We start from the raw sequence: 103,434 nt of genomic DNA on the forward strand, positions 1-103,434 counted from the left end.
GATCCTTTAAGTCATTATGACAAGAAACCTAACCCTAATATAATGACTTAATATCTCAAAATAATGAGAAACCTTCTCAAAATGATAAGAGACTTTCTCAAAATAATGGAAAAGTTTTCAAAAAGTTTTCTAAAAATGAGTTGGCATCTCAAATATAATAACTTTTTATATCCAATTAATGATAAACCTTTTCAAAATATTGAGAAACTTCCTCAAAATGACTTAGTTTCTTAAAATTAAACTACTGAGACACTTTTCAAATTAATGAGAAACCTCAAAACAATGTAAACTTTCTCAAAATATTTGCTACTAACACATTATTTTGAGATACTAATCAATTATTTAGATAAAGTTTCTCATAATAACCTGCAGGATGGGCCTCCATACTGATTGCTCTGAAATTAGTAAAAACAACATAAAACAAAAACAAAAACACAGCATTGCAAACTCAAATCCTTAATCACATTCAGAATCACGCGTTTCTTCTCAGAGGCAAGTCTCCTGACGAATCTGTTCAGAGCAGAGGAGAAATATTTTCCAGCAACATACTCATCAAATCAACAGAAAAAAAAAGGCTTTGGTTCCCTACAGATAATCACGCCAAACTGGGTGTGCGAGCAGAGGCTTCGTGTGTCTCTTTCCACGGGTGAGGAAGAGTTCCACAAGTCTGAGGGGATGTTAAATCGTACAGACACCCCATCACCACATCATTTGGCCAAATAAAATAAAGGCAGCGTAGAACATGCAAGGACGATAAAAAGACACAAGGTTGGATTGTGGTGGAGCGGGAAAGGTGGCATGTCATGACCTTCAGGGGCCTGAGCTCAGCGGGCTGTCACCTCCTAACGCCATCAGGGCCAGGATTTTTTGGCTGTGCCACCCTCTGAACAACACTCTCAAGAAGAAAAAAAAAAAAAAAAAAGGAACACAACAGAGACATTCAGTGGGATTTCTCATGGATCACAAAAGCTTAAAAAGATATCTCTCCATATAATTGTAAACTAGGCATAGTTTATATTTAAAATAATTTGTTTTACAATGCCATGTAAGAAAAAAAGTATATCCCCATTGTATTTTCAAATTTACACGCATCTATTTACAGATAACTGTTTTTCCTTCTGTGCAGATGTTTGAGGATGTCTGTGTGTGATCTTTTCTAAATCTACAGACAGAAAAAACAACAACATCCAAATGTCTGCAGATGATTGAAGCGTCTATGATAAAAGGAAAAATCCATCACAGTGCCCCAGCAGATCACCATCCAATCAAGTTAATTTAGACCAGCTAGACCTTTATATTACTAAATGTCCACAGGAGGGGAGAATCTGACAGAAGGTCCAGCTGGCTGCTGAGGGGAGTAAATGGTGATGAACCGTGAGAGCAGAGTGCAGGATTTTCTTTACATCTTACCCTGGAAAATCCACCAGGTGACGGCAGATAATTGATCCTTTGCATTGTTAAGAAACAGAAATTTGTGGAAAAGGTTTCAGAGCCAATATGAATAAAGGGCATGGAAGACAAGATGCATGATTAAACATTTTTGGTGGCTTATTACAAGGATACACATTTTGAGTTAGTGGCAGCGAAGACTCAGAGGCATAAAGGACAGATGACAGACACAGGCAACAGGGTGGTGTGTGCATATTGGCGATTGTGGTGCTACCGGTGTTGAGTTTGTAGCAAACAAACTTGTTAGAAAAGAAGGCTCAGACTGCTGTGGTGTTTGGGGTGTTGTCTGTGTAACAAAAGGCAATGGTGGAATGGTGCCGGGGAGGAGCTGATGCTATGATGAAGGGAGTTTGGGATCCTCACACCTGGCTGCGTTTCAGTTGCTGAGGAGCAGCTCTGTCGCCGTTTCCACATCCCAGGATTTTGAAGACAAGGCCGCTATTGCTGCATTCTATGTGTGAGGGAGGAAACGGAATAAAAAGTTAGTGTCATCTGTGCACCATTTGTTATATCAAGTGAATAAAAACTTGAAGAATGATTTTAAAAAGGAGATAAGCATGCTTAGCATGAGAACAAGACCAATCTGAGACCTCATGTTTCATTTGCTGATACGTCTGATACATAATGTCTAATATGTTCTGGCAAGGAATGTCATGAGAACCAATCCTTGAGTGTCAAACCAAAATTTTGAAATGTGACAGTGGTTGTTTTTTTTGCTTTTTTTAAGTACCAAAGGTTTCAGAGATGTAATCTCTCCTTCCATTTACACCTACAAGTACCTTAGTCAGCAGTTAAATACCACTGAAAGAAGAAAACACGGTGGAACAATAATAACTACGTGTCAGGTAGCAACATGTGCAGCTGCAGCCACAGCTCCGACTCAACTCGTCGAAAGGAATAAAAGTAAACACAGACGTCTAAGGAAGTAGGCGATTGTGTTGGAGGTGGATTATTAGGGATTAATAATAAATATGCAATAATCAGTATGAAAACAGTGACATCAAATGTTTCAGATGAAAGGAAGAAACACTTCCAACTTAATAACTAAGCAAATCAGCTGACAGACATCCAGAGGGTAAGTGAGTGAGTGACTTTCAGTTCATGTTAATATGACATCAATCCAAAGTGCTCTCCTTGTTATCCTGAACTGCATGTTAACAATAGTTTTGTCCAAGACAGCAGTACTGCCGAGTTGCCAGTTATGTTCCGCGGCATCTGCAAGGGCTAAACTTTAAAGGCTAGTGTAATGTAAATGTAGCTTGTAGGCTACTGTCATTGTCATCAAAATGACAAAAAAACAATGTGAGCATTTGGTCTCCCTCCATGTTAGTGAAGTACAACTACAACGGCACACTGATTATATTCAAAGTTCAGCAGCAGGAATCACTGCACTTCTGCATTACTTTTCAGACAAGACAACATGCTCCCCTAACAGTCAATCAGTAATGTTTCTGTGACAATAACAAACTCCAAGCTAGCAACCAACATGTGGAAATGACAAGTTAACCTAACCTGGTTGCTAAAGCTAGGAACATAAACAAACTAGCAGATGTTATCTTTTCTTCTGCAGATATCCAGGCATACCTCCCCACAGGCAAATTTTCCACCAAAACAAGTTCCCTCTGACACTAATTTGGAGGAGCACCCTTGCTGCATTCTTGGTTTTGCACCCTCAAAGACAAATGTGATTGGTAAAAGAGATACAAACAAGCCAGAGCATTTTTTTTTACCCAACAGAAAAATGATAATGTGGGCAGCCATTCTCCAGCATTATGGAGATAGGTCTGGCTATGCAAGACTACAGGCTTCCCAACTCTCCTGTCCCATAACATGCATGCAGTACATAAACATTACAGAACAACAACAACAGAAAGTGGTTCTGACCTTATCAAAGCCCATGGCACAGAGTTTGTCTATTTTTTGTGTGTAGTCCGGACTGGAAACAGGAGCGCCTGCATAGACGTGAGACCACAGCCTTGCGGTCTGTTTGAACATTTCTGGGTTCTGCTTATACTGAGGATGGAGAGACAAAGCTCAGTGAGTATGATTAAATGTTTAAATATCTGCAAACAATGAAGGCAGACAGGGAGAGAAACAGAGTCTGTGTCTACGATGGATGAAGGCAGCCATATGGCAAATCCCACAACTACAGCCCCCTTTGGGTGAAAACAATCTCTATAAAAGTGGCCAGTCAGTGTGTGTGTCAGATGCCGATTGCATCTGTAGATCAAACTGAATCAGAAAAGAGTCTAGTGATGGTGTAGCTTAAGTTTTTACAGTGAAAAAATATAGCTCCACCATGAAGTACATGCTTTTATACTTGAGTTTGGTTCAACAGTACCAAAACAGCAAAATAAAGTGTCTTCATGAAATAGAAAGTGACAGATGAAATGTATTACCTGATGATTCAGTACAGTCATTATACACATATGTATATGTCAGGTTTGTCCACTTTGATAGAAGCAGACTGAAAGGATCCATATTTCTTTAATATATCCATATTTCAATCACTGACTGGCAAAGACATAGCATAGTTGCTCACCTGACCTGTCATAGGATTTGGCCTCGTAATAGTTAACAACAATATGGTTTTCTTATTTTCAAAGACTTAAGAATTTGAATTGACTGCCCAACAAAGCAGAGTGGTTGTTTTCACCAAAAAAGGGGTGGGGCAGGATGCAGGAGCATGGGTTGCTGCCATTCATGGTCTATAGACCAACACTGGGTGAATATGACAGATACAACACAAAATAAACATTGTTACCAAAAAATAATTCCCTTGTACTCTTGTGTTCACCTTTTTCACTAAAATTGTTCTGAACATTTGAAGGCAAGTATCACCCTACCAAAACACACACAAACATCTTTCTCACCTGGTTTGCTACTACTGCATCCTGTGGATCATCTGGTTCTGCTGCAGCGAGGAGAGCCTGTAGAGACAACAGCACCGTCCGCAGGGTCATAGCAGCTGCCCTGGGTGAGACAGATTCAAAGTTGGAGCAGATAAGTGGATGGTGTTTTTACTCATGTTTGAGACATTTTTAAGAAACTAGAACATTGAGTACAGTAGGTCACAGGGTTCAGATACATCTCACTCACCACTGGTCTTTTAAAATGTCCAGACATATTGCTCCTGTCACAGAACTGATATTAGGGTGCCAGATCTTAGTAATGAAACGCACCTAAGAAAGACAGGTATGAGAGGTTATGTGAAGCAAAATGGAACTGCACAGGAAATGTGGCAAAGTGTGACTTACAAATTGTACATTTGCATACACCTGTATCCTGGTTTTGAGTTGTATTCTTGTTTTTGAAAGGGCTGGGCAGTATGACAGCAACATATATACGGTCAAATGATCATTGCACTGTTTATGGCGTGGCAGCTGTTGCTTTTACATCTCTAGGTGTATTAGGACAATGTGGCCAATATTATGAGTCAATGAGCAGAACTCCCTTATGACAAATATGTGATTTTTATGTGATTTTTGCATCAGTATGACAGACAAACACATTTGTTAGATATTTAATTCAGTGAATAAGCCACACACAGACATTCCTCTCTGGTCATTTTATCCACAAACAGTTTATCAACAGATTTTTAAGAAACTATGCCATCATAAGTATATTGCAATGTATAATTACTGTCCATCTCTCCTATATTTCAGAGGCTAAAAATATCATTTTCTGCTATTTTTGCATGAAAATTTTCAAAAGATAATAATTATTTGAGACAGTGTGCTTACGTTTGATTCATAAAATATAGTGAGCATAAAAAGCTTTGTTAACACAGGTTCTAAAAAGCCAATTTGTTACTTATGCACCTATGATCTATAAAACTCAAATTAACTTGAAATTGACGGCACCTTCCCCTTTTTAATGCAGAAAAATAAAAATTTATTTGGGAGTGTATCACAGTTAATTCCTCAAAGCTTTTACTAATAATTCCCATCACATCGTTCATAAAGCTGATGTAAAGTGCACCACCACAGGCTTGGGCACATATGTGTCTCAAACTTCAATACCCTGACATAACCAGCAGAAAAATCACTTTTGTCAAGTCTAGACTTTACTCAGAGATAACATCATTCCAACATCAAATGTGGTTTTCTGCGTAAGTCATATTTGAGATTGAAGTTTGTTTTCTAAATGAGATCCCAGATTTACTCCAAAACCATGATGCTAAACAGGATAACAATGTGCATGTAAATGCATTCAAGAGGGAGAAGCACATACCTTGGGTGGGTTAAAAGGATAGGTTTCTGGGATTTTTATTTCAAGCTGATATCTGCCACCTTGGAAAGAAGTGAAAAAATGTTTTAGCACAACAAATCATAAAGTCTTGTAGCAAATATGTTGTCAGGTCATTATAACACAGATGAGTGAGAATACCTTCATATGGTGTGTCTGGAGGACCTGCTATCTCCCCCCTCAGCTCTGTGAAGTTCTCATCCACCAAATCTACTTTTATCTGGTTTTTACTTGTCTATGGGTTGAGACAAATGAGAGGGATACAACGAATTACCTTGTTGTTTTAATGGACTTGCAGCTCTCAGTCTGTGTCTTCACATTTTGGATGCACGAAAAATATTGGGACCAATAAATTATCTGCTGATATTGGGACATTTATATTGTTCCAATAATTAAACAATAGCTGTTAAGTAATGGCTACAATAATATCTAATTTGACATATTATGTTGAAGCATTTCATTTGAATTCTTAAACAAAATGTTCTATAAAAACAAAACTACATTTGAAGTTTTTTGACAAATGTTCACAGGATCCGTCATTTCCACACCTCCCATTCAATGTATACGTAAGCAGTAGTGCAATGTATTCTGGTAGCAAAGCGGGGTGTTTTGAGGGATGGGATGTCACATCGCCAGTCCCCATTTACATAAATTTGAGATCTAGGCTACTTTATCCAAAATTAAGATTTAACATCTAAGTGGTTAAATACCTGCCTCAAATGTTTTCAGAAATACATTGCAGTAAACTCGTATTATAAGAGACAGTTACCTAATGTACACCCATGTTGGTCCGTTTTGAGGTCCATAAGCAAAAAGTTTACAAGTAAGTGTTTGTCCAATCAGGTGCAGCCAAAAGTGTTTGTGTGGTTGTTGGCATAGGCATATGTACACAGATGACGTATTTTCCTTTGGATTGTCCATCTATGCCACCACCATATTGGACAGGGCAGGACTGGCCAGAAAACAAATGCATATATACATACATATAGAATTGTAATTGTTATAAACGCAGCTCACTCATTTACATGAATTTGCTCACAGGTAGGACTTGCCCATACCAATATGGCAGCAACACTGACATATTGCAGCAACAGGCTGAAGTGGCAAATGCAGTATCTATGTATATATGTTGTATGTAAGGCATCCAATGCTGAGAAGGAAAACATCTCCTCACCTATATAAACACTCCTGTGGACACGTACCAATGGTCATTCTTACCCTCAGGTGTGCAAATAAAAACAGATTGTATTAACTTGTCTTTAAAATACAAAACTGCCCTGTAAGTATCGTCCATAAGAAGTTAAATATCAGTTACCGTATCGGCCAAAAAAGATATATATCGTGCATCCCTACTTGGCATGACTCTGTCAAGTATGAAACCACACACTTTTACTGACAAAATGTGAAGCCACAGACATTATGGTTGTTAAAAGTACAACTGTTAAAAACAAAGTTGTTACAGAGTTGTACAGGGAGCGTTAGGTCATTTAACTACGTTAGCCACATTCTATAGATAGCTTGCTAGTAGAGCCAAGCCAGTGAAAGTTAACAACAAACCAACAATAACTACACTTGACAGGTAGTAAAATGACAAAATAAACATTTTAAATGACAGCAACCATTCCCAATGTAAACCAACAGTTGATTAAGGGTTAATAAGTATGTTATCTTGGTGAATATTAATAGCATAACACAAGCTAATGCTAACTGTGGATGATATGTCAAATAACGTTAGCAAGCAACCCAGGCTGTCAGTAACTGATGTAACTGCCGCGGTAGCTTGTATGAGGCGTGTGCTATAGCCCATACAAAGTAGGTTTATTTTAGTAAGGTAATAAGACAAAGGTATGCGGTATTATTTGTTTGAAACAGAGGGCCTGTCAGTTGACAAAGCTGAATCCCCGGTGTTTCCTGAACACACCCACCTGACATAACAGGAGAGATTCGACCAGACGCTAATATTAAGCTAAATCGGTGGTGCCTAGAAGGGAAACCCAGACTCGCGAAAGGTCTCGCGAGAGTGATCATTTAAACCCAAATCATGATCTTTCCCTTAACCCGGCCCAGTGTTTTCTGTACCAACATCCTACCGAAATCTTAACCGCAGGATTGCCATACGATCAAACATCATTAGTTTGGACTTCGTGCACAGTGAAGAAACAACGCGTGCAAATTTCGCGAGAGTTGAGGAAATCTAGAGTTCCCTTCTAGACACGACGAGCTAAAGCTAGCTAAAGTTCTCCTGTTTAGGCCTGACCTACTGCAACACAGGAGGAGTGGGACCTGACGTTAGCAAAGGTAATTTTGGTCTCTGTCATAACGGCTACACACACTTTACATTTTAAGTGAGTTGAAACACTAACAAAAGAGGAGCTGAATCGAAGTAAAAATAGGCTGTAACGTAAACATACCTCTTCGCTTTTGAGAACTTCTTTGAACTCCCGCTTGATCCTTTGGACCGCGATGTTAGCCATGGCTGTGTCTGCTGCTGCTGCTGCTGCCTCGAAGCAAGACCCGGGGCCTCTCTCCCAATGTTGTCTGTCTGTGTGGGGACTGCCTGCTCGGTGCTTTTTACAGTTGTGAAGCCCTCCTTTCACTTTCACCGGCGTCCACCGCTTCTTTTCACTTCAGAGGCAGCAGCTCACCGTTACTGTCGACTGCCCGCCTGCTGCCAGCCAGCGCACAGCCTCAGTCAGTCAATCCAGAACATGCACAGACACACACAGTGAGAGCGGCTACATGGAGGAGAAACTGGAACTTTCATTAATGAGCTCTGCTACATTGAAACTCGCCTTCAGGACATTTCTCATCATGTGCTCAACACATCTGATTTCTAGCACTGCTAACCAGCAGCTTCATTCACCTACATGATTTTACATCTGACAATGATGTCCTTTTGGGATTGGGGACTGTGTTTTTGTTTGTTTGTTTTTATCAAGGGAAAAAAAACAAAAGTAAGGGAATAAAAATGTCAGGTTCAGTACCGCTGTCATAACAACTGACACTTCAACTGTTAACAGAATCACCCCACAATCTCTGGCACTTCAGATCCAACTAAACTTTACAGTTCAGTTGCCATTGTAAATAGTGGTTGACTGATATTCAACGCCCAATGACAATATTTAGAGAGCTGGACGGCAGATAAATAATGCGCTATCCAAACAAAGAAAAGTAATGTATAATTCCATTGTTCCATATTAGCCAGTAACATGTTGTTTTATATGGATTTTTTAGGAATTAATGACCATGAATATACAAATTAGAGCCTGTCAGATACTGGATTTTTGGGCCGGATGCCGATACCAATAGTAAGGAGGGTAAAAAAATATTCCAATATCAATATATCAACCGATACATAAACATGATTTTTTTTTTGCAGTGGCCCCACAAAAATGTGATAAAGGATATGTAATGAAAGCAGGGTATTTTACAGTTTCACTTAATTGTTCAAAATTATATAAATCCACTGAAACAGTAAACTTTCACCTAACTATAAAAAACACAAAATAAAAGCAAAATATATGTATATATTAAACCCAAACTAAGAATCGATAACATGATGGTGTCTAAGGAAATGTTGGTAAATGTTTACAGCTGGAAGCTTGCATGTTATTTTTTGTTTATTGGCATCTTGAGCGCCTGGCAGACTGCAACTCTGTAAAATGGAAGAAATTGCAGCATGGCTACAGTTGAATGAAATAAATTTTCAGCAAAACAATCTTAATATTTCCTTTTACAAGTAAAAAATCCTGCTTTCAAAATCTTACTGAAGTCAAGGTCAAAATATTAATTATACAACAATGCCCCATCTTATTGTTGTATTTTTTATGATATCATTTAGTATTAATGATGGATTCTTATGAAATCCACATTTTCAAGTTGTATCTGGTGAAAGCAAGGCTGCTATTGACTACTTCATAGCTATTACTCATCTATAAAGCACTAAATGGTCTTGGACTGCTGATTTACTTGTTACATCATGAAGCACTACCACCCCTCAGGCCATCTGGAACAGGTTTACTCAGTATTCCTAGGATCAAAACCAAGCAAGGTGAAGAGGCTTTTAGTTTCTATGCTCCCCACCTGTGGAACAAACTTCCTGAATACAAGCTGAAACTATCAGCTCATTTAAATCAGGGCTTAAAACATCACTGTTTACAGCACCTTTCTAATGAAGTTGATATACAACCTCTTTTTACAGTATTCTATAACTATTTGTTTGCATTTCACCTTGCTTTTATTGTCTAATTTTTCCTTAATTTTTAAAGTATATTGAATTTTCTTATGCCTATATACCAATGGCTAATGCCGATTTAATGTTTTGTATGTAAGGTGAAAAGTATAAATGTAAAAAGTAGCTATCTGAAAGACATTTCTACCAGCTGCTTCTGCGGTAAACTAACTGAACTTCACTTTTTCTCTGTGGTCATGACTCCCTCTCTTACTGATTTCGTCCTGCTTTGTCTTTATGTTATTTTATCTTTATCTTTTGGCCTCTCTTTTTTTTTTTTTTTTTTGGCTTATTATGTCATTTTTTCCCTTGTTTTCTTTTATGTCTTTTTTGTTTTGTTATGTCTTATCAGTCATGTGACATCTTTTTATGTCTTTTGCTGTCTTATGCATTTTTACGTATTGTTATGATGTGGACTGATACAAAATAAAATTAAAGAATGCCCCTCAAATGTTTCATTTATATTTTTATTTATTTTTATTTTTATTCACTAACATACTTCATCTTTTATAGAGCATTTTGCTGAATAATTAAAATAAAGTGTTTTGACAATCTGTCAAATCAGATATTAGTTAGTTAATTAGTTAGTTAGTTAGCATCTCCATTCAAAACTGAAGTCATGAGCTGGTTTTGAAAATGTATAAGGAGCAAAAAGTACAGATATCTGTTTTAAAATGTAGTGAGTAAAAGTAAAAGTTGCCAGAAAATAAATACTCGAACAAAGTACAGATACGTAAAAATTTAACATAAGCTCAGTAACAAAGTATTTGGTTACACAACTGTACAGATGTGGGAGTTCGGTCCATCTGCCTCTGTATGATGATAGGCAGCTGGACTGTTTGTTTACTATCCAGACGTTATAATCGTTTCTTGCTATGATTGGCCCAAAGACCCGTCCATCAATCTTTTAGACCAATAACAGACATTTAAAGCGGCCAGTGCGTGCCTGCTGTCCCCGCCCACTCCCCCACTGAGTTCCCGGATGTCAGTGGTGAGGAATAGTGGCTCACGTGCATTAAACAAAACACAGACGGTAGGTTGACATGTCTGCAGACTAACGGGTTCTGAGGGGAACAACAGTACAACAGTGGAGCAGCACAGGCCCTTTAACACACATTCAACGGCTTCTCAACGTCTGCACAGCTCAAAGTAAGTCGTGTTTCGATGCCGTCTGTTGTCACATCTGCTTCTAATCATATGTTCATTATTAACGCTCGAAAAAAGACAGCGCTGTGAGTTTTTACTCGGTCGACTGGCTGCGCTAGCAAGAAGCTAGTCTAACATTAGCTAAAATAGTTTAAGTGCAGTGTTATGTTGGTGCAGAATTCAAGGGTTTTGTTGGAACAGATGATAGCTGCCTTTTATTGGCTCTTTCAGCAGAGTCCAGATGAACTGGCCACTTGATTTCTTCGTCACTCCACAAATATGCAGGCAGCCACCCATGGAAAATATAACGTGTGCATGTTACAAGTAGATTTTCAACGGAGTCAAAATATTAGTGTATAACTACTTTGTACAATATGCCAGTGACGAGTTAATGTGCACTGGCACTCATGTTTTTTAACCGTTTATGTTTTAGCATTTTTCATAATCAGGTTTATTGCCAAGTAGGTTTATACATACGTGACTTTGCCTCGTTGAATTGGTGCCTATCATACATAGTAAGTAGAAAAAGATTTATTTTTTAAAAAAAAAATGCTTCAAGTCAAAAAATACCTAACAAGGACCTGACAATGTGAAACATCTTACTAAAAAAATTCTCAAAAAATATGTACAATCTGTTATTTACATAAAGAGTTGTACAGCTTTGTGCGGGACACGCAGTGATTGATACTTAATTGTGGGGGAAAAAAGTTAAATTCACGGAGGAAATAAAAAATATCTGACTTTTTACTTTATTGTATCATCGACAGACAGGTATAGAAAAATATAAATAAATGGGCTAGGCCGATATGTCCGGCAATAATAAGCTTATTGCAAATATGCAAATATATTGTTTAAGGCACATACAGTAAGTTGGCAGATAAAGAACAAAAAAATTGCAGAACAGAAAGGCCAAAGTTGTGTCTTAAGGTTATGTAGAATTAGTTACAGACAACATAAGGTGCCAAGACAAAACAGTGGGAAGGACAGGACAAAAAAAGTGCAAACACAAGGCAAAAAACAGAAGAAACACCTCCATTCATTATATAGTGTGTAACAGTAAAAATGTATTTCTCAACTGGAAAGCGTACAGCTCTGTGCACATCTTAATCACAGTTCTTTAAATTAAAACAATTTTACATATATTGTATTTGATTTTTTTGATTTTTTATACAATTAAAAAAACGAATCCTTTTTGATATATGCTGTATACAATTGAAAATAGTACAAGCAGAAACATTTAAATGTTTTACATCACCACCTTTATTGTTTTTTCTTAATATATGCTTATTCTGAATTTGATAACAGCAAGACATTTCAAACAAGTTGGGACAGGGCAACAGAAGACTGGGAAAGTTGTGGAATGTCCAAAAAACACCTGTTTGGACCGTTCCACAGGTAAAGAGGTTAACTGGTAACAGGTGATAGTATCATCATTGACTTTTAAGGGGACATCCCCCAAAGGCTCAATTATTTTACAAGCAAGGATTGGACGAGGTTCTTCACTTTGTGAAATACACAATAGTATAAAGAATATGGGCTTAGAAACACTTTGCAAAACAATTGCTGCTAGACACAATTTGTTTGCAAATGATTGCATTCTGTTTTTGTTTATGGTTTCAACATTTTTTGGTATCAGGTTTGTATGTTACTGAAAAAAAAGATTAAGTAAGATAGAAATTCAGGTAAACAAATATCAATACTGCCTTAAAATCCAGTATCTGTTTATTTTATTTTGTCATGATGTGTCAAAATGCAAACATGAAGGGAGGTGACTGTAAAAGTCCTCATGCAGAAAGGTAATAGAGCCACAAAGTCTGCTGACTGTCCTTAACTGAGCAGTCTCCTCCCTTTAATCTGTGTGTGGCTGTGAAAAGACAACAATAGAGCACAGCACTGACAACAGGCAGCATTAGGTTTCTCTCACTTGTTCGTGTACATCCTAGTTGCACACAGGTGTTTTGTCTTGTTTCAAGGTGGACATCGTTTGGTGAGACATGGCAGAGGGAGGCTTTGACCCTTGTGAGTGCGTCTGCACCCATGAGTATGCTATGAGGCGCCTCATCAACCTGGTAAGTTGTGGAACTGACTTGAAGTCTTAAGTGGTAGACTTGATTGTAACAGAGCTTAGGTGCAGGGATGTGTCAAAGTATTCCAAGAATGCTGTGTGAAGTAAAAATATCTCCTGCTGAAGTCGAGAGAAAGACGCAGATTAACATTAGAAACATAGCAAGTAAACGAAAGTCTGTAAAGAAGGAAGTGAAAAGCCGACAACTGACACTGAGCCAACATATCCTGGTTCCTGCTCAGTGTTTGTCTTAAGTGCCTATCAGCTCTGCCACACAAAGATGTCTCATTCTGTAGCAGTGTGCACTGTCAGGTTTGCACTGTACTTCACAGCATTCTCTGTCTCTTGTTGATGGAAATTGTGTTGTTAAAGATTAGATCAAAATTATGCAGAGAATCCACATTAATGAAAGATAATACCTTGTAATTATTGTTGCGTCAGTTTCCAGGTGACCTCATTGGCTCTTTGCGCACAGGTGTAACTTGCATGGCAAGCTGCAGTTGGCTCAGACCTCGAAGCCACTCTAGGGGAAATCTGATTTGCCTGCAGGAAGGAAAGGGTGTTGCCCAAATAACTAAAGAGTTTGCACAGCCTTTGCCATTCAGAACCTTACGGTACTTTTCAGGAGGCAGACAGAATTCAGGTGGTGCTTTGCATCATCTGTCTGAATATATGCTGTTGGTAAGAGTGAGCTGTGAGAGGGACTTATGTCTGTATGCCTAATTTAATAAGGAACTCTTTGTTTGTTAATTGGGACATCACATCATATTTGCACAGCATCTGAAAGTACAAATGTGTCCAGTTTTGTATATCTTCAAACAGAAACACAGATGTACATACAGATAAGGAAACAAAGACTAAAGTAACATAAAATAAATAAATAAAAAAAACACCCACTCTCCAATCAGTACAATTTTCCAAGATGGCTTAGTGTTTTGTAGGATATATTATTAGGCTGCAAGATAATATTGATACACTTGAGTATGGTGATATTATGTGTGGTGGCACTGATTCTAAAAGACACTGTATTGTGATCATGGTACATGCAAATATTTATATCAGTGGTTAATTTTGTGTTGTGTTTAAACCCAATGACTACTAAATGGTATAGCAGCTAAATAGATCCTCACTGTTCTAGCTGCATAAAAAACAGAAAATTTTCAACTTAGATTTTATCCACATATCCATATATCATCTTGTTTATGATATCACAATATATTGAAATATAACCCTTGTATTGTGATACCTACACAGCCTTAATATAGCATACGGCACGCACACATGATAATGCATTTGCAGCATCTTCAAGAATTCAAGTACGTGACGCTGGAACAAAAGTACAGTTGGATACAAAATGATGGGAAAGTGCATTTCTAAGCGATAAGGGCTGGGATTGCTTAATCAAAATAGGGGAGGACAAGCTGTAATGTAATATTAAATTTCTTTGTTAACCCCGAATAGAGAATTTGATTTCTTTCCAGTTTAAAGAATGACTTAATTTTGAAAATGTTTTTCCAAAGTTCTGTTTATTTTGAACATGACCAGAGGGCATGTGCAATATTAGAAGGGGTAGCAGCACATCTATTACAGGCATCATTAGTGCCAGGGAAGTATTTTGCTAGTTTGGCATTCTGTGGAGCACTTTGAATTGTGTCGGATTGAGATGGACTCAAGAGAAAGAGTGGCTTTGCTTGTTTTCCCACAGGTGGTCCTGATTGTGACAAGGAACTCTTAAGGTGTATGTCACAAGGTTTTGTCAGCAGTGTTTTTATAGGTCACTTGTATTGTCTTGCTCCTTCGATGAGAACAGTGGTAACCCGAGTAAAGAAGTCATTTGTCATGGAGGTGAAGAAGGAATAATGTTATTTTCCCTTCTTTTCTCTTGTGTGACATCTACTTTGTTCCTTCTGTAATTTCTCTTTCAGCTCAGGCAATCTCAGTCCTACTGCACAGACACAGACTGCCCTCAGGAATGTATGTATGGCCACATTATAGATGTTATGTTTTTTTCATAATGTCATATCATGTTGAAGCATGGCTGCATTCCAAGCATGTTCTCAAATGATAAACATTAGTGTTGCTTACATGTGTGAAGTGCAATGATATGTGATTTGTTTTCAGTGCCAGGTCCCAGCGGTCCAGTCGGTGGAGGAGGTGACCTTACATTCCCCATGGTTCTCATGGGATGGATTGTGCTGGCCCTGCTTCTGTTCTTGTTGCGTCCATCCAGTCTCAGGGGCCCTCGACCTGCAGGCAAAGCTACAGGACCCCACAATGTCAGTACTGATCACACTCCCACCTACATAGTGATAACATTTTAAATGTCGGTCCAGTACTGCCCTGTTTTTGTTTACCATGACATTTTACCACAAAATAGTAGTAATTATTTCAATTAAAATCGGTTTTGCATGTTCTTGAATGAGAGACAAATTGCCTGTGTGATCATTTACTAAGAAAAAATTGAAAAAGGATGAAAGATATTTATTGGATGAAAAGTTGTAACCCTGAATTAAGAAATAAAAATGAGCAACCAAAAGAAGAAACCAATGTTATTAGCTAAGGTAGTGCTGAATTTGCTGCATGCTAGTTATTAGGCCTATTTCTTGTAAAGTTAGAACCATTATAGAGCCTCTTTTTATTTTTATTTATTTATTTATTTATTTTTAAGATTATTTTTTGGGCTTTTGCCTTTAATTGGATAGGGACAGCTGAAGATATGACAGGAAGGGGTAGAGAGAGGGCCAATGACATGCAGCAAATGGGCCACAGGCGTGAATCAAACCAGCGATCGCTGCAGAGGACCAACAGTCTCAGTACATGGGGCGAACGCTCTACCAACTGAACTATGGGAGCATCTCCTAGAGCCTCTTTTTTAAAGATTAAAGCTGCAAAGTGTAAGATATGGACAGAATTTTAAAACGTTAAAAAAATGAACTAACATCAACCGATTGTAAAGATAAAAACATTTATGATATTATGACATTGACCTCTGTATTGTGTTGCAGAGATATCGACTGAACTTACCATGATAAGAAAGGAAGTGTTCTTCCACCTGTTGTCTTTACTAAACCATACAGATTCTGAATTCAAGTTTCTCTCTTTTATCAAACAAGTTTGTTCTTAAAACAAACTCAACACAAACAAAGTAAAATTGACCAAAAACGCCTTTGTTTGCGTTTCCACTGTTCAACAATCACCAAATGTGGTTTGATCACAAATAAATCCTTAGTTCACCACACTGGACGTGAAAACATTCAGGCTCCTGAATTCTCTCTGATGACCAGTCTCGTTCTCGCACCTCTCCGCCTCCTGTCTCTCCTGTGCCCACCTGTCATCCTCATCACTCTTAGAATCAGAGTACTGGTTGGGGCTGTAGTAAATCACCTCAGTACTTAATTCCCTGTCATCAAGCTGTGTCGATCTCAGAGGTTGTGTTTAGCCCCAGTCCAGCCATGCTTGATGAGAGGCTGCTGAGCTCGGTTCCGTTGCCCACAGTGTAAACACAAACACCCTCCCAGTGCTCCGAGCTGCCGGTCCAGCCAGACTCAGCAGGGTTAGCTGAGCTAACAGCAGCTAGTTGACTAACTACAGGACTTACCTTTGACATGTGGCCACATCTTACATGTTACCCCTTTAAATACTGAGAAATGTGCACAAACAAGCATTCATATGCCTAAATTTATAGTAACTGTTAAAAAGAAGGAAAAAAAGCTGTGCGCCCAGGGTGCGTTTTACTTGTGCTGTTTGTGATACACTCAGCCCATAAAAGTATAGGGTCATGGATCTTTTATTACCACTCAGAAGCTGAGGGAAATGCATTGCTCCTATCGTGTATCATATAGTTTTTTTGGGCTAAATGTGCAGTCATGACTGCAAATACCTGTGGCTTACTTTTTCTGTTGTTAGTCAGTGTTATTGAAGTTGTATTGTCATTTTTTTTTTCTTTTATATCCCCCTTTTTCACAGCAAACATTTTCACTTGTCATAAATGGGAACAGCAGAGGTGTTACTAATAACAGTAACAGTATCTATTCTATTGAAGTGCCTCAGTAAGTCATGACAGTGTGACGGTGAACCAGCATGCACAACTGAAGCAGCTAAATGGAATTCAGCCCTCATTAATGTTATTATTAACACCTGTGGTTTTGCTGTAACGTATTAAAATGTCTCCCTTTAAGAAAGGCCCAATTGATCTTTGTTCATTTTGAATGTCAACCATCCTGACCAGACACAGGCTGCGACATTGCCATGTTGTGTCAATATCTTTTGGTTTGTTTGATTTTGTTTTAGCTTGTGAACTCTGGGCTTTGTAGGGCAGTGGGTATTTTTGAATTCGTTTTAAACTAGTCTGTTTCAAGAACTGTTTTCTATGCTAGTCAAGTCAAACAGCTATCAAATGTAGGCATAATTTATACAGTTGCTATATTTGAAGGTTGTGAAATCAATATTTGTGAAGAGAATTCTCTCACAAAATTAAGAACCAGAAACTAAATGTTTATTCTGTGATGTGAACTGGAGCTGTACTTTAACAGTGACTCAGACCTTGAATGGTATACGTCCAGATAAACATTTGCTGCTTTGATAAGTTCACATTTTATTGTTGTGTTCCTGTGCATGCTATATTGACCAAGAAAACTGAATTCTCCTGCAAAATCTGTTGTTCTTCCTGCATACAGTGACATCACTGGCTATTTCAGCATGGATTTCTACTTTTCACCTCTGAGTAGCTAGGTGAAAGTTTTTGTCACCTAATGCTACGTTTTAGCCAACAAAGTAATAGATATAGTCTAGGGCTTGGGATGTCAGAAGCTTGCATGAGCTGCTTTCTGGTGCAAGTAAGCACTGCTGGCACAGTTTGGTGAACAGGAGAACTCGGTTTTCTTGGTCAGTATAGCACACACTGAGGAGTTTCTTTACCATCAGCCCTGAATGGACATCAGCATAAAAAGTGCAGAATTTTTACTTTAAGCTGTGTTCTAAATTGCATTACTTTTTCTTTTTACGTTTAGTATGTACTGCAGCTGCCTTAACAACGTACATACTGTTGTATGCAGCATGTAAAAAATTGGGACGTACTCCTTCGTCATAACATTGCACCTTGAACTGGTACTCACTTGCTCATGCAACATGCATCCAATGTAGTGGGTTGCACAAAATATGAAGTAAAAAGAAAAAAATATGCAATTTGGAGCCCCGCTAATTAGCTGTCATCTGTCTGAGCTCTTGGCATATTTGTCAGTGTGGCCAGCTACTATACCGGGCTTCTGCATTTGACATACTAATTTTTTTTCTGGCATACTAATATAGTATGTATGTTGCAGGGATATCAGAACTCAACTGTGATATTTTTTATATTGGTTTGCAGAGCGATGGCAGAGAGCCTCCAGCGCCACCTATTGACTAGCAGTGGAGCTAGAGACCCAGCACTCACCCGCCTGCTCTGACTGGAGCTGCACAGTTAGCTAGTGACTGTGACCAGGATGGCACCATCTCCCTGTCAACTTCTATTCAGATATCTTTTGCTTTTTTTTCCCCTATTTTAATGCCATTGTGTTTTGGGGTGGATCTTGCTATGATTCCTATTACTAGAGCCCAACTGATACTGGATTGATGAGGCCAATACTGACATGACATTTTAAAGTTGCAAAAATCTGATGATACATTGGTACAAATTGCCTTTTTTTTTACATAAACATACAAAATTAACAGTTTCTGCATGTATTTTTCAGCTTTAGTTGGTTTTGACAAAGACATAGATTGTGGCAAGATGTCTTACAGTTACAAAGCATTTGATCAGGAAATAGGAGATTTAATAACAATAAATAAATCACAATTCTTTCTCAAACATGAAAGCTATACTGATACAGTCTGTTTATAATAAGCCTATTCTGACTGATAATATCATTTGACAATATCAGCATGTTGATACATCAGCTCTATGTCTCTAATCAGAAGGTCTGTTACTGTTGTGAGTCAGTACTTGATCCCAGCCCTGGTGCTGACTGATCTGCAGAAACTCAGACAGGAACTCAAAATGAAGGAATGTGTCACATGAGTTTGGGAAGAAGGGAGGAGTGTGTTTTGGGCAGGTTCATTTCTTGTTGGAGTGCTTGCTGAGTAATGATGAAGGGTGGGGGGGTTCTTCAGGCTCTCTAAAACATTCCACACTTTCCACTATACAACTCTTTAGCAGTGCCAGTAACGATTTCATATCATTTGTTTTAATAGCACATTTAAACCAGCAGATTGATTACATTTATTGAAGTTATATGGGTAAATTGAATGAGGATTTGGTGTTCAGTAACATGGCATATTGGTTTTAATGCTGTGAATTCATCTTCTGTGTTTACATCCAGGCCTAAGATTAGATTACACACTCACCCCAGCCAGCAAATAGTCCAGTCTTCTTATATAAACTATATGTCTGTCCCTTTATGTAACATGTGAAATGAACTGTTCTGCTGCCATACAGACCGGATATAACAAGTGTAGTCATTAAAAAAACAATATACACAGCATAAACAAAAGAGGTTTCAATCACGTTCAGATGATTCCATGTACTGTAATTGTTTTGTGGAAGACGAAAGTGATAATTGTATATTGACCTATTAGTAGATGAGATTAATATTTTATTAGAACTTTTGTTGTGGTATGTTAGTTCCTTTTTTGTGTGTTGTATTGATTGAGCTGTGGAGATGAAGGCCTTTTTTCTTATTGAGGATCAGTCTGTGATCAACAGAGCAATCCAAAGTTTCTGTATCACACCATCTGAATGATAATCTGTCAAATCAATGAAAATGAAAGGGGCAAGAAGAGGTGCAATTTCGGTGCCAATGTGAATTTATATATAGCTCATTTAGAGAACCAGTTCTTACAAAGAAACAGCAATATTTGAAGTCATTTTTAGTTTAAATTTGTGTTGGTAAAAGGATGTGGGAATGATCTCGATGTTTTCACATTACCTGGATGGACACTAAAGAGTTCTTTTGTTACAAGATTTGTTGATTTTTGGTCCAGACTGCTGCTACACAAGTTGTTAAAGGCATACTATGCAGGATTTCCCTAAGAAGCAAGAAATGGACAGATTGATGTACCTGCCTCTTTGGCAAATGTGTGCACCCCCAGCCAATACAGCATGCGGGTTTTGAAGTCGGGGCTAAAAAATGTGGTGACCAATGGTTACATTGCATTTTCTATCTCCTTCTTCTGCTCTCCATCTGTGAGAGCTGCAGAGATACACACTCACACACACACACACATACACACACAGACAGAGCAGACTGAGGTTCGCTTTGTCTGTATTCACACAAAATCTGGTGCATGTTTTACTTGTACTTAAGAACGTAACCGCTGTGAAACAATGAAATGAATGAATGAATGAAACAATCAAAAAATAACTTTTTATTTCTCCAAGTCATTGGCTTTGTTCTCGCTATAGTTACAAACAATCCTGCATGTTCTGCCTTTAAAACAGAATAATTGAAACTCCTAATGCAAGCCAGTGATGTGGTTTTGTTCCTGAACCACAGATGTGAATGTGGGTGGATATTTATAACACAGAGCACAGCAACACAAACTCCAGCCTGTTAAGTTACAGAGTTGAATTTAATACAGTCTCAAGAAAAATGGAACACTGTAATATGGGATATTTTTTTAGGTTACATTGATGGCTATTAGATTTCAGTACATGATCATGAATTTCCTGTTTTTCTAGTCACTGACTGCATCTTTATCATGCCCCTGTCATTGAAACATGTATATTAAAATGTATCTGGGCCTTAGTTTATGTTTCAGTGTACTTGCGATATCAGAACTTCCATGGATTAGTCTTAAAATTTAAGTGTCTTTCTTGGATGTGTGGTGTTAGAGATGTGGAAGAACCTGGATATGATCTGTAACAACCGTGGGCTGAGTTCATCCCAACAGTCTTCAGTAGCTGGCTCATTTCCATATCAGCGAATGGCCTCTCAGATTGTTGTTTACTACATCTTTCTACACTTGCCTGGGAGGGGGCGAGGAAGAGATCTAATGAAGAAAAAGGTTAGGCAAACCATAAGTAGTTGTGTGTAATTAATGGGAGAAGCTGTACTAGATTGTTGTGATGATCTGGTCCCACGGGACACATTGTTTTACACTGTTACTGTCTAAGAGAAAAAGGGCTTCAACTATGCACTTTTCCTATAACAAAACAAAAATAAAAAGAATTCAGTCTTACTGCCTGGGTCTGTTTTGTTTTTACTGCAAACCTTTACAGTCCTGCTTTCATTACGGTAGATACACTGTTGTCAATTAAAATATGCTTTTCTGCCTTTAAGTAAACTCTTGAGAAAGCATTGCAAGTAAAATACCACAATTTAAATTGTGTTTTTTTCTACTTTAAGAGGATGTGAAAGTTTTTGTATAACACACTGGTGTATTAATATTCGACTGTAATGATGTTTTTACTGCTTTACTTTGTAGAGTCCTGTTGAGATAGAGTAAGAGGTAGATAATTTATTCATATTAGCCGTATCAAGTAACTGCTCCGAAACCATGTTTCCTTGTTCCTGCTGCTGTGTGACTCTGGGCCTGAGTAGGCAGTGGGCAGGCCATTACTAGTCTGAGGTTGGCTCAGTGTTGGCATGCCTTGGAATGTAACCAACACCCTGCTTTCAGCTCCAGCTGCTTTGTAATCATATTGTGATTCAACTTTTGGTTACTTGACCAGATGAGTTTGAAATAATTTATTTTGTTTTTTATCTAAAAAAACCCCAACACTTTTTACAAATACAAACTGACTGTCCTTTGCTGATTTTATTTGTTCTAATGGCTTTAATGTTTTTGTTTGTTTTTTGGTTTTACTGTCTTTTTGCAAATTTTATTTGTTTAGAAATAGTTTTATGATCTGCTTATTATGAAGTAAGATTATTATTAGTATCAGTATTAGCGTTTTGTTACTATAGGTGGGAGGGGGAGAAATAAATAAAGGGGGACATACTAATAAATTAGTCATATTCGCTGATGATTCCATATTTTTCAAATATTGTTGGAATAGTATTATAGATTAATATAAATTAGAGTTAAGACAAAGTATGGTTTTCAGTGGTACATGTCATTTCATGTATGTGGAATTTGCCAAAAATTATAAACGGACGGATTAAAAAGATAAAATATTTTCGCCTCGCTTGGATAATGCTCTGAGCATGCGCAGTGGTGGAACGGAACTGTCCTTTACGTTTCCCTTGGTTACCGTCAACAAGTCCGTTAGCCCATATTAGCTGTGTCAGTGTGACTTCAGTTAAAGCATTATTAGTATCATTTAGCTGTGTGGTGTGTATCGAACCAGACAGCAGTTATATGGTAATCAAACTTTGTATACTGGTAATGTAGCTGTAATGGTATCTTAGTAATCTTAGTAGCTAAATTAGCTACTTGTTTTTTACAGTGAATTTAGCTAACGCTAGCTAGCTTGCTAATGCCAGTGAACGCAATCAGAGGACAGTGTTTATAGTTTTCAAAATGACAAATCAGGACTTCAGGACACTGGCTTACGCTAAAAGTCCTAAAACATCGAGGAGGACAACATTTCAGGTAAAAAAAAAATTATATATGCTCTGGATATCCTACCAAATAAGAAATTAAGAGATGAGTGATTTAGTTGTGAAGACGATCATGGCCACTATTGTAATGTCGTTGTAGGATGAACTTCAGGCTGCTGTCTCTGCCAGGGCAAACAAAACAAAAACAGACCAGTACTCGTACTCTGATGACTTCAACGAAGATGAAGATGGTAAGATGGCACAGCATCAAAATAGCTGTATCTAGATAAGACAGGCTTGTCCATGAGATCCTAATGCCCACGCATATGGTGCCTTTGTTTACATAATAGTGGTGTGTATCACCATTATCTGTGTCTAATGATAGTTGATGATTAAGCATGTGTATTTCCTGTATCATTCTTTTCATGCTACTATAAGTTACTTTGTACTTTTGTGCATGTAACTGTGACCCAGAATAAGAAATTATCACACAAATTAGAGAAATTGTGAAGATGTCTTTTTTTATGTATAAAATGATAGTTCTTTACAGTTGTGTTTCCAGTCAGGGGTACTGCAGTTTTCAGGGGGGTTGAAAAAAAAAGAAGAAAATAATGGTTTGGTAAAAGTGCGTAAAAACTAATTAGTAAGAGTTTATCTTCTGCCACTTCAAGGGGTAGTAGTAGAAATGTAACTATGATTGAAGAAAAAAGATACCAAACCTTAATTCCCCCATTTTTTTTTATTAATTTAGGTGTGTTAAATAACATAACAACAACAAGTTTAAAATATGGTGAATATGACAGATAGTGTCAATTAAGGGTTACTTGAGCTCATCTGATAGGGCTGTAGGAGTACAGCAGGCAAAAAAGGTTTGGAGCCACTGCTTCCCTGCCAATGTTAAAGGATAGGATGAGGGATTTATATAACTGCTTTGCAGAAGAAAATAACAGATGGCAACAAGAATAACAGCAGAGCATCAGAAGAACAAACCATATGGCTAAAACAGGCAAAGTTACTGTACTCCCTCTAGCTGATGTCAGGGTTTGGATAACATTTCAGCTCAGATGGGTGCATTTCGAGTGGGAAAGATGATTTTTTTTCTGTAGTTTTCGATTACATCTCTCAGTCTTCCTCAGTGGATGGAGTTTGCTCGTTTGGCCAGCAACCATTCACTCAGGAAGGGATGCTTAGATGCAGTTGAAAGCTCCAGACAGTAATAGTTCATGGACCTTGAGTTCTGATTGTTTTTTCAACTTAAATTCATAACAGTTTTAATGTTGGTTTTATCTTGTTATTTACTTGTCATGCTCTATATTTCACAGATTTTTTGAATGAATACCTCAAATCAAGAAGAAAGAAGGCTGGTGCATTTAAGGCTGGGAAGAGTAAAGCCAAAATCAACGACTTTGATATTTCAGACGATGAAGGCAAACATGGCAGGACGAAAAAAGTTTCATTTCTGAAAACCCAAAGAATCGATTCTCCTTCAGAAGAGACCACGGTATCGGAGTCACATGAAAACGAGCCACCCGACTCTTCGATCAGTCGACACAATGATTATAATAACTCATTTTCCTCACAACATTCAACAAACGTCAGTGAAGATAACAAGCAATTTAAAAACAGCGATGAGGAGTCCACGGATCCTCAAATCACAAGAGAAAGCACAAGTAAATCTCTGTCAGACCAAACATCAGGGGACACTCTCCTGGACATGCCTTTACCTTTACCATCTGACACCAGCCTGGTGGAAACTCCTGGTCCTGAGGAGAGCACCAGCTCTGTTCTGGAGGAAAGCTCCCAGCCTCCACAGTTATCAGCAGCTGACCTCAAACATGTGTCTTCAACAGGTCTGTTCATATTGTTTCATGTACAAGTCACACATTTCACATTCCATGTTACTTACTTACTGTTACTATATATTATTATTCAGATAGTACTGCAGAGAGGGAGCCGCCTAGGCCTAAACCGAGGCAGAGGACTCTTGGATTGAGCCTTCAGAATGTGGAGAAGATAGCAGAAGACGCTGAATCTCAGGATCTCAGCAGGCCACAGACGTCCTCTGCATCCATTCCCCTTTCTACTGACATGTCCAGCAACATAACTGTAAGGACCAGTTGTCCACATGTGTCATTTCTTGTATACTCAATATTTTGATAGTTTGGAAGAGTATTTGAAGTGGGGTTGTATGAGGTACATATTGATATTCAGTGTATTTTAGACATTTTAAAAAAGGTATGTCTAAAAGAAAATCGGTATCGGTTTAAGTGTACACTATATTTAGAATATTTTCACAGCTTTTTCTGGCTGTCAAACAGTCTTTTGCAACGGGAAACTGCTGTCATATAAGTCAGATATCGCTGTCTCCGAACCAACCAGTCACCATTGACAAAATCAGTAATTTTACCTCACAGAACACCGGAGATGCTGCTCTACCGCTGCCTTGATCTGTTAGGTTAGGTTAGGTCTGTTAGGCATCCAAACTTGCCTTGTAAAGAGAGAGCTTTATTTGCTTATAGAACAGCCGTTTCCCATACAAAAAGGCTGTCTGATTGCAAAGTTAAATAGTGAAAATAATCCCTTGGAGCTGCAAAGCAAAGAGAAACATTCTGTAATTGGAGCATGTCTTTATGTTTCATCCTGCAGTGGACGGAGGAAGATCATGCAGTTTCATGTAGCCTCAGTGACCAGTCACAGCTCTTGACCAAATCCACTGTTGATTCTGGATCCAGAGGTAAAAAAAAAAAAAAATCCAGTACCATAACGTTGTTTTATTTTATTGATTTTTTTTTTTTTTAGCTCATTAATCCCCTTGGTATTTAATTTATTGTTTTAGATGATTTTATTTCTGATGACAGCAAAGAGCAGGACAGAAAGTACTCCACATCATTTGAAGAGTTTAATGTAAGTAATTCATTATCAGGTTTGACTGTGATATTCAGTCTAATGATAGATAGTCTCTGGTTCTTAATTGATTACTTTTAGTCTCAGTAAATGTGTTTAATTGTGTTTAATGTGTGTGACGTGTTTAATTTCTTTCAGCAAGACTCAGGAGATCATTCAGATCAACTCTCTCATGTTCATGAAAAATCATTTGATACCAGGTTGGTAAACAAGCTGCAACAATAGATACTAAAAGCTTTGTGGATAAAATAGAATGAAAACTTAACTGATCATCATTTTTATTTAAATCAGGACATCAAGTTCTCACTCGAAGACCACTCCGAGATCTCAGAGTGTGTGCTCCAGGAAAGTAGAGTCAAAGTATTTGGGATCTCTAAAAGTTCTGGATCGTAAAATCTCACTACAAGAGTCTCAGCCACAAGCAGTAGATTCACTCAGAGCTGCCATTTACCAGGTCAGTGCAATAAAGTAGGATGTAAACCACTCAGAAGACAAAAGGACCAGTAACAGTCCACATTCCTGCAATTAAAGATGCACCAATCGCTTGACCAGTGACCCGAATCAGCTGTTTTTTTGTTTTTGTTTTGTTTTGTTTTTTTGTAGCCTGATCAGCGTTGACCAGTGACTGGCTGATCCTTGTCAAATATATCAGATTATGTGCTGAATCAAATGTACATGCATGTGCCTCACAGTGAGTCATGTTATGCACATAACATCACATACAGTGAAGTCACAGCCATACATATGCACATGCTAGCATTTCATCTGTGTTAAGATAAGGAGGGATAGACTCAAAGAACAAGGTAAAGAGAAAAGTGAGGGAAAGAAGAGACAGAGGACTGCAGGAGTTAGAAGGGGCCAAGATAATGTGAGAGAAAACAGGAGGAGAGCAGGTGAAAAGAGGAAAAGGTTAAGAGGCAGAGTTATTTAATAATCACTATTTTATTATGAACATACAATGTCAAAGAACTGTAAACAAACAGTGCAACTCTAGCTACAGTTTAAAATCCTAACAGTGTTTTTCTTTCTTTTTCTGTGTTTTATGAAGGATATATGCAGTGTATCAGAGTATTAGTGTGTGGTTATCTCCTAAGAACTTTATAGAGGAGCTTTGTCTTATGCCCTCAAACACACGTCTCATTTTGCTTGATTTCTGCCACGCTTTTAAACACTCAATTCATAATTTCTATATTGCAACATTATTCTCTGGGGTTTTTTTCAAAATTATTATTAGATATCAGGTACAGAGGAATGGGTTTAAAAGAGCCAACTTTACTGAAGTGACATATGACATAAAATATTAAAAAGAATGTTTTAGCAGTCTTTCCAGTCCTTGGGAGGCAGGAATGACAGCTACTCATTATTAATGTTGGTACAGGGCTTGAGGATATCTCCAGTGCATTCTCAGTCTAAAAACCCCTGCCTGTGAACATGTCCATCCTAACAGGAATGGCTTCAAAAGAAAAAGGAAAAGTCACGAGAGAACATGCAACTGAAGAAGAAAGAGGAACTTCTGAAAGAAAAAAAGAAAAGGGTGAATAATCTTTTCTGTGTTAATCTGAAATACAGTAAGACCACAGTGTTATACATTGTTTTAACACGTTCATGCTGCTTGTCATCTTTCAAAAAAAAAAAAAAAAAAACAGGAAGAAGAAGCTAGAAAGGAAGATGCTGTTGCATCATTTGAGGCTTGGAAAGAGAAGAAAGCAGAGAGTCTCAGAGCGAAAGCCAAAGAAAAACAAGAAACGCTCAGAAAAGAGCAAAGAGCAAATGAAGAAAAAGAAGAAAAAAGACAATCTGCTCAACAGGTATACTGGTGATTTATAGTGCATTATTCTGAGAGATATAATAACCATGCCTGTGGGAAGATGTGATGTTAATCAGTAGTGTTATCAATATTTTAGGTGTTTGAAAAATGGAGACATGAGCATGACCACCTCCTCAAAAAAAAGTACAGAGAGAAAAGAGAAGCTGAAAATAAACAGAGGTTAAAAAAGCAAGAAAAGGAGGAGGAAAGAAAGAGAGACAGTAAATCTGCCTTTTCTAACTGGTGAGTGTAAATCATAGACTTTTTAATCAATTATTTGTTTATTTTAAGGGTGATGAAACATCTCTCTGTGCACAGACCTCTAGTGAGAAGAGCATGTCTTTAGTGACTAGAATTGCAGGATTGTATACATTTTTCAATACATTTCTTAAAATTTTCTTTCTGTACTTCATTATTAAGATTTTATTCAGCAGTTTATTCAACACTTGTGCTGATCAACCACTAGATGGCAGCCAAAGCTTTGTGTTTCATCACCTGCATCTCTATGACGAATCTCATCTAAAACTATTGTTATGTTCTCTTTCCTAAACTGATGAAGGCATGAGAAGAAGAAAGATGTTCTCCAAGAAAAAGTCACAACGGAGCGTAAAAAAGTCAAAGATAAAGAGGAGGAGGAACAATACATGAAAGAGGAGAGAGATAAAATGGCTTTAGAGATGTATGAAAACTGGCTGGTAAGTGGTATTACTTTTGCTGCCTGTGATTGACAGCACCAAAGGTTTTGTTTATTTGTTTTGGAGACAAATGTTCTCACGTAGTAATCACCACCAGCCTGTAGTGTGAACACTTGGTGGTGATTTCTGCCATAATGTTGACAGTTTTCTGAGATGTTCCAGTACTCAGCGAGGTGAAGGCATCTGGGAGAGATAATATTATATATTTCACTTTCTCTTTTTTTATGATTTTTATTGAGTGAGTAATGGTCTGAATGCAGTACAATGCAATTCAATTTGATATTTCATCATGTATCATAATGCTGATTTCTTCCATGATTTCACCCTATTTGAGTTGCTCATTTACAGGTATTATACAGTAACAAACACGACAAAACAGGACAAATTAAAGACAAAAAGCAGAACTCCACAACATTTATGGATGCTGGGCAACTTTGAGTCTTCATTCAATCTAAAGAGCTTTGTAAATTGGGCTCCAAATGTTGTGAAATTGTTTTGGTGCTTCTTTATTTTTCCAGTTTTGCAACAGGATAATTGGATATTAATCTAGAGGGAAATTCTTGTGCCAAATTGATCAAAAAATACAGTATATACAGTACAACATAGTATTAAATGTTTTTTAAAAAAGGTGTATAAGAAGTAAATGCAAAAAACAGTGCCTAATAGAACAACAAAAGTAAGATAAATGAAATAAAGAAAATAATTTCAAATAAACTAAGGTAGAAAAGTAGTGTTAGAGATGATTATTAAAAGTAATATTGGCAGTAATATTGAAAAAGTGATAAAGAATAACATTGCACATGATACTGAATGTAATGCTGCACATTAACTTTGCCAAAATTGTGAAAATACAATTTTACAATTGCCAGTTCTTGAAATCTGTCAATATTCTCTCAAGTCTTTCTAACTTTCTTCCAATACTATAAGGCATGTATGTCACATTTTAAACATCTTATCTGATGAGCTGCTGTCAAACTAATGACAAGAATATACTATAGTAAAGACAAAATTCATAAATTTACAATTGTGGTCATTTTATATGTGAGTCATAAACATTCCCTTTTTTTTTTTACCGTTTTTCAACAGGCGCGGAAAGATTTAGAGCAGAAGAGACAAAGAGAAGAAAGACGAATACAAGCGATACTCCGAGACAGTCCACCTCCACCATGGAGCCCTCCAAATAAAACTATACCATTTAGTAAATAACATTTGAAATGTAACAGCCTGAGAATATCTGAGGGTTGTATGTTACATTTGAAGTTGTAACTTATTTTTGTACTACCTGTTGTATCCAAAGTGTGTTTTAAATTTTATATTTTTGTCAGGTTTTGTATTAGCCAGCAGCACAGCTCTAGTGCAAGTTTATATTTTTATATGTTTTTGGATTAAATGCTACAATTTGTTTAGGAGATTTTTGTGCTACATGGTGATATGTCAAATACTTAATAATCAAAACCCTTTTTTTAATGTCTGTTCTCTTATTTCCATGTTATACATCAGAATGTAAAGCAGCAATATGAAAAAATGTTGATGTAAAAGGCTAATATAATTAAACACCTAATGTTTAATGTTGATTTCCAAGAAAAGTTTTTTTCTCTTCAGATTACAAAAACATCACACAATCATAGAAACTGATCTTTTGACACTCAGTACTTATTTTATTTTCAACATTTCATTTGTTTTAATTGGTTGATTTATTTGTTATTTGAAGTGTCACCTTTTAAGTTTTTATATATTTTTGCTGTATTTTTTCCATCACCCAAAACATTAACTGCTGAATTTAAAAAGTGGTCTAAGAATGTGTTGCAACAACTTAAACTAATTTATTCCAAGCAGGGTGAGCATGACACTTTAAACAGGTTTTTACAGAGAGAAGCATTTTGAATTTACAGCTTAAACACAGTGAAACGTAATTGTCTTAATGAATGAGTGCTGTTAAGGCATTTGTTTATGGCCGGCTGTTAGGTCTGCTCCTACTCTGTTACCAATAAAAGACTCTCCCACAAAGCTGGGAAAATATTCTGATCCTTCTTTACATGCCAACGCTGTTTTACTCTACTGAAGACCATGTATGTTGAAATGTTAGACACTGCAACATGCACAGATAGACTCTAAAGGGGGCCTGAGCCCCTAATCTTTTGTCCTTGGACTAACTGGCTATTATTATTATTTTTCAATTAATATAATGAGGGACTTGTACACTACTGTCAGCAAAAAAATTAGCACATTCTCAAAATTCCCAGAAATTTTTGCTTGTCATTAAATAATCCTTAGGGTGTTTCCACTGGTTTGAGATTTTTGTGGCCTAGACTGAGTTTGTCAGTGGTGGAATAATGGAGTGGCTCAGCTGAATGTGTGGGAAAGTGATGTGTGCTGTGTTGTGTTCCTATCATTATGTTGCCTTCAGGCATTGGTGGAGGAAGTGTTCAGATCTCTTACTTCAGTAAAAGTACTAATAACACACTGTGAAAATACTCCACTACAAGTAAAAGTGAAGCATTCAAAACTGCATTTTCAAGCTTATCCAAGATAGATCCTTTTAGTTAACAGTCACAGGGGCCTTTTTCTTAATTAATTACTTTTACTTTTAATGTCCTTAGCACATTTTGCTTGATCATACTTACATACATTTACATAAGTAATACTTTCAATGCAGGACTTAAAACTTGTACCAAAGTAATATTACAGTGTCACATTAGCAGGGGAGACCAGGGGCCATCGTAACAGGGTGCAATTGTAACCTTCAATTCCTCCAATTGGAGACAAGCTGGAATGATGCCACTTTTCAACAAAGTTTTCAACAAAAAAAATTATTTTGAGGTATGAGAGTTACTTTGTGGATGTACAGTGTTTTTCTTCTGCTGTCTAAAGTTTAGATTAGATTACTGTGAATTTAAACTTATATCAATTTTATCTCTAGGTTATTGGTTAAAAATTAACATAGGTGTTGCCAGCTGGCCTAAGAGATTTTTATCATGGCTTCAAGCTCAGGGGTAATTGTAACTAATCAAAATAATTAAATTGTAGTTGTCACTTTCCTAGTCCTCTGCAGAAACAGAAAAGAAAGAAGCAAAAGGGATTTTTGCTTTGAGCGCATATAATGCCTAACATCTAAAAGAATTTGAACCATACACAAAAACAAACCTAAGTAACATAATTCGATGTCACAGGAGTAATGTGATTACTTTGAGGTGTGCTTTTATTTTGATACAGTGGGTTAGTAAGACTTACTTGTTTTATGCTTTTTTCAGTGTTACAGATGCCCCGCCACTGATTTGTTGCACTTAATATTATAGTATCACCATTATTAGAGAAATTATATCAACTGTGCCATTATTTAGTGCACACATATAAGTTTCATATATAAAGGTGACTAGTATTTCAAATAATCTTTGTGCTATGAACAAAAATGTAAAAGAACATGTCCTTGGTCTCCTTTTACTATTGGATTACCTGGATACTTCCTCCACCAGTGTTAAAAGGACAACTTGATGACAACTTGTATTATTTTGCCCATACCAGTCATTACTCCTGAGGGTGTGGTGCTTTTATTCTGAAAATCTCACACCGGAAGCTTCTCCTCTCCACTGCTCGGTATATGAGGGAGGTGGTGATGGTACCTTGGCAGAAGTGCCTCAGTTGAGGTAAAGGTAGTGCAGGAAGAGTTGTCGAAGAAACCCTGATGGTGTGAGTTTGTTCGTCGAGGAGTGGTTTAAGTGTTAGTTTAAGATATTTATAATTTGTTACAACAGAACGGAGAACCCGGCACCGACGGCTGTTTGGACAAGACACGTTAAAGAGAGGAGCTAACGTTAACAATCTGCGCATTCCTGAACTTCAGTGACTGTCGAGTTGGCAGCAGAGGTAATGTAACGTTAGCTAACGGAGGCTAGCTAGCTAGCTGCTTCCACACAGACGTCCATTCATTAGTTTCTTGTATTTATGTCCTTCGCTCTGCGTTAAGAAAGAAGCGGTAAACTAGCGTAATTACCGGTCCTGTTCATGTGTAATCTGGCCTTACAAGCAGTGACATTTGCTCCGTAGCACAGCTAACCTGAACTAACGTAGCTTAACGGTATCTGAGGGGATAAAAAGGTCCTCTTTGATCTGTGCTTGGACGTGGCTGACCTGCGATGAAAGGCTCTTTATTTCCCACCAGGCTATAACGGACCGACTGGTAACTTACTGTAGCAGTGATGAACTGATGAAGAATTACATGTGAAGACATGAGCAGGATGATTTAAAAGATTCAGAGACAAAAAAAAAAAAAAAAAAGAGTTAGAAAGAAACCAATCTTAACTTTTCTGGTCATGTTTTGCTTGTAGTAAAACAGGCTAAAAGATTAAATGAATGGGAATGAAAGGGTGTAACTACTAATTATTTTCATTATTAATAAGTCTGCCACTTGTTCTCACAATTTAAAGCTCCTAATGTCCAAAATCAAAACCTAAAGATATTAAGTTAATTGACATTTCTGTCAGAGAAGCAGAAAATTCTCATGATTGAGGAGGCGGAACAAGTAAGCGTTTGGCATTTTTGTAGTTTCCAATTATTTTTCTATTTATTCATCAGTTAAGCTCTAGAGTCTTTTATTTATGGACTGATGCACTTTATACTCAGTGATCTGATAGCATAAATCTGCATCTGATACATATGATTGTCTGTTCTTTATACTAAGACACTTTTCGAAAGTTAGATTTAAGAAAAATCAATATATCACCTTGCATACATTATCGCAGTATATCACAATATATTGAAATGTAACCCCTGTATTGTTAGATGTATCATATCGCCAGATTTCTGCCAATACACAATCCAAGTTAATGCAAGACTGTATGTATGACCTATGTTTTATGTGCATATGTGATGTTGATGGCATATGTTTTTCGATGAAGTGCTGAATCCAAAACAAATTAACCTGTGGGACAATAAAGTTTACCTTAACCTACCTTAATACCTATAATGGTGAACTATATCGATTGATTTTTGCAGTGGATATTCAAAATGAAAACCGATTTCATTAATCAAAAGAAACCAAACAAAAGAAACTTTAATGATGATGCCAAGCCTTTTAGAGCAAATCAGCCCATTGAAGTTAATATGAGGACTGGTTGGAGGGAAAAGGTTTTAATGAGTTCATCTGCACAGGGCATTATTTTTAGAGTGGAACTAGGCCAATAAATTGGTTGGGCCAGTATATCAGCTAATACTGGAAAATACAACTGAAAAATTAACATGATAAAAGGTTTAATTTCAGTTAATAGATAATTATTGCTAATTTTTAATTACGCCTTTAATAAAGATTGGGGAAAAAATTAGATTGCACAGAGAGAAAACACACACACACACAAAAAAAAATTACACATGGATTGCAAGCTGACCTGTCTGATTTTTTTATACTGTCTGTACTCATTTTCTCAATCTACACTGTTGTGTCACATGTCAGATAGGCTATTTATGGGACAGGGCGTATTCATTATGTGCTTTCATGGTGGCTTGCATTTAATGCATTTAAGTGAAATTCTTGAATATTCAATTGAACAGTTTCTTACTTCTATTGATGAAGTGTATATTGTTCATACATATTGCATATATCATTATATATGTCCAGTTAGAGGTCATCTAGAAACAAAGTGTCACTATTAGATAATATGTCCACCAGAAAGCAGTTTTAAGTCTTTTATTAAACCGTATGATGTCCCACTCTGTGTGTATTGTGGTCACGGTTCTTCATTCATTCAGTTTATCTCGTCTTTCATGCTTCATGTTCTTTTTCTGAACTCTGTCCTCTCTCTATGTCTGCAGATGTTTCAGATAAAGAGGATCTGTTGCATTGGTGCAGGGTATGTAGGAGGCCCAACATGTAGTGTGATCGCCCACATGTGTCCAGAAATCACAGTGACTGTTGTGGACGTCAATGAGTCCCGCATCAAAGCCTGGAACTCAGACACTCTGCCCATATACGAGGTATCACATCTGTGTAATTATTTAAAAATGAGCTTAAGAATGTATTATTATAGGATTAATTCTCTGGGAAAACTTTAAAAAGAATCATAGGATCATATTTCATTAAGAGTGATGATATGCAATGTGTTTTTTCCCCTACTTTCTTATCTCCCCTTTGAAAGTCAGATATCTTGAAGGAGTGATTAGTTTCATTAAAGTAAATAACAGTATAACAACAGTAGAAGTAGCCAGGCAACCGGCCTTTTGGTCATTGTTTTTTTTGTACATTATTACTCCATCCTGGGCTGAATTAAACTTAAATTAGTTCCAGACTGTTCAGTGTTGCAACTTCTCTACGTCAGAGTATTACATCATCATGACTAGTGTAAAGGGCAGCTCATGACAAGTCATTGAGAACTCGTATTACTGTTTGTGCCATGTTTGTCCCACACATTCACTGACACACCCTCTCGGTCTCGTTTTCCCACTTCCTCTCACTGCAGCCAGGTCTGAAAGAAGTGGTTGAATCATGCAGAGGGAAAAATTTGTTCTTCTCTACAGACATAGACTCAGCCATCAGGGAGGCAGATCTCGTCTTCATCTCTGTGAGTCCATCAGTGTCCCCTGCACACTCATACTGACACATACATTCATGACACATAAATGAGTTCATTAGACTGGTTGTACTTCCTCCTTAGGTGAACACCCCAACCAAGACCTATGGGATGGGTAAAGGTCGTGCTGCTGACCTGAAGTTCATCGAGGCATGTGCTCGGCGGATTGTGGAGGTGTCTGACGGCTACAAGATTGTCACAGAGAAGAGCACAGTCCCAGTTCGAGCTGCTGAAAGCATTAGACGGATATTTGATGCCAATACCAAGCCCAGCCTCAACCTACAAGTGTGTATTATTCTATGAGAAGTCTCACACTCTGATATCTGTTATTCTGCAAGTTTCTAAAGTTGTGCCACTGCTGTAGGTGCTGTCCAACCCTGAGTTCCTTGCAGAGGGAACAGCAGTGCGGGACCTGAAGGAGCCAGACCGCGTCCTGATTGGTGGAGACGAAACAGCCGAAGGTCAGAGGGCGATCAGAGCGTTGTGTGCTGTCTATGAACACTGGGTCCCCAAAGCACGAATCATCACCACCAACACATGGTCATCCGAGCTGTCCAAACTGGTCAGTGCAAATGAAAATTGTTTTCATTGTTTCATTTTTGATTCATTGTGACTGCACTGAAAAGTTGGTTATTACTACGTAAAATGTCCTACTCAGTATATATCTTGATTATAGTTAATTGAAGAACAAAACCAAGGAATCTGTATCACGACTGTTATTAATTTTATGCCTTTATTTAAAAAAAATGGGTTTTTTTTAGATTCCTCAATAGTATTAGTAACACATCTTCACTGTTGAGCTTTAGTCCATAACCAAAAGACATTTGATTAACTGTCTTATATGATGAAGAAAACTGTTAAACTTAGATTTCAGGAGTTTGAGCCAGCAAATGTTTATGTTTAGATGAAGTACAACTGAAACAATCAGTTATCATAATTGTTTTTAAACAGTGAATACCAACTTTTGCCCTCCAATAGTCCCTCCATTTAAATGCACCAGGCTGAAGAATTCTTTTATACATCAGTCTATCCTGGTGCTAAAGCAAAATCAGGGTGCAGCTGACTGAGATTTGTATCCAGTGGATATAATGTGTATGATGTGTATTTGTTATGACTGTCTAATGTGTTTTGTACATTTGTGGAAAGGGTTATATGTCCACCATGTGTTTAATTTATGTGTAATCTCTTAAGCAGAGCTGCCTAAGGATTTAAAATGAATTGCATTGTTTACTGACAATAAAGTTGTGCTGCATAATAGCTGTCAATTCATTTTCTCTTGATAAACTTAATACTCACTTTAATGTCTCCTTTTTGTTCCTTTTAATGGATTTTCGCTATTTATGTAGATGTTAAGTACAATGTAAAACACGTGTTTTGTGTTTGTGTAGGCAGCCAATGCCTTCCTGGCACAGCGAATCAGCAGCATCAACAGTATCAGCGCTCTGTGCGAGGCTACTGGGGCCGATGTGGAGGAGGTTGCCAAGGCGATTGGTATGGACCAGAGAATAGGCAGCAAGTTTCTCAAAGCCAGCGTAGGTAAGAAATTCGTCCAAAAGATGTTTAAAGTCAGCCTCTAAGTACATTCTGAATCAGTTATAGACAGATTAAAATTTTGCTTTCTGTCTCTGTTATTCTCTGACACGCTGCTCAGGTTTTGGTGGAAGCTGTTTCCAGAAGGATGTGCTGAATCTGGTGTACCTGTGCGAGGCCCTTAACCTGCCTGAGGTCGCCTCCTACTGGCAGCAGGTGAGACACTGCACAGCACCTCATTTTTCTCTTCTCTCTGCTCGCCGTCTTTACCTCATTCTTGAACTGTGTTTGATTCTCTCAGGTGATCGACATGAATGAGTACCAAAGGCGGCGGTTTGCCTGCAGGATTATTGATTGCCTCTTCAACACAGTTACTGGTAAAAAGATTGCTCTGCTGGGTTTCTCCTTCAAAAAAGACACAGGTGACACAAGGTTAGTCTCATTTCATGTTGTTCGTTTGTCACCTCCCAGTTGTCTGGTTTTCTTTCACATGTCTTTCCAACAGCTTTGTTACCCATTAACTTGCATTGTTTGTATGAGAAACTTCAAGAGCCCTCTCAATCACCTTATGTAATCTTTGTAGATACAAAACATGCAGTGTCACTGTTGATCACACACACTTTACTCCATATGAACACCTGCCAGCGTACTGAGGTGAACTATGGCCCTGACCAGAGTGTGTGTTTGTCGCAACTGCAGGGAGTCGTCCAGTATCTACATCTCAAAATATCTGATGGATGAGGGAGCCAAGCTGTTCATCTATGACCCCAAAGTCCTCAAGGAACAAATCATTCATGACCTCTCCCAGCCCAGCATCTCAGAGGACAACCCAGAGAGAGGTGTGTATATGTGTGTGTGTGTGTGTGTGTGTGTGTCTACCAAGGTTCAAGTGCAGATCTGGTAAGCCTGCAAAGTATTTTAGGGGATTTTCTTGCCTTTATTACATAAGATACAGCAGGAAGAAAGAAGGGGGGTGACATGCAACAAAGTCTGGACTCGAAAGTGTTTATTACATTGTCAGTGTCTTATTCTCAACCCACAAAAATCTACCATTTTGATTGTTAATCCTTAAGTAATTTTTAGGGAAAATGCCAAAACATAACTGGTTCCAGCCCCTACGAAGGTGAATATTTGCTGTTTATTTGAGCCTTTTATGATCTTTGGGTTTTGGCTTCTTCACTTTTTTTTTCTGACAATTCATAAACAAAATGAACGGGGAAGATAACTGGCAGATTAATCAGTGACAAAATAAACTAGTCACAGCCTCGGATAGAAGTTATTTATATTCAGAATGTAGGACTATAATAATTTTTTCAAGGCTTTTAGGACATTTTAAGGACTTGTAGCGACCCTGTATTGGTGCCATGTTATAAGAATTAAAATTTAAATCAGCATAACCCAAGTAGTTTTTCCCAATAAATTTTACCTGCCTTTGTAAAATGTAAAATCAGACACTCAGCTGAATGTTTCTTTCGAATGTTAAGCTGGGACGAGAACTTCTGACTCTTCACTGACAGACTTGTTTTTTTTTTTCTTAGTGTCGGAGCTGGTGACTGTGACCTCAGACCCTTATGAGGCCTGCCAGAGTGCACATGCATTGGTCATCTGCACAGAGTGGGACATGTTTAAGGTCAACATCACACATTTTTTCTTCTTCGAACTTTTAGATTGATTCGTCTTGGGGGGGACAAAACAAAAAAAAAATTAAAATCATCATACCCCTCTGTTTCCACTATAGGAACTGGACTATGAGAAAATTTACAAGAAGATGCTGAAGCCGGCCTTTATATTTGATGGTCGCAGAGTCCTGGACCACCTCCACCCTCACCTCCAGAATATCGGCTTCCAGGTGAGGAGACAGAACACGCTGTACTCATCTCATGTTAAGAGACAATAGTACAAGTACAAGTAGCACTGCTTAGTTTACCTCCTCTTAGTGCAAAGAGGTTTGAGAATGTTGTTGTCCAGCTTCCTACATAGAAGCAATCAATTTGTTTGAGATTGTTTTCTTCTGTCATTTATTTGCTAACATAATCACAGACATAGTTAGAATGTAAAATACACGGCTAACAGTTTGATTTTAAATTGATTTATTTATATAATAAACTTGTTGGTATTTATACTCAAATGTCGAATATGAATCAGCAAAGAAGTCTGGAATTTTGAAATGATAAATATGTTTGGATCCTGAAGGTAGATATTTTGAGAATAGCTGCTGTTCAGCTTCTATAATGCTGCTTTTTCTGTCTGCAGATTGAGACCATCGGTAAGAAAGTGACGGCAACGCGAATCCCCTACACCCCGGCAGCGCATTGTCCTCGCATCACTGCCAGTGAGCCTCCAACCAAGAAAGCCAAAGTCTAAAACTCACTTCACCTCCACACATGACATGCGACACATTCCTCTCTCAGCCTTCTTTTTTTTTTATTGTTTTTCAAACATTTCATTCGGGTCCAGACCCCCCTGTACACACCTGATGATCAAAAGGTGCAGAACAATGTAACAAATCCCTCCCCTGCAGTAGGTTGGATGAGAGGAAGAAGTTGAGCCTTCAGTCCAAAATTGTGTGAATGTGTTCGACTCTTTGGAAGAAGTTTAGTGACAAACCATTCCAGACAGAAATCATTAATTTCATACATTTCAATGTCAAGTAGCATTTATCAACCATACATTTCAGCTGCACAGTCGGTTATAGTCGCTATCAAATGAGCACTATTAGTGTCACTCTACTTTCTTAGAATATTTACTATATAATCAAGTACTGTTGCTAAATTGCAAAATTTTATACTATTTTTTAAGATATTTTTATATATCATCTTACGGTACGTTAATCAGTGTTTGTCCTGACTGTTTACTAAAGATGCCAATGCAATAAAATGTGATGTGTGTCCTTTATTTGTGCCTGTTGATTACTCCAAATCAATGTAGAAAACAAATAAAAGTGACACAAAAATGAAAACCAGCAAAGATGGACTTTTGAGTTTTAATTCTTTAAATATAAATGTACATTTTTAAAGATTTTTTTTGACAAACTGAGTTAAACAAATGTGCATCTTTCTTGTCCGTGTGTAAAATTTTAATATCAGAAGAAATAGAGCCCAAATTGACAGAGATATCAAAAGTGCTTCTTTTGATACTTGAAGGCCAATTTGGGCTTGAAACAACAACTTTTTCTAATGCGATAGAAATTGAAGTGTTCAGCGACCACAGATGTGTTTTTGTATCACATAATTTCACCTTGAAGCCGCTGCCAGAACCTTCAGACAAAAAAAAAAAAAACCCTCTTGCCTCATTAAATCATCAGTCCTGAAGCAACAGACATCAAAGCGCTCATAAACATTTGCTTGTAGTTAAAGGTCAGCAGCTCTTTACCTGAAGTACGGGGCCCCTGGGGGAAGGGAGGTCATGGTGGATGTGATTTAGGGCCCACCCTGAGGTGCAGAGATTGCAAATTACAGCTACTGCCAACATCAGTTTGTATTTTGTGCTGGCAGGAGGACATGGACAGGTTATCTGCATGTCTGCAGGCCTCTACCTGCTGCTTGTTCTCTTTGATCCTCTCTCACTAACATGTAGACCTCTGGGCTCTCAGAGGTGAACAGTAGAGGACAAGTGCAAAGGAATGGTCATAAGACATTAACATCACTTCTCTACCCTTACTCAACCTGCCTTCATTTTTGACTTGTACAACTTGTATACTACTACTTGTACATGTTAAATGTGTTTCCTGTGCTATGGTTTAGAGTGCTGTATTATTATTATTATTATGGTACAGCAGGTGTAAAGCTGTGTGTGTTTATAGGGCAGAAGCTGAGATTAGGCTCTTTTCATTCTGCTATAGTGATTTCCGCTTTTCTCTTTTTCAGTAGATTTTTCAGGAAGAATTCACCTGTAAAGACAAAAGGCATACATTAGAAACATATTCTCTCTGACCAACATGAACTAAATGAAGAATCTGGCTGTCTGTTATGAGCTGACCCTAGAATAACTTAGCCCTTTTAACACATACAACTATTAACCCACGGTTACCCTAAGCCCAGGGCCCCATGACTCACACTGCACTTCTACTCGTCCATAAAAACAGCGACTGATGTTGATATGCTAGAGTGACATGTCGCTACTCTTTTACAGCTTTTAGACCTGTGTTTGGTTGATTTTCAGGGGACAATCCTGGAACAGGGCCAGTAAAACCTAGGCCCACTTATCCTACTTAAGAAGGTGCCAGGATTGTGCCAGTGTGAAAGATTTTTTAGCATATGGCTAAGAAGGTTCTAAGAATGTTTTTAGCCATCATTATGTTGTACTTCAGTAATAATCAATTTGTGGCCCGTGAGCCAAATCTGGCCCGAATAGGGTGCTAGGTAGGCCACCCATCTTTTTCAAATTCACAATTAAAATAAATAGTTTCACACTGGGGATTTTTTGTTTGTTTGTTTATTTATACAGATTAGTAAATGTTCGATACTTTTCCTTGGCTGCTACTTGGGAAGCTGCATGTTAGCCTACACACACTAGAGCTTCAATAAGCTATTTGTCTTGTCCCTGGCAGGAGCAGTTTATTAATCTAACATTTGAGTGATTGTGTGATGAAAGAGGTTCAAAGCTACGTTTAATGTCATTAGAGCCAGACAGATTGGATTGGTTATAAAATACCTGATGCATCGGTCATTCATAAAGGCCTTGTGTCAATCACAGTACCAAGGTAGTTTAGTTAACTAAGTTAAACTAATAAGTCAGTTAATTTGAAAACAAAGAAGAAGATAAAAAAAAGATCATTTTCATTTTGTCTTATAAATAGTATTTGTGTTTGCTTATTTACTGGCCCCTGGCCCTCTGTAATTTTGCAAAAGTGGCCGCCGAGCAAAGCAGGTTGAGTACTCCTCTTCTATGAGATAGAGATATCCCTGACTTGTGCATGTTCAAACTGCACAGGATGAAGTGTGTTTCTCACCTGCTTTGTAAGAGGATCGCACCAGTGGTCCGCTGGCTGTGTAAACAAAGCCCATTTCATTCCCAACTTTCTCCCAGTGGGCAAACTTCTCTGGAGTGACGTATTCCTCCACCTGAAACCAGAACACACATCAGTACAGTGCTCATTCATTCAACAGATGTGCAGTTTCTCTTGTTGCCAGAGTAAACGGTGTAATGTTCTTACCTTTAGGTGGCGTTTGGTGGGCTGCATGTACTGACCCAGCGTTAGACAGTCCACTCCTGCCTCTCGCAGCTCTGCGACATCACCACAGCAGTGTAGTCAGGAAACTGTTGTACTTAAAATCAAAATATTTCAATGCATGCATGTGTGAGTAGTGAGTGTACACACCAGTCAATGTGTTGAGTATCTGTTGGTCAGTCTCTCCCAGCCCCAGCATGATGGACGTCTTGGTGAGCAAAGAGGGTCTGACATTTTTGGCATGCTTCAGGACACTCAGAGACTGGTCAAAGTTCGCTCTGGGGTCACGAACGTGCCTGGAAACAGATGAGACAGATGGACAAGAAATTATCAAAAAGGTGAATATGTACCTAAAACTGAAAATATACACCCAGATTACTGTGAACATTTAACAGGGACAAGAAAAACTTCTGCAGTGCCTTCACTGTTTGGACCCCTGTACTTCATCTAGTATTTATACCAGAAGGGAAACGTCTCTCTTGGACCACCTGGTGGTCAGAGTGTGTATTACTGTCCTGCTGCCTGTGAATGACCTCCCTCTTGTGGCAGAACGGTAAGCAGCAATTCAATATTATACAAGTACAGTATTTTTTTAAAAATATATATAAACTGGATTTTTTACCAACCAGATGGATGATGGATGATTAAAATATGCAACACAACGCTAGACAACACTTTCACATGACACATTTTACAGTGCTCTTAGAAACATATTTTCCTGTTGTGCAAACAGCAAAAACAGTTTGTTGTCTGCTGTCTTTACTGATCTCCTCTGAAAGAGCTATTCTCTTTAATTCTTTGGCTTGTTGGCTGATTAGAGTCCTCTAAAATTGACTGATGAGCTGCCAGATTCAAGGCATGCAGGCTTTTCTTAAAGTTGAGATTAAATGAAAAATGCCCTTTTAACCCTTGAAGATCACATCCCTGGTCATATTATGCAGCTTTTTAAAAATAAATGCCAAAAAATCAAGTTCTTTGTATTATTGTATCAAAATCTGACCTGTAAAACTAAATATGACAGGTGCTTGTAACCCACCAGTTTCAACAAGTAATATCATGATATCCATCTGTCAATCAATCTTTAACTTTTAGCAGCATAAAGCTAAGATTCATTAGTAAGCTGGCTAGAAACAGCGTGGCACATTCTCAGTGTTTGTCATGACACGCTCACCGTCAACGTTCAAATCAGATTCTTCCCAATGTCGTTTCCCACATGTCTGTCCTGTTTCACTTAGAAAAACATCACAACACAAAGCCAGATTCTCTCAACTGAGTTTTCATCTGGACTTTAATGTTGAAACAGAAAATAGATTCTTAGCTTCCAACTTTGAGCATTTATTATCTAATAAAAACATGGGAATTAACGCCAATATATAAATAAGCAGGTAAAATACAGAGGAAAAACCACATGTTAAGAGTCAGTCAGTACCTTTGCAGCTCTCGCACCGTCTCCACATTGTGGGCGTACACGTCTAACCCTGACAGGGCAATTTTCTCTACAGCTGTCAGGTCACCGCGAAAATCAGGAGTCAGACATTCAACCAGGATCTGAGGACCCCTAAATGAGGATCACAAGAGTGCTGATTTATTCATTAAGATGCAAACATCTGATAAATCCAAAAGGGATGGGAGATTTTACCTTTCCTTCAGCTGGGTGACTGTCTTAGCAATGTGCTCTGCTCCTCCATCAGCAATATCTGCAAAATAAAGATAGAGTGGCATTATAGGACTGCTGACATGACTGTTATTTTATGTTTCTAAACCTTTTAATTGTTAAATTCCAAGGAAATTGTGTATTCTGTAAAACTGTTTTGGAAAATACTGACTGTAGTATTTTCTTTGAATACCTGATGTTATTCCTGATTTATAAGTCATGTGACAACAACTGACAGATGCTATAGAAAGGAACCAGAAACAACCTCAGATTATAGTAGCCAAAACAAAGCAATGGAACAACATACGATGTTAAATTTTGATGGACATAAAATCAAGTTTGCATGGTCTCTTCCAAGCTGTGGGTGTTTTCTTAAAATTTGATAATATTTACTCCCTGGTAAGACCAATAATACAGGAAGGGACCTCGATCAGCTATTTCAGACAAGTCATTTTAACATGAATGAGTGCAGTGGGGAGTAATCAAGTAAGGATTCAGCTGACACCCGGAGCTGCTGTTGTGTAATGATGAATAAATCAATCTTGTATCCTGTAACATAATGCCGGTGTCATTTGGTTCAGTGTAAAAAAAACAAAGCCGGCATTGTGTTATGAAGCCATTACCATCTCTGTCGACTGAGGTGAGAACCACGTAGTCCAGCCCCCAAGCAGCGATGGCCTTGGCTGTATTGTAGGGCTCGTCTGGATCCAGAGGTGGAGGACGACGAGACGTCTTTACAGAGCAGAACCTGCACCCACGGGTACATGTGTCCCCCATCAGCTACATACAGAGAGAGAACGAGAAAAACCTTAGCTATATGCATGTTGTAGGACCGGAACAAATAATCCCTATACATAGATATGTATCATAAGATGTTCTCCTGTGGTATGTTACTGATATACATACACCAGGTTTAGTTTTATCAAATGTATGGTTTAAAACAATAAATAATTTTAACTGATGTCTACTTTTTTTGTAAAACATCATCTTGTGTAGAGTTACAGTATGTCTGGAGACTTACCATAATGGTGGCTGTGGCTGTAGCATATTCTCCTCCTCCCCAGCATTCCCCAATGTTAGGACACCTGGCTTCCTCACACACCTAAGAGAAAAAAACAAACACACACACACACAGATCCTGATATAAAAGCCATTTAAATCTGCAATTTAATAAATATGCTGCTGTATGAAAAATATTCAATATCATGCCCTGTAAATAGGGTATCCTCCAGGAAGAGGAGAGGAAGAAGTGATCTACAAGCTGATTCACAGACGCCACGCTACAAAGCAGCATCTAGTCATTACAATTTTAATTTTATTTATTCATTTGTTTTAATCTATTATTTATTTAATTTAGTTATGTATTCTGTCTAGTGCATATGACTCCCCCAGCATGTTGCAATGGAAAAAAAAAAAGAACCTGACATTGCATTGATCTGTCACACAACTTACCGTGTGCAGGTTGAGGTCTCTCAGTGTGTTTTTCAGCCTGTTGTAGTTCTTTCCCATGGGGATCTCCGTCTTTAGCCACGGAGGAAAACGCAGCCTGTCGTAAAAACAGAAGCAGAGCCTTTCACTAAATGTGCAAGAGTGGTCTCTTGTGCATGTAGGTGTGGGTGATGTGGATAAAAGCTTCTATCACTATGTCATTAGTGACAGAAGTTAAGTTTTGCTGAAAATGAACCATTTATGGCTAAAATAACCAGATGTGAGTGTCATCGGGCAAATTAATTAGGCATTTTTAAAAAGGATTTTAAAATCTTGCATATGCATATAGCCATAAAGCAGTCCTGCCGAGTAATATTGCATGAAGTGCACTAATGCTACCAGAGACATTAATTATAGTCTGGTTAGGAAGACACATGGACCTGACGTAGTCGACATCACGCTACAGACACAAGATGAGATCTCCTGAGTTAAAACAAAAGTGATTTTGATGCTGTGATTTGCTTTGTTCTTTTCAATGAGCGGTAAAATTTCAAGGTGAGAACAAAAGGATGAAAAAGTGCTTCTCATTCTGTGCACTCATGAGAACAATTACAGTCCCCTCAAAACTACACATCCGTTTAACAGATTATTTCCCACAGATGTCACTGATCCACTGCCAAGTGTAGTGTTGATCAGATACTTGATTGCATTAGATTGCATCACCCAGATACATCCTATGTACATTCATTTAAATGTACTTCATTCAACAGTCAATTGACGTTTTTATATTCAAAAGTGTTATTCTTCATTTACTTGTTTCTGTTACAATCTTGTATGCACCTCACTCCACGTATCCATGGTATTGTATATTGCAATGACAATTTCAGTCAAAATAATGGCAACATGACTTTTTTACCAAATCGTGCAGCCCCCAGAGGAAAAAAAAAATCTTTTTGATTTGGGTGAACTGTTTCTTTAACAGTGTGAGAGCTTGGTTGATTCAGCTCGACACAGTCAGGTAGATAAGTTTTTGTCTGATCAGCTCTTTGAACCCTTGTGATAACTCTCTGCACTCACAGACCAAACAGGGAGCATTGTTCAGCCTTTATGAGCGGAAAATCCCCATTTTTCTGACCGGTGTTGAGCACACCTCTTACCGCTTACCTCTCTCCCTTCTCCCTCTTCAGGCTGCCTTTGTACTCTGCCCACTTGCTTTTCTCAGACAGATCCCCTGAGATGAAGTCCTGTAGGTCAGGCCCGTCATCACTCAGCAGTTCTTTCTTTCTGTCAGTCCGCTCTGGAGAGGACTTCACCACGGTGCTCAGACTGCTGCTGATGATGTAAGCCTGCACACGAAGGACTGACGGTTATTTCAGGTGTCTTACAGGTCTCAAGTATCCTACAATCACACCCCGTCATCGTGTCCATGTACCACACCGTTTATCTGTGAGCTTATAAACAATCTAACTGAGCTGAGTTACAAAACATGCGCACTTCCAGGCCCGTGACCAAGCTTACCACCGACGGTTAACAGACGTTCACTGACAACCCATACCCGTCAGTTGGAGAATATCTGAGCAGTCAGTGAAAGTACTCACCTGTGGGATGCATCTGGGACTCAGCCATAGATGACTCGTGGAGAAACGACCAGCTACACAACAACTTTGTTTAAGCAGCGCCATGACTTTAGCAAGCAGGCGACTGTCATTGGCAAGAAGCTCGGCGAGCCGCTGCTTTGGTCTGGTGCGGCGTTCACGGGATGTCGGGGGTTTGGGATGAGAGAAAAACCTCGTGTTTTTTTTATATGTTGGGGCGTTCAGGAATTATTCCAACATTAGTTAATTGAATCAAGGTATATTGCCCAGTAGGTTTTCATATCAGTGAATTAGCTGTGGTATGTTGGTGCATAACAGTAAACATGTACAAGAAAGTTATAAATAGTCCAGAGGGAAGAAATATAAATAGAAAAATAGAGAACTGACAAAACTTAAAATTAACATTATTTATTTATTATTATTATTATTATTTATTTTAGCCGAGTGAACGACAGAGCCGCGTGTAGTTTTTCCTCACTCATCTCCCGCTACTATTCCCGTTTACTGGCACAACACAAAACATTCTGTCTGTACGTGCGAAACTTTACAATAATTGCAATGAGATTAAATAATTGAAGTGTTACAGTATCTTATAATCAAATTTTACTTAACAAAGTAAGCCCTTATCAGGTTTAAACCCACAAAAATGCTCAATACATTGCAGGCTAAACAATTCAAGATTAGAAATGTCTTATTAAGAACAGTATCAAAACTATGTTAACAAAAGAAAATGGCAAATTAGTCTTTACCTTAAAAATGTCATTGTATGTATGTAAGCAGTTTTACCAAGAGGTCATCAAACTTTTCAACTCACAATCTAAATACTGCACATTTCATCTTCTCACCTGCTCTCTGCCAAAATGCAAGATCAACCATGACTGCCAATGTGCGAAACTCTTACCTACACACGTCACTCCTTACTTTTACACACAAATCCTCGTTTTACATATTTATATAGTATTATATTATCTGAAAAAAGGACTGATACATACACAACATGCAACGATTCTCCTCATTTTAATGTACTGTTGTATTTTATGTATCTAATTCCATTTCTATCCAAATGTTTTTTTGTTTTGTTTTTTTTATCTTCGTTTATCTCTGACTGACTAGTGTGTTGATTTGACTAGCAATACTATGACTGAGCTGAGATGATTTTCTCGTTCCACACAATTTATTACTGTGCTGTTGACCCCGTGTTAACCTATGATTTATAATAAATCTGTATTTTCCCACTCGGCTGAATGTCACTGAACGTTAGAGAGCTATACTTATAATGTTGCTAACAGCTAGACAGAAAAATAACTTCCGTCGCATGGTTAGCATTTGATACAAGTTTTACGGCTAAAATGTTTTTTGATCATTGCTGCTTATCTTTTACAACTGACATATTTATACAACCAAAATAATCATGAATATCATCGATTGGCTTGTCATGCCTGATGACGCCACGTACGTGCTCTACAACTGCGTCGTGACGTCCTTCCTTCCTCCTTTCCTCTGCTACCGGCGAGGTGAGGATAGCTGAAAAATTACTCCTTGGGTTTCATCTAACTTCATCCGTGTCAATTAAACATATTTTTGACTTAATACTGGGTTGTCAGATGCGGATAGTATTGTGTTTGACTTCATAAGCTGTATTTAATCGCTAAGTAAAAGTTGTTAGGAAATAAGTTAGTTGTTTTACCACTGAATCCGCTCTCTGTGTGAGGCCTGATGTTGCGGCTCTGTCCATGTAAAGGCCGCAGCGGGCTTAACAATATTATTATTAGAAGGACAGTGTTTGTTAGGATTCACCTTCAAATTACACATTCTAATATTTTCCATAATTGTGTAACTTAAGTGATACACATGGGCGACACAGGCTGTTTGCTTAATGTAGCATTAGTCGTTAGCATTAGCGCTAATGCTAGCTGAGGCAATGCAGTATGGCTGTACTTAGCTGCTTATGCTGGACATTAACAGTGCACAAACTTTGGTCAGATACATGTTAACATTGACCTATCGCTGTTTGATGTAGGGCAGGTTAGTCCAGCGCTGGGTGACTATCCAGTCTATTACCAGAAGATAAAAACTAATCTAAAGTAACTGTCACAGAAAGGATGCTCACAAACCCCAGATCAATAAACACACTTTTTGTCTGTCTCTTTATACAGAATGAAGACCATTCTCAGCAGTCAGACCGTCGACATCCCCGACAATGGTAAGAAACTTACGTTTTTTGCGTATTGTCATAATCCTAAAGAACCTGTTCTTAATCTCCACGTTATGTGGCGTGTAGCCTCTCACCCTTTAATTTTTCTCCTCTCTTCTTGCTGTGTGGTGTCACAGTCGAGGTGAGGTTGAAGGGGCGGACAGTGATTGTCAAGGGGCCCCGTGGCAAACTCGTCAGGGAGTTCAACCACATCAACCTGGAGCTCAGCCTGTTGGGCAAGAAACAGAAAAAGGTAAGGAGTTGTGCTGTTTTGTACTATGTAGGAAGTGTGCAGACGGGCTCAAATACAGCTGGACAACTTGGTTGAAACATTACAATGATATGAAATTTTCTTTAGTCAAACGGATGCACAGAACAGTGATGGTTGTTTCACAGTTATGTGGAGTTTATCATGTAAGGCGTACAAGTAGAGCTGCAGCAACTAGTTGATTGAAAGTGAACTCGGTGCAAAGTATGGTCTTAATGGATTAACTGTTGCAGTTCATTTTCAAGCAAAAATGTAAAACAGTTGCAAATCCAAGCTTCATGAGTGTCAGGATTTGCTGCTTTTCTGATTTTGAATCGTTGTTTGGACCAAAAAAGCAATGGAAAGACTTAATGTGGTGCTCTGGGAAATTGTGGTTGTATTTTTTACATTTGTTTGATATTTAATAGACTGGGCAATTGAGATAATCGCCCAATTAATGTATAATGAAAACTGTTGTCCCTACATACATGTAAATAGATTTCAGCTTTAGGTTCCTTATATGAAACAATTTTTCAATCTCTAAATACTTAATGTGGTCGGTTTGTCCTAAATTTGGTTATACTCTGTACTACATGAAATGAGAATAATCTTATAAGTAGGTAACTAGCTTTATCAAAATACAGCAGTACAAATACAGTTTAGATAGGTTGTAGTGGTGGGGCAAATGTCTTGAATAAGTCTGGATTTTTTGAGGTGTGCTGAAGAGAGATGTCCGTTGAAGTTTTTCAACTCGAAGAAGGCTGATGTTGAGGGTTTTTCAGGAAAAAAAGCATTTCAGAATGCTGGAGTTGGTTAGTTGATCCCCTCTGACAATTGACTGTTTTACAGTATGATATTATTACATCTGACAGTTGTTTGTTTTGTCATGAAGAATTTGATCTAAAATTTGCCAGTTACTTGTTCAAAATGCCCATTGCAATTTCCAGGATTAACATTAAAGGACAAACATTAAAGCCTGAACAAGCGAGTTTTAGGGGTTTTACTCGACAAATGACAACTCAGTGGCTGACGGTGATTAATTTTCTGGTCATTGACCGACAGTCAGGATTCAGTTTTTCTGCAGTTTAAGTGTTCCCCTGTGCTGTCTTCCTCAGCTTCGTGTGGACAAATGGTGGGGTAACAGGAAGGAGCTGGCCACAGTCCGCACCATCTGCAGCCACGTCCAGAACATGATCAAGGGAGTCACTTTGGTGAGGCTACACTTCCAACTCATTTACAAAGGGTACCAATGTCAGACTGTTGTAACAAGCTGTGTCCAGCCTTAATGGTGGGATTAGTATATTTTGTAGTCATGATTTCTTTTGTGTGGCTGTATGTATAGCTGGTTATTGTTGGTGGAACAATGTGTCTTGTTAGCCTGTGCGGTTCAGCTCACTGCCTCTGTCACCTCTGTCTGACTGCAGGGTTTCCGGTACAAAATGCGTTCTGTGTACGCCCATTTCCCCATCAACGTCGTCATTCAGGAGAATGGAACCATGGTGGAGATCAGGAACTTCCTGGGAGAGAAGTACATCCGCCGTGTCAGAATGAGGAGCGGTGAGTCTGCTGCATATTTTTAAGAGGATGGATTTTGTGGGACATGCTGTTGGTATGATAACTACAGACAGGGACCAAGATTAGTTATTGGTGTAATAAAGTGATTGTATGTGTAATTTATTAAATCGAAATGCAGGCACCAGCCAAATGCTGGTAAAATATTAAAGTGGCTGGTAGATTTCAGATACACTTATTTTTGGTTGATTTGGTATTGAGTGATGGACAATTTTCTGTCACTTCACTGTCAAAAAGTTAAATGCCCATCCTTAATGTTAACTCATTTAGTTTTTCTCCTGATGTGACAGTTATTCTATCCCTATGTGAATAGTGAACTTTTTCCCCCTTTTTTTGTCCTGTGTCCAGGTGTGAACTGTTCTGTCTCAGCTGCCCAGAAGGACGAGCTGGTCCTGGAGGGTAACGACGTTGAGCTGGTGTCGAACTCGGGTACGTTGTGCGCCTTGGTCTACAGCTTTTGTACTTGGCACATTAATGTTTCTCCACGTTAACATGGAGGCATTCGTAACACTACCTTGCATCTTGGCTTGAAACTCCTCCTCAGCAGTGTTTAGTGACGCAGGTTGTCATCATCAGTAGGATCCCTGATTGTAATTTCAGTTCAGTGAAGCCTTGAAGCTTGGTGTAAAATGTTCTCAGTCTGTCAAAAGGTAGACAGACAGACGTCTGTTGGTGACACATGATTGGCAGAGGGCTGGTACCTCCCTGTAGACATTTTTGCTGCCCTTTGATGTCATCAGTCTGTGCGAGTATTACATCCTTTGGTGTTTTAGTTAATCGAGTCAGATCCTGTTTTCATGAGCAGCCCCCTCATCCCTCATATAGAACAAAATATTCCTCTGAACCGGCAACATGAGTTAGACACCTGTCTGCCGTTACACAGAAAAATACTCCTCGTTCAGCCTTAGGTGTTGACTGAATGTTAAATGTTGTGATGTAGAAAATTGCAGCCAGTTTTGTTTGATTTGAAATTCATGTTGACATTCAGTCGACTCAGCACCATTACTGTTTTTCAGGAAACGGTATTGGACTGCCAAGATGACTGATGTTGGAGATTCCCAAGCTTTTGGCTCCTTAGTTAATTGCATAAAATCAACTTGCAACCACCTGTCAGAGGCTACATAAGTGCTGTATTGTGAGCACTTAAAGTAAAGTGTGATTTGGAGAAGAGACAAAAGTAATTATTTCAGCAGGAAAAAGCCAAGATAACTGTCCAAATGTTTTCAATATTATGCCTCAGAAATGCACCGCATCCCACTGACTTCAGTTATCTAAACTGTCCAGCATCATTGTTTTCTACATGAGAAAAAAACATTACTGAACCTCATTGACGTTTTTATTCTTACTTAGTCAGCGCCATTTCATTTTCAAAACTGTAGATTTAGATGTGAACAAAGCCCCTTCCCAATCTCCCTCTGTGTTCACTGGTATACAGTAGTCTCTCTAGGTAGGACTGTGACACACCTTTTTGGCTCTGTTCAATATTTCTAAACCAAGAACAAACATTTTAAAGGACATTTTGAAGGAAAAAGGCCCTAAAACATGCAAAAGCTTGGCAGTGCTGTTCACCAGGAGAGAAATTTTCTTGGGTTGTACCCTGTAAACGGACTCACTACAAAATATTTGAAAAAATTAAAGTATTGATTGATGCCCCTTAAATTTGGTCTATCTATAAAAGGCTTTTCTTCTGTAACTATACCATATATTACAAATGTGAAGTACAGAGCCAGAACAAAAGTCACTATATTAGTGCTGTCTGACCACACGTTCTCCTCAGAGCTCACCCCTCCTGTCTGATATTTCCTTCAACCCTCCTCTTCCTCTGTTATTACTGTAATCCTGTGTGTGATGTGACGTGTTCTTATCATCCCAACCTTTCTCTGTTCCAGCTGCTCTGATCCAACAGGCCACCACAGTCAAAAATAAGGATATCAGAAAGTTCTTGGACGGTATTTACGTGTCTGAGAAGGGAACAGTAGTGGAACCGGATCAGTAAAAGTTACACCTGCACTCGTAGAGGTTAGACAATGCCGCCGGAGCTGCCATGTGACCTCTTTCTTCTTCTCTGCATGTTCCTTACACGGTCTAATCCAAAGACATGTTTGTCTTTTGATTATTCCAGAGACTTCTGCGATTTTGTCTCGTGCAATGCAAACATTTATTTTAATGTTATTTGGCGTTATGGCTGGGCAGTATGGTTAAGAACAATATGCTTATGTTTTTCACAAAGTAATTTGACTGTTTCCAGGAATAATTGTCAGCTATAATAACCTAATTATAATTTCCCACAGATGGATTTAAATAGCTTTTGATTTGACCAGTGATCCAAAACTCAGAAAATACATTTTTATCATGCATGATAAAGAAGTATGTCAAAACTGTAAATTTAAGACGCTAGAACAAGGAAATACTTGACGTTTCTGCTTGGAAAATGACTAGATCTCTTAATCAAAATCTTTTTGCAGTTGTTGTTTTCAGGCATCTTTAAAAGGAATGTTATGTCTCACACCATGGCATGTGTATTGAAAGATATTTAAGTGCAATGAACTGCCAATATCAATGGTATTTTATCATTGAAATGTGTGTATAAATTGGACCAGTTTTGTGAAAGATGTCATGACAATTGTTTTAATTTAATTCAGAAATATTGAACCTGTTGCCCAGCCTTTTGTGTTTTTTTTTTCTTCACTGACTACAGCATGCATGTAAAATCTTGAGTTATTTCAGTCTTTTCAGTAGAAAAAATTTCTTTAAAAGTGCTGATGTCATTTAGCATGTTGTGATGTTTTCATTAAACCACCAAGCATTATTATGTGATTAGGTCTCTGCGTTCACACTCTGCTCTTCGGTTTCTTTTCAGCGGCCTTGATCCAACAGGCCACCACGGTCAGAAAAAAGGACATCAGGAAGTTCCTGGACGGCATCTACGTCAGTGAGAAGACCACTGTGGTAGAGCAAGATGTCGAATAAATGTTCACCATGTCCAGTCATGACCAATAAACTACATACTTTTCCAATTAAATGTGTCCTCTGGTTTTCTTTGGCACCTTTGTCTCACTGGCTCATTTTGTCACAGTTCAACAGAGGCTCCAGCTGTTCCCAGTATTTCCAGCCTTTCTGCTAAGCTAACTGGCTGACATTAAATTTAAATCAACTGTAGCAGTAATAATAATAAAGACCCAGGTTTAAAGACTTTGCCCTTTTGTCTGTTTCATCATGACGAACAATTAAGCTTACGTTTTTACGTGGTAAAATCCATTTAAGAGTTCAGTCAGTAATTCATGTCTTTACTTTCTCTTCATCACATCCTTCATATTTGCCTGAGATTATACTTTGCAACTTCTTGGCTACACTGTCCCTGTTCTTTTGCTGCCTGTTACTTTGGTGTCACATCTACAATAGATATTTAAATATTTACTTTCAAACTATACATTTTGATCAATACTACTGTGGGCATAGATTTTATACTCTACCCAATGGGATGTCTGTGTGAGAAGGAGAGAGATATGCAAGTTTGTGTACATATAAACACTCATTGTGTAAGAGTGCAATATGAATATGAACAGAAAATAAGAGACAAAGTGTTCTGAAAATATAAATTTGGTGGTTCTATGTTATGGGGCAGGCGAAAACAATGTGATATTGGTAATGCTGTGAAGTACACAAGCAATATTTGACTTTACTGAAATCTGTGTTGCGTAGGTTACCTGACAGATCTCTCTGCGAGTAGTCAAACACTCCTGCATGTTTAAGATGATCAAGGGAGTTGTCATTTGTTTAAATGTTTATGACACAGACATACACAGAGACTCTTCGAGGCAAGTGAGAAAAAAATAAAGTGATCCAGTTTTTTTAAAATGGGTTTAAATTGTTCTCTAATCTGTTTATGACTTAAGCCGGTGAGAAAATAGTTTGAAATGTTTGTTATGAAACGGGTGAAAACAAGTTTTGCCAGGATTTTATAAGATGCATTTTGTTTAAAAAAATGTATCATCAGATTTTTGCTTTCTCACTTGCCTTTCGGGGCTTTGATGATGTTGCCATAATTGAGAGTGTGCACTTAAAGGAACAGGAAATGAACAGTAGACTTGTTTGTTTTAATGCTTCAGCCTTTTAATTTGACACAATACATGACAGACTGGACAAAGATGGTGTTTTCCATAAACACTCAATTTCCTCATGTTAGAAACATGAAGAGGCTCTCCAGCTCAGTTGTCATTTCATTTCATCCCTTGGCGGTTACAAATAAAAGCAAAGAATTAAAGATGTGATATTTAGCTTTCAGGTTCTGCATGAGGCTGCTGACACAAACACAGATGAACCACTGAAGTGTCGGTGTGACTGATGGTTTTGGCGCACGCCTCCCTGTCAGCTCAGGAATCATTTCGAGACGCAGATTGACGGGTTTGCAGTGTGACAAGGTACGTCGTCCCAGCATTTGGCACCTGAAAAAACACAGCAGCCAGTAAATGTAACATCAAGCAAAACTTGAAACTCTCTGGAACACTTTATTTGAAGGGGTGAAATTAAATGAAGGAGTCTTTATGAGTGTTTATTGTCATTAAGTCTCATTTGGTTAATTATGTCATCATTCGACCATGTCTGGGATGTCTTTGTTATGACAGCTTGACATGACATGATCTAACTGTCATATGTGGTTGGTTTTGACACTGGCCGTCAAGAGACCATTATAAGAGTGTCATGAATATTTTTCTTTCTTTCTGAAATAAAGTGGTACATTATAGACTTGTTATAAAGATGTCATTGATGTCAGATGTCAGTTTTATTACACCGTCATGTTTTGTCAGTAATTTTCTGTACTTCAAGTAAAGCCAAGAAATCTAAAACAATGTCAGCTTTGCATTGAAAATAGCATAACTGACCGAATGACTCCTTCATGTTCATGAGAGGTGTCATGATATGGTTATGACATTGTAATGACAATCTTATGCCATCCCTTCTAATACAGTGTTCCCAAACTCTCTAATGAGGCCACACTTACATCACTTGCTGCATATGAACTGCAGAAAAACAAAACTTATTAAAATTCTATATATATATACATATATATATATATATATATATATATATATATATATATATATATACACACACACACACACACACACACACACACACACACACACACACACAATGAAAAACAATATACTATAAACAGAGACATGTATAAAATGACACATGACTGACTTCAGACATGCGTGAAACAATGTGTTGATTTACCTCCAGTATTAATCTGTACACAGCACTCGGCTATTTTGCCATCAGGTTGTGCTGAACACCAGCTTTTATAATCTGTAAGTGTACTGTCAGTCCAGAACCAATTAAATTCCTAGAAGACAAAAGAAATATTGCATTTATGATAAAATGACATTTAATTAAAGTCATTATCATTCCACTAGCACCATCAAAAACCTTGTGTAGTGACAAAATAATTGTATATTGTAAAATAGTAGGTAAGGAGCTACAGCAAATTCTAGGATATGAGGTTCCTAAAAGTTGCTTGGTGCTTTATTTATGTATGTAAGTTCTCTGAAGAAAATGTTATTGCTAGTGACAGATATTTAAATAAAATACTGCTAGTAGCAATTAAGAAAGTTATCACTGGAAACCGGGGTAAGGTTAACACCACCAACGATAAATCAGTGCCTAACAATTGTGGAAGAAATCTTTTAAATGGGAAAATTGACACACAAACTGAGACTGCAACAAGCACAACTGGAGAGAAAATGGGAAAAATGGACTCTATACGAGACTCAAAATGACGACACTGGACTTTACATTTATCTTCAAGGCTGTAAAAATATGAAGGCGCTTCTCAAGCAGTTTTTGTTTTCTTAGTTTTTGTTAATGGGTTTGTCATTTTGTTGTTACAACTCATACGTTAATGTTGCAAACATAGTGTCAATAAAGATTTGAACTGAAAAAACAAAACAAAACCTTGTGTAGTGAAATATTACCTCTTGACAAGCCGAGAGTCCAACCCATGCTGGGAGCTTTAGGTCAGTTGTCAGGCCCTGAAGGAACTGATGTTCATCAAGACTGTGGATTGATGCAAGGGTTGCATCTTCGGCCAGACAATTTTCCTATAGTGAAAATGCACAGACAGAAAAAGATGTCAGTTAACCAAACATTCAAGTCAATATCAGAACAAATCTGAATTCATATCATCCTGATTACCTGAGCCTTAGCCCAACTCATTTGTGTTGGAACAAACTTGAAACAGCGATTGCCAAATGCAACCCAACCTGCTTTACATGCTGCATTCAGAACAGGCTCTTCGGGAAGGTTGACATGCACTTCGGTTTGGTTGACATGCACTTCGGTTTGGTTGACATGCACGTCATCTGAGGATGAGCAGAGAAGAGTGGACAACATGTCTGTGTATTAGAAAGGTTGACTCTTTAATACATTTACTTGTCTAAAGCGAGGGTCAGAAACTTGTGGCTCCACAGCTGCATGCAGCTCTTTGGCTCCTACTCAAATGGCTCCCTGTGGCTTTGACAAAGTTCTTACATAGCAAACATTCAGCCTAAAGGGGATCCTGTTTCTCCAAGTCTTCAGTCCAAATCTCAACTCCTGCTCTCTTCTGCTCAATGGTCGCTGTCACTTCCCCAAACCTGTGTCTGCTGCAGCTTTTTTTCATCCATATGTCATGGTTTTCATACTTAAGTGTAAGGCACACTTAAGTATTAGTAAAATTACAGACTTGAAAAAATACACCAAAAAAAAATACAATGACTTAATTACAGTGACTTCATTAATTGTAATGAGTTACTTCCACCGTGTGAACTGACCCTTTAAGACCTAAAATAAATCAAAAAATCTTCATAGGACTGTTCTTTCACTTTTTTGTCCATTTTTTAAAGAGTATCTGTTTTATGTTGTTAATTTACAGTCCAAAGGGACTAAAGAGACTTGTATCTGTACTATTCATACTTACAGTATCTTGACATTAATGATGAATAAATCTACATTTAATACATTTAAATTCAGTACTGTACAGTACTGTATGTGATTTAATAGTAACACTCAGTAAAAACTGAGGTGGCAGAGAGGGTTGCCACTTGTCCTGTGCAAAATGTGATGTTTATGTATTGAAAAATAAACTGCACTGTCACTTAATGAATCAATACAAGACACAATTTGTCTCTTATTTTCATGAACACCTTGCTCTGCTCATGCATCTACTATATTTAGAGGTTAAAATGAGATTTATTTTATAATGGCAACAAATATCTTCATGCACTTTTCATTCATGTGAAGAGTAGCTGAAATTGACACACAGAGCATAAATTGGTGCATTGACCAACAAGTTTTGGTTGGTTACAACTGAACAAAAAGCTGACAAAACAAGGCTGACACTCACGATCATCATCAGCTGTAGCCATCGCCATCATGGCACAGACAAGTAGAGTCACAGTCAGCATCCTTGGGCTGGAGATCATACAGACGCTAAAGATGATTGATTGCCTTCAACAACAACAACAAAAAAAGAAAAGAAAAAATACAGAAGAGAAATGATCACAAAAAAGCTTACATGAGCAGAGTGAGGTGGTGCTACATAGGACAAAGAAGACAGCATGATGTGAGCAAAAAGCAGAAAAAAGAGGTTGAGAGATACCTTCTCCTCGTTCCTCGGCCTGTTGCCTTTCTGTGTGGAGGAGGAGGAATACCTGCTCTTAAATACAGCCACTCAGATTTCACAACATTATTTATTTATGAAAACATTGATTTTATTGTATACTCAGTCAGTGAGTCACTTACTGGATATCAGTCAGAATCCTGTCAACAAATCAAAGTGCATCAAAGTCAATATTTTTTAAAAATGAATGATTTACTGGAAGCTTTCACCTGAGCAACAAAAATAAAGTGATTACAATAAGTGATTAAAACATAATTTCTATCTGAAATCATTATATTGCATATTAGTAAACAGTTAAATTATAATTAAATAATTTCTATTAGAAAGAAAGAAAGTAGCTCTGATAAATCCTACTGCAGAAGGTCATGATTTTTGGAAAGAGACATTGTTTTTTAATTTTTTTTATGTATTTTTTTTTTGGTACTTTGAGCACCACAACCCAAATACCATGTATTCTCAGTCACTAGAAAAGCTTTTTACATTTTCACACTTTAAAATCAAGAGTTAGTTATAGCTGGGTGGAGCATTTTTCAAGTCTTGTGGTGCCGTATACAAATAAAATGCAGACCATGGGCTTCCCAGTGCACCACCATCTTCACCACCACAGAGGAAACAGTTGCAGAATGATACACATCAACTTTAAGTCAAGTCAAGTAGAGTCAATTTTATTTTTTTTATTTGTACAGCACCAAATCATAACAGAAGTTATCTCAGGGCACTTTTCATATATGAAGTATAAAAGTAAGAAGTCGTCCTCTGAAGGACATTTCTACTGGCTTTTTCTGTGTAAAGTTAACTGAACGAGTTTCCCTCTCTTCTCTTTTTTGTGTTGTTTCGTGCTCTAAGTAGATTTTAGTGTTGTCACATTGATTTCATCTTGTTAGTTTTTTTGTCTTGTCATGTCTCATATGTCATTATTTTGTCAGGTTTTTTTCTTCTTGTTAAGTCTTTTACATTGTTTTTTATGTCTTGTCACATCTTTTACTTAAATTTTTATCTTGTTACATTGTTTTTGTTGTGTTATCTTGTTTTTTGTCTTGTTACACCTTTGTCATAATTGGGATGCATCTTTGATGTTGTATTTTTTGTCTTGCTACGTGTTTTACATTGTTTTTTTGTCTTGTTACATCTTTTAAGCCATTGTTCCATCTGGAAGGCATTGCACAATAATGCAAAATAAAAATAAACAATAATTCCACTCAAATGCATTAAAACTGAAGTAACAAGTCTGTTTTGAAAATGTAAGACATAGAAAGTACGGACATTTCTGTTCAAATGTGGGGACTAAAAATAAAAAGTTCTCACAAAAATAAATACTCAAGTAAAGTACAACTACCTGAAAAATCTACTTAAGTACAGTAACGACCAGCCAGAGGAAAAATATGTACTTTTGATTTTAAGGTCAACTGTCCCTTTATTATTCAACCTGAAAGTGATATAAATGTACCATGGAAATTGTGACATTTCACACAAAACCACAAGTGTTAATCTGACGATGGCACCAGAGGGAAAGTCTGGGGATCATCAAAGTGATTATCCTCTGGAACAATCATGAATACATTAAATGTCATGGAAATCCACTCAGGAGCAGATGATAACTGGAAATATTTTACCAAATTCACTGCAGTGACTTTAGGATGGATGAATATTATGTAGCTGAAGGTCTAAACTTTTCCTGTATTTGGATTACTGAGATGAAGTTGGTGACTGGAGGAGAGAAGAGAGGCTGAACCCGAGTGAATTGTGCAAATTAACCTTAACTGTAACCTGTTAATTAAATGGTATAATTCAACAAGTCTGTCTGTCTTCTTAATTAAATGTACCACAGGGATAATTTAACTGGTTATGAAACAGTGTTGACACCGTTGCCTTAACTGACCTTCCACAGATGTTGAGTGCAATGACACCGCAGTGTGTGGGAGCTGTCCTCGCCTCACTTTTCCAGAAACTATTGATTTTCTGTATCGTTGATGATATAACCTTATAGGGAAGTAAGACAAGCAGCAGAGAAGAAATGAGGACACTAAAAGGACAAATACAGGCAAAAAGACATTTAGTTTTTACAAGGTTGATCATAAATGTACCCATGACAAATGAATGTCTTGCAGCGTTCACAACTATAAATCATCCTGGAAGATTCCCTGTAATTAAAAATGCAGCATCATCATTATTATTATTTTTACATCAACTAATTAAACATTTGTCCTTTTAGTGTTAACATACACATGCATTTTAGAAAAATATAGAACTGAGTGGCCTGCAAACTTAAAAAAAATGTTGCCCTGCATAATCATTTAAAAATAATAATAATAATAATAAAAAAAACATGAATCTTACGTCATCCTTTTGATTTTATGCGTTTTGTAATCCTCAATTATTCTCATATATTATCTAATTATTTATAAGTCTATCATGTATGTCCTCTAACCCCTTTGTTTTATGGTCTGTCTCCCCCTCACCATACTCAACAACAGTTGGTTTGGATTAGCCACAAAACAGGACAGGAACAGACTACAATGGACAGTCAGGACTGCAGATTAAATCACTGGTGCCAACCTGCCCTGCATCCAGGATTTATACACCATGCAGAGTCATGCAGCTTCTTCCAGTCCTCTGGTAGGTGCTACAGAACACTGTCTGCCAAAACAACCAGACATAATGACAGTTTCTGCCCACAGATCATCACTCTAATGAACAGCTGAATCTGTCATACAGTGTCAGTCACACTCTAAAACACCCACTTACTGCCATTATAGACTATATTTTTACACACTATATTTTAGGGGTGTGAGAAAATATTTAAAGTAATGACTATCAGGATATTTTATTTTTTGATGCTGTATAAATTGTCAAACCACTGTATCGTGATATTGTGATACATGCAAAGATTTGCAGCAGCTGTAGTGCATGTTTATAAACCCGACTGCTAGAGAGCAGTGTTGTTATCTATCTTTACTCTTCTGATTGCATGAAAAAAGCTATCTGTCACAGGATAGTCTTTTTTCATTTGAATGTTAAACATATGGTGTTTTGTTCTTAACAAAATGACAGCTTTCCTAAAACGTGATTAAAAAAATACCAATATATCACCTTGCTTACACTATTGCAATATATTGCGATTGAATCATAATCCCTGTATTGGGATTCATATCGTATCACCAGATTATTGTCAACACACAGTCCTACTATCATTCTACAGTTTAAATGCACCGTCCTGGTTTCAACTTGTGCATATCATCATGCGCTGTCTCTGCCCTTTAAATCCTGCACATCTACTGCCTATAGACATTCATACTGTACATATAATCATCCATCCCATATATATCCATTCAATTTGTATTTCTTTTTCACTGTTTGTTATGTTTAGGGAACTATCAGACGTTTATTTTAATTAATCTTGGCTCAAATTATTTATTAGTTAGTTTTATCAGTACTGAAGAACAGAAAAAGCCTGTGTGTTAAGTATCGTTTCCTCTTGCACGCTGTATGAGCATTTTATATTTAACAATTTATTTTCCTCTTGATAATCCTAATTATTAATTTACCCTCGTTTCTTCTCTTTTTATTCGACATGCTCATATCAAAAACACAGAACAAGCACGCTGAGTGACGCACGCGACGCACACCTAGAGACCCGCCCCCGGTCGTGCGTCATCTCCAGGCGACAACAGAAGCTTCGCGCCAAGCAGTTCAAGGATTTCATTACTTTTCTGACAACTAACCTGACCATAAACTGCGAGAAAACCCTTTAATAATGGTATGTTACAATTTCAAACTGTTTATTGGCTCTAACTGCGTGCGGTCTACACAAACAAGGCGGTTAAATAAACCGAAGATAATCCCGTTGTCTTGTTAATTAAAACCTGCTCGCTGATGTTGAAGCGCAAGTCAAGTGCGCAGTGTTAGCATAGCTAAAGAGAAAAAAAAAAAAACCTTGTTAAACTGTTAAGTAAAAGTTCATCGATGAGCACATGATTATCTTTTGCCTTGCTATCGTGTAACAGTTGACATTTATGTGCTGTTTTGTGAGAGACGTCAAATTAAATGATGCATTTTCCTGAAGAAACATTATCAAAAAGTGAAATATTCAAACTGCCAAGCATCAGTGAGCGTTTAGTAATTTGCTTAATAGTGCAGCGTTGTCATGTTTAATCAAAAACCAGTCTGTTGCCGCGTTTTTATAATTAGGTTAACATATCATCCATGTCGTGTGTGTCTGTGTGCGCGCACAGGATATCAGGCGGTTCTTTGCACCGACTTCAGCGAAGCCTGCAGTGCAGAAACCAGCCTCAAATGGAAACATCAAAACAGAGAACAAGAAGAATCCTCTGTCTTCAGACGAGGAGGTGAAAAAGAACAAGAAAGAGACCACCAAGGCAAGGAAACGGGTTGATCTTCTGCCCTCATTTATGTAGCGATTTCTCTGTTTTATCATCTTATTTATTACATTTTTTGTGGTTTATGTGATTCAGGCCAAAAGCTCCAAATCAGAGGAGAAACGCAAGGATAGTGAGAAAAAACGAAAGAAGCATGCAGTCATAGAATCAGGTATGTATGATGTTTTGATGCCACATAATTTGCCTGCGCCGTGACACTTTGTGCCTCTGATGTGAATCTCATTACATTAGTCAAAGGTCTAAGCATCTGTTTTGCAGAAAAAAAAAGGTTTTCAAGTTTTTAAATATGCAGATTGTTGTGTTCTTCATTTATTTCAAAATTTAACAAGAGAATAACCCCCTTGAGATGCACCATCTCGTTTTCAAGGGGGTCCTCACATTGTTTTCTAATAGTCACTGTTGTTTTGTATAAATGCTGAGCAGATCTGAGAGGTGGACAGAGATTCAGAGGTTTCCAGAATCCTCCTCAGCCCATCTGGTTAAAAAACTGCCTCCATCCACTCCAAGACTCTTATCTTTAAATCCAAATAAAAAGGAAATGTATATCTCCTTGTTCCCTGACACAGTAAAAATGTAAATACTTAACTGTGTATGATAATTTTGAATAACTGAAATGAACACAAACATAGTTGAATCTAAACAATAATATAATGACGCACGAGTAAATAATCAACAGATTAATCAAAAATGAAAATAATTGTTAGTTGCAGCCCTGCTTTATTGGATAGAAAAATCAGATGCTCAGTTCTGTGAGAGGTGCAAACTGGGGACTTTTTGATCAGCTGTGCCAGATAGCCTGACACCTCACTCTTCATCATCTCTGCATCACATTTTGTTTTTCTGTCTGCCCAGACTCAGAGGATGAGGTAGTGAAGAAGTCAAAGAAATCTCCTAAAGAGAAACAGAAAACGAGCAAGACGGAGACGCCTTTGAAGAAAGATCCTGTGCAGTATGTCTCAGAAACAGGTGATGGGATTATGGTTTATTATCATGTCGCAGACTCACTGTGGAACTGAAACCCATGTTGTGTTGTCACATTTGCCTTGGTCATGAAAAAGGAAAACATACCTTTTTAAATAAACCTGCTGATTTCCCTGTTCCGCTTTGTCAAGTCCATCCGTTAATTTCAAGAGTACATGTAAAAACAGAAATGTTATGAATATTTAAAATTCATTTCAGCAATTTAAACCTAAATCAGTAAGTGAGGAAGTGCAACAGGATCAGCATCATTCGTGTTAATTTTAAAAATTGGGGAAAGATGGGGTCCAGCTTTAAGATGAGGAGTGGTGCTTTTTTAATTTAATTAATGGAAAATGTGTTCCTCTGTTTTGTTTGTAGACTCAGACAGTGACAACTTTCAGACCTTGAAGAAAGTCTCCAAACCCAAACAGAACGGCACGTCCAAACCAACGAAGTCAGATCCAGGGAGCTCTCGTCCAGGAGCCAAAGAGGGGCTGAAGTCTCCTGTCAAGCCTTCCTCCACACAGGGAAAACCTGCAGTGAAGTCTCCTGTCACTCCAAAGGCTGCCCCACCCCCTCAGCCCAAACAAACCCCCACCTCAGTGCTCGACTACTTTGGCAGTGCGACTATTCAGCGCTCAGATAAGAAGCTGGTCGCCAGCACCAAACGAAAGGCTGTGAGTATTGATGGATTATTCATCCAGACCATCAAGATCATGACTTTCATTTTTCAGCTCTTTGTTACAGTTTCAAATAAAGATCCTTTTACAAAAAAACTGACTTTATAAAACTCATCTCCTCATCAGCCGACTCAGGACACAGATGATCTCATCAGTGATGAGCAAATCGCCAGAGAGCTGCAGATGGAGGAGGACATGGAGGTAAGCACAGATGAGATATCAAGTACTTGATTACTCGCTTAATGGACTGACAGTAGGGATGTAGCAATATATTGAGTATTGTATAATCACAATAAAAATGTCTTGATACAGTACCGGACAGTATCTACTGTGATATATGGTTAATTATTTTATTTTAATGTTTTCATTTCATTTTAGAAAACGACTGAGGCCGACTGCTGCATTGTTTTTGTTTGCAGTTGTAAAAAAATATACATAATTTTATTAGAGGAGGAAAGCGTTTAAGCAATTTAGGTTGAAAGGAAAAATGAAAGTACACTACAGTTCACATTTATTATTTAATGAAGACCATTTGTCTTTATTGTGATAAATATATTGTGGATTTTTTTATTGTGGTATTATTGTACCTAGAGTTTTTTTGTATTATTACATATCTAGTGGAAACTATATTTTGGCAACTTATTTAATTAATCCATCTTTTCATTTTTTATGTAAAACTACACAAAAAGATACACTTTTTCGTGTATGATTGTAAACTGAATATCACTGTGTTGTAGATTGTTAGCTGAATAAAACAAGGAGTTAAAATATGTAACGTTAGGCCTTATATATATTGATCATTTCACCATTTTAAAGACAAAGTTGTGAACTGATTGATTTGAGAAAATAATCGGCACATTAATTGCTAATGAAGATCAGCATTATTAATCTCTTACCCAGTGTACCTGCCTGTAGGAGTTATAAAAAGTCTGCAAAAGTTAAGGAGATGATTGCTTGAATGTGAAAATCCCAGGAGTGATACAGAAAATGTAAAAAAAAATCATTGTTCCTTTAAAACCTTTGAGCATTGATGCTACTCATAGTTAATAGTTGAACTTGTCCTCTTTTTTTTTTTCCCCACTCTCGTGCTTCTGCTTTCTCACTCTGACTTCACTCAGCTGGAGAAGCAGGTCCATGAGGATGAGGAGTTTGCCAGAACACTGGCCATGCTGGATGAGGAGCCTCAAGCAAAGAAGGTGATGAGAAAAAAAAAACAACACAAAGGCACATTTACCTCTGATGTTACTGGTGAGTTAAATATAATTTTGTTTGTCCTCATCCAGGCTCGTAGAGGCTCTGATGAAAAAACAGCCTCTGCTGCATTTCCCAAAAAGAGCAGCTCAGACTCTGCTGCCAGCAGCACGAGCAGCCCGTCAAAGATCAACCACAGGGGCAGCGCATCGGAGGATGTGATTAGTCCGTCCCCTAAGAAGAGCCCTGGGCCTGTCAAAGCAAGCTCCAAACTGGCCATGATGAAAAAAAGGGACGAAGAGAGAAATGAGGGGCTGAAGAGCAAAACGCCAATTTCCCCCACAAAAATAAAAATCTCTCCCAAAAAGGAGCCAATCGCTTCATCGAGCTCAGGCAAGAAGTTTACTCCCAAAACAGGAAGCACGCCCACCGCAGTTAAAATTTCTCCCAAGAAACCAGAGGTGAGCAAGGGAAATACCTTATCTGTCATTTAAAATGCAGTATATAAATGTGGTAATGGAATTATCAATTAATTTATTTGTCCCCAGAGGAGGAGTGAAAGAGAAACTAATGATTAAACACAAAGCACATAAACACATCACATAATTAGAAAGTAAGACTGAGTGAAAAACAATTGTCTGTCTGTCTCTGTCTGATCAGAGCACAAGCACAAGTCCTGATGACCCAGAGAAAAGGAAGGTCAACGCCTCAGCTTTCAGGAACTATCTAAACAGAGATGGACCGCGGGCTCTGGGCTCCAAGGAAATCCCACAGGTAACACAGAAACAATCCATCGCTTAGCTACAGTAACCCCCATCTTTCCCTGTTCTTAATCACTGACTGTATATTATATATTTATGTTTGTGTGTGTGTTTGTTTGTTCGTTCCAGGGTGCAGAGAACTGTCTGGAGGGCTGTGTGTTTGTGTTGACGGGTGTTCTGGAGTCCATTGAGAGGGATGACGCCAAATCCCTCATCGAACGCTATGGAGGCAAAGTGACGGGCAGCATCAGCAAGAAGACCACGTACCTGGTGCAGGGCAGAGACAGCGGAGCCTCAAAGCTCGAGAAGGTGACCATCATATTTTTCTGGAAAAGCTAATTAAATATGCAAATGCTTGCAAATATGTGTCAAATGGAAGACACTGAATAAAATTAAACACATAATAGTAAATGAATTGTACGTGTAGGCACCAAAGAATAATTAATCCAAAGTAATTTGAGATGTAGTTACTGCTTTCTGTATTTCCTTTCTTGCCTCTTTTCTGTAATACTTCTGTGTCGATCTGGTAAAACGGTGTGTAACAATTGGCTTTATCCTCAGGCGGAGAGTTTGGGTACCACAATCCTGGATGAGGACGGTCTGTTGGAGCTGATCAGGACCAAACCAGGAAAGAAGTCCAAGTATGAGATTGTTGCAGAGGCTGAGGTCAGCATTTGTTCTTAAATCACGATGTTTACTTATTTCATGAGTGCTGCTATAATTTTAACCAAGAAGATGTCAAACCCTGTTTTAAAGTCTTTGTAGATAACAATATGGCATTAATTAAAATGCCAGTTTATGTTGTGGAACTAAGTGTTCATTCTCTTGATGTGTCTTAGACTGTTGTCTGTTTCTTAGTGTTACTGTTTGTGTATGACAGAGAGGTGATGTTGCTGAAAATATAGATGGAAATGATTTGATTGGCTCTATGTAAAGACACACTTAAAGTGATAATTCAAGACATTTGAAGTGGAGTTGTATGAAATACTTACCAATAGTCATCTGTTAACTACAGCAGATGGCGGTCAAGACTTTCCCAGGGTCGGTAACAAATCATGTTTTAGCCACCTAAGAAAAGGTCCACCTAAAAAAAAATGAAGAACCATTTAAGTGTATGTTATATTTAGAATATTTTCATCACTTTACTTTGCTGTTCTGACAGGAAACCACCATTATGTAGTCAAATGTTGCTCTCTAAACCAACCAAACTGAGGGCAAAATCAGTCATTTAACCTTGCAGAACACAGGAGCTGCCGTTCTACTGCTGCCTCGATCTGTTAGTTGTGTTACTGTGTGACGTTTGCAAATCCGAACCATCCTTTTAAAACACAACAAACAACGTTTTGTTGCTGATCCTGTCCACAGCAGTACGTTGCTTAGCTTCTGTGCTGGTGCTCCTCACTGCTTCTCCCAACTGGGGGCATGCCGCCATCTACAAGCAATACACTGACTATTGATAAGTACCTCATACCAACTACACATTAAATAATTCAAACTATTCCTCTAATTAGCCCTATTTTAGTAGATTGTCTCTCTTTTTGGATACTGATTTTATTTATTTATGTATTTTTTTTAAACAGAGCACCCAACATCTCATTGTAGCAGGAAAAAACATGCAATTAAATTTTTTTTTTAAATAGAGCAAAGCCTCAAAGACCAGGACTCCCCCCAGCAAGACTACAAACAGAACCCCCAAGTCCCAGAAGATCTCTCCCTCCAAGGGTAACTCCAGGTCCCCTCACACCCCGAGCCCGTCAAAGACCGGCCTGGCTCAAGGTCACGGTGCACGCACCAAAGACAGCGGCACGCCACCTGGGAGAGGCTCAGGTCACACAGCCCGCAGGGAACTGGGCCTTTCCTCCTCCTCTTCTTCATCGCTAGCCCCTGGACCATCATCCCCATCAGCGACCGGAGAGGGTGCCAGTCTGCTGTGGGTGGACAAGTACCGACCGCGCTCTCTGAAGACTGTGATTGGTCAGCAGGGAGACCAGAGCTGTGCCAATAAGCTGCTCCGCTGGCTGCAGAACTGGTACCGACACCACAGTGGGGGTGCCACCAAGCCAGCAGGTAGCAGACAGGTTTACCTCTGTGCAGAATTCAGAGTGATGATAAAAATAAAGTGTACACCAGGGCTCAGTTTGTTTCAGTTGATTTTAACTGAGAGACGTAACTGTGTTTGAAAAGTGTGCGTTGTGTCTTGTTTCTTGCTGCAGCAGCGAGGTTTGGTAAGTTTGGAGGAGGGAAAGACGATGGATCAGGATTCAAAGCTGCTCTGCTCTCTGGACCTCCGGGGGTCGGAAAGACCACCACAGCTGCCCTGGTCTGTGAGGTCAGTCTGAAAACACACAGACAGGGTTCTGGGTGCGTTTTCTCTGTGTTTTGAATGTTCTCACACCAATCAGTTTTTAGCAAGTTTAGCTGCACCCATGATTCCTAGTTTGGGAAAGTAATGTCTTCAACTTGATCTCTGTCTGTTTTTGACTCCTCTCGGCTGAACCTCTCTGCTGTGTTTGTGTGTCGTCCTGCAGGAGTTGGGCTTCAGCTACGTGGAATTGAACGCCAGCTGCACTCGCAGCAAAAACAGTCTGAAGGTAGTCGTTGCAGAGTCACTGAACAACACGAGCATCGAGAACTTCTACAAAGGTGACGGCTCTTTTAATTTTTGTTTCCTCGTGTTTCACATTTTAATCTACACCAGCTTTGACATGTCTGTTTCTCAAGGGAATCAAATCACTGGAAGGTTTTAATTGTGAAGGAAGTCTTGGAGATTGATTTGATTGCAGAGCAACACATCTTGTTCCTGTGAAGCAGTGTGCTAATATTTTCCCAGAGACTGGAAAAAAATAAAGAAAAATGTATATATATATATATATATATATATATATATATATATATATATATATATATATATATATATATATATATATATATATATATATATATAACTAAGAATAAAACAAAATTAAATTTAACTGTTGTACAAAAATAACTTGATGCAAGAGCTCCCTAGGAAGCTGTGTGAGACGAGAAGAGGTGTAACTACGTTAGATGTAGCACACCTGTAATGTTTCAGTTCAATAGTGAAGTGAGAACTGTGTGTTATATGTAACTGTTGGTGTGTGTGTGTGTGTGTGTGTGTGTGTGTGTGTGTGTGTGTGTGTGTGTGTGTGTGTGTGTGTGTGTGTGTGTGTGTGTCGTAGGCACATCTCAGACTGTGAGCAGTAAACACGTCCTGATCATGGATGAGGTTGATGGCATGGCTGGAAACGAGGACCGCGGAGGAATCCAGGTAACAGAAAACATAACAAAAGCACATTTCTATGATTATCTCAACAGTTCCTCATGTTTTGAAGAGGTCACAGGGGTGGTTGATCATACTTCTTAACTTTTACAATAGAAAATAAAAATCCATTCTGACAGAGGTTCCAGATGTTTGACCTCCACTGCCCACGTATCTGATTTGTGTGCCAGAGCCAAGAAAAAATGGCAACGTCAGTTTCCATAGAAACAGCAACAAGCATTGACAAGGTTAATGTATCTATAGGGTTTCTGTGGGTCCTTTAAAAAGTGTTAAAATGTCTTGAATATGATTTTGACAGGTCTTCAAAGTTGATTGAATTAGTTGATTGGAGTTTTTGGGATAAACATTTATGTTCATCAAGCTGTAACAACTACAAAAGAAAACCAACATGGACTCCTCTATTACTTTCCTTCATGTACTTTCCACTGTTTGTTTGCCAGTATGGACATGGAATATGTTTTAAATTCCATTCATAAAGGTCTTAAAAAGTCTTAAATTTGACTTCTTGAAATGTGCAGAAACCCTCATCTATGTAGGCTGTTATATGTCCACTCAAAGAAAAACTCAAATCAGCATATTTCACTGAGGTCAACGGCCCCTAGCGACTGCTGCCGCTGCTTCTGTGATGACCAAAAACAGGTCAGCAAGTACATCTTTTCTTGACACTGCTCTCTGACGTGTTGCCTCCTGTAGGAGATGATCGGCCTGATCAAAAATTCAAAGATTCCCATCATCTGCATGTGCAATGATCGTAACCACCCGAAGATCAGGTCACTTGCCAACTACTGCTTCGATCTGCGCTTCCAGAGGCCGCGAGTGGAACAGATCAAGGTATGAACACATATCCTGTCCCATATCTGACAGTGGCTCAAAATAAAATGCTAAAAACACACAGAAACATGTACATGCAAATATCAGGTTGTAAGCATTTCTATAATGGTTGAAGCTAGCAATAAAAACGCATATTGTTAAGATTGTGATGCTAAAGTAAGCTCTTCAATATAAATATTTATTTTCCTTCACTTTGTCTTTCCATCTTTCAGGGAGCCATGATGTCCATCGCTTTCAAGGAGGGGATCAAGATCCCACCCCCTGCGCTTAACGAAATTATCCTAGCTTCCAATCAGGATGTCCGACAGGTAAAAGAAGATAAAAGTATCGTACTGTCAAAGTATTCAAACTGTGGTCATGTCTCCTCTCTCACCACACTGGCTGTTTTGTGTCCAGGTGATCCACAACCTGAGCATGTGGTCGGCCAAAGACAAGGTGATGTCATACGACCAGTGCAAGTCTGATGCAGCCAAAGCTCGCAAGGACATGAAAATGGGTCCATTTGACGTCTGTAGGAAAGTGTTTGCTGCAGGGGAGGAAACCGCCCACATGAGCCTCATCGACAAGTCTGACCTCTTCTTCCATGACTACTCGCTCGCGCCGCTCTTCGTCCAGGAGAACTACCCACATGTTCGGCCAAAAGCTGCAGGGTGAGAGAGGCTCACTGTTCCCACCTGTGTCCAGTCTAAATGCTAAGCTAAACTAATTTCCTCCTGGCCTCAAGCTTCATTAACACACACACACAAGAAGACAAATATAAGGAGCTAAATGTTCCCAAAATATTGAATTATTTATTAAATGTTTCTGTATTTTCTCATCTGTCTCTCTCTTCTTGCAGCGGTGATCTAAAGTCCCACCTGGTGTTGCTCAGCAAGACAGCCGATTCCATCTCTGACGGAGACCTGGTGGACAGACGGATCCGTTCTGGGCAGAACTGGTCACTGCTGCCCACACAGGTAACGCACACACAAGAAGTAAAACGTGGAATCACCCCTATGTGTCAAAGTGCACAGCGGCCATTTCCTGCTTGGGTTGGGTCTGTGGATGATGTCATCTTCCAACCACTGAGCTCTTTACCATCGCAACATTATATTTTAAAATCCGTCTGTATTTGAGGTAGAGTGTCCTTTCAGAATTGCCAAAAGACAGAAGTTGTTGTCAACAAAAAGAAGTTGTTGCTGTTGATCATTGCATTAATGTTGCATCTCCATGTTCCATTTATTATTTATTATTTTATTAACCCTGTCCAGTTAGGTGAACCCAGCACACTTTGTTAAGTTGGTGGCAGCTGTGTTTCTTTTCTACGGACTGCCGTTAGTGTTTCTTTCAAGTTTGATGTTATTTGCACTGACTTAGTTTTAAGCTTCATAGGCTGAACACAACAAAATCACAGTGTGTAGATAGCTGTACTGGTTTAGAAGATGTGTATTTCTTCTGGTGGCCTGGTAGCTCATTTGGGAGAGTGTGCGCTCCACATAGAGAGTCTTCTGCAGCGGCCACAGGTTCGACTCCTGCCTTCAGCCCTTTGCTACATGTAAACCCCCCCACTCTCTCTCCTTCTTTCCTGTACTCACTTCAGCTGTCCTATAAATTAAATGAATCATTAAAGGTATCTGTAATGTTTCTTTAGTTTATGTCAGGGTGGTGTGTGAGGCATTTACTTTGTTGAAATTGGACACTGAATGAAATTTACTCATTATTTATAGTAGACTCACTTTATTGCAGGCTTGTTCTTGCAGTAACCTAATACCTAAACACGCTCATGTGTTGAGGCACCAGAGCTTCATCATTGTGCTGCTGTGTGTGTGTGTGTGTGTGTTCAAAGGCCATTTATGCCAGCGTGCTGCCTGGCGAGCTGATGAGAGGCTACATGAGTCAGTTCCCCACCTTCCCCAGCTGGCTCGGCAAGAACTCCTCCACCAGTAAACATTCCCGCATCGTCCAGGAGCTCGCCTCACACATGGGTCTAAAGTGAGTCGGCCTTGATCGCCGTCTGTCAGCTGTTTACACACAATCACGCTGGAGTATTTGAGTGTTTTTATGTGTTTGTCTCCTGCAGAACGATGAGCAGCAGACAGGCGGTGAACCTGGACTACCTGCACTACCTGCGGCAGGCACTGCTGACCCCGCTTCAGAGGCACGGGACGGAGGGCGCTGCCGAAGCTGTGAAGCTGCTAGACGACTACCAGCTCATCAAAGAGGACGTGGACAGCATCATGGAGATCAGCATCTGGGGCGGACAGCCCGACCCGTACTCCAAACTGGACTCTAAGGTCAGCAGGACTTTGGTTATTGGTCTGAAAACAGTGTTTGAAAGTGACATGTAAGAAATTATAACACAGTTAGTGCAAGCCATTATATACAGCATTTTAGAGCATCAGTCTGCTTTATTTACAGACTTTTATCTATCGTCTGAACTGACGAGAGGAAACGGTATGAAAATTTCATATCACAATAATGGTGGCCAAAATGATCACAGTTATCCGTATTGTTAAAAGGTGCTTAAAATGTTGAAAAAGTACTGATACACACACTGAAATAATTTCCTCATTTCATTTCACGAGTTTTATATTGAAAACCTCTCAGCAGCTTAAAATGGCATCATGTCCTTGGTGATGTCAGTGTTTTCCCTGATGCAAAACAAATACACACATCTGCTTCACCTGCATCTGGGACACTGTTGCTAGTTGTTTGATCCCAGCTTCTGAAATGAGCTATGAACACAGTATTGACAGTATTATCACCATGTCAGTTGGTATATCGAAGTCGTTTGCAGACAGTTGCCTGTTTAAACGTGGCTGCTGTTGGCTGCTGAGGTGGTAGTGTGCAGTTGGTTTTTGGAGCTTTTTCTATGAAACAGCTGCCTGCTGTGTCTGGAAACAAGGCTAGTGAGAGCAACGATAGTGAAGCAGTGGTTAAGTTGCAGGGCGGAAAATCAAAACTATAAACGCTCCATACACCTGCACAGGCGGGTGATAATTCTCTGTGGGTTCTTATCCATGAGTAACTCCTTTCGCATTATATGTTGTCATTTGAACAATTGTTGCGATATTGTTATTGTAAATTCTTCTGGCCACAACGATCATGTAGTGAAAATCCGGTGTTGTGACAGCCCTCACAGCAGTAACACTTCTGACGACACGTTGAACTACACTCATCAAACTCCAGTACCAGTTTTTCACAGTATGGTACTCCCTTTTGTGGCATAGCTTGACCCACGTCTGACCCAACACAGTGATTTGTAACACATCTGCTGTCCGTCTCCTCTCAGGTGAAGGCAGCGTTCACACGAGCCTACAACAAAGAGGTTCACCTGACGCCGTACTCCCTGCAAGTAGTGAAGAAGGGCCGCCGCGGTGGTGGTGGGGAATTGGAGAATGGAGGCGAGGACGGGGACAATGAAGTGCAGGAGTCTGAGGACGAGGGCGACAGCCTAAAAACCGATGCCATGATCAAAGTAAGATCATTCAAACTGGGATAATAATGTGCAAACATATTTGATTTCATGCAAAATTTTCTGGGCGTCCTCTCATCTTTCTCTTTTCACATGTTGTCTGTTTCTCGTTTCTCCCTGCAGCAGAAGAAGGCAAAAGCCACCAAGGAGTCAAACAAAGAGAAGAAGGAGGATTCTGGAAAAGGCAAAGGCAAGGGGAAAGGCAAGGGCAAGAAATGACCGATGACCAGAGGAGGAAAACAAAGTTCCTCTCTCCGCCCCCACAGACTGTAATATTTCTCTCTGCACTTGCAACGGTCCTTTATTGAGCATCAGAACGTAGTGAAACTGGTCTTAACCTCAGCAGGTAACTCCTCTGTCCCTCATCAGACCACACCTGACTCCCAACCAGAAATATCTCTTGTCTTTTTTAACTTCCTGTCATGTTTCCATTAGGACATCTCTATACTGAACAAATGATGCATTTTATGTGCTTGTTCTAATCATCATGTAGTAACGTGTCTAAACAGGAGTATAGCGCATTTATTCCATCATCAGGTTGTGTTCCAGGTGTCGAGGCTGTAAATAATGTGATGTATAAGACTGTTACTTTTTGCTACAACTACATTTAGCTCTGCGGTTTAGCACTGATGTTCCTGTAAATTGCAATTTTGTAAAATTTTCATGAGGATTAATAGAGAAATGTGTCACTCATGAGTGTCTGTGATTTGTTTTTTCCTAATTGAAGTGAGAAAGCTAAAAGGTTTGACAGACACTTTTAGAAAATTGTATCAGTAAGTTCTTTTTCACATCAAACCAGATAATTAGATTACAATTGTACTTAAAAAACTATGTAATGAAATCAAAATTTTATTTTACTCAATGCAGAGAGAATCTTTAAACACCAAATGATAGATTCACCAAATAATCAGAGATTAGCAGATAAAATTAGGGCTGCAACTATCAAGTATTATCTTTTTTTGTTTAATCATTATGCCTTGAAATATCAAGAACAAAAAATGTCCATCACAACTTTGCAGAGCCAGAGGTGACGTCTTCAAATGTTGTTTGGTCAGACCAACACTCCAAAACTCAAAGGTATTCAGGAGAAGAGGCAGGAAACCCTGCCTTTGACAAATACTGGACATTTTTGTCAATTCCTTTTCTGTTGATTGACTAATTGAATTTCAGGCCTACATAAAGTCAGTCAGTACTGCTCTTCATGACTGCAAACATTAAATAGGACATTCTTGACCTTGGAAATGGTTGTAATCAGTTGCACAGTTGTCATGGAAATGTTTTTTTTTTCAGTCACAAAACTTTTAAACCAGCGTGAACAAGATGTCCTTAAAGTTCCCAGAAAAATACAAGTTTTAAGATCTACAATTCTAAGACAAAATTCATCCGAGGAAAATTTTGTTGATCTGATCAAAATCTCCAGAATCACTTGGAGCTTGTGGTGGTGAGAGGTTTGGTCAACAAGGAAATTGTTCACAAAAAAAAAAAAAAATGCTCTCAAATTATACAGCATAGCATTAACTCACAAATTGTCATTACAACAAAGAGCAAAAAGACAAGAGTGGTTCTTGAGAGCCTTGAGTGCTCAAAGAAAGATGAATAATAACTAATAATTAAAAAACAATTATAATGTCAAATTTTTGCAGGACAAAAATCTGCTGATGAAACAGCTAAGCATCCTAATCTTCTGTTTTATTTATTTTTTTTACAGACAAATATTTAAAAAACACAAGCTAAAAAAAAAAATCACAAAGAATAGAAATAGAACATTTCATCTAAATATACATTATTTATCGGTAGTTGGCATTAAAACATCAAGAATCTTTAAAATTCTTACTCCTCTGATGTTCACATCTTACAAAACTAAAGGCTGCAAACCTTCTATCCAAAATATAAACGTATATGATGTATTTAAACAAACAGAAAATGGTCATTAGACTGATGACATTTTCATACAAATGATTTGGTTTATTTTTCTTCATTGATCCAGTTCATCAGCCTGCAGGTACGCTGAACAATCAGAGATCTTCTTCACCTGTTTGACACTCAGAGTCTCAGAGCACATGGGACACACCGTCTCTGTCTCCAGCAACCTGGACACACAAACAGTGTAGATTTGACATTCACCAGTGCTCATGATGGAATAGTTTGACATTTTGGGGAATACACATTTGTTATCTGGCTGATGAGAAAATTGATACCACTCATGTTTGTCTGTCAAAGGGATAGTTTGGATTATTTGAAGTGGGGTTGTGTGAGGAGGTTAACAATAGTTGGTGTATAACCTACAGTAGCTGGTGGTTGGTACGCTCTCTGTTTGGAGAAGAAGCAGGAGTACCAGCACAGAAACTGTATAAAGCCTTTTGTGTGTGAAGAAGGATAAATTCGAAGTCTCAACATTTTTCTCTCCTGTCATAGTTTTTATACAGATTAAACATTTGAGATATAATGTGTTAGTAAGAGGTGTTTGTAGGCACTTCAGATATTTGAGTGGGATCATGCAGTGCTTGTCAATAGTCAGTGTATCAGCCACAGTAAATGGCAAGTGGCACGCACCCAATTTGGAGAGGCAGAGAGGAGGAGTACCAGCACAGAAGCTAAGCAGTGTTCTGCTGTGGACAGGGCCAGCAGCAAATCTATTTTTGCCCACCTAAAAAAAAATGAGTATCAGTTTAAGCGTATACTGTATTTAGAATATTTTCACCACTTTACCTTGCTGTCAGACAGCCTTTTCCATATGGGAAACTGCTGTTATATAAGCCAGTTATCACCCTCTATCACTCAACCAGACTCCTTTTGAAAATAAAAAAAAGCAAAGAAAATCTCATGAAGCTGAATATTTTTTTTTTTTAAACACAGAAGTCACACAATAACACAAACAAACTAGCCGATCAAGGCAGCTGTAGACCATCAACTCCAGTGTTATGTGAGGTAAAATGTTTTTGCCAGTGGAGGCAGGTTGGTTTGGAGAGAGAAAGATGTGGCTTATACAACGTTAGTTTCCTGTCAGAAAGTGCTGTCTGAGGCAAGGTTAAGTTGTGAAAATATTCTAAATATAGCATACGGGTAAAGTGATATTCAATTTTTTTGACTGGTCTTTATTTTAACATTAGCTGTTGACCCTGTCCACAGCAGTACACTGCTTAGCTTCTGTGCTGGTCCTCCTCTCTGCCTCTCCAAGTTGGGTGCCCAAATATCTGAAGTGCCTGCAAACACCTCTTATGAACACGTTATGTCTTGTCTGTTTAATCAGTATAAAAACTACGACAGGACAGAAAAATGTTAAGACTTCGACTTTACCCTTCTTCACACACAAAAGGCTTTATACAATTTTTTCCCCCAAATATGCAGTAGTAGTAGTACTTCACCTATGAATACACTTTGATGAGTGAACGTTCCCCTTTAAATAACCGATGGGTCCTGCTAAACAAAACTAAAATTCAAGATGGAGACAGAAATGCTGAATATCACTTACAGAATGAACTGTGAGTAGAGAGCAGGAAATTCACAGTGAGGACACACAGACCAGTCTTCTTTCAGCATGTGTCGACCCTGAGAAAATGAAGAATCAAGATGAAATGATAAAAAGTCTAATTACAGCAGAAACACTTCTATTAAAAGGAGTTACAGGATGTGTTATCAGTGAGTATATGTTACCGTGGCGATGCAGTAGGGCAGGTTGTTCTTGCAGGAGATGCACAGCAGTTCGTTCTGTGGCAGCTGAAAACCACAAAAGGGACACGGAGTTGTTTCCTCCTCCAGCTCCGACGTATCTGGACGTCTGTGGACAAGGAATCAAATACTATAATAATAAACAATAATAGGTGAAAGAGAGGATGAAGTACATGTGTGGAAAAGCAGGGAGGCCAGGAAATAGCAGGAGAGCAAGTTTAAGAAATTGGCAGGAGGAAAAAGTTGTTTTTTTTTAAAAAGGCAACATGAAGAAGAGGTGTGGACTGACCGAACCATGGCCTCAATCTTCTTCCTGTACTTTGTGTCAATCTCGTTTCGATACTCTGGTCTCATCAGCATGGCAGCAAAGCTAAAGGCAGAGTTCTTCAGTCCAGCACGATGACATTCGATGACTGCTGACGTCAGAATGGGAACAACATCTACACACATACACACACACACGAGGTTTTTGTTGGACTTTTTTTTTTTTTTTATCTCAGTGACATTTGAACTTAAATTACATTTTTTAAAATGTGAAGTAGATTAGATTAGAGTTGTGAAAAGGGGAATTCTGTGTCGACTCACGTGCAGGAAACTTGCTGATGTTGTTGCTGACACGAATGAGCATGCGAGCTCCTTTCAGGTGGTCTCCCCTCTTAACATGGGTCTACAACACCATCATCATTTACAAAGTCAACGACACTGCACTGACGTAATGTTGAGGTTAATACATTTTATTGTGCAACAGTAAATAGACCTGCCCAACATGCTTCATAAACTTAAGAAAAAATATTTTTGCAGGTGTGTGTGTGTGTGTGTGTGTGTGTGATACATTTCAGTTGTACTGACTTTGACCAGTAGGTAGGAGTGGAGGATCATCAGATTTGTGGCCATCTCAGCAGGGATTTTAATCTTCTGGGCCTGTAACTCTGTGTACATACTGAACAGCACATCATGAGCGTTACGGTAGTTCCCTGTGGGAGGAACATAAAAAAATAAATAAATAAATGAATAAATAAAACAAAAAATACAGAAAATTACTGAAGCTTTGGTACACAGTTACTCGGTTAATGTTTGTGTGAATATGTTTATACCTGCACACTGCTCTTCTCTGGCGATGATGATGGCGGTACGGGCAGCCTCCCTGTACTGCTGCAGTGCCATGTATAGGCGGAACAGATACTTGGCATCCTGGGAAGAAGAATCAAAGGTCAACAAATCCGATCCTCTCACCCTTCTCATCTCAGGGTCAGATTTACAAGGTGACACAGTGCTGCTGCTTTCATTCATTTTGTGTTTGCATTTTGAGTGTAATATGCATCTGATTTACGCTAATGACACAACAATGACCCAGTCAGGCCTTGTGTTTCCTAATACCTGTAGACATTCTCCAAGGGGAGAGTGTGAACTGCTCTTTAGCCCCTGAAATACACAAACTCAAAGGTAATCAAATTGCTGGAATAAATAAAAACCTACTTATAAATTTATTTACAGATTTTTTGCAAAGCTAACACTAAAGAGACATTAAGCAAACTTACAAGAAAATAAAAATTCAAATGATAATATGATGTATGATGCCCATCTTCCCTTACTATTGCCCATCTTCAAAAGCTGAGAATTTCAACTAAAAGTTACGAACTGTGTGAACCTCCAGCAGTAAATCCAGCAGATGCACACTCAACCACATCTACTGTATCTCATCTAATTTTAGCAACAACTTAAGTTGAAGGCAAGTTAGATATCGCTAGTCTGAGTTTAACACAAAAAACAAACAAACAAAAAAAAACAGATACTCTGCTTCTGTGTGGGTGTCGTTTGATCACATTTGATCAGCAAGAAAACATAACCCCACAATTGCTGTCATCAGATTTGAATTCTAATTCTGCTAAATACAGACTGGTGCATGTAAATTCTTGACATCACATTTTCCCAACAGACACCTGCTCATTTTAAACTAGTGAGAAGAGCTTCAGAGACACACAATTCCCTGATTACATGCAAATAACAAGAAAACTATGCTTTCAGACCCATCAGATTTCTAGGCACACAATGCATCAGAAACGTCTTTGAAACGACTAAATCTCACTCTTTCTCTTTGCACTTTACTTTGCTGTCTACAACTGACTCTTTCACCTCATGCTCAGTAATACAAGCTATCATACACACAAGTCTTTATACTGACACTAACAGCCTGTTTTTTTTAACAGACAATTTGCCACAATAATGAAATCTGAACTGAAAATGTGCTCTCTCTTAAAATATATGAAAGGTTGTGTCAGCTCCCAAATTTAAGAACAGGGACAGGTTTCTTTGTTAAAACTCCTGATTAAACAATTACAGTGTGACACTGACAAGGCTACTCACTGAGACACACTGCACACTAGGGCTGGATAGTGTTTAAAAAATTACAATACCAGTACCAATACCAGTAACCAGTACCAAGTGATACACTTGCAGTGACAATTTGTGTTTTTTTTTTTTTTAAGATCTGGGTACCAAATGGATTGAACACAGGTATTGTTCGACTGGAGAAGTTTTGATACTACTTTGCACCAGGTTATTTTAATTGAAACCATAAAGGTACTGAGTACCAATACCCAGCCCTACTGCACACACACCAGACTAGCAGAACAGAGAGCAGAGAGGTTGAGCGATGAACACACTAAAGAGAAAAAAAATATAAAACTATGATTTCATGCTCCATATATCACAACAATATCATTTTGCTGATAAAGTCAAGTCCACCGAGACAAAAGAGAGAAGGTTGCAGTGTTGCAGTGTATTGATTACCTTTGGCATGCCATCACTCTCCCCCATCAGGTAATCTATCAGCTGATTGGTCAGAGAACTGTCCTTGGCCTGACCCACCTGAAACACACATATGCATAAAAAAAAACTCAACTGAATGGTCACATCACATTGTAAATGCACTCAGACACTCAGTTTGGCACACTCACTGTTTCTATTGCCATCTCCACAGCCAGGTTGTCCTCAGTGTTGGGACACTTCAGGAAGTGCTTCAGGGCCTGAGAGACAAGGGACAAAAAGAATGACAAGACTAAAAAAAAATCGCTGAACAAGTTGAATGAGTCAATGTCACTTTTCAGCGTTAAAAAATGATGGATGGAGTAAAAAGGATGATTCAGTAAGGGTGAGTTCTTACTCTGCTGTACTGTCCACACTTCTGAAAGAACTTTCCAGCCTGCAGGTGTTTTTTCTCTCCCTCAAAGTAGAGAGCGATGCTCTGATAATCCTCCTGCGTTGCCTCAGGACCTGATGAACACACAACACAGCAGTGAGGCAACTGATATTAAAATCTGTTTTGTTGGAACTGCATTGATAGAGAATCATTAGAAAATACTGCAACAGGGAATAAAGTTGGACCTGTTCAGGATGTTTGTTTCAAACTGTGTGTTTATATAGACATTCAAACCCAGACTGACCGATGATGTCTGCGTAGACTTCCATCTGTCCGTGTTGCTGCGCCAGCTGGAATGCTTCGTCGTTACACTGAGACAGCACCAGGAAGTGGATGGCTGAGCCATAGTCATTCAACCACAGGAAGAACCTGAGGCACACAAACATATGTTAAAAGTTTATTACAGTAATGGGAAAAAATAGGGGAAGGAAAGAACTGGAGTTGAAATCAACAGTTGAGTAAAATTAGAAAGCTAGTTAGCAACAACAGTTATTATAACAACAACTGAGTTATTATTTAAGTAATTTATCAAACAATACCAACTTCTGGGACCGCTTTTCTATCATTAAGTAAACTGACGACCCCTGACTAAGTGAAGTATTTTATCAGTATTTAATTTTATATTCAATGCATAACAATAATAGTGCAGATCAACTGATAAACTGTACAATTAATGTAAATAATGAACACAGTAACAGCAGGAAGTTTGTGTAAAATTAACAATTTGCATTTTGAGCAAATTATTTCCTGTTAATACTGCATTAGGGATTAATTTTTCTGATGTTTTTAGTTATTTCTATACAATTTTCTGTATTACGTTTGTTTTTCAATTTTAAGCAATCATACAACCCTAGTAAGCTTTTCTTTTTTTCTTTTTCCTGACGCTTGTTTATTGTTCTATTAGCTCTTTGACTGTTTCAACCTTCTTTTCTAATGCAAGATGAGGCTGTTTAGCAGAGAGTGAAGGCTCTGCACTTCTTAAAACTTCAAAACAAATAATCTTTAGGGGACATTTTAGACAGTCAGTAGAAAAGTTCCATTAGGAAAGTATAATAAAATATATAATTTAGCTGTGGTTGTTTGCTTACACACATGTGCTCTTGTTTGTCCTACCTGGCCACCATCTTTGCCCCTTCAATGCTCTGTGTCTCTCTGACGATGCGGACAGCGTCCTCTGGGTTGTTCAGGTGGTCCAGCAGCACGCGGATCACATTGTCCCAGTCTTTGGCACTCTCATAGGCCTGTGCAGCTTCCTTATACCTGGTGATGCACACAGTACATGTCAGATCAGCTTCTCTTATGATTTCACGGTCTTAAATATTACAGATCTTCAAACCAAGAACCTACTTGCCGTCTGCCTCCTTGGCCTTAGCGTACTGCAGGTGAATTTTAGGAGAGGAGACATGTGGAAGCAACTCTCCCACCTTCGCCCTGAGTGTGGAATAAAAATTAAGTTTTCACATTTGTGTAAAAGACGTGAGAAACTTGCAGGTAAAAGTGTTAATCTCACCAGTTCTTGCAGCGAATGTAGACAGAAGCAGCCTTGTCATAGTACTGGCCTTTTTCATACAGCTGAGCAGCTTCAGAGAATTGCTTTAAGAAACAAAAGAAAATCAGAAAAAAGACATTCAGAGATGTTAGTGATGCTCAGATATTTTCAACACTGCTCTAGAAACACACATTATAAAACACATCAGATGTAACCTACAGCTGATCTATAATCTAATCTGATATAATAATGAGGAGATGAGGCTGCCTCTCCACCTTCATGCTCTCCAGTATGGCTCCACATTCCTTCTTGAGGACTCTGCTCGGATGCTGAATTGCCTGAGCAGCTCCTCTCCTGATGTCACCCATCCTGATGGACATCCTGGCTACACCTGCTTGACACGCCTCATCGTGCTCCTGGAACTGCACAGGGAGGCGGAGACAGAGGAAGGCGTGGAGAGAGAAAAGACTTAAGACTGGAACCTTAAATGCATTTGCTGCCACTTTGTACAAAACCCCAAACCCTAAACATATAATATGAAAGGATCTAAGACTGATATAAAGTCAATTTACATAAGTGTCTGTTTAGTGTTCTTTGTAAATACAAACAGAGCGGAAAAGACAACAAATTGTTGGCACAAGATGAGGCATTTTTGGCGAGGAAGCATCAGACATTAAACATGGATTAGGGCTGAACAATTCTGAATAATTATCCAATTGTGATTATGTTGACTGATATTACAATTATGGTACGATTTTTGACATACAACCAAATTATAATTTTTACATCATTGTTCTAATTTCATTGAAAAACATATTAAAACTATTATGGCGTGATTTTTGCAGGGATTTGAAAGTTGCAGTAGGCAGTATTACTATTTCAATTAAATTTCAATTCCTTATTCAACCCTGGACTGGAGCTGCCATTACTTTTTAAATCACATAGTAGAAGAAATAGATTTGTATGCCTAAAGAGAAGTGATATATCATCAGCAGTGAAGCTACAGTCCTTTGTCCTACAGCAGCTGGAGTCCTAAGAAAAATGTTTATGAACAATACACCACATCAAACAGAAAAGTGAAAAACTAAATTGTCAAGAGAAAAACAAATTAATTGTCAGGCTCACTATTTTCAAGAGGTTAAGATAAAATATATTGCACTTACTTTATTATTATGGGTCATGCCTTTTTCGTAGTGTGCCAGAGCATTCACATAGTCTCCACTGCAGACACACACACAGAGGTTCAGATACAGTGTAGATCACTCAGGTCTACTGAATGGTGTGTGTGTGTGTGTGTGTGTGTGTGCTTACATAAACTCCAGATGGACGGCATATTCTTTGGATATGAAGGGAATTTGGTCTTCTGCTAACCTCTTGGCTAACATAAGGGCACTGTCCCAATGCAACAGGTCTCTCCTCATCTGAAACAAAAACACAGGGACTGCAGATGAAAACTAGACTTTTAGCTAACTCAGGTTGTCTTGAATGTTGATTCATGTACACAGTTCTGTGCCAAATGTATACATCAAAAAAACAAAACACATACAGTGAGAGCTGAAGACATCGGTCTGAATTTAAGTCTACATTAAAAATATTCAGCTTTACAGTTACTTAACATTAGAGCCGTTAACTTTTTTTTTTTTACCCCCCAGGCATTTGCAAATGCATCTAACTCTGTTAAAATAAAACCCCTACATATCTCAGTTCATGACTTTTACAGTATTAGGTTTATTAATCATCTAGTGAATTATGGGGCATGTGGGGGAAAAAGAAGAAAAATAAAAAATATAAAAAACGGTAAAGAATGAATTCATTTTCGTACTGAATGATAAAAGACAAGTGATCAGCCTTGGTCTTTTATACACATACAGAAACACACAAACTGTTGACTCTTAACTTGTGTGTATGTTTTTACCTCGAGGGCAGCGATTGGGCAACTTGAGGACAAATAGAGGTCTTGAGCCAGGTTATAATCACCTAGAAACATGGCCAAATGTCCTGCCCGTAAATTCATGTCCTCTATGCCCTGGACAGAGACAGACACACACAGAGAGAGAGAGAGAGAGAGAGAGAGAGAGGGGAAAGTTGGATGAACTAGAGTTATCAGAGAAGGTGCTTGTTATTGAGAGGAGTGATGTGTGATCTGTGAATTGTACCTGGATGCCCTGCAGTGACAGCACCATGCCCACGTTGCCACTCAGGCGATAGACCTGGATGGCCAGGTCCACCTCCATGTGGACCAAACAGGCTTTGCCCAACTCTGACCAGTCTGCAGTACTACCCGCAGACTTACACAGATCCAGGCCTTCATGGAATCTGGACAGGAACACACACACACACACACACACACACACACACACACACACACACACACACACACACACACACACACACACACACACACACACACACACACACAAGCATATTTTTCACCTCCTCAACTCTCAGTCTGAACTAATTATTGTGAAGTTCTATATGCATGACACTCCTCCTGTGTCACGGCATCTTTGTAAATATATAGATACAAATTTATGACCTTTGCATATTTTTCATATAATGTATGAATATGTAAAACCACCTCATCACAACCTCATTATTTTCTGCATACTCTCGTGACTGTAGTCAACAGTGTCTTATATCAACAACCTATTATTTTTAGCATTTTTAAAAAATCTGTAAGCAGATTCAGACAAGTCCTCTCAAAACATTAAAACTGGACTTTGTGTTGGTTCATTCAATAATTCTAAGTGATTCGATAAATGTCTGTTTAAAGAACTACATTCATTTACTCAGGAATATTATTCCTATCCTGAGCCACTATATACTTACAAATAAAACCACAAACAAACTAAAATGGGACATGTAACACAAAACTATGCATTATACAATATTAGACTCCCTAAAGTCCTGTCTGGCTACACTAAATTAAAACAGTCTCCAAAGTGAAAGGCTTTGTAGTGTTTTCTTGTGCTCTTTGTATTATTTTCATTTGCTTTTTTTTGTGTTGTGTTTTGTTTTACATTTTAATATGCTGTTGTCTTTTTTCCATTACATTTTCAATCTTGACACATTGTAATGATGAAAACTTTAAATAAAAGATTTTAGAAAGTCGACAATCTATTTATTTATTTTAAGTCAAACTACTCACGTGTGCCCTTTACGGCAGCATGTAAAAAAACTAACCACAGATTGTACTGACAACTGACAAAAATATAAACCGTAACTTGAATATATCTCTTTGAAGCTAATTCTCCAGCAGCATGTCTGACCTCTTGAGCATGAGCGCCTGGGCGAGGTGCTTGCTGATCTCTGCTGGTGGATCTGCCGATGTGCTAGTGGAGAGCTTGAGGAAGGCGTGTGTGCTCAGAGCCACTTCATTGGTCTTGCCACTCGTCGTCTGACATGTGAGCTCCCCATTGTGCAAGAGCAAAGGCTTCTGGGATAAGATGAGCGGGGTGCTCCCCACCAACACCACCCGCGGGCCTGAGAGACAGAAATAAAAGTTCAAAACAATGGTCCTGTTATCTCTTGCCCACATTTATATCACAGGAGTAGCAGGAGTAGGAGTGGTAGCAGGAGTATTTTAAAAGTTTTGCATTCTGCAGCATTTATGGTGAAACAATTTTTAACATCGCTTAAAATTAAATTTTTTATTAAAGTTTTATTCTGTGAATCAGATTTAAAGTAAAACTACTAAACCTCTGTGATAAAAACACATAAGGCACAATTCTTTAACAACTATTTAACCACTGAAAGGCACATAGAAACTGGATGGCAGTTCTCTTGCACACTGGGCCATCCTAAAGAGCCCTGCATTATGTTTTAATTACAGACTGAATGTCATCTAGGGTAACATCAACATTATGGTTGCCCTCGAAGGACCAGTTGTAAATTTAAGACAAGGCCTATATAAATTAACAGCAGGAAGGTAGAAACTGAAAGGTTTCAGGTTATCTCAGTTTAGCCAGTCTGCAAGAAAGGTTTGAAAACAAAAATGTATATTAGCTAAAAAAAAAAAAAAAAAAATGAAATGAAGGCCTTTTTGCTTGGCTGCTATTATTAAAATCACTAGCTACAACCACTTGGCTAGAGTGCCACTGCTGGAAACAGATTCATGATATTGAGACACTATCTAATGTATACCGACATCTACTGGAAGCCTTCATTGCCCAGATAACAAAATTGGGATGTACTTTGGTAACACAGTTTAGATTTGTACTGCATGAATTGTATTCTTTGTGGGTCACATTGAATGAGGTTTTGGGCCACCGGCCTTGAGACATGTGCCATGAGGGCATCCAAGAGGTTTGTTTGTCTGTTTAATACTTTAGAGGTAAAAGTAAAAGAGGTAAAAGTGTGTGTGTGTGATCACCATACCATATATGGTGGTTTTATGCAGGGCATAGGTGTAGACCTTGTCATCATCATAAGCTACAAACACTCCTCTGTCAGCGTGCCAGTTGTCCCACAGCACTCCTGTGATGGTGGGAGAGAAGTTGGGCAGCTCAACGCAGGACTCTGTCGCCTGGGATGGACACACACAAACTTTGTTTTAACTTTTGTTATTTTACTGAACATCACCCTAGTTGTTTTTACACATGCTTTATAAATTAACTTGATTCAATTTTCCTTGTAAAGCACTTTGTACTCCCTGGTGTGCTGAGTGCCACATTATCATTTTAATTTACAGCTGTAATACGTAACATTTCTGCATTAAAATGTTAAGAAACGTTACATCATTTTGTGGAGTTGTGACCTTAGAGTATCCAACAATGGTTAAAACCCCAGAAATCTGTAATTTATTTAAGGTAACACTGCACTTCCTGCTATCTGTTGCTTGCTGGTTGCTTGTTGCTATAACTTGCGGGAAACACGGGATACATCGAATATAAAAGAGAGTGAGGAAGGAAGCATGTGATTAAAAATAGTGTGAATAAAACTTTAATTACTTGAACATGATTTCTGCCTGAGTCATGTCAGATTCATTTTTTCATCAGCTATGTAGGTTGTTTAAAATTGAGTATAACAACACCAATGATCCTACATCACTTTACACCAGACTACATATTTTGTTGTTTTAATGTGAGAGAACCCCAGCGACAGAATTTACATGTTGTCTGTTTAAAGAAGCTCAACCCACTAAATTAGAAAAATGAGCATCTTGTCTTACCATATTTTATCACTCGATACCTAATTACCTTTTCTTATTATAAAGTATGAAACTCAGAGTGCTCAGTGTGTATGTGTACTGTTTGTTTAGCTAAACACAAACTTAGATGAGACAAGTAACTGTGTTTACTGACACTTGAAGGAGAGAGCAGGAAGCCGCTGTTCTTGTCGTCGATGAAAACCAGCCGCGTGCCATTTAGGTCAGGGAATACCTTCCTTACACCAACAGAGTGGCTGTAGCTGCTCACGGTGTCCCAGTCCTCCACCAACACACACACAACATTTCCTGACTGAGAAACAGATACAAAGAGAGATAATAAGATCTATTAGAAAAGATGAAGGGAAATGGGAGGAGAAGATGGTGAAAAGAGAAAACAACTAAGTTTGGGGAATGAAGGAGGAGTTAAAGGGAACGGACCAGCAGTAAAGAGAGAGTACTAACAAAGACTTTGAGCACAATAAATCAAGACAGTTAAAATCTAAATATAAGCTCAACATCATAAACTTTCAAGTTTTCCAGTTATGTGTCTGAGTATACAGTTCTGTACAGAGCAGATACAGGCAGGAACATTATCAGTCATTAGCTGTCCAAATGTTCCACAGATTATAATCAAATTTTGAGTAAATTGGTATAAGAAAATGCAAATGAACGCTTGTTTCCATCCTCTGCCGTTATGCAATTATTAGGAGTTGGTTCGTTAAGATAAACCAGTAGGTGGTGCCAATTCTCCTGTACGAAAATCATTATGCTACTGCAAAATAAGATGATCTGATTAAAAGATTGCCATTTGACCCTCAAACGTTTCCGTTTGTTTCATGAAGGTTACATCAGATCCATCCGGGGTGATAATGGATGTACAGCTGAGGACAAAATTATTAGCCCCCCTTTGAAAAAAATTTTTTTTTCTCAAATATTTTCCCAAATGCTTTTTTAAGAGAGCAAGAATTTTCAACATAGCATTTCTAAACAAACTAGTTTTCTTTAGAAAGAATAAATAATTTCTATTTGCACACAATAACAGAATTGTTTCAGAAAAAACAAAAATGACCAGGGTCAATTATTAGGGTCAATATTATCCTATCCTATTATCCTATTATATTATCCTCATCTGTATTATAGAGACATTGAAGTGATGAGGAGACTGTCGGAGCTGAAAGAGCTCATCAGTCATGTGAGTTAAATGTTTGGAATGCAAAACTTACCTGGAAAAACAGTGTCTATCTCTCATAAAGTGCAAACACTCTTTTTCAAAAAAGGCAAAAAACACCTGAAGTGGCAAAAACTTGGAAAGTTTTTATTTATTTTGTCATTTCCATCTAACTTTGCTGATGCGATGCTTCAAAATGTTCATAAAATACAATGATGGAACCAGTGGCTGTTTGTGGAGCCGCTTTAGGAGGCACTTGCCTACATTCACAAGGCCACAGGAAAGTCTTAAGAAAACACATGATTTATAATAAATAGTGTCTTCCTATCATTTCCTGTTAAAACTAAAAGCGTGCAGAGCCTTACTTACATCAGTGCCGTAGTAGAGGAAGTCAGCGGTGAGGGCGTGGCAAAGGATCCGACCATTTCTGTCATCGTCTGGAAACAACTTCATCTGCTTCTTCTCCTCCTGGTCTTTGCCTTCAATCTAAAGATACATACACAGATGCACAAAAAAACTAGGTGAAACTGGTGAAGCCCACTCAGTAATCATTCATTGGGCAATAAGAAGACAAACAAAGACACACAGATGACTCACCATGTGCAGCTGCACTTTTCCCTCAAACAGCGCTGCTGCATAGTCGGAGTTAAGGCACATGCTGGCTATCGTCCCCAAATACTCGATGTCCTTCAGCTTGTTAAAACCTGAGAGACAAACAAAGCAGTTTATGGATACATTCATCCACACATACACGGTTTAACAAAGACAGACAAACCACATAACACACCACACACCAGGCTCTTGGTCTACCAAGGCATAGAACCAGGCTCTGTTATTCATTCCCAGAGCCACATGGTACGGTCCCATCGCAATGAAAGTCGGTTCCACTTCCACTTGTATGGCCACAGGACTCTCCTGAAAAAAAACAAAACAAAAAACAGCGTCTGAGAGACTTACTCCCTGCTGTAACATGACTGTATTTTCTTACAACCTTACAATTTTAATTCACTTACAGTCTTCAGAGTCTTCTAATTGACTTTCTGCAACTTTACTGACTTGTAAAACTATCTTTTAAATAAACAAACATTAAGCGTGTAATTCGTAGCACAATTCAAACAAGATCAAAAAATAATTTGTCTCTCGCCGTTGACTACCATTCATATTTTTGTCCCATGGTGGTCCACCAGAGAGGGCATAACTTAGGCACTCTATTGTCAGTTAAGTATACTAATACTCTTTTGTGTTCATGCAGTATAATTATCACTTATTGTTGCACCATGGTTTTGGCCTTGGTACTTTACATTTTGTCTCAGTGTCCCAATAAATTTGTATTTATTTAAATGACTTTTATAAAAAAATAGGTTTACAATGTAATACTTACGATCCTTAATGTTCCTCAGTGTTCCTATTACAGCATCTGTGCATGTGTGTGTGTGTGTGTGTGTGTGTGTGCGAGCACACGTGTCCTCACCCCCTCCACCTGGTTGGACACGGTGACCTCCAGCAGTGAAGTGAGGTAGGCTAGCCGGGTACCAAAGCTGTCACCCAGGATAGGCAGCTTGGTCAGGAAGACGTGGAGCACCCCTCTCTGTGTGGAGACAGCCAACAGCTGGCCGTCATCTGTCCAGCTCAGCTGATCCAGACCTGGAGGAGGAGAGTGGGAGGAAGATGAAGGAGAAGTGGAAGTTGTGTTCAAGATGGCACTCTGACAGTACAGTTAGAACAGAGGACTGTCTCACCTTTAGTCTCCTCATCCAGTTCAAGTACATTACTGACATCTCTGAACTCAGAAAGCTCATGGATCCTAATGCTGCGAAAAAAACACAGGGATTTATTTTTTTCACTTTAACCAAAATATGAAAAAAACATAACAGAAATGTCTGTGCTGCCTCTTTGAAGGTCTGTGTGTACCTGTTGTCGCCACAGGAGGCAGCCTTGTTCAATGAAGCTGAGATGGCCACACTGGTGAGACCATCTTTGTGGTTGCGAGACTGATAGAGCTCATGCCCAATCTCTCTGATGTGAGTTGAAATTACCACAAAGTATCCATGGGAGAAGCCAATCAGTATATACCCATCACTGTACCTTAAAGAGACATGTAGAGGAAGAGAACTACCTTCAGTACAAACTTCTCACCGCCGTGACTCATTATCAATGTATCAGCCTGTGTGATTGTGTGCAGTACCATTGGTAGGACACTATGTGTCCATAGTGGCTCTGGAAGACCAGTTCTATCCAGTTTTCTGGGTCGTTGATGTTATAAAGTATCAGTTTCTTGTTGTCAACAGACACACTCACCTGAGGAGTTAATGTTTGCAAGGAGATAAACAAGATAAATTTTAGATAAAAACAATCACTCCATTTATGTAAAAACAAAAAACAACAACAACTTAAAACTGTGTGAAATTTTAACAGATTTATTAGGTCTGCACAATTTAAGTACATAATCAATGAAGAATATACTGCACAGGTGACATTTCAACTCAATGTTGTAATAAATGTGTGATGTCAAAATCATCTTGTGCACATAAGAATGAGGATGAACTGAAGTAAACTTACAGTGTTTTCTCCTTGAGCAGACCTTTCATCTGTCTTCATCACTGAAAAATAAATCTCAGCAGGCTGACCGTGAAGCGGTGTCTGACCAAACAAGAGAAAGGTTAAGTATTTTCTTTTCTTATTTTACTCCTTTACTTTCTGATATCACCATCCATTTGCTGCTCTGTCATTTTTCAGAGCATTTCAGATTGTAATTATTTAAACTGTTGTATTTTAATTGATTTTATGATTTCTATGTATGTATTTTTAATATAAATATCATTACTATTATTATTACATATTATATAGTTTGTTTGTTTTTTACTATTATTATAAACATTTACATGAAGTACTCAGACATGTAATTTCTTTGTTGTAAAGCACTTTACGTTGAATTTATCATATGAAAGGTGCTATACAACCAAAATTTATCATTTAAACTATTACCATTATTATTATTCCTCATGTGTACGTGTGGCTACCTGTCTGATGGTGTCCCCCTCATGATTGCTAATGCTTAGAGTGTGGTCATCACTTCCCAGAGCCAGTAGATTCTGAGTACTCCAGCACCCACAGGTGATCTTCTTAGTATGTTTACCTACAGTAGTGTTTATGGAGAGAAGGACAGACAATCAATATGACAGACGTGACAAACAGAAGACAAACACAAGCATTAACAAGTACAGTTGTGTTGTATGTGTATTACCCAGAACAGGGATCTTCCGTGAGGTCTGCTGATTATAAATCAACAGGTTTCCTTTGACTGTCCCCACTGCCAACAGCGGACCAGTCTTTGACCACAGGATGAAGGACATCGGATCTCTGTTGAAACCAACAACGGTAAGAAACCAACCCAAGGGCTCAGAAATGATCAACAATCATTTCAAAGTTACTGTCATCTGAAAAACAGACCCCAGGTTGCTCTATTTGAGCTCTTTCTAAATGTGTTCACTTTCAGTCATACCTCATGCCGCTGTCTATCTGGGATGTTTTATTGACACTGGCATCCCAGAGGAAGATAGAGCTAGATTTTGCAGCTATAACTGCCAAAATGTCCCCGTCTTTATCCCAGTCCATCCCCACACAGCGTCTGGGTGAAGCAGCAGAAAGCAGAGAAAGATGAAAAGAAATTAAAAGACTTTTTAACAGTGAGCAGTTTTTTGGTTAGACAAAACTGGAGTCATAAATAATGTCATCAAACTCACCCTGGAAGGTTGAGTTCAGTCCACTTGTGTCCATGTCGATCAAATATTTTCACTGAGTTGTCCTGTCTGTATGATTAGAAATATCATCCACATTTAATGCTAATGCACTGATGTAAATCTTGTATAAAGTGAAGTAGATTATACAGTTTTCTTCAGGCTATATTTCTTGCCACAGGAAATTTACTCACCCTGCAACAGCAATATAATTACCAAGCAATTTTTGCCACTTATAAAACAGTCTAGAACCTGCCCAGGCTTTGTCGTCAAGGAGGAAAACGCTCTGTGGACATGATGATTTCTTTGTAAGTATGTTTTATTTGGAAAAAGAAACACATATTAGTAAAATTCAAGTGGCATCCATAGTTTTCTACAAAAAAAAAACTTAAAATTAGTCCCAAACCCAATAATAGATTCCACTCATCCCAACTAGAAAGACTGCTTAATATTAATATTAACCGTGACTGGACACTGTTCTTAATCATGAAAATCAAATGTTTTGAACACCAATTATTTCAGGATATTTAAGAAATCAGAAGCAATGTTATTGTGTATTTCCTGTTCCTAAAATAACATGTAGGAAAATGTGGAAAAAGCATAAGTGTATTTTCTCTGAGGGTCTGGATGACTTTTTCCAAGTCTGAGTAAATGCAGATTTTGAACAGAAAGTCTGCAATACTAACTAGGTGTGTAGAGTTTGAAAGACATGGGCATTAATAGCCTGGGAAGATCAAATGAAAGACAATGTCAAGTTGCATTATGGGAAGTTTAGATTCAGTGTTTTTGGAGTTTGATCCATACTAAGGAATCCAAAGTCAGGGTATTGCAGCCTCTCAGCATCAATTTCACTCCTTTAAAATCCCTGTCTTGTTACTTCCCCAACTTTATGGAGTGCAATACAGAACTGATGGAGTGCCCCTTTAACAAACAGTAGGTCTAGCAACCCCTTTATGTCCATTTTTTCACTTTCTTCAATGCCTATTTATAAGCATTTGTGCTGGTATAACTCAAGTTAGACCAGTTAGTATTTAGTTAATCAATAAACATGGCTGTAGGTTTATCTTAATGCATGCAAGAATGTATGTATGTACATGTAAATATTTGTTAATTCATGTGTGTATAAATATGAATGAAAATGTAACTATAGTTTATTCTTTCTTCCTTTCTTTCTGTTAGTATTGCTGGGTGGGGGGGTTGGCCAGTTTCTGACCGTCTTCTTGAGTTTCAATCACTGACCTTGGGAAAAAAAGGAAAAAGGAAAAAGGAAAAAAGAAAATATTGCCTCCAGTTTTAACAAACTGTGTCAACTGCTCATTAGTTAACCAAACAGTATGCTTTCCTGTTTTCTTTATATAATGTATGGTCATATTATCTTGACATCTAATCTGAGTTTGAACGTTTTTCGAAAACACACCTAAAATAAAATTCGTTAGTGGACCTTAGTTGACGCAGCAGACAGGAGACACGTAGTTTAACTCACGTTAGCCAAAGTAAAACGTTAACATTACATTAGCTTGGTTTCCACAAGTTGGCTTGCTAATTAACGCTACCCTTAGCATGTAGCATGTAGCTAGGTGAGCTAACGCTACCTGGCTGAAAGCCCTCTCATGTGATAAAATTCAAAACCGGAATCGTAAAACCGGAAGTAATACTGGCAATTTGAATGAATGCGCTGGTACCTACCTTCATCTTGAGGGCGTTTCGCTAATCATTTAAACTTTAAATCGATTGTTTCTGCTCAAAGCATCTTCGACATAACTGTTTCAAGTATCCCACAATCCTTCACTCTGAAGCGTCTGCAGAGGCGATGTCATAGCAACAGCCATCAGCCAATCAGGTGCTTCCAAAGCAGATACCAGGTGCTGACAGAAAATAAGGGACGTTTCATAGGGATATCGTGATAGAATAGATGTTATATTCTCTCAGCAGCATCAAAACCGTGAATAAACTTTCACCATTGTAAAAAAAAAAAAAAAGATCTTGGATTTAACTCATATATACACACATAATCTGTTATAAAAACTAGCTAGATTTTCAAACTGGGGTTCAGAGACCAACGGGGGTCACTGAGTCAGTTGTAGGAGATCCCTTGTGAAAGGGGGAATAGAATATTTTAACTTTTTTAACGACATGGAAAGAAATTAAGAAATAGGGCTGGTTGTTTTGGCTGATTGCAATTTATAGTGATCTTGAAGATTTTTTTGTTTTTACAGAAGGTATCGTGACATGTTGCAGTGGGAAAAGTAAAGATGTAAATAAAATCAGTCAACTCAAATCAAGTCAAGTTTATAAGTTTAAGAGAACATTTAAAAACAACATACATTCACCAGCAGGCTTTTAAGAGATTAAACATACTGAAGAATACATAAAACACAACAATGATCAAGTAAGACTAAAGACATAAATAAGAGAATAGAAAATCTTGATAAAATCATGAGACACACAACATTAAACAAACAACAAAATAAAATAGAAACAAACAGTATCAGGCAGGTCTTTGATGATGATGATATTGAGAGGTCAAAGAAAAGAGACAGGCCTTTAGACTGAATATTTAAAGGTATCAATGGAGGGAGAAGATCTAATTGTTAGTGGTAAACTATTCTGCAATCGAGAGTCAATGTTTTTTTAACTGAGAGCGTTGAGTGAAGAGCAGTGATTGATTAATGGATCTGAAGGGACAGGTGGTGAAATAAAGGATAATTAGTTCTGAGACAAAACCTGGTCCATGAAGTGCTTTAAAAACGAATAAAATTAAAGCTGCAAGCAGCGTTTCCCATGCCACTCAGGGGGGCCGAGGCCTCATGGCCGGGTTCACCCCAGGCGAAGAGGCTCTGGATTGTCACAGCCTTCGGACATCCCCTTAAGGAATTTGATGTTGCTTCCTGTTGCCACTAGGTGTCGCTATGAGTATGTCTCCTGATTGTCATGTAGATGTGTTCAGGTCAAAGATTTTCCTGCTAAAAGCAGGTGACTCACCATGTGAATGAAGCCATGTTGGATTTTGCACTGACAGGCCTGCTGCTGCCTGCAGTGCACTTATAATCCATCAGAAGGCAGGAGACTCGTCTAAGATTACATACGACAGGTTTTTCAGGAAAGTACTGATTATATTGATGTTGTAGGGGTCTCAGAAACTCATGTATCGAATGTGATGCAATGGCGTCACAGTGTTAAAATCAATTCTGTACTTCAGTGGTAGCCAGTGAATAGATGCCAGTACAGGATACATATGGTCGATATCAGTGATGAGACTCACTGCTTTGTTTCGAACCAGCTGCAGGTGAGATAGTCGTGACAGACTGATTCCTACATAAAGACAATTGCAGTAATAAGATCAGTGATGGCTGAATTCCATTTAGCTGCTTCAGTTTCAGGGCCCTGCCATGCTGTCAGGAAACAGTCATCATTAATGTTGTCAGTAACACCTGTGTTTTTCCTAACATGACAAGTCAAAATGTCTGCCGAAAAAAACCCCTGTGATCTTGAATAAAGTTAACGGAAAACAGAAAATCATGTAGATGTGACAGATCTATGAGGACTGAATCCTTCAACAGAAGGACTGTGAGGCTGTAACAACAGACGATATTTAAAAGTCTCCGTTTTCCATCCTTAGAAAAGCTATCCAAGACACTTGTATAAAGTCCGCCTTGAGGTATTATACTGTGTACATAATCTGTGAGTGTGCAGCCAGCTGTGTTTGCTGAGGAGATATATTGCATTATGCACACAGTATAACAGTGAAGCACTGGTTTGAGCTCTGCAGCTGTCTCAAAGCTCCTGACAGAACTCTACTCTGCAAATAACTGCAATAAACTGAAAGAACGTTAATAACAATACCGACATTTACGAGATGTTTTATGGAGTCCAACTCAGCAAATAATAGACTTGATATTTTCTTCTGTCAAAGCAACTTCATGTGCAGTGTTAGCTGTGAATATATGATCCCATCTGGGGCATCAGACCAATCGTAGCTCATTAACATCCTGCAGGCTGCAATACTCAGACTAGAGATAAATAATAAAACTGTACAATCACCCAGAGGCTCTTGTGGCCAAACTCAACTTCTAGTAATTCCATTACTTTGCTGTTTCGTGGTGTGTGTTTACATAAAGACAATCATGACAGAAACACTGGGAAAGCAGTGGCAGTACAGTAACCAGATGTCACTTGTTTGAGATTTTATTGGTTGTGGGAAACAAGAGCTTTTACTGAACATTATTTACTCACAGAAGCTTCAGTGTTGTCTTCTGCAAGGCTGCCAGAGACAGCATACACAAAACACATTGCACCGCATACAGTATCAACTCTAAAATCTTTACACCTGTTAAACAATTTGTTCTTGTTTGCTTCCAAGTCCAGAATAAAGTCCTGCTTTATAATTTCTCTGTGAAATAATTATTTCCAGCTACTTCTATTCATTTTTCACAGATTAAAAAGTAAAATTTAACTGTTTTCACACTGTACAGGTAACAATTATAATCAGGATTGAGAAATCTTATCTTGTTTGGGTAACTAAAGATGGTTCAAAAAAAATTTGTTCAAACTACTTTGTAAAAAAGAAAGATCAAACTGACAATGAACATGTGGTATGAAATTATAACACAACATAATAACAGTAGAAAAACTTTCCTTTATATCCTTTTATGGCCCTAAATTGTTTGTAGTTTCAGTAGTTAAATACACCAGAAAGCAGTTTAACTAACTGCGTAAACATGAAATGGACCAAACGAGTAATCAATTAATTGAGAAAGTTATCGACCGATCAATCCATGATGAAAATAATCATAGTTGCAGCCGGACAAACACTATATTAGGCTAAAGAATTTCACCATATTTTATACTGAGGTAATCCAAAAGTTATTTAAAGTAATAAAGTTACATTACTTTAATATTGTGGCACCTGTATTATGTTATTATGTTACTAACTACATTTTTACTACATTATCTGTTGTAATGACTACATTACAACAGATAATTGGTGATTGTATCAGAATACATTTTTAAAGTAATCCTCAGACCCTGTCCATATACAGTGTGTTTCCACCACAGATCCAGTAGAAGGCAACCTTGCACAATTTTTATGACTTCATCATCCAACTGTCAGTTTTATGAACATCGTCTCTGTCCCACCTGATTGTGTCTGTTCTCTGTTAATTAATCAGTGATGCTCTTCTACCATCTTCAGCTTCTCCAGCTCAATGCTGAACATGCTCACTGTCTGATACTTCTGTTCATCTGAAATAAATCGAGGTCAGCTGCTCCTACTCTTCTGTTATTTCATTATTGACGAACAGCAGAGGAAAACACTCTGGTGACACAGCAACCCACCTTCTGTGCTTGATGGAAGGATGACAGCTTATTTTTGCTGTACAAACCTGGGAGCCTGAAGTGAAATGCCAGCTGTGTGACACAAATATTCCTCACTGGCATGCCGAAGCAGAAAACACCCTGCTGACTCAGATCTCATTAAGATGCACTGAAGGGAGCAGCTGCATGATTTCCAAGCAAAATGGTAAAATTAGAGCAGAGAGATGAAAAAAAAACACAGATGAAAAATGAATGTTGTAAAATATTTTTTGCCAGTGAGACAATAAACTGCAAGTGAGTAGAGCAGCTTAATGCTTTTGCAATCTATGGATCATTTTTAAAATTGAAGTGTGATACCATCCAATAACAACAGAGAAGCTAAATCAGTTTGATACTATTATCTTTGTCATCCTGCGATGAATCATTATCTGTTTGTAATCAAATTCAGCTGCAACATTCAAATGCTGATGTCAAACTTCACTTTTTTTTTGCTGTTGATTAAACTGCTCCTTAATCCTGATAAAAAAAAAAAGCCCTGCAGGATTAAGTTTATGTTCCAGTTGTGAAGGAGTCCTGTAGAAGGTATTCCAAATTGTCCTGCAGGACATTTTCAGGACAGTCCTACTGAAGCCTTCACTGTCTCGCAGGACATCTGTATATCTTGCATGCATATTTGTAGACTGTGTTAGCACTGCAGAACATAACAATCCCTCCAAGGTTCTGAAGTGGGCTGCTTAAATCCCAATGGACTGCTGGCTATCCCTGCAGGACAACCTGATTTTGCAGGATACAGTGAATCAGCAAAATGTAAACTTTTATGCTTCACTAATTAATCAAGAAGTTCATGTGCCACATGCATAATTAATTATAGCTGCATGAATTAGAAAAATATTGCAGACATTTGTTGATCAACAAATCACTCTATTACTCGTCTTTAATGCTAAATCAGTCCAAACTGTACAATGAATCATCATGAGACTGCAGAACCAGAAGGTTCTAAAGAAAACTACATGGATCATGTGAGATTGTTTTCTAAAAGGCTAATTACCAAAAAATAGAATTAACTTTCAATCTCTATCTTAATAGTGTATTAATATAGAATTAATACATATCAAAGATGAGGTTAAAACTCAGATTTAACATATTTCACAGATAATTCATTATCTGTGAAATATCTGCAGTATGCAAAATGTGTGGGTCGAAAATTACAGACAGAGACACAACAATTTCCAACTTTGTTCAACATTTGAAGTTGCATAAAGAAGGGTAAGTTGAGGCTCTGTTTTTAAAATGGCATTGTACACTGCCTGGCCAAAAAAAAGTCACCATCTGGATTTAACTAAGCAAATAGGTAACAGTCATCCACTGAATAATTACTGCATTGATTAATATGTTTCAGCTGGCAACAAATAATTTAACCCTAACTGATACAGTGAGCAGCTTCTCATTTCTTAAACAGCCATGTCAGAAGACATATCCTGTGGTCATGGAAAAGATGTGACTCTGTTTCAGAAGGGTCAAATTATTGTCCTGCATCAAGCAAAGAAAACAACTAAGGAGGTTGATGAAGCTACTAAAACTGGGTTAAGAACTGTCCAATGCATTATTAAAACCTGGAGGGATAGTAGTGAACCATCATCTTCGAGGAAGAAATATGGTCAGAGAAAAATCTTGAATGATCGTGATCAGAGATCATTTAAATGTTTGGAGAAATCAAAGTGTAAAAAAATCAACAGTAGAACTCACAACTATATTTAATAGTGAAAGAGCATTTCCACACACACAATGTGAAGAGAACTCAAGGGATTGGGACTAAACAGCTGTGTAGCTTTAAGAAAACCACTTATCAGTGAGACTAATCAGAAAAAAAGGCTTCAATTTGCTAGGGAGCAAGATTGGACTCTGCAGCAATGGGAAAAGGTCATGTGGTCTGATGAATCCACATTTACCCTGTTCCAGAGTGATGGGTGCATCATGGTAAGAAGAGAGAGAGGCAGATGAAGTGATGCTCCCATCATGCCTAGTGCCTACCATACAACCCTGTGGGGGCAGTGTTATGATCCGGGGTTGCTTCAGGTGGTCAGGTCGAGGTTCAGCAACATTATGTGCCCAATAAATGAGGTCAAATGAGGAATATACAGAATAACCAGGTTTTTCCATCAATGGATTTTTTCTTGGCACGGGGGTATTCCAAGATGACAATGCCAGGATTCTTCGGGCTCAAATAGTGAAAGAGTGGTTCAGGGAGCATGAGAGATCATTTTCACACATGGATTGGTCACTACAGAGTCCAGACCTTGACCCCATTGAGACTCTTTGGGATGTGCTGGAGAAGACTTTACGCAGAGGTCCTCTGAGATCTTGGCAAAAAATGATGCAACTCTGGACAGAAATAAATGTGACACTGCATAAGGTTATTGAAACAATGCCATGGCGAATGTGTGCCATAATAAAAGCTGAAGGCGGTCCAATGAAATATTAGAGTGTGACATTTTTTTGGCCAGGCAGTACTTGGTGAAGGGTGCATATCATATATATTCACCTAATGTACATTTAAGGTTATTCTTTATTCCCATTTTAATTTATTTATATATATTTTGCATAATTTGTTCCAGGTCTTCAGTAAAGCTATAATTATTTTATTTTATCTTATTTATTTCTTTTTCCTATTCAGTGGTTTTATTTATCATGTCTTACTACTTTTACTGGTCGATTACAGGTCTTAATTTATGTTATTTTATATCCCATTTGGTTTTATTGCTAGTATTTTTATGCATCTGTTCGTGTAGCTGCAGCTTTCACAGCTCACTCTCTGTGCAACACATTGTGCGTCCACCTGGAATTAAATGTGCTATATAAATTAACTTCTGCTTGCTTGCTATATGTTTATACTGAGTGGCATGAAAACCCAAGACTCCATGTTTCTTACAGCTGCAGCATCCAGTTAATCATAATAATATAATCATAAAGTCTTATGCATCATTTTATACACATTTGTCCAAATTCAGCCTAACAAATTATGGTAGGTTTTCTTTGGATACTTTGGATCACCTCTAGCATTTCAGATAAACTTGTGTGGGTTTGAACAATATTTGCATCTGCACAGCTGCAGTTCTGGGCAGTGGGGTAACTAGACTACCTGGTAAATCCAGATGTGTGCACCTGTGGTGAAATGTACAGCTGCATGTCTGAATGGTTGCAGGTTACTACTACATTTTGGATGTGGGACATGTGGAGTCAGACAGTCCAGCACTTTCTGTCTCCTTCTTGTTCCTGTCAGGCATAATGGAGTCAGGTGCTGCTAAGGCGGCAAGACAAGGTCACTGGCGTCATTTCTCAGTGCCACCGGGAGCTGTTTGTCAGAGCTGGTTATGATTTAAAGCTTCTCCTGCAATAAATAACAGAGTGAATCAGCTGGCTACTGGCGGCTGTCCCAGGGTTAAAATATCTGCAAATTGTGAGCATTCCTCTCCCTCTAACACTTTGTTTCACTTTGCTTCAACCTACTGCTGTGTCTCTGGCTCAGACTGCAGCTTTTTTAAGTTAGAGCATCAACACTAAAGAGTAATGAGGACTCACATTAACCTGCAGACCCAGAGAATTAAAACCACAGAAACCTTTGAGCTGCAGAGGTCACTGATAAGGCTGCTGTGATGGGGGTGCCGTTACAGATAAGAGCCACATATAAAGACACACATTTACACCATAATGGCATTTATAGTGCTGATAGTGACAAATGTATACTGCTTGTGAAAACATCTGTACCATAAACATGATTTAGTTGTTATTGTTAAACTGCTGTACACTAGTATTTTACACAGGGGAGGAAAAAACAGAAAGTGTATGTTAAATCACATCTTGACTTTAATGTATAAAAGACCAATAACAGCATATTACAGCAGCATATATATTGTAAAGTATACATAATTTATATTGTAAAAGAGGAGGTGTTGTATTACGGTACAAAAAGAGGAGATGAGCAGCTGTACCATTTCTCACCAACTATCATTTTATCTCAATTCATGGTACAAAAAGAAACACATGGCAATAACACATGGAATATTTAGTGTAATATACAGCATAATGTGATAAGACTACATACAGATTTTATATTTATTTATGTACATAATATACACTCATATATATAGATTGATTTGGAATGTCTGTCTTTATTTTTAACCTCTGACTGAAATCAAACTAACTCCATCGACACAGCGGAGTTGACACACTTCTGCCGCTCTGATCTAAAGAGAATTACTCTGTAAATAAACAGCCGTTTGCAGGTTTGAAGGGGAAGAAAATAGAATAATGCAGCAGTGCATTAGGCCTGAATAAACATCAGCTCAGCAGCGGGGAATCGCTGGCCTGCCCATCTCTGCTTTTTAGATGTCATGCCGGCAAATATGGGAGGCTTTTCAATCTTCGCCGGCTCCTGGGGCACTTGGCTTTCAGCTGTGCGGTTAAGAGTGTGTGTGAGTGATATGTCCGTGTGTGTGTTTATGAAGTGCATCCTGGGGGCTACATTAGCTCTAGATCTGTCAGTTCAGACAGGATGCCTGCTTTGCGTCTGACTGTCAGGAGTCAGCTTTATGTACACTCTGCGCGCGCACACACGCACACGCACACGCACACACACACACACACACACACACACACACACACACACACACACACGACTTAGGTCACTTCTGGGAACATTACGTAGACTTTCATTCATTACGTAGACTTATCCTAACTCTACCCATAGTCACTACTTGCTTAATCCTAACTTTAACCTCATAGATCCCCTCCACTCAAAAATGTGTTTGTCTTATGTTAATGTCCCCTAAAATGTCTGATCGTGACTATACTGACATGTGTAGCAAAGTTTGTCACTAAAGAGGTGTTTTCACATTCCTCTACTGAAGGGGAGATGTCTGTGACCTTATCTAAAGTTTGAGATTAAAACATCCCACAGACATCTAGATTTAGTATGCAACAAATCTGAAAGCCAATCACTGTCTAATATGCAAATGCAGCCGAAGAAAGTTGACTACCTGAGGTCAGTATCTTTTTTTCACTGCACCTGCAGAAAGTGGCAAACAGAGTGTCTGAAACTGCCTCAGCAACACAACGCATTGAGTGGATGGAATATATGGCCAATAAAACATTGCTCAACTTCTACCTGCCTCTCAGCTTTCAAATGAATCTTTATTGACAACTATCAGTAGTTAGAACAGTCAACAGATGCCGAACGGCCGCTTTATTTTATATTTCACATGTACAGTGTCAGCAATCATGGCTTGACAATCAGACCGTTCAGTGTGAGCTCATAAATCGTGAGCATTGTAGGAGTCTGAATTAAACAACATTTCCAAAACTGTACAGTGTACGCCAGGATAAGTTTGGTTTGGTTCGGTTTAGTTTTTTAAGATCCCCAGTAGCTGGAGCAAATGCTGCCACAATTCTTACTGGGTCAGCTTAACGCTAATGCTAGCCATCTTGATGTGAACTGTTGTTTCACCAGTCAACCTGGTGTAAGCAGAGGTGATGGCCAAGGCTAGGATCCAGATTTCTGAATGAAGGAGAAAGAACAGTGGCGTATCCAGGACCTTTTCAGAGTTTTTTTTTAACCTTTTACACAGGAAAACCATGTCAAACAAAATAATCATAGCAGATTATCTCTACATACTTTACCCTAACCTAAACCAAAGACCCAAAAATTCAGACTTCTTCCAACTAGGGACACAGCTTTTGTTTCCAGTTGCACCAGCTGTCCCCACTTAACTGTGTCCCTGTATTCTCTTTGTTGTCCTTTTTGGAAAATCTAGCTAACACTGACTGCTGTCTAGTAACATTAAATAATGATGTGAGTCAAGTGTAACCATAGTAACTGAAGTGCAAATGTGCTGTATTATGACAAGCAACTACTGTGAAAACCTTGGTCTAAACATAAAGGCCAGGAGAAAAAGAAGAGGCTTTATGCAACGCTCCTAAGCTTAGGGAAATAACTACCTCAAGATAAAAAATATAGATTGATTGATATAAGTTAAAAGACAAATTTAAGTTTGTTAAGTAACTTATGCAACTGGACACTGGTCTTTAGACTGCAATGTATCCCAAAAAATAGCTTAAGTCATATCCACACACACATACACACACACACACCAGAGGAGCAGACTGAGCCACACAGCCGAAACACACAATTAAGTGTATAGCTTAAAATGATTGTGGCATGTAAGTATTGGACCTGCAGGGCAGCCTCTTTGTATTCTTGAGGTTTCTCCACATGTAAGGTTAGTTTACTGAAACAAGCTCACAAATATGAACATACAAGGTTGTTTCATTTCCCACTGATGTCTGATACTTTGTCTGCAGCAGCAGCATTAAATCTAATAATGCTTTGAACTCGACATCAAACAAAACGTCGCACCAGCTGAATCAACGTTATTAAATTCATGGTCTCATTATATGGCCTGT

At 38.4% G+C, this 103,434-nt stretch overlaps 9 protein-coding genes across 10 annotated transcripts; 5 read left to right on the plus strand and 4 right to left on the minus strand.

The window, feature by feature from the left end:
- Positions 1–991: 991 nt before the first annotated feature.
- Positions 992–8,484, minus strand: ube2kb (ubiquitin-conjugating enzyme E2Kb (UBC1 homolog, yeast)). Its single transcript, XM_084715389.1, has 7 exons — positions 8,109–8,484; positions 5,839–5,932; positions 5,683–5,741; positions 4,549–4,631; positions 4,323–4,422; positions 3,334–3,462; positions 992–1,900 (listed from the first exon to the last, which is right to left on the minus strand). The coding sequence occupies exons 1-7, from the start codon at positions 8,169–8,171 to the stop codon at positions 1,826–1,828; spliced, it is 603 nt and encodes a 200-aa protein (XP_084571515.1). The 5' UTR covers positions 8,172–8,484; the 3' UTR covers positions 992–1,825.
- Positions 8,485–10,905: 2,421 nt separating this feature from the next.
- smim14 (small integral membrane protein 14) lies at positions 10,906–19,795 on the plus strand. The gene is made up of 5 exons (XM_084715390.1): positions 10,906–11,077; positions 13,048–13,143; positions 15,065–15,113; positions 15,261–15,415; positions 18,505–19,795. Exons 2-5 carry the CDS (start codon positions 13,069–13,071, stop codon positions 18,541–18,543), a joined length of 318 nt encoding a protein of 105 aa, XP_084571516.1. The 5' UTR covers positions 10,906–11,077; positions 13,048–13,068; the 3' UTR covers positions 18,544–19,795.
- Positions 19,796–22,345: 2,550 nt separating this feature from the next.
- On the plus strand, positions 22,346–29,631 carry map9 (microtubule-associated protein 9). Its single transcript, XM_084713068.1, has 13 exons — positions 22,346–22,709; positions 22,818–22,908; positions 23,980–24,507; positions 24,591–24,763; positions 25,304–25,391; positions 25,494–25,561; positions 25,700–25,761; positions 25,853–26,015; positions 27,009–27,095; positions 27,208–27,369; positions 27,466–27,611; positions 27,928–28,063; positions 29,150–29,631. Exons 1-13 carry the CDS (start codon positions 22,638–22,640, stop codon positions 29,267–29,269), a joined length of 1,896 nt encoding a protein of 631 aa, XP_084569194.1. The 5' UTR covers positions 22,346–22,637; the 3' UTR covers positions 29,270–29,631.
- A 2,054-nt stretch (positions 29,632–31,685) lies between these two features.
- ugdh (UDP-glucose 6-dehydrogenase) lies at positions 31,686–39,120 on the plus strand. Its single transcript, XM_084715391.1, has 12 exons — positions 31,686–31,927; positions 33,869–34,030; positions 34,513–34,614; positions 34,708–34,908; positions 34,988–35,185; positions 36,012–36,159; positions 36,275–36,369; positions 36,455–36,585; positions 36,853–36,992; positions 37,692–37,783; positions 37,892–38,002; positions 38,407–39,120. Exons 2-12 carry the CDS (start codon positions 33,869–33,871, stop codon positions 38,515–38,517), a joined length of 1,491 nt encoding a protein of 496 aa, XP_084571517.1. The 5' UTR covers positions 31,686–31,927; the 3' UTR covers positions 38,518–39,120.
- Positions 39,121–39,936: 816 nt separating this feature from the next.
- lias (lipoic acid synthetase) lies at positions 39,937–46,148 on the minus strand. The gene is made up of 11 exons (XM_084715394.1): positions 46,004–46,148; positions 45,570–45,751; positions 44,430–44,523; positions 43,999–44,079; positions 43,601–43,757; positions 42,963–43,020; positions 42,753–42,881; positions 41,474–41,619; positions 41,309–41,379; positions 41,105–41,216; positions 39,937–40,042 (listed from the first exon to the last, which is right to left on the minus strand). Exons 1-11 carry the CDS (start codon positions 46,085–46,087, stop codon positions 39,981–39,983), a joined length of 1,176 nt encoding a protein of 391 aa, XP_084571520.1. The 5' UTR covers positions 46,088–46,148; the 3' UTR covers positions 39,937–39,980.
- Positions 46,149–48,042: 1,894 nt separating this feature from the next.
- rpl9 (ribosomal protein L9) lies at positions 48,043–53,035 on the plus strand. Of its 2 annotated transcripts, XM_084715392.1 has the most exons (7): positions 48,044–48,203; positions 48,332–48,447; positions 49,557–49,652; positions 49,866–49,998; positions 50,362–50,442; positions 51,903–52,032; positions 52,874–53,035. In XM_084715392.1, exons 1-6 carry the CDS (start codon positions 48,158–48,160, stop codon positions 52,007–52,009), a joined length of 579 nt encoding a protein of 192 aa, XP_084571518.1. In that variant the 5' UTR covers positions 48,044–48,157; the 3' UTR covers positions 52,010–52,032; positions 52,874–53,035. The 2 variants fall into 2 exon arrangements, with proteins under 2 accessions (XP_084571519.1, XP_084571518.1); XM_084715393.1 differs by lacking the exon at positions 51,903–52,032 and having other exon boundaries at positions 48,043–48,203.
- Positions 53,036–54,393: 1,358 nt separating this feature from the next.
- On the minus strand, positions 54,394–57,670 carry LOC146329987 (type-2 ice-structuring protein-like). Its single transcript, XM_084714463.1, has 5 exons — positions 57,656–57,670; positions 57,304–57,504; positions 56,449–56,452; positions 55,255–55,363; positions 54,394–54,458 (listed from the first exon to the last, which is right to left on the minus strand). Exons 2-5 carry the CDS (start codon positions 57,477–57,479, stop codon positions 54,394–54,396), a joined length of 354 nt encoding a protein of 117 aa, XP_084570589.1. The 5' UTR covers positions 57,480–57,504; positions 57,656–57,670.
- A 2,589-nt stretch (positions 57,671–60,259) lies between these two features.
- Positions 60,260–73,944, plus strand: rfc1 (replication factor C (activator 1) 1). The gene is made up of 23 exons (XM_084714464.1): positions 60,260–60,292; positions 61,909–62,052; positions 62,149–62,224; positions 62,926–63,039; positions 63,412–63,710; positions 63,840–63,914; positions 64,832–64,909; positions 64,997–65,365; positions 65,565–65,678; positions 65,795–65,974; positions 66,227–66,331; positions 67,306–67,732; positions 67,879–67,994; positions 68,194–68,308; positions 68,866–68,954; positions 69,660–69,797; positions 70,010–70,105; positions 70,194–70,447; positions 70,636–70,753; positions 71,623–71,768; positions 71,857–72,070; positions 73,069–73,254; positions 73,375–73,944. The coding sequence occupies exons 1-23, from the start codon at positions 60,260–60,262 to the stop codon at positions 73,468–73,470; spliced, it is 3,582 nt and encodes a 1,193-aa protein (XP_084570590.1). The 3' UTR covers positions 73,471–73,944.
- Positions 73,945–75,190: 1,246 nt separating this feature from the next.
- wdr19 (WD repeat domain 19) lies at positions 75,191–91,946 on the minus strand. Its single transcript, XM_084715395.1, has 35 exons — positions 91,857–91,946; positions 91,669–91,734; positions 91,428–91,553; positions 91,170–91,285; positions 90,946–91,061; positions 90,485–90,565; positions 90,111–90,223; positions 89,837–90,010; positions 89,665–89,735; positions 89,397–89,569; positions 88,720–88,840; positions 88,523–88,629; positions 88,295–88,411; positions 86,912–87,067; positions 85,986–86,133; positions 84,878–85,091; positions 83,765–83,924; positions 83,524–83,634; positions 82,920–83,029; positions 82,772–82,829; positions 81,884–82,030; positions 81,630–81,712; positions 81,467–81,550; positions 81,233–81,379; positions 80,364–80,488; positions 80,084–80,193; positions 79,878–79,946; positions 79,711–79,788; positions 78,015–78,111; positions 77,770–77,894; positions 77,506–77,587; positions 77,210–77,360; positions 76,906–77,029; positions 76,724–76,800; positions 75,191–75,341 (listed from the first exon to the last, which is right to left on the minus strand). The coding sequence occupies exons 3-35, from the start codon at positions 91,538–91,540 to the stop codon at positions 75,227–75,229; spliced, it is 3,873 nt and encodes a 1,290-aa protein (XP_084571521.1). The 5' UTR covers positions 91,541–91,553; positions 91,669–91,734; positions 91,857–91,946; the 3' UTR covers positions 75,191–75,226.
- Positions 91,947–103,434: the final 11,488 nt, after the last annotated feature.

The sequence above is a fragment of the Lutjanus erythropterus genome, chromosome 3 (genome assembly GCF_056507025.1).
Source record: "Lutjanus erythropterus isolate fLutEry1 chromosome 3, fLutEry1.hap2, whole genome shotgun sequence".
In the NCBI taxonomy this organism is placed as follows: Eukaryota; Metazoa; Chordata; class Actinopteri; order Lutjaniformes; family Lutjanidae; genus Lutjanus; species Lutjanus erythropterus.

Excerpts from the sequence above, each read along its gene's own strand:
- ube2kb (XM_084715389.1), bottom strand. The coding sequence starts at position 8,171 with ATGGCTAACATCGCGGTCCAAAGGATCAAGCGGGAGTTCAAAGAAGTT. Across the intron at positions 5,742-5,838 it reads TCCAGACACACCATATGAAG|GTGGCAGATATCAGCTTGAA; the intron begins GTATTCTCACTC and ends CTTCTTTCCAAG. Across the intron at positions 4,632-5,682 it reads ATCCTTTTAACCCACCCAAG|GTGCGTTTCATTACTAAGAT; the intron begins GTATGTGCTTCT and ends TGTCTTTCTTAG.
- smim14 (XM_084715390.1), top strand. The coding sequence starts at position 13,069 with ATGGCAGAGGGAGGCTTTGACCCTTGTGAGTGCGTCTGCACCCATGAG. Across the intron at positions 13,144-15,064 it reads TGAGGCGCCTCATCAACCTG|CTCAGGCAATCTCAGTCCTA; the intron begins GTAAGTTGTGGA and ends TTTCTCTTTCAG. Across the intron at positions 15,114-15,260 it reads CACAGACTGCCCTCAGGAAT|TGCCAGGTCCCAGCGGTCCA; the intron begins GTATGTATGGCC and ends ATTTGTTTTCAG.
- map9 (XM_084713068.1), top strand. The coding sequence starts at position 22,638 with ATGACAAATCAGGACTTCAGGACACTGGCTTACGCTAAAAGTCCTAAA. Across the intron at positions 25,562-25,699 it reads CATCATTTGAAGAGTTTAAT|CAAGACTCAGGAGATCATTC; the intron begins GTAAGTAATTCA and ends AATTTCTTTCAG. Across the intron at positions 27,612-27,927 it reads AAATCTGCCTTTTCTAACTG|GCATGAGAAGAAGAAAGATG; the intron begins GTGAGTGTAAAT and ends AAACTGATGAAG.
- ugdh (XM_084715391.1), top strand. The coding sequence starts at position 33,869 with ATGTTTCAGATAAAGAGGATCTGTTGCATTGGTGCAGGGTATGTAGGA. Across the intron at positions 36,586-36,852 it reads AAAGACACAGGTGACACAAG|GGAGTCGTCCAGTATCTACA; the intron begins GTTAGTCTCATT and ends TCGCAACTGCAG. Across the intron at positions 37,784-37,891 it reads CAGAGTGGGACATGTTTAAG|GAACTGGACTATGAGAAAAT; the intron begins GTCAACATCACA and ends TTTCCACTATAG.
- lias (XM_084715394.1), bottom strand. The coding sequence starts at position 46,087 with ATGGCGCTGCTTAAACAAAGTTGTTGTGTAGCTGGTCGTTTCTCCACG. Across the intron at positions 43,758-43,998 it reads CAGCCACAGCCACCATTATG|CTGATGGGGGACACATGTAC; the intron begins GTAAGTCTCCAG and ends CTCTGTATGTAG. Across the intron at positions 41,217-41,308 it reads CCACCAAACGCCACCTAAAG|GTGGAGGAATACGTCACTCC; the intron begins GTAAGAACATTA and ends TTCTGGTTTCAG.
- rpl9 (XM_084715393.1), top strand. The coding sequence starts at position 48,158 with ATGAAGACCATTCTCAGCAGTCAGACCGTCGACATCCCCGACAATG. Across the intron at positions 49,653-49,865 it reads TGATCAAGGGAGTCACTTTG|GGTTTCCGGTACAAAATGCG; the intron begins GTGAGGCTACAC and ends GTCTGACTGCAG. Across the intron at positions 49,999-50,361 it reads CCGTGTCAGAATGAGGAGCG|GTGTGAACTGTTCTGTCTCA; the intron begins GTGAGTCTGCTG and ends TCCTGTGTCCAG.
- LOC146329987 (XM_084714463.1), bottom strand. The coding sequence starts at position 57,479 with ATGATCTCCAGCCCAAGGATGCTGACTGTGACTCTACTTGTCTGTGCC. Across the intron at positions 54,459-55,254 it reads TGTACAGATTAATACTGGAG|GTGCCAAATGCTGGGACGAC; the intron begins GTAAATCAACAC and ends GTGTTTTTTCAG.
- rfc1 (XM_084714464.1), top strand. The coding sequence starts at position 60,260 with ATGCAGAGTCATGCAGCTTCTTCCAGTCCTCTG. Across the intron at positions 68,955-69,659 it reads AGGACCGCGGAGGAATCCAG|GAGATGATCGGCCTGATCAA; the intron begins GTAACAGAAAAC and ends TGCCTCCTGTAG. Across the intron at positions 73,255-73,374 it reads AAACCGATGCCATGATCAAA|CAGAAGAAGGCAAAAGCCAC; the intron begins GTAAGATCATTC and ends TTCTCCCTGCAG.
- wdr19 (XM_084715395.1), bottom strand. The coding sequence starts at position 91,540 with ATGGACTGGGATAAAGACGGGGACATTTTGGCAGTTATAGCTGCAAAA. Across the intron at positions 87,068-88,294 it reads TCCTCTACTACGGCACTGAT|TCAGGAAATGTTGTGTGTGT; the intron begins GTAAGTAAGGCT and ends TCTGTTTCTCAG. Across the intron at positions 77,030-77,209 it reads AAGATTGAGGCCATGGTTCG|ACGTCCAGATACGTCGGAGC; the intron begins GTCAGTCCACAC and ends CCTTGTCCACAG.